Source organism: Thamnophis sirtalis, unplaced genomic scaffold (assembly GCF_051295495.1).
Source record: "Thamnophis sirtalis isolate CommonGarterSnake01/CBP01778 unplaced genomic scaffold, rThaSir2_p1.2 scaffold_12, whole genome shotgun sequence".
Classification (NCBI taxonomy): Eukaryota; Metazoa; Chordata; class Lepidosauria; order Squamata; family Natricidae; genus Thamnophis; species Thamnophis sirtalis.
In genome coordinates, this window is record NW_028261392.1 from 53214205 (window position 1) to 53358383 (window position 144179).

Here is a 144179-nt window from a genome sequence, read left to right on the forward strand (position 1 = left end):
GCTTGCAGGCAGAGTTTGAGGGGGAAAAAATATGAGTATTGCAGTTACTAAACAGATAAACTGGTAACAATATGGGGATATCACAGATGAGAAAAGGGAGCTAGACTCACATGCTTCAGGAAAGAGATGAACAGGTAAAATCATTTAAACACACAATAAATGCAAGGATGAAAACTTTTCTTGTAAATGAACTTAAAAGATTCCCTGGTTTGTTACTTTAAGGTACTGAGAGAGAGAAGGAAGAAAGCATATATATTTCTCTTTACTCTCTGTGTTGGCCAAACAAACAGACCAAAGGCACTTTTGGGGGGGTGAGTGGGGTGGAGGGTGAGAGACATTTTACAGTTTCAATTACCTTGAGGGCAAACAAAGACTTGGACAGACAAGACAGACAGACAGACAAAGAGGGGATAACAAAACTCTTGAGTTTCAGAAACACATAATCATTCCCACCATGAATCTGTGTTAAATTAGGGAAGGCACAAATCTTAACAAACAAACCACGTGGTTTCATAGAAGATAGAAAAAGAGACAGATAAGAAAAAAAACAAAAAAACCCACCATTTCCCCCTTTCTTTTTTTTAAATATTTTTTTATTTTTGTTACATAGACAACACATCCCCACAACAATAAAAAAACAGAAAAAAACACGCACAAAACCCCCCATCATCACATACAGCATGTCGTTTGGTTACAAGTGTTTTAACATTTATCATTCTTATACATTTATTATTTCATTTAATAGGTTATAATATACAGTTTGGGTTGCTTTGTTTACCATCCCTTCCTCCTGTTATAACACCACCTTATTTTCCCTTTCTTTTCTCCCTCCCTCCCTTCTCTACTTTCTTCCTTCCTCCTCTCCTTCCCCTTCCTTCTTCCCTTACCTCTCTTCTTTCCCTTCCTACCCTCTCTCCTTCCTTTTCTCTCCCTTCCATCTTCCTTTCCTTTCCCTTTCCTTTCCTTTCCCCCTTTCTTTTAAGTACCTTTATTTAGCCAAATTGATTTTCCTTGGTCATCCTTCAGCAAAGCCCATTTCCTACATATTTTTTTTCTTTCTTTTTATTCATGCTACAACTCTCCCAGGGGGGGCTCCATTCAGGACTTTTGAACTCAGCTTCCCATGTTTTTCCCTTTTCGATATGGGATTTTAACACTTTGGCTTAGTTAGGTCAGCAGGCTATCCATTTGCAGACAAAAAAAGTGTCTGGGGGAGACTTTGGTTCCCTATAAAGTATGTGCCCTCCCCTCACAGGGAACCCTCAGGTCACGGTTTTCAGACTGGGAAAAAAAAAAGAACAGTCCCGGAGACTTTTCTGCTCCCAGCTCATCTGTGCATCTGTGGTACCTTAAAAGTATATGGGGTAGCCAGTATGCAAAGGGTCAGGGCGAGCGAGTGGCAACCGGGTGGGCGGGGTGAGCAACCATCAACAAGGGGACTGGTTTAGGGGCATGGCCAGCCAGCCATCACTACCAGTTTGCCGAACCGGACAAAATTTCTGCCACTGATTCAGGCGAACCAGTGCGAACCGGCTGAATACCACCTCTGGTTCCAAGTGGGGAAAAGATACTGGATTCATGGAAGTTGCTTGGAAAGAAGGTTTATTGATGAATAGGTTCACATGGCTTGAGATGCTGGGAAAAAACGGAGGAGATGCTGGGAATGCCTGGGTTTTATACCCTCTCTGGGCTTTTGAATTTGAGCTTGTATTCTGATTGGTTGTCAGACTCCAATGGGGCCATGCAGGGGCACTCTGTAGACTGTCCTTAGTCCTAAGGTTGATTGAGCCTTGCGGAGGGATGATCAGAGATGGGTTGCTCCCAGGGTCGGATTTAGATGAAAAGAGGCCCTAGGCTATTCCACTTATGAGGCCCTTTCACCTCCATCATTACTGTGATATATATCAATATATATCAATATATATAGCTGGCCTCCCGACGGAGGGCGGCTCTGCTCTGCGGCAAAGGCAGCGAGGCCAGCCGCCTCCCCTGCTGCACTCAGCTGCCCGGCTCGGCCCCCTCGCCCTCACCTGCTTGGCCGCTGGTGGGCTCCGCGTCGATGGGGCGGCTACTGGGAGCGGCCGCGCCTCTCGCCCGACCGCCGGTGCCGGGAACGTGGGTGGGCTCCCCAACTGCCGCGGTGCTGAAACGATCTTAACCAATACATTTTTTATGTTTGTTTATTAGTCATATGCGTAGAATTTCTCCTTATTTTCGGTTCAGTGTTTTAGTGTTCACTGTTTTTAGAATAGTGTAATTTTAATTTTGCTAACAATTTGAATGTCGGCCCCTCTTGATCTTGAGGCCCTAGGCTGAAGCCTAGTTAGCCTATAGGAAAATCCGGCACGGGTTGCTCCTAGTTCGGAAGCCCGGTCCCGAATCAGGCGAACCAGTAGTGGCGGCAGTGGGCAGCTCTGCCCACTCACCCAGATTATTCCGCAGAAGCGTCACGCATGTGTGCGAGTATGCCCAAACCAATAGTAAAAAATTGGCAACCCACCACTGGTGATGATGTAACGAAAGGGCTTTGGGATTCCTATAATGGTTCTGCCTGAAGGAGGTAGATCTTCGTTATGTAGAATAGACTGGCCCAGGCCTTAATGGTCCATTGACAAAGATTGTGGGGGGATGAGTTTCTGCCTCCCTTTTAGGGGAAATATTCTGCCCTTTTAATATTTCCTAAAATATTTCATTTTTCTAGGAAACGAGTGGGTGTTAACTTCCTACAAGTTGTTTGGCTTAATTATAACAATTATATGTACCAGTACTTTTCATTCACAAAGGAAACTGTCAGGAAATCAAGTCTGTTAGGGGAACATTTGGGTGAATAATCTTGATATTGCATCAATTGATGTGCTATTCTAGTGTGGTTATTTCCAGCATTACCATTATTTACCTGGATGGCTGTAAATGACAGAGACCCAAAGTCCCGATTTTTCTGCTCACTGGAACAGACACCTCAAATGCATGTAGCTTAATCTAAATTTACCCACCAATTGATGCCTGGATTTACACAGCATATTTACAAGTACTTGTCTGAACTCAGTATCTGGTACAAACCTAGTCAATATGTTAGGAGAATCTTTAAAAGAACTTAGGCATTTTAACTAGATTTTAAAGTAAGCAGTCCATAACTGTTTTAAACTTCACTTTTAAGAAATCAGATATTATATTGCTCCTTGTAAAGTTCTGTACATGTGTGTGAGAGATAGAGAGCGCAAGCAAGTGAATATTGGCTGAGTAGATTCCTACTCAAAGTAATATTTGTGGTTATTGATGTCTGCATTTATATCCTGCTTCAGGCTAACGACTTTGGCAACGTTCATGATCGGTTTTGCATTTTCATATCACCAGTTGAAGCATTTATCTGCCTGAGAAATTCGTACAATTTGTACAATTTCAGAGGTACGAGCGAAGATCACACGTGTAGCGTGCAGAGGCGTGAGTGGTTTGAACCGATAGACTTCCAGGCAGCAAAAAGCATCGGCGGATTTTTTGCTGACGTGGTAGTTAGTGATTTTTGCTGGTGCAACGCAGATTTGTGCTGTTCCTTTCGGATGAATGCCAAGTCTCGTTTGTGTGGTTCAGTGTGCCTTAAACCCGAGAATGAGCGCCAAGTACTTCGTAACAGAGTCCGCCTTGTGCATTTTTCCAGCTGCATTATTTTCCACTCCAAGCACGCCTCGGGGCAACCGAAGTGTCTCCGCAATGCACTCAGGTCAGCTCAAGGCAAGGGAGAGGCAAACTAAAGAAGTGGCGAGAGAGAAGCGAGGCGAGAGAGAACCTTTGGGCCCGCTTTGCTTTTGTCAACAAGTAATTCAACAGTGGCAGACTGAAGCCAAGGTATTTGTGCTGGTGCAAGGGAAAATTCCAGGGGCGGAGGTTATGGTGACTGAGGAAAAGGGGGAGGGAGGTGGGACCTTGACACTCCGCTCCAATCGAGCGAAGGGCGAGCGAGTCTTTATCACGCGCTGCGAACCAGCCGTCTCCCTCTTTTCGCCTTCAAGAGCTTAGGAAACGAGTAGCTACAGCCCTACACGCGAAGCTAGAATGGCCCCGGCAGCAGCTGCAGGAACGCTCACCCTGGCTAAAGTGTTGATCAGTGATAGCCTGGACCCTTGCTGTAAGCAGATCCTGGAGGCGGCCGGAATCCAAGTCCTAGAGAAACCTAATCTCAGTAAAGAACAGTTGCAGGCCGAGATCAAGGTAAGACCAAAAGAACCTGAGGTTACTTCGCTTCACCCCTCTAAGGCGTCAAATAATCCCCCGGATAAGTTTCCATGCCGGAAAGGGGGGGGGGAACGGACAGGGGACAAAACGTTAAGCTAGGCAAGATAAGGTGATGAGCTGTGTCCCACTTTCTCCCTCCACTTCCAGCTGTGAATTCATGAATTCATATCTGTATTGTAAAGAATGCCGGGACTAAAGTTAGAATATTTGCCTCATTTCGTTTTAACGATTGGGGATAAGGAGAACTTCGCTATTTTAGTCTTCCCATCCCTCTATAGCAGTGTTTTTCAACCTTGGCAACTTGAAGATGTCTGGACTTCAACTCCCAGAATTCCCCAGCCAGCGAATGCTGGCTGGGGAATTCTGGGAGTTGAAGTCCAGACATCTTCAAGTTGCCAAGGTTGAAAAACACTGCTCTATAGACTCTCGTGATTCAATAGTGGAAACTTGTGTAACAAGCAATGCGAGGTAGATCGCATGTTCAAGCTCGAGAGTTCCTAATTGAATCCCTCAACCCCCCCCCCTCGTGCTTTTCTTTAATGGCTCTTTTTAGTTTTTACTTGTTTTAATGTGTTATATTTTGTAAGCCGCCAAGAGTCCGCTGGAGCGGGTGATTACAATAAATAGAATGAAAAAAATAATACAAGTATTGCAGGATAGAAAGCGGGTGCATAAAGTGCAACTGTTCCTCTGGCTTGGTAGTGGAGAAAAGAAGAGATTCCAGAATAATTTGCTCGAATAAAGGTTGCTGAATTTGTAAATCAAATGTGCTAATGGCCCAAGTTTAAACCTTCCAGTTTTTCTTTAAAAGCTATATTTGCGGATGATGGGAAAATCGAAGAATGAATCTGAAGAATTGGGCTGATTAGATTCAATCTCACTCCATTGATTTGTTCCTTGGAGAACAATTTTTCCTTTAAACTCAGTGGGAGACACAGCTCCAGTGGTAACCCGAGTCCGCAATGATTTGCATAACCCCGCCTCATTCCTTGGCTCCAATTATGTTGGAAGATTGTAGAACTAAAAGCTGGTTGTGAACTGGCCCAATTTATCCTTGGCTCTAGTCCTGAGAAATTGGGTTGTTTCCAATGGCTGTTGCCAATCCCAAGAACATTTTGCCAATTACAAAGAGGACGTTGGTGGGATTCTGTTGAAAAAAATTATGTCCTTGTTTCCACACACCCCTGTTTGGAGGAAAGGAGGGGGGAGAGATAAAATTTGCTTGGCTACATATTAAGTTTCTGGAACTGGAAAAGAACTTGCCTGCACCTGTCTGACAATCAAAGAAAGCTAAAAGTAGACAATTGACTTAATGTGCCTCATGCTGTGCCTATTAGACATAAGGGAGTAAAAAGATTTGCATCCTGATGAGTCCTATGTAGGGTGAAACTGATCATGGGCTGCTTTCCAGTGATCAATAATAATAGCCAGAAACCCCCCCCCCTTCTAACGGGGAAGTTATGTTAAACTTTGTACAGTACACAATATATTTCTAGCCTGAGAGCTTTAAAAAAGGAAGGTGGCCTGTATACAGTATACGTTTCTACAAATAGATTCTTTAAAAAGGGAACTCTTGGTTGCTGCATTTTGAACCTGGTCCAGAAAAATCAACTGGGGGACACTGTGTGGGTCCAGGGAGGATCCTGGGGATAAAGCGATGAGTGCAGGGCCTATATTTCATGTGAGTAATATCTTATTTTTTCCTCCTTTGTGATACATCACCATGTGGGAAGTTATTATCCAGCCCTCTCCCAGAAAAATGAAATCCTAGGAAATATTGAAAAGGCAGAATATTTCTCTGGATGTGAAAAGAAACATGTTTTAAAAGACAGAATAGTTGCCTATAGTTTTCTGCCCATCCCCAGCTAATGGGCCATTAACATGGCCAGGCTAGCCCACTTTACATAATAAAGACTTCTCCTCACTGCAGCTATAGGGGGAAGGGATATTACTCAACTGACCACAAGGCAACTGAGAACTCATCACAGCCTAGAGAGTAGCCCCCTGCATGGCACCATGGGAGTCTGACAACCAGTCAGAATACATTTCTTACACAGGAACAGGAAACAGAGAGGTGGGACTAAACAGGGTATAAAAGCCTAGCAAGCCCCTTCCTCAGCCCTTCTCTTCTTCTCCATCAACATTGAAACATGTGATCCCCTTTTCTGTACAGGGCTCAAGCTATGTGGCCCTGTCCAACAATAAACCATCTTTCCAAGCAGCTTCCATGTCTCCAGTGTCTTCTTCCCCACTTGGAGCTGAACCCAAAAGGACATTTCTTTCAACAACCATATACCATATGTTAGGTTTTTTTCATGCAAAGGCAATACACATATATGGAATTTCTTCCTTTCCCCCTTTTGCCTTCAATGAAATGGACAAGGGAATAGAGAATTGATTTTGGAAGAATGTGTCAGACCTGCCCCAGTCGGCCCCCTCAAGAAAGCAAGACTCCTGAATCCATTTTCAAAAGAACTTTTACTGAGAGAAAGGAAAACCCCAGCAGCTACCCTCTTTTCATCACCCACATTGTGCCAGCCCTCCTCCTCACACTCCCCTGCCTCAGTGCTGCCACAGTACCTCCCACCTCACCCTCTCCCCAAGTGGGGGGAATGCCGCTGGCCGCAGAGCAGGCTGGGGAGCACGAGAATCACAGGGCAACAGCCAGAGAGGCAGGCTGGCCACCCAGGTGGAGGGCTGGCACAGTGAGGGGTGATGAGGAGGGGGCGGCTGCCAGGCCTCCTCCAGGGGGGAGCAGGCTGTGAATGGCAGCTGTGGCAGTGTCCAGAAGAGGCAGCGGTGGTGACAGAGGGGCGAGCGATGGACAAGGTAATGCTGGCCCGCCACCTGTGCATATGCTGGAATGGGATGAGCTGGGCCTGTGCATGCATGCACCCACCACCTCCAAACAAGCACACATGCCAGGATAGTATGGACTGGGTTGAAGTGACGCGGGCCAGCCACTTACAATTTCCAGAACAGCAGTGCAGGCCGGAGCCAAGCACATCTAGGGCAGGATCCGGCCCATAGGCCTTGAGTTTGACACCCCTGTTCTCTTAAAAGAGGAATAGAGCTAGGGAAGGAGGAGGTGGGTTAGGCATTTTAGCCCTTCTCAGGTTCTTTGTTTAAAATTACTTCTTTTCTGTAGAGTGTCTGTGAGAAAGTAAGAAATATAGAGGTGATCTATGAATTGGTGTGTTATCTATAACTGACGCAGCTTTCAGCCCTCCTTATAGTTTCCTGATACCTGTCTGGTCTAGGAGCAGGAATAGAGGGCACATTTCTAAGCTTTGATTGTAGTTCTCTGGGCAGCTTTGTGTTCCCTTATCCAATTGCTGATTGGATTTTGATTTCTTCAGGATGTTGATGGGCTCATTGTACGCTCAGCAACCAAGGTGACTGCAGAGATCATCAATGCAGCGGAAAAGTTGCAGATCATTGGAAGAGCCGGAACCGGAGTTGACAATGTAGATGTGGAGGCTGCTACAAGGAAAGGAATCCTAGTCATGAAGTAAGTCAGCAAGAGATTGCCAGAGAGCAAAAGCATTCCCTGCTTTTACATGGAAGGGAATGCAGAGATCACCAGGCACCTAATTCCAAAGCAGGCCTGTCTTGTCTGATATTCAACTCCTGGATTTGTTAATAAAGCAGAGGAGCAAAAGTTTAGGAGCAATGAATCGGCAGGCTTCTTTCTGAAAGACATTTGCTGAAAGGATGAGCACATAGGATACTAGGATTCGGTAGCAACAATCCAGTGACGTGCGGTGAGGTTTATGACTGGTGAGGCACTGACACAGTGGTGGGTTTCATATTTTTTTAGACTTGTGGACTTCAACTCCCAGAATTCCACAGCCAGGCATGCTCAGTTCCGATTTAAAGCCACAGCATTTGTTTTTCTCCTTTGCGAAAAAGTTTCCTTCATTCTTTTTCTTCTCCCTCCCCCTCCTTCCTCCCTCTCTCCCTCCCTCCCCCCTCTCTCAAACAGACACAAACACAGAAGTTGGATTGGATATATTTTCCAATGGCTTGAAAGCAGCTCCTCTGCCATACCCCCCTCCTATTCCCCTGCTGCCTTCCTCCACCATTGCAAATGCAGCCTGCTATCTGGGTGGGAAATGCCTGAAATGCAATAAATCCCACCCACCCACTCACCTCCTGCTTTCAGGCTGGGGTGAGAGAAGAGGCAGAGAAGCCGGAGGGGAGCCGATCCAAGCCTTTGATTGCAAGCAGAGCAACGTTGCCTTTTCAAACTTGTAATCAGTGAAGCTGGGCTTATATGCTTTTATCCGTGTGTGTGTGTGTGTTTGAAAAGGCAACATGGCTCTGCCTGCAATCAAACTACACTTGGGGAGGGATCTACACTTGAGGATGAAGTTTGAGAACGATGTGCCTCACCTACGTCAGGAATTTTTAGGCTTTTAATCCTTGCTTAGCTCTGCTTGAGTGATCATAAAACGCCTAAAGTCAGACTAGATGAGGCACGATGTTCTCCTGCCTCCTCCTGTAGAGGGCGCTTTTTTGGAGGCTTTTTTAAACAGTTAAGCACTAAGCAGAGTCATCCACGGTGACTGGCAGCAACTAGCTCAGCCTGACCTCAGCTCTTGCCTTTTGCCTTTTACATTTTTTTTTCTTTTCATGATGACAGTGGTGAGGCTCTGCCTCTCCTGACTGCACGTCCCTGCAACAATCCCTATCTCCCTTTCTCAGCTCTGAGTTTCTGGGTGACCCTTGTTGGAGAAGTGAATGCTTAGCATAACTTTATATCTTCTGAAGTCTTTCCTTAACTGCGAAACTGAGCATACTATTTCCTTGCCTGTGGTAAACTTCTTAAGATCTTTAGCCTCTTTTTTCTCATAGGAAGAGAATCATTTCCCTTTTACAATCATCCCTGCATAGGCTCAGGAAAAGAGAAATTGAATAAACACTGTCTTCCTACTCATCCTAGGGACAACTACAGGTAGTCCTCGACGTAACAACAGTTCATTTAGTGACCGTTCAGTTACAATGGCACTGAGAAAGTGACTTATAACCATTTTTCAGTTATGACCTTTGAAGCGTCTCCATGCTCATGTGACCAAAATTCAGATGCTTGGCAACTGGTTCATACTTATATGATCGTTGCTGTGTCCCAAGGTCATGTGACTACTTTTTGAAACTTTCTGGCAAGCAAAGTCAATGTGGAAGCCAGATTCGCTTAATAACCAAGTTACTAACTTGTTAACTGCAATGATTCACTTAGCATCTGTGGCAAGAAAAGTTGTTAAATAGGGCAAGACTCGCTTTAGAAAAGTTTCACTTAACATAAATTTTGTTCTGAATTGTCATAACTACCTGTTGCCAATGACTACCTGTATTCAACTCAATCCATGCAGCTCAGTGTGAAGGGAAAAAAAACAAGCAAGTGGAATTTTTAAAAAAACATTCCCCATTATTGCCAAAATTACAACTCCTTAAGAATAGTAATTCCTATTAACTCTAGAGGAGAAAATCTACTTGCCTTTGAAAATATTTCAGGTTGCTTTTAAGTTTATATGGTGTCTTTTTGCCTTCATCTATAAGTCACTTATGTGTTGTGTTGATTCTTCATTTATTGCTTATTTTTTCATAGTTCATTTAAATGCACTCTGATCACTGGAAATACCTCTCAGATACACAGATGAATTTTTATTGTTTAATTCAGACAGGAACTAGCTATGGTAGTAGGATTTCATTTAGCCTTGTTTAGTTGAAGAGATCAGATTAATTGCTGGTGGATACTTTTTGAAGTTTTGAAACACGGCATGAAAGGTCTTTCTTTTCTTCACAGGATTCTTCTTTTCAGCTACAAAGAATTGAAAACACAATTTCAATTATGGGGCACTATCTTTTAGAACTTCCTAAACATCATTTGTGTCTTTTTCATTCAACAGTCTGTGTGTAGTGTCTATTTGGAATGCTACTTTAGTTCTGGGAAAACAATGTGTATGAAATGAGTGCATAGAAGCCTATGTTGATTGCTCTCCCAAGTGACTAGGAACTGTTAACACTATATTTCTTACTTATTGCTTTGTCCCATAGTACTCCCACTGGCAATAGTCTCAGTGCAGCAGAGCTAACATGTGGTATGATCATGAGTCTGGCCAGGTAAGTAATATCATTTCTGGGAAAGAATGGACTTTTGTATCTTGCAAGAAATTAAATATTAAACAAACAAAGAAAAGAGTTAAAATCTCATAAGGAGTTGAGAGGATATTGTACAGTGGTGGGTTTCAAAAATTTTTGGAACCTACTCTGTGGGTGTGGCCTCCTTTGTGGGAGTGGCTTGCTGGCCATGTGACTGGATGGGAGTGGCTTGCCGGCCATGTGTTTTCTTTCTTTCTCTCTCTCTTTCTTTCCTTCCTTTTGTCTCTCTGTCCCTTTTTTCTTTTTTTCTTTCATCTCCCTCTCCCTCTTTTTCTTTCTTTTTTCTTTATTTATTTCTTCCTTTCTTTCTCTTTCTCTCTCTGTGTCAGTCTGTCTGTCTCTCTCTCTGTGTGTAGCAGTGATGGGTTTCAAAAATTTTTGGAACCTCTTCTGTAGGTGTGGCCTGCTTTCCGGGTCCACTGGTGGAACTTTTTCTAACTGGTTTGGTAGATTTGACGAACCGGTTCTACCGAATAGGTGCAAACTGGTAGGAACCCACCTCTGGTATTGTACTAGTTCTAGTTATTTCGTTAGACTAACTGACTGACTTATGTTTGTATTTTGTATTCCTAAATATGGGATATCAATTTAAGTAAAGTAAGTCTTAATATGGAGGTGCATGGTAGGCATATAGTTGGTAGTAACCAAACAGCTTGAAATCAAAATTCAGCAATTCAGAACTCATCAAATAAAAACAGAATAATAAGGAATAATAGTGCCACCCTCATTAAAAAAGCCTGGGGATTTTTAAAAGTTATTATTAGAGACTGTTTGCAACAAATTGTTATTTCAGGCAAATTCCACAAGCTGCAGCCTCAATGAAAGAGGGAAAGTGGGACCGTAAAAAGGTAAGCCGATTCTGTGGGAATGTCAGATAGGACATTCATATATTTATAGAAAGATTAGAAATTGTTTCAAACCAATGTGTCTTTCTGCAGTTTATGGGGATGGAACTTCAAGGGAAGACCCTAGGCATTCTAGGCCTTGGCAGGATTGGCCGAGAGGTAGCCATTCGGATGCAGTCCTTTGGCATGAAGGTAAGAGTGATCTCCCCCTCAGCTGCCTTGGACCTCCTCTTCTCAAAAAGGCTGTGGAGAGCCGAGGTGGCGCAGTGGTTAAATGCAGCACTGCAAGCTACTTCAGCTGACTGCAATTCGGCTGTTCAAATCTCACCGGCTCAAGGTTGACTCAGCCTTCCATCCTTCCGAGGCGGGTAAAATGAGGACCCGGATTGTTGGGGGCAATATGCTGACTCTGTAAACCGCCTAGAGAGGGCTGAAAGCCCTATGAAGCGGTATATAAGTCTAACTGCTATTGCTATTGCTATAGCCAGTGCTCCTATTTCCTAGTGGTGGTGATATATGGAAATCTCAGCCATTTAGAAAACTTTTCTTTCTTCTCTCTATTTGTGTAGACCATAGGCTATGACCCCATAATCACACCTGAGGAGTCAGCTACCTTTGGTGTTGAACAGTTGTCATTGGAACAGATCTGGCCATTGTGTGACTTCATCACAGTGCACACCCCACTCCTGCCTTCCACCACAGGTAAAGTGCTAGTTTTGAGGCCCCTTGTTTTGGGGGGATCCATGTGTAGAACTGAGTTATGCATGCTCATGTTTGCTGCTTATTAGGAACAGATTATATAACCACAATTTGTGCAAATAAAACTGAGTGAGAAAGGAGGCAGCGTAAGGATTAAGGAGGAAATTTTGACAGAGATATGCAGGATTCATTGCCTAAGCAAAAGGAGCTGAAGCATTTTTAAATAAAATAAGAAAGTGGCTGAAGCAGACACCTCCATAATTCATTGAAATAGGAGGAGGAGGAGGAGGAGGAGGAGGAGGAGGAGGAGGAGGAGGAGGAGGAGGAGGAGGAATTGTACAATCAGACTTGCATGATTCTTTTAATATAACCAATCTCAATAAAAGTAGTTTTAGCCTATCTGGAGTTGATTTCCTGGTCTGTTCTAGCTAGTGAGCTGACAGTAAGGATGGAAAATTGGACTGATTGACCATGAGAAGTAAGAGCCGAGGTGGCGCAGTGGTTAAATGCAGCACTGCAGGCTACTTCAGCTGACTGCAGTTCTGCAGTTCGGCTGTTCAAATCTCACCGGCTCAAGGTTGACTCAGCCTTCCATCCTTCCGAGGTGGGTCAAATGAGGACCCGGATTGTTGTTGGGGGCGATATGCTGACTCTGTAAACTGCTTAGAGAGGGCTGAAAGCCCTATGAAGCGGTATATAAGTCGAACTGCTATTGCTAACTGCTATATGTGGTAAGCAGGCATCTTGAATGAGGAAAAGGAATTCTTTGGGGATAAGGAATGGAGAAGTCAGAATATGGATGTATGTTAGAAAACCCGAATGGTGCAGACAAGGATTATTACATTGTAAACGGTGAAGAATTCTGGATAATGCGGGAGGAGCTGTTACGCGTCTTTGTATTAAAATTCTGCAGCTGTAATTGTGGAACCCATGAGAGAAGCCCATGTTTTACTATGGTAACTTGCTTGAATAATTCTTTCTAAACTGGTTTATTGCTTTGTTCACAGCTTTGAATTTTCCTACAGGAAAAGATAGTATTCAAGCTAAATGGAAAGGCAGTCAGTTCACTCGGCATGTGATATAATTGTGTTGCAAATTTCTAACAAGGGGAAATACAAGAAGAATACATTGGGCTTTTACTCAAGTTCTCTGCTTTTGCTGCTGCTTTTTTCTAGGGCTTCTCAATGACGTTACATTTGGTCAATGCCGCCATGGGGTCCAGGTGATCAACTGTGCTCGAGGAGGTATTGTGGATGAAGGTGCCCTTCTGCGGGCTCTGCAGTCTGGCCGCTGTGGAGGCGCAGCTTTAGATGTTTTCACAGAGGTGAGGCTTTGTGACATCTTGCTTTGCTTTTAGCAGTTCAGTTCTGCTGGGCAAAGTTGTGATGCAGGTGGAACTACTTGTTCTACAGCCATTTCCTGTGACAGCCAAACTGGCTGAGGAACTCTGGAAGTAAAAGGCCATATTTTTGGTCATGTACTGTGATTGGGGAAAGTGTTCTTTCTTACTTGAGAGACCGCCTCCTGCCAATTACCTCCCTACGATCAATTAGATCCCACAGATTAGGCCTCCTCCGGATACCATCAGCTAGCCAATGTCGACTGGCGACCCCCCGGGGGATGGCCTTTTCTGTGGCTGCTCCGGCCCTCTGGAATGATCTCTCCGTGGAGATTCGGACCCTCACCACCCTTCAGGCTTTCTGCAAAGCCACCAAGACCTGGCTGTTCTGGCATGCCTGGGGCTGATGAGTTCCCGGTCCCACTTGAATTGCTGCGTCTGTTGAGTAGTTTTAAATTGTCTCTGTTTTCTGTTTTTGTCCTGTGTGTTTTGTATGGCCCCGTGTGTTTGTTCGCCGCCCTGAGTCCCTCCAGGAATAGGGCAGCATACAAGTTCAATAAATTGAATTGAATTGTGCACTTTAGGATGAAAAATACATAGTTATCTACTAATGTTCTAGAGCTAAATATGTGAAAATGCTGCTCCTTATTGTTTCACTGCAAAAAGTAGTTGGAGTCTTACAGTGTCTGCATTATTAAGGATAACGATTTGTTTCTAAATCAGCTAAGCCTGGGCTTAGCCTTTTATAACTAAACAAATCATTTTTCCTTTTTAGGAGCCACCCAAGAATAAAGCCTTGGTTAACCATCCCAATGTAATCAGCTGTCCCCACCTGGGTGCCAGTACCAGAGAAGCGCAGAGCCGCTGTGGAAGAGATATTGCCATGCAGCTTGTAGACCTGGCCCAGGGCAAGGCACTGGTTGGCACTGTGAGTCCCACATTCAATCCTCAGCTAGTCATGATTTGTATATCATTTTTAAAATTCATGTAACTAATTTTAATTTTAAACTTATCATCATCATCAAATATTTATTATGGTTAAAGACCAGCACATATTCCTAGCACATTTCATTTTTTTTCAGAAAGAGTTGAATTGTAAGCAAAATCACAGCATCACACAACCCATTTGAGATGTGATAAACATAACTGACTTGAATACAGGCTAAAACACACAGTATTAAATTAAACCTAAAGTTCAGCCAGTGCTTGTACTGACCTATCGAGCTTAAAAGTGCTAACTTTCATTGTGTGACTGCCAGTATTACTTTTTACAAATGATAATAAAAATAGAACTGGTTGACACAGTGGGAAGATATTCAGTTCTAAAATTGAAAGCAGACCTCAGGCTAAATACCCCAAGGGGATAGATTCTCAAAGAAGATAATACGATATGTTGGTATTCAGCTGCTATGAAACTCATCAAATTTGGTACTTAATGCATTTTGATGTGAAAATATTGTCCCTGTATAACTGGGGAAAGGGCTGTGGGTTGGAAGTCTAGTCCAATAGGCAGTTTTACATTTCTGTTCTTCCCTCTCTCAGGTAAATGGACAGGCTCTTAGCAGTGCATATGCATCCCATACCAAGCCATGGATTGCACTGGCTAGAGCTTTAGGAAGTGTGCTACATGCACTGAGCCACCAATTGAATGGAAGTGTGCAGCTTATTACCGAGGGTGAGATGAGAGAGCCAGGCATAGTACTTGGCCTTCAAATATTGGCTTTTTACCAAAATCTTTTCACTCCTTTGCTTTTGTTCTCTCATCTTCCTACTTAACTAAACCGAAAAGCTTTAGTTTTCAGCCTACATAATTTCTCTTGTGTGAGATTTCATCTTTTTAAAGAGAGTCAATAACTTTCACCCTCTCTGGGATGTCTTATGTTTCCTTCTTTGTTTTGACTTCTGCTTTCTTCTCAAAGTTTTTAGAAAACATGTTTCAGAAATTGTTAGATGTTAGATTAGATTAGATTAATCATGTCCTTCCCTAGGATTACTTATTCTCACTTAAACTAATTGTGGGAATTTCTTCTGCAACGAAAGGATGCATGAGATCCATATGTGTTTGTGTGTGGTGTGTGTGTGTATGTGTGTATGTGTGTATGTGTATGTATGTAGATATACACATCTATATAATAGCCAAAAGGCTACCTTTCCAAAATGGTTAGGGGAAGAGCCGAGGTGGCGCAGTAGTTAAATGCAGCACTGCAGGCTACTTCAGCTGACTGCAGTTCAGCAGTTCGGCTGTTCAAATCTCACCGGCTCAGGGTTGACTCAGCCTTCCATCCTTCCGAGGTGGGTAAAATGAGGACCCGGATTGTTGTTGGGGGCAATACGCTGACTCTGTAAACCACTTAGAGAGGGCTGAAAGCCCTATGAAGCGGTATATAAGTCTAACTATTGCTATTGCTACTCTCCATCTGAATTAATGATCATTTAATAAAATTAATTCTGTGCATGTCGACTTTGTATTCCAATTTGAGTAATGATTCTTATTTGCAAGTAAGTGCTGGGGTGGATCTATTTTTCCCAGTTTAATCCATGTAAGATGATTCTTAAGCTGTAGAGCTTGACCCCTTCCTACTTGAAATGTAAAAATATGCCATAGAAGCTTTTGTTCTGAGCTGCAAAGCTACAGAAAGCTAGGCAACTTATTCTTCCTTCAAAGTCCCAAAGTTTTGAAAGAGCCAAGAGTGCAGTGGCTCTTTCAATTCTATATATTCAATAAGTGAATCACATTCTGCTCTCATACTCTACCAGATGGAGAGTATCAGTATTTGCAACTGAGAACTGTTCTATCCATCAAGATTCTCCACTCATCTTGATTTTTCAAACTCTATCATCTCTCTCTCTCTTTTTACCTATCCTATCTATCACCACCATTATCTTTCCTAGCCTCTACTTTATTTACGCATGTTCACTTTCAAAAGCATCTTGCTCCATTAGCTTTTGCTCTGTTATTTTCTATAATATGGTATTCTCAGCAAATACGATGTTTATGGGGGAGGGGGGGAGTCTTTAGTTAGCTTCCTTATCAATATTTTGTTTATTTTCCATATCAGAACCGATCTGTCTATTAAATGTATGGATGCTGGGTTGCCCCTGGCTAGGGTGAGAGACAAAGGGCCTTTTCCTTCTCTGAAGGAGTGAAGCTGGTGAGAGGATCGGTTCCACCACAAAATCGCGGAGGACAAAATCGCGCTCGACGAAAGCGCGCATTTGACGTCATCACAGCGCGACGAAAACATCGCGCTGTGATCGAAAAATGTAAAAATAAAGCGAAAACCTTACCCTAACCCCCCCAAACCTAACCCTAAACCTAACCCTAAACCTAACTGTTAACGTAACGCTAAACCTAACGATAACCCTTAACCTAACGCTAAACGTAACCCTAACGCTCTAACCCTAAACCTAACCCTTACCTTTATGTGAATCGGCTTGCTTTAATTTTAATTTTATTTCAATTTTTAATTTTTTTCATCGCGCTGTGATGACGTCACATGCGCGCTTTCGTCAAGCGCGATTTTGTCCTCCGCGGTTTTGACGGGTCACAGAGAGGATCATCTATCAGGAAAAGACTTACCGTACCTGTTGTAGTCTCTAACAAGAGACAAATGGAAACTTGTAATTTTGCTTTCAGGGATGGTTTCTGTTTGAAACCCTGGACTTTGCTCCTCAGTTTATACATCTTCTGAGGAGAGATAATATTACGTGCCTTCTGATGATTCAATCATGCCTGTAATTTTCACTAGGTTCAGCCTTGCAGAAGTCCAGCAACTACTTGATTCCTGCAGTGGCAATGGGGCTTCTTCAAGAAACTACACAGAAGAATGTGAACCTTGTGAATGGGCTGCTTCTGGCTCAAGAGGCTGGGTTGAAGGTACATAACTCCCTTTATCCTCTGATCCAAGGGCTAGTTTATTACAGGCCTTTGAGACAACTGCAGGATCATTAAGGAGATGTGCAAAGTTATTATCCCTTAAGAAATGCTGCTATTTCTTTCTGAATATTTCCATAATTATAAAACAGGTTGAAATTCAAGGTATGCATCTTTCCCAGGACAGTTATGGCTGTATATAATAATCCTACACTTCTGTTTTCGTGATAGACAAGAACTCACCTTTCTGCAGCTATGCATATCTGGAACAAAATTCTTCTTTCAGGGAAAGCAGTGTACTAATTTCCCTCTTTCTGATTCCTAGATCACCACTACTCATACTGACGGAGCACTGGGCAATAATGGACAATTGAAACTAACTGCAACCAATAGCCCTCATGTGCTTGTTGGCTCTGTGCAAGGCACCATTCCATGCTTGCTAGAACTCAACGGAGCAAGGTTCAAGCAGCTGGTTCCCCTCAATGGTCCTCTACTGTTCTACAAATCCAAGACTTCCAGTGTCAGTGTGTTGCCAACAATTATTGGTAAGACAAAGCATTTCTCATCCCCTTCACTGATTTTTAGTAAGAATTTTGTTTAGAATCAAGTTCCCTCCAATTTGTGCTCCAAAGACTAAAACCATAGACAAGGATGAATCATGAATATAACTACCTTTGGTGTATCTATGAATAGCATTGGATTTTAGAAGAACATTTATGGTAAGTGCTCCAAGGCATGATAAAGAACAGGTGAAAAATTTAATAGTTCTATAAAGATGCTTTAAACCATGATCTAATGAATAATATGATCTGTATTGGTATATAATTGCTATAACCATCTGCTTATGGGATTTGGGGTGGAGGGAAATATGGGTTGTCCTCGCTTAATGGCTATTCATTCATTGACTATTTGAAGTTAGAGCAGCACTGAACAAACTGTATTTATAACTGGTCCTCAAAATTATGGTTACTGCAGTCCTGTAGTCATGTGATCAAATTTCAGGCACCAAGAAGCCCAGCCACATTTACTTTCGCAGTGTGTGCTTCAACTCCCCCCCCCCATATCTGCCCTTTTAGTCATCCTGCACTTCACTGCCATCACCTATTTTTGCCATCCTTCACCACCTCCAGCTGTTTTTTGCCATCCTCCTGCATCTTCCCCCTCATGCTGTTGATGATGTGTGGTAAGCTGTGGAAGCTATTGGCTCTAACAACTGCAGCTGGGTCTCTACCAGAAGTGCTGTTGTTAAGTGGTATGATCACGTTTCATGTAATGACTGCTTTGTAACAGAAATTCTTGCCCTGATTAGAATTGCTAAGCAAGGATTACCTGTATGGAAAGCACTTCTGTGATATATGGAAATAAATGACATGGTTAATGAAGAGAAAATTGAAAAATTATTCTGGAAGTTCCAGACATGAGTTTATTACAAATTACAATTTGTAATGAACTCACAGTATGTGCTATATGACAGGGAGTCATTATGAAGTAGTTTTTTTTTAAAAAAACCAATCCTTTTATAAGGATGTGTATAAGGGAGAGAGACAAACAGTGTGACAACAGTGGGGAGAGTGGCATAACTTTTGATCTTTTTCCTTTATTAAGGGGGTGTAGGAAGTGTTTCAAAATTAAAATATAGATCTAATTTGTGCATTTTATTTTTTAACAAATTTCACCACAATTTGGCACCAAAAATTAGCAGTGTAGTCTTATAAGATTACTGGTCTGCAAATGCATAGTCAGATTTCTGGAATGAGCATTGTTCTGATTTCAGATCTGCTAAGGAAGACCAAAATAGAGATGCTGTGCTACCATCATTCCAGTACTGATGATAGTGGACAGGAGTGGAATGTCCTGAGTCTATCTTCTGCTCTACAAAACCTGCAGGAACTGAAGCCACATCTGACAGAAGTGTTCCAGGTGGTACTTTAAATTCTGGTGAAGAACCTGACAGGGCCCACCAGTTTCTGTAATGTGAATCTTATATATCTAATTAAAAATAATGCAAAAATGATTTTATGCATCATTGCTTTGTGTATAATACAGTTGTTGTCCTTGAGAGCTCTAAGATAAAAACGTATTTCAGTGTGAGAAATGAAATGGTCTTTTTGACTACTTACTGATATAAATCATTCAAGATGGCTCTTAGTTCTGAAGAAAACAGAATATGTAGCTTTATTATTCAGAAAACATATATTTCTTACTTTTGTTTGCAAATAACATTTATTTTAGTATTATTTCTACAGTGCTTTTTCAGATGTTAGTTTGAAGGACAGAACTTTACAAAGGACACAGCACATTTCACACTTGGGAAAATTGTACCTCAATTCTTCAGAGGATCCAAGTCTTAGGTGACCCAGTTACCACCTTCAATATCTGAAACAATTTTTTCAGGAAACCAACATCCTCTGCAGACTTGGAGCTCTTATATGGAACTTCCATTTTCTTTTCTTTGTTTTTAACTCACTCCCTCTCTTTTTCACTAATTTATTTATTAGTACATAAAAATGCTCACTCCTCTGAATCTTTTTACAGCCAAGGACCTAAATATTTTTAGAAAGGTAAAATGCATTGGTATATTGAGTGCTGTCAAACAATGTTTTCTATAATTTAACCATTGTCTATCTAATTCCGATGTAGGAGATGACCAGGCTGAGCCTGATGGTAGGGTCAGATGCATCAATCAGTTTGCAGTCTCTATGTCCTTATGACCTAAGTCCAGTCCCTCTTGAAGTCCATTGACTCTTATCTGGTGCCAATTTGCCTTGACTGTTAGTAGATCAGATTCTTGTGCATAGGTAATCATCTAATACTTTTGAATTCTATCCCGGTTCCTGAATTCTTGCACCTAATATTGGCTCCCTTAAACAGCAATTCTAAGATTAATTGGAGATTCAGAATTTCCCATCCCAGTCCTATTACATACATGCCGCTTCCCTAATCCCTTAAGTTCCCCCACAGTCCTGCCTCAAGTATCTGGTTATAATGTCAATAAATCCCCAACATCCACCTCTTTAAATCAGGGACTAGTTGCTTAAAATACATTATTCTTCAATAGTTTTTTTTAAATTGCATTTTTTTTAAATAATTAAATGCTTGAATTTCTTATAGTAATGCCTTTTAGAGCTGGGTGATCCTTTTGAAAAGCTAATAAACATGTAATTCTGAAAGTTTTAATATAGACAATTTTTAAGGTAACAATGGCATTTAGCACATTGATTTGATTTATGTCCATCAAGTCATTTTTGACTCCTAGCCACATAGATACATGTGTTCCATGACGATCTATTCCTAACCTATTCTTTCAGGTCTCCCAATGATGCATTCATTGCCACTGTAACTGAATCCACCCACCTCACTTCTGCTCTTCCTATTCTTCTCTTTCCTTCAGTCTTTCCCAGCCTTCTCCAAAGCTGCCTTCTTCACATAATGTGTCCAGAGTAGGATAATTTGAGCCTGGTCATTTGTACCTCAAGCAAGAGCAACTCTCGGCTGATCAACACAGTGTAAAAATATTTTTTGTGAGAGCTACCCAGTAATAAGTATGATAGTTTGAGACTGATGCTTTCCTTTGAAGCATGCTAATTTTCCAATATTTCAAAAAAAAAAAAAAAAAAAAGAATAAAACTATAAAGCTGAGGCATGGACCTTGGTATCAAATTGATACATTGGAAAATCTGAGTGCTGAATTAAACACAGATTGCAGATAATCATTTCACCATACAAAAGTATATTGTGTTTCCTCTACTTTCATTCCTAACAAAATAAAAATACTCCCTTTAAATCAGTCATAAATGCAGACGTATCCACAACAAATTGTGGGGATGCCAAACCAATGCATCTGCTATAGTACCACCGAGCCAAGGCATTATTACCTACTTGTGACCCACAATCTGATGGAAATATATGACATGACAGATGCTTCATGATATTGTTATATATGTACTGTTGTTCTTCCCCATCTCAAAACTCAGCAAAGTATACAATTGAGGCAGATACGGGATTAAGATGTGTCAGGCAACGATGGCAACTCAACAGTCACAAAATATAAGAGTTGAAATCTGCCCCACATATAGCCTAAGGATACAAATACAGGGGTAAATTGGAATATTGACAGTAAGCATGAATAAGCAATGATACTCTACAGTATCAGTACATACAGTACAATAGAAATCCAGCAGTCCTCAAAAGCTTGGATTACCCTTCTTTCCTGTTAAGCAATTACTTTGACTGTCCATGGGGATGAAAGATTCTAAATAGAAATAAAAGCAAGGATTTTTTGTTGTTGTTACCATGCTTTCATCTATCCTAAATGCATATTAGTATTGTAAGTGGGAATACTGAATTTGGCACAGGTAGGATTAAGGCTTAATAGAAATATATGAAAGCCTGTATTGACCAAGCAATGGATACCAGAGGTTCTTCGTTAAAGACTGGAATATACAAAATATTCAAATGTAAATAGAGTAAATAATATAAGCTAATGAATAAAATAAATCATAAATGTTATATGAAAGTGGGAAATATGTAATAAACCTAAATGAAGAACATTTAATTTTTGAAGTAAAATTGATAAAATATATGCAGGGAAATGAAAGTAAAAATTACTAATGAATTAAAATGTGTACCACAAAATATAAATTGGTACCATCTAGGTTGTTGAAGGTGTATTTGAAAATTGGAAACTTTAGGGTGATGATAGGTTTGTTCCAGTCATTGGTAAAAATGAAAGAATCAAAAATGAATTTGAGAAAAATGTAATTTCCTGAATGAATGTGATCTATTCTGCTGGATAATGGATATGACCAACATGAAAGTATAGGGAAAAAAAAGTGGACCATTCAGAGATTAGCGAATCAGAATTGGGAATGATGAATATCTGCATATAGAAAGGGCAGTTTGTTCTTAATATGTGACACAAACAAGATATCTGTCATATTTTCCTTTGCAATTACCTACTTTGATTCCATATTCACACCATTTCTATTTCAAGCCTATTTATTATACATTTTCTTTAAACCAACGTGTACAATATATTTTCTATTGGTATGAATGAGCTGGAGAGTAGGCTTAGAATCAAAGATGCCTGCAAATATGTTAAGGCAGAAGTGTCAGACTCAAGGCCTGCAGCCTGGATTCGGCCGATGGGTGCTTAAATCTAGCTTGTGAGACCACCCTGGAAACAATGAAAGTGCAGCACCCCTCTGCCAGCAAAAATGGAGCTCGGGAAGCCACGCGAAGAGAGCAAGGAAGGAAAAAGAAGGAAATGGGAAGGAAGAAGAAAGGACAATGAAAAGGGAAGGAAAAAAGGGAAGGGAGGAACATTATAATGGGAGGGAGGGTGGGTCTGAGGGAAATCCTGCCTTAGCAGTTGACTACCCGCAACTTTGCTGCCTTTCGCCATTTGTATTTGTATTTTATTATTTGTATGCTGCCCTTCTCCGGGAGGACTCAGGGCGGCGAACAGTTCAAGGGGAAAAAAAAGGGGGAACATAAAAAGACAAAATACAAATAATAAAAGTAGACAACAGTCGCACAACCATACATGTCGAGAGGGGAGGGAACTCATCACCCCCAGGCCTGCCAGCAAAGCCAGGTTTTGACGGCTTTTCGGAAGGCCTGGAGAGATGTGAGGGTCCGAATCCCTGCGGGGAGTTCATTCCAGAGGGCCGGAGCTGCCACAGAGAAGGCCCTCCCCCGGGTAATAGCCAGATGGCATTGGCTGGTAGACGGCACCCGGAGGAGGCCAACCCTGTGAGATCTAATGGGTCTGTGGGAGGTAATTGGCAGCAGGCGGTCTCTCAAGTACCCAGATCCAATACCATGAAGGGCTTTATAAGTTACGACTAGCACCTTGAAGCGTATCCGGAGACTGATCGGTAACCAGTGCAGCTCGCGGAGGATAGGTGTAACGTGGGTGTACCGAGGTGCACCCACAATCGCTTGCGCGGCTGCGTTCTGGACGAGTTGAAGTCTCCGAATACTCTTCAAGGGCTGCCCCATGTAGAGCGCATTGCAGTAGTAATGCGCATTGCCATCCCCTTGTCTCCTGACGGTCTCCCATTCTATCACTGAGGATGCTTTGATTACAAAGCCAGGTCACCTTGCATGGAGAGTGAGTGGGCTTCTCTCTGACTCACACACTTTGCCCTCTTGCACACCATGAGCAACCTAGCCAAAGATAGCGAGAGCAGCAGCAGCAGCCGTGAGGTAAGTGCAGTTGGGCATACCATACCCTCAGGGAAGGGGGGGGGGTTGGGCTGGGCTGGGCTGGGCTGTGGGGCCCCGGTGCCCTGTGAGCTCGAGGACCAGGCTGGATGCTTGCCCTCCATTGCCTAGGGCTCTGGACAGCCTGTGCCACTGTCTAGGGGGGTCCTCCATGTGGCCTATGTGGGATGGTGAGGCTCCTCTAGAGTTCAAGGTTTGGCCCGCCTTCTGCTGGAGACAATGGATTCCCCCCCCAACCTCAGGTGCCCCCGACATGAGTGACATCAAGCTAGCCATTCCCCTTGCCACACCCCCTCCCTGCAAGGACAAACACAACACTGATGCGGCCCTCAATTAAAAAGAGTTTGAATTAAATCGAGTTAGGGAGTCATTCTTAAGTTCTTGCGATAGCTGATGCAATCTATTTTTTTCAATATTTAATTCCCCCCTCCCCTATAATGGCAATTTTTGTCTATAATGAAGCTATTTGTAGAAACACTTTCAAAGATACTCAACTACAGCTAGTCCTTAACTTACAACCATTCATTTAGTGACTTCAAAGTTATAACAACCCTGAAAACAGTAACTTATGACCATTTTTCACATCATCATTGCAGCATCCCCATGGTCATGTGATCAAATGCTTGGCAATTGGCATGCATTTATGACAATTACAGAGTCCCAAGATCATGTGATCACCTTTTGCAACCTGATCACTGAGGAAGGCAGATTCACTTAACTACTAACTTAACAACTGCAGTGATTCACTTAACTGTGCCAAGAAATGTTGTAAAATGGGGGGAAACTCACTTAATAAATGTCCTGCTTAGCCACAGAAATTTGGGCTCAATTGTGGACATAAGTTGAGGACTACCTGTATTTACAATATTTTTCTTCATCTTTTGTTTTGATATCAGGCAGGATAGAAGGGAATTTTATACAGGCCATGTGGGAATTTTCTGGTTTGATATTATTCTTTATTGCACATGTCTATGAATAATGAACCATTCAACCTTTGTTTATCAGCCTACTGTATTTTGCTGCCCAACTGAACAACACACACACACACACACACACCGGCTTGAAAGAACAATATTGGCATATTCCTCTTCCAGCTACAAAAGTCTAATAATTATGTGCTTTATTTTAAATGTTTCTGCAGAGCAGGATAGGTAGACAGGCAGTTACCAAACTATAACAAAATTCTCATTTCCGTAAGTATTATCATTTTTCCTTTTTGCCTAATAAATGGCAACTGAGCCTTCAATCTGCATATCTCCTTTCTTTTAAAAGTTCTTAGACCTAGGGTTCTGATTTACCTCATTAATGACAACTCTATAGTCCTAAACTAGTTTCCGTGCATATTTCCTGCGGTTTTTCTCATCCACTCGCTCCAAGTACCAGGTTCCTGGGAACAGGTCATCCTCGGATCCATGGGGAATGTGGTCAACTATGGGAAGATAGAGCAACATGAGCCAATATGAATCCGTAAGAATCAATATAAAGAGTTAGCATTGATACCTACACTTTTTCTCAAAGCAATGCTCACTTGTCTTCCTATGTGCATTTACAATGCATTGAGGAGACAGAAGAACATTATCAAAATTATTATTTCACTTCAAACGTCCAGAAGAGATTCCTATGTATTCAGCTCAGGAATGTGTAGTCTTTATTCTGGGCCCACTTAGCAATAGTAGGGTCAGTGGCTAAGAAACAAGGAAGAGTAGAAGTGTTTGCACCTCATGGCATGGCATGGGCATAGGATGTTATGACATGGGAAATCAACAAGATCAGGGCAATCCCCAAATGATCATGCAGTGTAGGGTTCTTGTACAGGCAGAGCAGGGGTGAAATGCTACCGTTCACCCAAACTAGTAGTAAAAAATGCTTTAAAAAGTTTTTTAAAGTTCTGACAATCAACTGTGTGACAATCAGCTGTGCTGGGTGATCATGGAAACTTTTAAAAAAGTTTTTAAGCATTTTTTGACTACCTCAGCTGTGCAACAATCAGCTGTGTCTGATTGTCTGTGAGGTTCCTGCTTGTTGCAGTGGCCATTTTGTGTGAAGTCCATCTGCTTTTGCATTGTGTGTGAGCCCGTTGTGCAGCTTTTGTGTTGTTTTTGTGTAAAGTGTGATAGTTTGTTTTCGAGCTCTCTGTGACTCTGAGAGGTTCCTGCTAGTTGCAGGGGCCATTTTGTATGAAATCCAGCTGTTTTTGCATTGTGTATGAGTCAGTTGTGCAGCCCATGCCCACCTGGTCACATGACCACCAAGCCACACCTACCCAGTCATATGAACCACCACCACCCCCCCCCAAGCCATGCCCACAGAACCGGTAGGGAAAATTTTTGAATTTCATCACTGAGGCACCGATGTCCCCAAAAAAGAATTTCAGTAACTATTATATCAGCATCCACTTTAATAGACATGAGGATATAAGAAAAAAAAATCTCCAAGATTCCTCCACCCTGACCTGGATTTCCTTTAGTATATGAAGGGCAGAAAGAATCTCCCTCAGGCTTTCAAGATTCAACTGAGTTTTAGTTTCTTTCAGGACTGGTCTACCTCAAATGGTCAATAGTTAATGAAAGTAGGGAGGTCAAGAATCATTTTTGTGATGCTATTATAAGAATAATAATGATTGAATGAATTCCTTAAGCATCTTTAAGTATTAAGGTACCATTTTGCCCCTTCACTCTCCTCACTTTCAAAAATGGCCCCAAATTTTGAAAGCCAACCATTAGGGGAGGGAGGTAGTCTCCACAGATTGCCACTTTTTTCATAAATATTTTGAGAGTGGACCAGGGGTGGGTTTCTCGCCCTGTTCCAACCGGTTCGGTTGGAACGGGGCCGGCGGCGTCCTCGCAGTACACGCATGCGTACTAGCGCCTGTGCAATGCTCCAGCTGCTCCTGGAGGATCGCGCAGGCGCTGTATGCGTTCTGCGCATGCGTGGAAGCGCAGAACTCGTCAAAACCGGGTAAGAAACGCGGGCGGGCGGGTGAATCCTTCGGCGTTCCCGGAAGTTACTTACTTCCGGGTTCGCCGACCAACCGGTTTGCGGGGACTGCCGCAAACCGCCTGAAACCCACCCCTGGAGTGGACAGATGACATTGGTATACACAAGGTAAAACTAAAGACTATATTTTCCTGAGCTCACCTGAATTATGGGTATCCTCCCTGACTTTCAGGATCTCATTGAACTTTTCAGGAGAAACACATTTCCGGGAGCCTAAGCGAGTCTCTAAATCTGAAAGACTGGATACCAGTTTCTCCAGAGGAGAGCCTGAAATAAAAAGTCAGATACCTTTAAGTGAGAAAGCTGGTGCTATCTTGAGACACAATAGCTTCATGCTCTGGTAGGACAGTGTTACACCCTCTAACTCAGTGTTTTTCAACTTCGTCAACTTTAAGATGGTTGAATTTCGGGACCCAGAATTCCTCAGCTGGAGTTGAAGTTCACTCATCTTAAAATTGCTGATGTTGAGAAATGCTGATGCACAGAGTGTGAATTGACAAGTTTGTGTTAATATGAGCCAAACTTTCTCTAGGGTCATTATCTCATTATCTCTGTCTGGCAGGCATGTGGAATGAGCCTCAGGCAGGTTTCTTTGTTAGCAGAAAGAAAGAAAAACAGCACAGCAATTTAGGACTAGAAGGCTACTAGGGGTTACTTGTGTGTGCTTTCTGAATGTGATTGCTCCTGCAAACTCTAACCCGTCCTTGCAGCAAATAGTGAACAGCCAGGTCAGCTTCAGCATATTATTGCAGCTTGATTCAGCATGAGCAGCTGATTGGCAGGTGGATCGGCCTCCTGGAATACCCCCAAATCAAATGTTCCAGCTGTAGGGATTGCCACAGACCATCGCTGCTTCTATGCCTCACGTTTTTTGGCCTCGGTGCCTCGTGTTTTCATCCTGCAAATGCTCCATTTTAGACCAGTGCGGCGAGAATCACCAGAGCACATCGCTGCTGCCTGGAACCACATAAAATGCAACTTGCAGAGACCACAAATGCGAGGCACGGAGGCAGCGATGGTCTGTGGCAATCCCTACAGCTGGAACAATTGATTTGGGGGTGTTCCAGGAGGCCGATTCACCCTCCAATCAGCTGCTCATGCTGAATCAAGCTGCAATAATATGCTGAAGCTGACCTAGCTATTCACTATTTGCTGCAAGGACAGGTCAGAGTTTGCAGCAGAGATCACATCCAGAAAGAACACATAAGTAACTGATTCAGCAGGATTCAATAACGTGACTTTATATATAATATAACACATAAAGTACAATACCAAAAGGAGGTTTTCCAATGTGGTAGTAAATACAAGCAAAACACAAGCAGAGGAGAGGAATTTTAGTTTCAGTTTCAGAGCTGCAGACTAGTTTGCAGCTTTTGTACAGAAGTTAACCTAAGTCACACCAAGGCTCCTTGTTGGCTCCTTGTTACTCACACAGTAAATACTGTTTCAGTTTCCAAACAACCCTAATTGGCTGACTTAATTGCTCTGCCTATTCATTGGCTGACCTTCTTACCACATCTCTGCCACTCAGGAACTCTCTCACACACTGACAAGACACTAGCCAGATGAATATGGATGGATGGATGCTGGTAGGCAGAGGCAGTGTGTCTTATACTCCGGAGCATCTTATACTCTGAAATTTTTTCACGAAAACGAGCCTGTTTTTTGTCAAAGGAAAGGGCATGCATAGCCTTTAGGAGGCTTATAGAGTGCTCCTGGGGGCTTGGGGGGGAGCAAAAATGAGCAGAGGCGGGGTTTTGGGAGGCCAAAAATGCTGTATTTAGTGTATAAGATGCACCCAGATTTTCATCCTCTTTTATGTGGGAAAAAGTTGTGTCTTATACTCCAGAAAATACGGTAACTCTCTCACTTTAGTTAGTAACCCTAAATCCAAATATGAACTTTATATATCATATTTTTCAGAGTATAAGATGCTCTGGAGTATAAGACCCACCTTAATTTTGGGGGAGGAAAAAAAATCTGCCTCTGCCTACCAGCATCCATACATCTTCATCTGGCTAGTGTCCTGTCAGTGTGTGTGTGAGAGTTCCTGACTGGCAGAGACATGATAAAAGGGTCAGCCAATGAATAGGCATAGCAACTAAGTTGCATTTTCAGATGGTTCCAGACAGCGGCGATGTGCTCTGGTGATTCCCGCAGCCTTCAACGGGTCTAAAATGGAGCATTTGGAGGCTGAAAACATGAGGCACAGAGGCTAAAAACGTGAGGCATGGATGCAGTGATAACCTGTAGCAATCCCTGCAAACTGGGCCAGGTCTAAAACACAATGCGCAGAGGTTGAAAATGACTGAAGGGTGGGGGGCGGCAGATGGGTGGGGCTACATTCGGTGTATAAGATGACTCAAATTTTCACCTTCTTTTAAGGGAGGGGGAAAGTGCTTAGTCCAAAAAATACAGTAGTTTTTATTCCATTGTCATAAGAACAAAGAAAATAAGATAATATGTACATAAAATATTATCTTGAAACACAATCTTTAAATAGCTTAGTTCAGAAGCCCATTCCAGTAGACCAAATGTTTGGGAAGACATGAAAAAGATTTCCTAATACACCCTGAAAGATTTACCTGGAGCAGAGTTCTGAGATACTTTCAGGGAAAACATGCTTGCAGACAATCCTGAGCCATAGGAGAAAACTCCAATTCTGGATCCAGCCAGCTGCTTGGCAGAATACCTGCAAAAATGTAGAGTAAATAAAATCCCAGGGGAAAGACCATATTTTTTCTCCAGTAACTTGTTTAATCTGCATATTGTGTCCCTATAAAACTATTCTTTTCTGAAGATGAAAAATATAAATTGTGCTAATTCATGCTGATATGGATGGGATGCAAAAATGTCTGGAAATCTTGAGACCATGATCCGGTTATTGACCTAATTACACTTAAATGTATTTGTTTCTCTAGAAAGAACAAAATAATGCATAAAATACATATAGAATGTCAATATGGAAAGGATAAATGGCTACTATAACTCAATTTCAAGCAAAACATTAAGCTACCCATTTCTAAACAGAGAGCAATGAACAGCTAAATCTAAATATCTGACATTGCTGTGATTTTTGTTAAAAAGGAAAAAAATAAAAGTTGGATATAAATCTATAAAAATATAAATGTGTTGTTCAGATAAAAATTACTTCATATTGTAAGAATATTAGGGACCACCAATATATCTGGATGCATTAGCCCTAATACTTATTTAGAAGAATTCATTTCTAGATATTTTAATAAGCAAGAAAGCCATTGAATTGTTACCTAACTTTTATAAAAATTTAATATACTACTCTTAATACAGCATTTTGAGGAATAGAAGGGAATCATATGTTTTCATTGACTCTTGGAGTGTGAGATCAGGCCTATAACTTACTGTGCCAAAAGAGATGCCAGGCAACCATAGACTGATGGAGTATACATGTTGCCATTGTGGGCAGAAAGGAAAAGCGAGGGCTGCGTTTTCTGCTTGAACAGCTCCTGGCTGGCCTTCTGAAAAGCTTTATCCACCTCCCTACTGGAATAGGTTTCTTCCAATTTCACATTACTGAAAGAGAGAAAGGACATCAAGTTCCTTACAGGTAAGTTGGACTATATAGATAGATATACAGTTCTAACATAAGTTACAACAATGAACAAAATTTCCCATTATATCAGATACTGATATTTTTTGTTAAAAAGGAAAAATATTTTATCCCAATGAAGAATTATGTGCCATGATTATTGTTTTTTTACAATTTTTTATTTGTTCTATTATATAAAATACATTAAAAAAAGGAAATTAAAGGAAGAAAAAAGAGTGGAAAAAATGGGGAGGGAGATACAAGGGGGGAAAAGAAAAAAGGCATTGACTTCTGACTCTACTTAGCAGAGTACAAGATAAAAACATTCCAACCTCAATTTTCTGTTTTTACACATTAATATTCTATAAGGAAAAATATTTCTGATAAACAAAACCAAAGTCAAAGTTTCATCACAAGCACAAAATCCAAATGAGAATATTTTTCCTCTTTGAATAAAATAATCAGTTTAACCATTCCTGCTTTATCTTTTTTATTAATTTTATTACTTTTCTATTGTTTACGTTTATTAGTGCTTAATAAACATAGTGTTTTCTTAATATATAATTTGCTTAACAATACAGATAACACCTTTAATCTCCACCACTTTTTTCCAAACACTGTTAAAATAAGTTCTATGTTTGATAATATTCTGTGTCTTCTTTCTGTTTAATTTTCAATGTAAGTCTATCCATTTTTGCACAATCTAGTTACTAGTATCTTCCTAATTATCTCTTCATCTCATGGTGTTTCTTCATTTTTCCAATATTGTGCAAATATAATCTTTGCTGCTGTTAAAATATGCAATATTAAATATATACTTTGCTTATCATTTTTTTCTCGTATTATGCCTAATAAAAACAGTTAAGGTTTAAAATCTGTATGTTTCCCTATATTTTCTATCCACCTATGTATTTGTGCCCAACAGCTTTTTGCTTTTACATACCGTATTTTTTTGAATATAAGACGCACCTTTTTTCCTCAAAAAAGAGGCTGAAAATCTGGGTGCTCTTATACACCGAATGCAGCATTTTTTGCCTCCCGAAGCCCCGCCCCTTCAGCAAAATGGCTGTGCATACTCTTATGGAGGCTTTCAGAGAGTTCCTGGAGGCTAGGGAGGGCAGAAATGAGCAAAAAATGGACTGTTTTTTGCCCCCCAGCCACCAGCAGCACTCTATAAACTCCATAAGGCTATGCATGCAATTTTTTTTTTTACAAAAAACGGGGCCATTTTCGTGAAAAACAGACCGTTTTTGGGAGGTTTGCAGAGTGCAAAAACTTTTTCCCCTCTTTGGAAAGCTCTTTAAATGATTGATGAGAATTACATTGATCAAGTGCTGTGCCAGCAGAAACACCTACCTATCTACTGTATTTCTCTCTCTCTCTCTCTCTCTCTCTCTCTCTCTCCTACCTACCTACCTACACACACACACACACACACACACACACTCTCCCTCCCTACCTACTGTATTTCTTTCTCTTTCTCTTTCTCTCTACTCCTTTATCTACCTAACTACTCTCTCTATCTATCTATCTACTGTGTTTCTCTCTCTCTTTCTATTTCTCTCTCTCTCTCCCTACCTACCTACTGTATTTCTCTCTCTTTCTCTCCCTGTCTATCCCTCTACCTACCTACCTACGTACCTACGTACCTACGTACCTACATACCTACCTACCTACCTACCTACCTACTTTTTTTATTAAAAAAATTGCCTCTTCAAAACCTTGGTGCATCTTATATTCCGGTGCGTCTTATGCTCCGAAAAATACGGTAAGTCCACCATGATAAAATGTCCTCCTTTTTTGGTTACAATTCCAACATTTGCTGGACATATTTTTAAACATTTTAGCTAACCTAGCAGGTGGCAAATGCTATCTATAAAACATTTTATATAAATTTTCTTTATCAGAAATTGCCATTGTTAATTTATAGTTCCTTTCCCATAAGTTTTGCCATTTCTCTGATTCTATGTTAAAGCCAAAGTTTTTTTCCCATTACACCATTGTGTCTTTTACTTGTTCGTCCTCTATTTTCCAGTTTAGTAAGAACTTATAGATTTCCTTAATTAGTTTTTCATCAGAGTTCAAGAGTATCTGATCAAAGGGTGTTTGTCCTTTATAGAAGCTATACTTTTTCATATCTTTATCATAACTATATTGTATTTACAATTGAGACCACCATGATAGTATAAAAAAGTGGTGGGTTCCTATTGGTGTTACTACTGGTTCTGTGAGTGCATGCTTCGCTCGCGCGCATGCCAGACACACACTGTGCACGGATGTGCAATTGAATGAAAAATACTAAGGAAAAAAAGGAAAACAGCTGAGGAGTGGCAATTCAAGCTGCCGCCCCAGATCAGCTGGGCTTCAGAAGCTGAAATAAAGGTAAGTATAACACAGGGTGGGTGGGCAAGCCCACTTTCAAGGGAACAGAGAACCAGTTTGCTCTCTGTTTGAAGGCACCATTACCATTTCAGGAGAACCGGTCTGAACCGATAGGAACCCACCACTGGTATAATAGCCTGATCTTCAAGCTCTTGCTTATATTTTAATTCCCCTTCAATGTCCGAGATGTCTTTAAATGTCACAACGTTTTCTAACTTCACCAGATTTGGGTATGTAAAGTCTTCCATCATTGAGAGCCATTCTGGTATTTTCAAATATATCTTAGGTTTTATTTTTTCCCATACAGATAATAGTGAGTTTCTTATGTAGTGATTTTGAAAGTATCTGTGAATTTTATTCTTCTCATACCATAAGAGAGTGCGCCATCCCAGTTTTAAATCATATCCTTCTAAATATAGCAGTCTCTTGTGCCTGAGGGTTATCCATTCTTTTATCCATGTTATCACACATGCTTGGTAGTATAAGCACCAGTCTGGTAACTCAAACCCTCCATTTTCTTTAGATTCTTGTAATGTTTTCTATTTAATTCTCACTTTTTCCCCTTGCCAGATAAATTTCAAAATCAGTTTATTCAAACCATCAAAGAATTTCTTTTCAATTTTTATAGGAACTTTGGAACATGAAAAGCAATTTTGGTAGGATATTCATTTTTACAGTAGTAATCCTTCCCAACATTGATAGGTGGAGATTTTTCCATTTTTCCAAATCTACTTTTATTTGCTTAAATAGTTATATATAAGGTTTTTTTTACTATAACTTTAGTTTTTTCTCTGTTTATTTTCAGCCCTGCTACTTCTCCAAATTCTTCTGTCTTTTTTTAATAGTTTAGGAATTGTCTCTAATGGTTCTTCTATAATGAAAAATAATCTGAAAACACTTGTAATTTATATCTTTCCTCTCCAATCTGCATTCCTTTAATTTCTGGATTTTGTCTAATATTCCTGTTCAAGACTTCCAAAGTCAATATAAATAGTAAAAGCGATACCGAGCATCTTTGTCTTGTTCCTTAATATAGTTTCCCAATTTTGGGGCATTCTATGAGTTTATAGTGTTGTTTGTTTATGCATCTTTTTTGCAGGCAAATTATTTCTGTGTCCAATTTTCATAATTGTGTAAAAAAAACTTATTTTAGAAGAATAGTTTAGTCCATTGAGAGGATCCCGTTTCCTTTCCCCATCTTGCTTATATTTAGGGTTTGGTTTCCCAGTGGTTCTTTTCTGTCTTTGTTCTTTTACTGGTCCCTCTTCTTCTTGGTTTGTATTTTATTTCTCTTTGTCTTCTTCTTCACTTTGTATCACTATCTCTTCTGTCATTATTTCTCCATATTCTTTTTTAAATTCCTTATGTTCTTGTGGGCCTTGTGTTTTCCCTCTAAAAATGCTTGCACGTCTCATAAAAATCTGCTGCCTTAAAGGTAGAGTCCAATCTGTATCTTCTGGAGTTCCAATTAATTAGGATCTCCCTGGAACCAAGCATCTTAAATGTATTCCTTTTTCATTTAGTTTCGTAGTCAAGAATTGATATCGTGTTCTTAGATATCTTATCTTCCAAGGAATCTGTTTCAGCACCATGATCTCCTTGTTTCTGTATTGCAGTGGTTGTTCTCTCACTTTTTTCAATATTTCATTACTTATTGTTCTCTTCACAAATCTAATCCCCCTGAGCCCTTTGTGTCTTCTTGTATAGTTTGAGTTGAGTCTGTAAATTTGACTAATCTCTTCTTCTATTATGTCTTTCTCAGTTTGCAGTGCTTCCGCCAGCAGGTTTGAAACCAGTTCCATTAAATCTTCCTCATTGTCTTTGGGTATATTCTGAAGTCTTAATATATATGAGGCTTTCTCCATGTCCAATGTTGCCACTGCATCTTCCAGATTTTTATTTGCTTGTGCCAATATTTGGTTTTCTTCTTTTATTTCTTCCATCTTTTTTCCATCCAGCACCTTACGGGTAATGGGCCAAATACTTTGAAGCTGTTCATTCCAGTCCACTTAGGATGGGATTTGGGGTTTCCCCTGGGGCAGTTCTGGAATGGGTACAAACTCCTGACCAGAAACTATTTTAAACAAGTTGGTGCTACTGTGGATTGCATTATTGTAAGCGACCTCTGCAAAAGGCAGCAAGTCGGCCCAATTGTCCTGCTGGTAGTTTACACAGCACCTGAGGTACTGTTCCAGAACTGAGTTTGTACATTCACAGGCCCCATTAGTTTGAGGGTGCTGGGTGGAGCTTAGACTCTGGGTGGAGCCCAACAACTTCAGGAACTCCCTCCAGAAGTGGGAGGTAAATTGTACCCCCTATGCGAAATGATGCAGTCAGGAACACTGTTCAACCTATACACATATTGAATAAATAGTTTGGTGAGTGTTTTTGTGGAATAGTACAAAGTGCACCTGCTCGGAAAATAGGTCTGGGATCACCCAAATTACTTTATATAAAAATATATAAAAATAACACAAAAGCTATACAACTGATTCGCACACAATGCAAAAGCAGCTGGACTTCACACAAAATGGCCCCTGCAACAGAGAGCTCAAAAACAAACTATCTCACTTTACACAAAAATAACACAAAAGCTACACAATTGACTCACACACAATTTCACACATGATCAGCTGTGACAATCAGCTGTGCCACATGATTGCGGAAACCTTTTTATTTTTTAAAGCATTTTTTACTACTGGTTTGGGCAAAAAGGTAGCAAAAAAATGCTTTAAAAGGTTTTTAAAATGTTCTGATGATCAACTGTGCCTCGCGATCGTCGGAACCTGTTTTTTTTTTTCATTTTTTAAAGCATTTTTTTTTTACTACCAGTTCAGGCAAACCCATAGCAGTTTTACTAGTGGTTTGGGCAAACTGGCCCAAACCAGTAGCATTTCATCCCTGGTCCATGGATATTTCCTTCCATTGGGTACTAGGACTGGAAACACTCTGGAGGAAACCAGCAGACTTCCCAGGGGGCCTCATAGCGGAAGCACACACAGGACAACTGGCCACATACATTTCTATGTCCTTTTTCAACGAGGGCTACCAGAACTGCCATTTGACTAGGTGTGAAGTTTTTACAAAGCCAAAGTGAAGCTTTCGAATCATGGGCCCGTTGCAGCACAGTTCCCCTATGACTGGCGGGGATATACAGTTTAGCACCATCCATGCTAGGCCACCTCACATAGTGCACTCGTTTGAGTGGGACAGGAACCAGTCATCGCTTTTCAGTGCTCCTTTTAGTTCCTTGCTTAAGTCACTGGGAAGGCTGAGGTCTGCTTTCTACTGGGCTCTGGTGACCACCACGGCAGCCAGTTGTGAGGAGGGGATAATTGGGTGGATTACTTGTGGCCGAGCACTATTGTACTCGGGCAATCTAGATAAAGCAGCTGCCATAAAGTTCTTCACCCCAGGAAGGTAGGGCAAGGACAAATTAAAACAGTTAAAGTGTTGCACACAACGAATTTGCTTGGGTAACAGTTTTCAGGGCATTTTTAATGGTCAGTCCACACTCAAAAGGGTGTTTTGCCTGTTCAATGAAATGCCTTCAAGTTAATAGGGCCCATCGGACAGCAAATGCTTCCTTCTCCCATATTGCCCATCTCCTTTCAGTTTCAGTTAATTTCCTGGAGGTTCGCCTGATGCACCAATTGCGACCCTACCTGGACCGGGAGGCCTTTCAGACAGTCACTCATGCCCTTGTGACCTCAAGACTGGATTATTGTAACATGCTCTACATGGGGCTGCCCTTAATGAGTGTTCGAAGACTTCAGTTAGTCCAGAATGCAGCCGCGCGAGCGATTGTGGGTGCACCTAGGTATACCCACGTCACACCTATCCTTCGCGAGCTGCACTGGCTAACCATTAGTCTCCGGACCCGCTTCAAGGTGCTGGTCGTTACCTATAAAGCCCTACATGGCATCGGACCTGGGTACCTGAGAGACCGCCTCCTGCCGATTACCTCCCTTAGACCGATTAGATCTCACAGGTTAGGTCTCCTCCGGATTCCATCTGCCAGCCAATGTCGGCTGGCGACTCCCCGGGGGAGAGCCTTCTCTGTTGCAGCTCCAGCCCTCTGGAATGACCTCCCCGTGGAGATCCGGACCCTTACTACCCTCCCGGCCTTCTGCAAAGCCACCAAGTCCTGGCTGCTTCAGCAGGCTGGGGGGGCTTGTGAAACATCCAGCCCCATAGAAATTGTGAATGTTGCGTTTTTAAAGTGTTGTCTTTGTCTATTTATCCCCCTTCCCTTGTCTATTGTGAGCCGTCTGGAGTCCTTCGGGAGTGGGCGGCATACAAGACAAATAAACTAAACTAAACTAAACTAAACTAAACTATAAGCGCAGGGTTGTAAGGCCCCAGTGGCATTTGCCTGCAATAACATGGCCCCCACAGCCACATCAGTGGCATCAGCCTGGACTACAAAGGGGACATCCATGTCAGGATGTTTAAGGACGGGTTCAGCTGCAAATAGCTGCTTGGCATTCCATTGTCTATTTGAGGGGACAGCTAGGCTTTGGCTTAACTTCTCCCTTTGTCTTTAGGAGGTTGATAATGGGTAACACAGTTTTAGCAAAGGTGGGGATGAATAGTCGATAAAATTTTGCAAAACCCAGAAAGCTTTGCAAATGCTTTCTGGTACAATGGGCACCCACTCCATGACCGCCTGCACCTCCTCAGGGCCATTTCTATGCTCAAATGGGATATGCGGTAACCCAAATAGTCAATTTTATCCTGGTGAAATTCGCAGTTTGACAATTTGGCGTACATTTCAGTAGCCCTGAGTTTTTTTCAGGACTTGAGCACACTAACTTTACATGTTCCTCCATAGTTTCAGTGTAATTAAGAATGTCATCTAGGTATTTTGTTCAATTAAAACAATAAAGAAACTTTTTTAAAAAAAGAATGTCATCTAGGTAAACCAGGATTCCCCTGCACAAATGGTCATGCACCACCTCATTGATCAATTACATGGACACAGCAGGTGCCCCTTGTAATCCAAACAGGAGCATCTTGAACTGGAAGCAAGGGCAATTGAAAGAGGTTTTCCACTCATCTCCCTCCTTAATGCAGACTCTGTAATAAGCATCACTCAAGTCCACCTTAGTAAAGATTTTTCCTTTGGCTAGATGAGGTAACATTAGGGATAGCGGGTAAACATTCTCCACACACACTGCATTGAGACCTTTATAATGAATGCATAAGTGAAGAGAGCCATCCCTTTCCTCATGAAACAACACTGGGGCAGCCATCCACAGCCTAGCTGATTGGATGAATCCCTAGCTGATTGGATGAAGCCTTTTTTGTCAATAAAGGCCCACAGTTCCTCCAGCTTGTGGGGTCATCAAGTAGATCTTTTGCTTAGGGAGTTTCACCCCAGGGAGGATTTCTATGCTGCAGTCCATGGGGCGATGGGGTGGGAGCACATCCAAGCCCCTCTCGTTGAATGCATCCTTGAGGTCCCAGTATTCTTTTGGGATTTTTTCCTCACCGTTTAGGCGCTTGCTTGCTACAGCTCCTAGCTCCCTCGTGGCATTGGCTCTGGGTTTCCCCTCCCCATCTCCCTGTCTGGATGGAACAGATTTGTAAAAGCCCCTTCCTGCAATTCACATGGGGTTTCCATTTTGGGAGCCAAGGTAATCCAAGCAAGAGGGATTGTTCCATTCCAGGCGCTATGATGAAACTCAATGTCTCTCGGTGATCCCCATCTACATCTCCTGTCAGGCCTGGAAGCCATATTTTGCATTGGGCCTTCAGGCCTCCCACATTTAGTGCTGTGGGAAAATGGGAGGGGGAGTTGTATGGACTATGGTAGATAAATAGTCATAATAACATTCCTTTCTTAGAGAGCCAAGGACATCTTGCCCTGCACCTAGAGGGGTATGACTAGGAGGACTCTCCAGTTGGGCTAGTGCCTGATTGGGCCATGGGACAGACATGTGGGTGCTGGACAGGGACTTGGACTTTCATTTGGGTGGGGAAAACCTGGAAGCTTTCAGATTCAGGTTTTTCCAGGTGTGCCAATATGACACCTCTAATAAAATGGAAATTTGAGGAACTTCAAGCCTCGGATTCTTATTTCATTGGGGATGTTACTTGGAACCCTGACATTAACCCGAATCTCCTTTAAAACTCCAACTAGCACCCCGAAGCATTGGGATACTGTATGGGGTCCTGGCCCCCGAACATTGACCTAGCACTGGGCGGCGTGAAGATTCAGGGAAGATGGAGGAAGACAAAGTTTAGTTTAGTTTAATTTATTAGTTTTGTATGCCGCCCACTCCCGAAGGACTCCGGGCGGCTTACAATAAAAAGGGAAGGGGGATAAATAAGACAATACAACAATTTAAAATACAACAACATTCACAATTAAAGTGGGGCTGGATACTTCAACAGCCCCAGGCCTGCCAGAACAGCCAGGACTTAGTAGCTTTACGGAAGGCCGGGAGGGTAGTAAGGGTCCGGATCTCAACGGGGAGGTCATTCCAGAGGGCCGGAGCTGCAACAGAGAAGGCCCTCCCCCGGGGGGTCGCCAGCCGGCATTGGCTGGCAGATGGAATCCAGAGAAGGCCTAGTCTGTGTGATCAAGTCGGTCTTTGGGAGGTAATTGGCAGGAGGCAGTCTCTCAGGTAACCAGATCCGATGCCATGCAGGGCTTTAAAAGTAACGACTAGCACCTTGAAGCATGTCCGGAGATCAATGGTCAGCCAGTGCAGCTTGTGGAAAATAGGTGTAATGTGGGTGTACCTAGGTGCACCCACAATCGCTCGTGCGGCTGCGTTCTGGACTAACTGAAGTCTTCGAACACTCTTCAGGGGCAGCCCCATGGAGGAGCCACAGGAGCTGGCTCAGTGATTTATGTCAATACCATCTACTCCCCTTCCCAAGCCATGGTGGAAGCAGAGATAGCCACTGAAGCAGAATGCCACCTGGATGCCCAGCTTAAAGCTGGGTGCCCAGTGCCCAAGCAAGCTGCACAGCCACATCTCGATTTAAGGGGCGAAGCCATGAGAGCCATGCTACCCCAGGAGGTGATGGACAGGGTGATGCTGCCGAACCAGTGGATGAGATTGAACAGAGCAGAGTAGAGCAGACCCAAGCCCTGGAATGGGGGGCATTGGGACCAGTAGTCCACAGGCACTTCCAAGAATGGGGTTTCCTGTCATCGTCATGCAGCCAGTCATTGGCGGGCTTCCTGGAACAGTTCAGCCAACTCAACATGGGCTCAGGCCCTGGGGACTGGGCAACCCAGATGGACTCTGACTCAGCCCACATTCACCTTCCTGGGCATGGCAGCACCACCACCACTGGGTGGAGAGTCTACCTACTCAGCACAAAACCAATTGTGCCACAGCCTCACGCCAGGCCTGATCCAACAAGGGGGCAGTCTTTACTGCCATCAGGTTGGCACAATAACCCAGCTTGATGCTACAGGGACCACAAATAGGGTTGCTAGGTCCTAGAACATTTCCCCAGAAGCCAGTCCTCATGCTGCCTCCAGCCAACCAGATCCCACCTGGATGGGCATTCTTCACTAGTCAGAGGTGGGTGCAATACCAATGGATGCCAGCTCCAATTCTACAATCCTTGCTACTCTTGTAACCAATGCAGTTCCAGCCACCAGTCATGGCCCCACAGCTGGTACCAGTCCAGCCACCGGTGCAAGTCTAGCTACCAGCCATGGCTCCACCACCAGTGCCAGTCCAGCAACCAATGAAAGTGAAACCCCCAGCTGTGGCTTCGCCACCAGTGCCGGCCCAGCAGCCCGCGCCAGGCCAACAGCTGGGTGTGTAACAAGCCTCATCCTCCGCAATTCAGAGCAATGTTTAATGGGAGCCCAGGGAAACTGGCTTACTTCCTCAACTGAGTCTGGACCCACATCAATCACTATGGGCATCAATACCCAACTAATCAGGGCTTAATTTCAGCGATTGAGGATAGCATGAATGAGGGAGAGACGATAGAGTGGATAGCTGAACTACATGATGAGGAAGCCCCTGAGCTAGACAATGCAGATGAATTTGTCCAACATGCTCCAAGGTTGGTTTGAATATCGAGTTGAAGCTGAGGGCCAGATCAAGGCGTTGAAGCAAGCAGGTCAACCTCCCAAGGAGTTAGTATGGGAGTTCCAAAGACTGGCCAGGACACTGAGGGACTGGCCGGAGCGGCTCCTTGTCCATCATTTCAAGGAGGACCTTGATCCAGACCTATGACAAGCATGCGACATCAGAACACATTACAAGCTTGGTATAGCATAGCAGTGGCCATAGATCTGGAGATCCACCCCTATAGGAAACCGAATGTGGAAATACCAACAAGAAAGGCCCTGGGTAGCTGAACCTCTGCCAAACTGCCCAAGATGCCGCAGCCCACACTCTCTGGGACTATCAAATATTACCAGTGTGGTCAACACAGGCACAGAGCATCTGAATGTCTGGCTCCAGCCCCGATCCCCCAAACCTGGACTCCAGCGACACCCCAGGTAAGAAGGACCCCACAGAAGCCACCAGACAAAGGGAAGATTGCCAGACAGGCTGTTGAATTTCTGCTCCTTCCAATTGAAGTGGAGAGTATTAAAGATTAAGGCGTGAGGTAAAACAGAGCGCTTTATTAGAACAGTTAATGATAACAGCACTTTCAGAACACGGACAGCAGCTCCATCAACACATCGAAAGGCAAGGAGTGTACCAGTGCCAGTGCAGCGAGAGCCCAGGTGGTGGCGAACATTTTGGGCCCGCAGTAGTGCAGAAATGTGCCCCGTCTTCTCCCCTCAGGGAGCTCTGAGAGGTGGTGCGCCATGAGGAAAACCTCAAACCTCTCCATAAAAGCGTCCCATGATTTGGCCTCTGGTCGAAAAGCAGCAAAAAAGGAAGACGGAGCCAGGGCAGGGACAACGACAGGATCCGTGTCCGACATCCTCATCGCCAGTATTAAAGATTAAGGCATGAGGTAAAACAGAGCGCTTTATTTGAACAGTTCACGATAACAGCACTTTCAGAATGCGGACAGCGGCAGCCCAACTGACAGCTCTTTATATATCCGAGCTGTCAGTTGGCTGGCCAATGGGAGGGTGGTGATTTTCCTGCCAGCCGGCAGGCGCGCCTCAGCCAATCAGGGATCGGCTGCTCTGGCCCCGCCTGTCGGCTGCATCGGAAGGACACAACAGAGAGAACCCCAGCCAGAGAATCCCTCTAGGCTCTGCTGAAGGGAGTAGTAGCGATGGGAACCCAATGGTAAGTGAAGCCATCCACTCTTTCATTATCAAGACCTAGATAGTAGTGCCAGAAACGGGGGTCCTTGTTGCAGCTACAGAGCTAGCAGCAGAGTTGGACAGTGAGAAGGTTGGTCCTGAAGTCTGGGGAAGGCTCGGACAAGGGCTCTGCATCAGAGACAGAGAAGTGGCCAAGGCCATCTGGTAGTTATGTGCTGCCTCTGGAGTCTGACATCAATGAAGCAGAAAAACAGTGGGAGCCTGTTCCCAGTGTGCGCATGCACATGCTCAGAGCTGCCAGAAGGCAAGAACAATTAAGAAAACAGGATCGACTTGGCAGTAAGGCTTGGAGATGACTGGCCCCTCCCATAAGGCATAAAAGGGGAGCAAATAGGACATGAGTCTTTGCAGGAAGCAATTAGTTCATCTGGTCAGTTCAAGCTTTGAGAAGTTCTGTTTGACTCTGCACTAAGTTTGACAATTAAGTCTCTGGCAGCATTTCAAGGGAGATAATGTGGGTGCTTATCAACATTCTCCTGAAAGACTGTGGCAACTCGAGCAGACATCTGGCAGAATCTTCACAGACTGTTTGTAAAGCCTTGTGGGCTGTGAATGCTATAACTCCCAGCCGTATAAATAAAATAGGTTTTTTGGGACTAAGATTGTGATTTATACTTTCTCAGGAAGCCTTGGTCGGAACAGCCCCTGCTGAGCTGCAGGAATCACAACTGGTGTTGTAGAGAACTCCCCCTGCTGCCTCTCCAGCTTCTTCACACTCAGGCAGGGCATGTTTCTCTGCAAGGGGCCCCTGAACTCACCGACTCTTGAGAGCTTCGTGCAGAAGTTGCAGGGCATGTGTCAGCAGGAGGTCCTCTTTGTCGGCTTGTTGCAAGGCATGATCTCCCTGCTTGCATCTGGTGACAGTTACCCCTGGGGGGGGGGGTGCTCCTCCAGGACCTCCATACGTCCTACGTTCAGTGACCCAGATTGGACCAGTTTCTGCTTGAGCTGCAGCTCCTCCAGCCACTCTGTCTCCTCCCTGCAGCCGTGTGGCTGGGGGGACGTCAACCCCACAGCTCCACAGTCTTCCTGGTTACTCCTGTGGGTTGACATTGTGTGCTCAGCCCCTGCGGTAGACTAAGTCTCCGGGCTGGCTGATAAAGCAGATCTTGCTTACACCCCCAACTCCATTGAAGTAGAGAAGAGATATTTTTACTGAGTTTGAAATGATAGCAGCGAAAGAAAAGCAAGATCTGAGCCAAAACGTATGAAAGTTACATATTGAAGGTTTCCTCAAATCCCTCTCCAAGGACCCAGGCTAAATGTCCAACCCTTGTCCCACATAGTGCCATCTGGGGCACATCTTCAGGTGTTTTCGTCCATCTGGAGTTCCAGGATGGTTGGCTGTTCTGACCCGCCCCCCTCCGTACGCCGAGGCACTCCAAGACAAGATTACTGCTAGACAATTTATTCACAATAAATTAACACACTGACAAGACCTGGGCAGCAATCCAGACTTCCAAGATAAGAAATACACCTGAGAGCTTCTCCAGTGTTGGTATATCAGTTGAATCCTGCAAACAGCCTCCTTATGTACTCTCTTGGGAGGAGCCTAATTACAACCACCTGGGTCCAATTATCTTCTGTATCTGCGTAGTTGCTCTCGGCGTTTATCTGCTCACCTTTGTTTGGCATCCAGGACCAATTCCCTCTGCATCTCCTCACCGCTCAAAGGCCTGACGTCTTCACCACTGCTCCAGGGCCTGACCTCAGGGACCAGCTCCCTTTGGCTTTCACTGTTGCTCCATGCCTCAGGTGCTTCCTGGTGGCCAACCAGCCTCTCTGATCCCTGCTTGGAATCAGAACCCTGTCCAGGGTCCTCCACATATTCCAGAGCCGACTCATAAGGCCCCTCGCTGTTGGAGTCTGTTTGCAGCTCCAACGGCTTCTGCTGGGCCACAACACATGGTCTCGACTGGATGTACACAACTCCATTCAGCAGCACAGTAATTTGTGAGAGCAAACCTCCTTTTTTATTCACATAGGCCATCTTCACACCAGCTCTCTCCCCAAACCCCAATGCCATGTCCCCCCTCCTCGTTACTATGGCAGCAGATAGCAAGCAAACATCAAAGGGAAAAATCCATGCTAGAGATCCGGCTGACACATTTCTTCTCTTTTATCTTCTGTTTTGTGAATTCTTTGTTCATTCTTTGTAATCCTTTGTTTTCTAAATTTTCTAGCTGGGAATTTATATTAAGAACCTGCTCATTTAACTTGTCCATTTTTTCTTCCATTTTGTGTTGGTTACTGTTATGTCTGCGCAGGTATGAGCAGAGGTTTTTTCTTCTGCCGCACAAGTGCGGGACGTATTTAATTGGTTAACGGCTGACAGCTTCCCATAAAAGGTGCCGTCAGCTGGAAGCTGCATGTTGATTTATAGTGTGTCCTTATCTTGAATAAACAGTATTGCTGGAATCTGGCTTCTCATCTGTTCCCCATGCTCAACATTGCATTGGCAACAAAGGTGGAATTCCTGGACTCGGAGCCAATGCTGAGAACTTCTAATTTAGAGGTTGCAGAGATTAAGAGGCAGGTTTGAGTGGCAACTGTGTTGTTTTGGAAATACAATGGCTAACTCACCACAGTTTGCACCATTTGATCCTGAAACACAGACATGGGATTCATACTTAATCCTTTCTGACTGTATATTGGGAGCTAATGACTATACAAATATCACAGACAATGTAAGAACGCTTTTCTGGATAATTTGTGGAAAAGAAGTGTTTGAGATGGTGAGGGCCCTCATTGCGCCCCCAACCCCTTCAGATGGTTCCTTGGGAGATATCGTTGGGTAAATTGTGGGAACACTATGCTCCCTGACCATCTTGCATTGCTAGAAGACATGCTTTTTACCATAGAGACCAGGCGGAGAGTGACTCTATCAGCTGTTATACAGTGGCCCCCAGAAGGCAGCTATCTACTGCGAATTTAGCAACCTAGATGATCTCCTTCAAGACAGATTGATCTGTGGGGTTTGGGGTGTTCAGTTACAGAGACGATTACTGGCAAAACCAACATTAATGCTATAGACAGCAGTAAAAGAGACACAAGCCGCTGAATCATCAAATAGATCAATGAAAGAAATGCAGAAGTCAGGCAGCCCCCAGGAGGCTAGAAGGGAAACAACTGTCCATCAGGGAGAGGCAGAATTGCAGGGGGACACTGAAGATGAGGAAGATAATCATGATGACATCCAACGGTTGATGGCAGACAACAAGGATCGCAGATTGACTGAGGAGCAGAAGCTGTTCTCCTTGTGCATAAGTTGCGGCAGAAACCACCCGAAAGCTATGTGCCACCATAAAAATACCATTTGCAGATAGTGTGGGAAGAAGGGTCATCTAGCACAAGTTTGCCGTGCTGCATTTTCTGGCACCCCAACAGGACAGACTCCAATTCGTAACGTTGGGGGGAAGTGGGGCCTGCCAAAACTGAGAACCTCAGAGGATGTGTCTTTTACTATTAATACAGACACTGGTTGTTTAGAGAGGATGAACAATCAAACCGGGAATCCCGGGATTCTGGGAAGTAGTAAAATTTACATTACCATCTGTACTGCAGGATCACCCTGTCAGATGGAAGTGGATATGGGATCGGCAAAAAATGTATCCTGGCAGACCCTACAGAGTTTGGTGCCACAAGGAGCCAAGTGGAAGTTTACGCGAATGTATCCCTTTGAGAGATTATCAGGGAAATTACATCCCCTTCAAGGGAAGTGGAATGTTCCATGTAGAATATAAAGACTTCTTCAGGCCTCTTAAATTGGTTGTCATTGGTTGCCTAACCTCCTGGGACTGGATTGGTTTGTGGCTTTGGGGTTAGGGATTACTGAGGTTCACAAAATCCTGGGGGAGACCATCAGAGAGTTGAGTAAAGAGTTTGCCGCTGAGTTTGACCGGAAGTTGGGAGAATATAGGGGTACCTTGGTATCCTTCAGTTTGGACCTTTAAGTGGCACCAATGAAATCATCTACATTAAAGCCCAAGGTTGACGAACAACTAGATAAATTGATTCCACAAAGTGTACTGGAACCAGTGGACAGGTGGACCACGCCAAGTGGGAAACCCCTGTCATGATGCCAATGAAACCAGCGGGGCCGGGCCGGATTTTTGCAGATTATAAATGTACTCTGAATAGAGCTCTTCAACAGAATGCAAACCTGTTACCAATGGCAGCACCTTTTTCTTGAGGGAAAGGGAGGGGGAGGTTGTTGCCCTTGCAAAATTAGATCTTGCCCAAGCTTACCAACAGCTTCCTGTGAATGATGCCACTGCCAAAGCCCAAACCATTATAAAGCATCGGGAGGCATTCCGTTGTTGTCACCTACAGTTTGAGGTACGTGTGGCCTCAGGTTTGTTCCAGAGCCTGATGGAATGTATGTTACACGACACCCCTGTTTTGATGATGTGTTCATATCTGCTGCCAGTAAACTTAAACTATTTGAACGACTATGACTAGCGTTACACAGATTCCAAGAGGCCAGGCTAAAGGTGAAGGAAGAAAAGTGTAAAGTAGCAGTAAATCAAGTTGAGTTTCTGGGGTACCTAGATGATGCATCTGGATTGCCCCTCACCAAAGAGAAAGTACAAGCAATACATGCTGTGCCAACACCAAAGAATAAGATGGAACCCCAGGCTTTCTTGGGACTCCTCAATTTCTATAGTATGTTTTTGTGACAGAAGGCATATGTCACCAAACCACTACATTGGCTGTTAGAAAAAGGCACTGTGGGTTTGGGCACACAGAGAAGTGGTTGCATTTGTGGGGGGTGAAGAAGTTAATTTCCTCTGACAGTGTCCTAACCCTTTCAGACTGGGAAAATATAGTCAGAACATTTGAGCAAGGTCTCCAAGTATATGCTCGAAATTATACTGGTCAACCCCTATGGGTGCCAACACATGTCACAGAAGTCATGGGTCACCGTTTGTATCGGGTGGAGCTTGAGGATGGACGATTACTAGGGAGCTGGAAAAAGTGAAATGGTACTGAAAGGGCTGCGTCTAAGTGCAGAATGAAACACCTGTTATTGATGGTCCACTGCCGCAGAATCCATCTCGCTCTTCTTTGTCTCCGGCTGAGGGATATGGCCATTTGGAGGCCCCGAAGAGCATTAGCAATCCATCTGGTGTAGTTGAAGAAACATCGAGGATGCAGTCGATGGGTGGGAGCCCAATGGAAATACAGGAGAGCCGCAAATTGACACAAAGCCATCGTAGACCAATGTATCTGGACGATTATGTTTGTGTAGTACAAAGTTAATGGAACATCCCATGAGTGTTATCTCGCAGGCACGAGCAGAGGCTTTTCCTACTGCTGCACAAGTGTGGGGCATATTTTAACGTTATTGGTTAATGGCTGACAGCTTCCCATAAAAGGGGCTGTCAGCCGGAAGCTGCATTTTGGTTTATAGTGTGTTCTTATCTTGAATAAACAGTATTGCTGGAATCTGGCTCCTCATCTGTTCCCCACGATCAACTTGCAATTACCTTTTATCTCCTCATGATTCTTACTTGTATCTTTTTTCCGTGACAAAATTGCTTCTTGAATAATCTGTAACGTTGCCTGCATTTCTTTGTGGAAGTTGTTAGATTTTTTTTTATTGGAGCATTAAGTCTATAGATCTTTGGTGTACAAGACTAGGAGCTACAGAAGAGGGTGCTGAAGAGGAAGGCTTTTTACCAATTTTGGTAAGGTTTGGAGCACTAATTTTTATTCCCACCTATCAAATATTCAATTCTCAAACGAGTAATTATTAGTGTTGTCTATTAGCCAAACTTATTCAACTTATCAATAGACAATTTAAATTACACCTTAAGATTTACAGCTTTTATAATCTTTCATGTATCTATAAACTTTATAATCCAGCAAGTTCCAATGATTAAATCCACTAGAGCAAAATAAAATTTATAATCCAACTGTCTCTGTCAGAGCTGCAGTTCAACCAATGTTTGTAATCCAAAATCCAAGTCCACAATTGCCAGCTTGTCTTGTCCAATTAATAAATCCAAGTCCATTGGTATTTATAATCCACAATAACCTGTCAGTTTTAACTAGTCTCAACAATAAATCTCACCAAGTAATAAACAGCAAAGTATCTTGCTTTCTCTTTTGCCAGTTATACTTTGCCCAGCTTCAAGGACACCAGAAGTTCCAGTCAGATATTTATGTCTAGGCTTCAAGCCACATATTCTCTTTACATATAGCACACCTCAAAAACTTTCTCCTCTTTGCCACTGGGTGTCACTTTCCCTCAATCAAATCTTTAAAGATCAGTAACACAAATAAAGTTCTTTCATTAGTTATTCTGACCCATCTGTGCCTCAAAAGCTGTAGCAGTCATCAATACTTGCCGTATAATTTTTTTTTTGTTAGTTCTGGTTAGTTAGTTCCCCCTTCCTCCAGTCATGTCGGGGGATTTTTCTTTTCTTTTTTTAAGGGGTTTATCTGTTCCAGGAAATATAGGTCAAGGAGATAGAGAAGAAAGTAGTCTCACCTAGCTTCAGAGCATGATGTTAATGATCTGTTAATTGGTGCTTCTGCAGCACCGACAGCTTTTCTTCTTCAGAAATATGTATTTCTATTTGCACCTAAAATCTTTGTGAACTGTCACCATTTTTGTTAACAAAATTCATTGTATTCTTTCAAATTCTTCGACCTTTCAGAAGAAAGAAAAACCCCTTTTTTCACCCTTTTAAAAAAAGTGCTAAACTTTTTAAAACTTTCTAATGCATCTTTTTCTTTGACTTCTTACCATACAAGCTACCATGGAAGCTTGAGTGCATATAAGCATTTAGGCTTATTTTCAGGGGAGGTGTAATTTTTTTAAAGTGCGGGAGGTGGTGAGCGCAGAGTCCTACAGGAGTGGGAGCGCAGCTACCATTGGCCCCACCCTCTGTCCCACTGTCTACTTGCTTGCAGCAGCAATGGATATGCCTTGGCCTCCACTTGCCCTGCTTGCTGGTCCAGCTAATTGCTCCATTTCAAACCATCCCCTTTGCAAGCACATGAAGCTTTGAGTCTCTGTCATTTTTCCGTCCGGGTGAAAAGTGGTTTGGTTGCTTATGGGGTACTTTGGAATGGAGCGATTTGCTAGGGCTTGTTTTTGGGGTGGGTCTTATTTGGGGGGAAATGGGGTGTGTGTGTGTGCGTGCACGCGTGCAGGTGTGTATTATGTTTTCAAGTTTTGGATTAAACCTTTCTTTAAGTTACACATATCAAACAAAGGAAAATCCGTCCTAATTTTAGTTAATTCATTAAGTTTAAGTGACTCCTTTCAGTTTATCTTCATGGAGTAAATTCTTTTTCTTCTCTGGAAGTTTTATCAAGGAGTTATAGGCCTTTCTTTTTATCATGAAATCCTCAACCTTGTTAATATCCTTCAAGAAAAAGTCCCAATTTTGTCTTTTTTCCTCAACGTTCTTCTTTCAGTTGTGTTGAGAGGTTTATATTTAAACCATAATAGTGAATGTTAATATCAGGTTCTTCCAAAACTGCAATGAACTCCTCAGCTACTTGTGAAGTTGCTTGATAGTATAATTTTTGTTACTAACTTATTTCATTGTTATTTCTACAAATGTAAGCATTAGAATTTAATTGGAACTCCTAGTCTATGATTTTCTTAATAATGTTTTTAAATCTGTAGATGATAAATGTCAACAGGGCAGTACAACTGTGATCCCTCATATGTTCAATGTGTCATGAGAGAATATTAAGGACTGGTACACTGATATCCTACTTTCTGATTTTTGGATTGTCATGAGTATTAGATAATATGTCCAATGTTTTGAAAAAATAACCTCTCACCAAATAAATAAGAGCCAAGGTGGTGCAGTGGTTAAATGCAGCACTGCAGGCTACTGCTAGATCAGCAGTTCAGCGGTTCAAATCTCACCGGCTCAGGGTTGACTCAGCCTTCCATCCTTCCGAGGTGGGTAAAATGAGGACCCAGATTGTTGGGGGCAATATGCTGACTCTCTGTAAACCGCTTAGAGAGGGCTGAAAGCCCTATGAAGCGGTATATAAGTCTACTGCTATTGCTATATTTAAAAAATATTATTTATTCTATTTATTCTTTTCCCTATCCTCTCAAATGAAGTAATCTGTCCTTTAGAGCACAAATGGAGCTTTGTGTGCTCAACCACCACTTGCGTGGCCTAGTTTCCAACAGGCCGCAGACTGATAGTGGTCTCCATACTAGAAGTTGGGGATCTCTGCTTTAGACAGTGGACAGTCTAAACCTGTGATGGCGAACCTGTGGCTGCAGGTGGCACACAGTATTCTCTCTGCGAGCCATTGCCTTAGTTCCACCGTGCATTTGCGCGTGCCTCCTGCTGGCCAGCTGGTCATCAGGGCTGTGCCGTGCATGCACAGGCAGGGGTGTACAGGGGACACATGCACAGGGGCTGGGGCACATGCATAGGGTGTGTGTACATGCATTGCATTGGGGGTTCAGTGTGAGCATTTGTGCACGCACATGCTTTGGGCACTCAGTCCAGAAAAAGTTAGCCATCACTGGTCTAAACACTGTAATAGGACAGGCTTCTGAATGGCCCAGCTTATAGACAGACTGGATTTGTTCATACTAAATAGCTCTGCTACAGGAAACTTAAATGGGCAACCAACTCTATGAATTTAAGGGGAATTACAAAGGAATAAGTACAGCTGATTATTTTAAGATTCCCAAATTTACGCTTATCTAATAATCTAATTTCTCTGTAGTAATCACCCAGGTAGTGATCCTTTCCCATAAATCTGCTGTCTGAATCCTAAAGTAGCTATTAAATTCTCAGTTGTAATTCACTGTCTCTCCCTACCACCACCACCAAAATAACAAAAAAAACCTCCCATTAAAAAGCACCTTTCATTAAAAGGCTTGGGGATTTCTTTTTTTAATATATAGAATTGGAGAAGTAATTCTTATAGCTTTCACTGACCTGAAATCCTTGAGCCCTTTGTAGATTCCACTGTCTGTGTCTGGTTTGCGGGATGCAAGGAAGTCATTCAACAAGATCCGTGCAAAAGACTTCTGCACCAGCTTACAGAATGGTGTGTGGAAGATCATGAACTGGAAATCTTCCAGAGTACAGAGTTTGCTTATCCCAGCTGCTCAAGTAAAATAATAATAATAATAACAATAACAATAATAATAATAGAAATAGAAATAGAAATAATTTGGCAAATTCGCCCAAAGAGAAGGGTGTTTTATAAAACAGATAATCTCTGTTTTCTGGATCCTCCCCATCAGGTCTTCAAATTTCAGTAACCCATGTTCCACTCTGTAAGAAGCCTGTACTTCTATAGCTCATTCTCTGCTGCACAACCACAGTTTCCTGCCATTATGTATAATATAAAAATTGATTTATTCAGCATAAATAAATCCTTCATCCTTCCTCTGGAGCCACTAATTAAGAAGGGGTGTTAGGGCCTGCAGCTTTGAGACAATTCTCCAAATTGACTCCTTCTCACTTCTAGAATATTTAAATTTTCTAGACATAAGACAGTAGCAAATTCATTATTACATAAATCCAAACCACTTCACTAGCATTTTGGGTTTTATTTCTGAGAGCTGAAACTTATGTGCAAAGTATTTAGAGTTTGAGGAAGAGGGGAAAAAATGAGAGTCATAAGAGAAGATAAAAGAAATGGAGAGATAGAATTGCTTTTAAAAGAAAACATGAGTAAAGTATAAGTAAGGCCAAACAATCTTAATTCTGGAAAGGTCAAACAAGAAACAAGCCCCCCAGAGAGGAAACTCCACACGGAACACTTTCTCCCCCCCTCTCTCTTTCTCCCTTCCCTTCCTCTGATTGGCTGGCGGTGAAATGTCACCTGAGCCCAAAAACCCAGGGTGAACAGTGTTTCTCCCAAAAGCCCAGGAGGAAGGGCCTGGGAGTAAAGATGCTGGGTCCCATGGTAGAGGTTAATAGCTGGGGGCGGAAACCTGGGGGCAAAAATGGGGCGGCGAAGGGTACGAGGAGAACAGTCCTAGACCCGCCCTGACAAATGGCTCCGAGTGCCACCTGTGGCATGTGTGCCAAAGGTTCACCATCACAGGTATAGGGTCTCCTGCTTGAGCAGGGAGTTGTACTACAACATCCCTTCCAACTCCGTTATTCTAAATCTATGCCCTTGTTAAGATAAGTAAAATCTCTGGCTGTATCACTTGTATTATCTTATAATGGAAATCAGCTTGAAACAGAGACAACTGAGGTTCAGAAAAGAATTGACAACTGGGACAGTGAATGTTCACGTAAATATTGCTTTCTCCCAAGTCAAGGCAATATTCAGTAATTCAGTCAGAGAAAAGGCTCTGAAATAAGGAGAAGGAGTATATTCCTTACTTCAGACAAAGTTAAGATAAGGGGTTTATTCCTAAATATGACAATAAAATGGAGTTGCTAACAGATTGATTATGATAATGGAAAGATAATTAAATAAAGGTCAAAAGGCATGGAATATGGATAAATATGAAACTGATATGGGGAGATTGTAAAGCAGAGGTTTATGATTCACTTTTTTACATGATAACTAAACTGAGTTGCTAATTGATTGACTATGACAATAGAAGGACAATTAAGCGTGGGTTAAAATATATGAAACATGGATATATATATAGAACCTTTAAGATGATGAATAAAGTGAGATGTGTACCATTTGTTATTCTATACAGTAGACTAAGGGAATTGTAATGAACATTGAACAGCAAAGGTTGCTATTTATAGACAATTAAGGGTAATCTAATCCAAGATATGGAAAAATGGAGAGGGAACATGAAATATACTTGCAATGGGAAACTGTTGAGATTTAAAGACAGAATCACAAATTGGGGACGTGTAAGGATGTATAATTATATAAATATAATGATGAGAATAGTTCGGAATTGTAACCAGGTCTACATCTCGGCCAAAAATAGCTGGGGAGGAGGAGTTTAAAAGCACAATGACTATATATATATATACACACACACACACTTTTTGTTCTCTTTTTTTTAAAAAAAGGAGGAAGCTATATGTCAAATTAAATATGTATACTGAAAAGGAATTATAAATGCCATCAACATAAAATGGAGCTCGCTCAGAAGCTGAAAAACACCAAGTAAATGAGATGAAGAGTGTGAAGTAGAGGAGAGAGGTAAGGGAAGAAGAGAGTGATAGGAGAGAGGGTGGGGGGACGAAGAGGAGAGAAAGGAGGAGTGGAAAGGGGAGAGAGGAAAAGGAGAGAGGAAGGGGAAATAGAGAAGAGAAGGATGACAGAGGGAAGAAAGGAGGTAAGGAGGGGGAGGAGAGAGGGAGAAGAAAGTGATGGATAAAGTACAAACATGGTGTATGGAGAGCAGAAGAGCCAATAATTGTTTTTGGGAGTTGATGGTAAGGTGAATTGATGTAAACATTTAATAATACAATATGATGTTGATGATGTAATAGTATACATGTGATTATATGTTATGAAAAAGGAAAAATAAAAAACTTAATATGCAAAAAGAACAGATTCCATTGCTGAGCAGAGCTATGTGTTCAAGATTCTTCCTTCTCCTTTTCCACTGCCCAAAACATTAATCTAAAACACAGATTAGTTAGTTTTAAGATCATGGCCCTTTTCAATAGGGCTCCACAAGATGAGGACTATTTCTCTTTTATTTCCTATTACTTTATTTCCTATTTCCTTTTCACATCTTAAGTACAACTTTCCATGGGTGGAGCTCTATACCAAGCCATACTTGCATAAAGAAATCAGCATATAAGAGGATGAGAAAAAAAAAACAGAGGAAAACTTAGCTTTCCAAACATACAGACCTTTCTGCCACTGGCTTTCAATTTTCTTTCGATATGTGGCATAGCACTGATCAAGAGCATGGAAATAGCACTCAATGGAAAGTGGTCCATCTACCATAGGATACTCTGAAGCCAGGTCCGGCTTGTAGAAGTCATAGACATGTTCCATGTGGGTTCCTCGGAGACCTGAATAGGAAGATAATGCCATAGACTTAACAATCTGTCATAAGAAACATGATTTTCTTTACACTATGACAGGGCTGCCAAACTCAATTTCATTGACAGTCACATCAGGGTTGTGTTTGACCTTGGAGGGCTGGTGTGTGTGTGTGGTGGTGTGTGGCCAGGGGTGGGCATGGCCATAGTGGCCATTTTCCACAGATCTTTACTATAACCATTTTCCTATCTCCTCTATCAGATATTACTGGCAAACTTTTATTCTTTATTCTTCATACTCCACTAAACTTTTTATTTCTAAATTTATACTCCATTGTTTAACAGTAAATTGCTTTTCCAGGTAGAAAAGCTATTTATGCTATTGTGTTTTTATTATTCAACTGTTGGAACAAATGTCCTTCTGGGGCATTTCAGTTCCAAGTGGGGAAAAAGATTCAATTGATGGAAGTTGCTTGGAAAGAAGGTTTTAATGGGCAGGACCACATGGTTTGAGGTCCTCGGGGAAAGCGGGATCACATGCCTTGAAGATGTTGAAGAAGAAAAAAGGGCCGAGATGCTGAGGGTCCCTGGGTTTTATGCCCTCTCCTGGGCCACACTTCCTGTTCCTATCCCTGTGTAAGAAATGTATTCTGATTGGTTATCAGACTCCCAGGGGCGGGTTTTTTTAGTTAACTTTGTAGGCTGTCCTGAGACCCAAGCTTGTTTGCCTTGCTGCTGATGTAACCTTCCCAAGTGCCATGCGGTGAAATGGATAGATGGCTAATCCTATCTTTGTTATGTAGAATAGACTGGCTCAGGCCTTAATTGCCCATTGACAGAGTGGGAGGGGGACAGGAAGCTGCAGGGAGCTACTTTCTCTTTAAAAACATGTTTCTCCCTTTTCTTATCCAGGGAAATATAATATTCTGTCTTTTTAATATTTCCTAGGATACTTCATTCTTCTAGGAGAGCGGTGGGTGCTAATTTCCTTCACAATTAATACTAAAAATACAATAGCATAAATAACATGGTAATACAAGATATAATAGCAGAGGTAAACTTCCAGGATAGCAAATTGAAATGGCTGTCAATTATTGATTGTTGATTGTAGATTAAATGGATTTATAGTACATAAATCTGGCATTAAACTGTAGTATTAACATAGCATGTTGCTTGTTTTCTATCCACATCAGGCACTTACTTGAGGCCACATAATTGTAATCCAGTTCAATCCAGTCCTCCTGCAGCACTCTGCTGCCTGAAAATGGGCCACGTGGAGGCCTGGTTTTGGCCGTCAGAGGCTCTGCAGGCTGGTCCTTTGATATTTCCAGGCTGCCTCTGTGGGCCAGATTTAAGCACTCTGCAGGCCCTGAGTTTGACACCCCTGCACTATGACAATTCAAGTTGTGACAGACATTCAGTAATTTATTGAGTGATTTATATGGCCAGTCATCTCACCAAGCAATTTCCACTAAGCATATGATTCTGCCAAGGAGATTCTGATTTCTCTTGCTTATAAAATTGGAGAGTCCCTCCAATATGAATGATGTATTCAATGTGAATATTTATAACAATTAATGCAATAAATAGACCACACTGTTTTATATCTCAATCTTACTTAATTTCAGATGCCTCCTTCCCTAAGGTCCTCATGAGGAATGTGTTGTATCCAGTGGTGAGTTTCAATTTTTTTTTACTACCGGTTCTGTGAGCGTGGCTTATTTTGTGGGCGTGGGTTGGAAGTCATGTGACCACGTGGGAGTGGCTTGGTGGTCATGTGACTGGGTGGGCATGGCCAATTTAGCTGTCGATTTTGCCACTTTAGCAGTCCATTAAACCAGTGTTTTTCAACCTTTTTTTGTGCAAAGGCACACTTTTTTCATGAAAAAAATCACGAGGCACACCACCATTAGAAAATGTTAAAAAAATTTAACTCTGTGCCTATATTGACTATATATAAAGTGTTTTTCCCAAGGCACACCTTACACTATGTCACGGCACACTAGTGTGCCACGGCACAGTGGTTGAAAAACACTGCATTAAACAATACACAGCAGCCCCCTTTTTTATTCTTTTTAATACTGCATGAAGTTTTTTGCTGTAGGTTTTTATTTACTGGGGGGAGAGATTGGTAATGCCTGGGGATTGCTGGGGATTTCTCCTCTGTATTAGAGGCACTAAAATAACCAAGATGATATAAGGTCTCCTGCTAGAGCAGGGGGTTGGACTAGATGACCTCTGTGGTCCCTTCCAGCCCAGGATTGCTGTGCTGTTTCAAAGCATCCTCTGAAGTGCCAGGTTTGTGGTCCTTCCTTCCTCTCCTTTTTCCCTCCCTCCCTCCCTCCCTCCCTCCCTCCCTCCCTCCCACCCTTTCCTTCCTTCCTTCCTTCCTTCCTTCCTTCCTTCCTTCCTTCCTTCCTTCCTTCCTTCCTTCCTTCCTTCCTTCCTTCCTTCCTTCCTTTGAAGAACACCAGGTGGTCTTCGGTAGGAGGAAGAAAAGCCAGACTGTCAGATTCCTAAAAGTGATACTGCCATTCAGTTGGGAGGAGGGGGGCCTTGGAGTCAATTTATTAGCAGTGCCTGTGACAACTGATATTTTACAACTAGTTTCCTGGTGCCAAAGTGCCTTGAGATCCCCTCACCTTTTGGAGGAATGTTTATGATGGCCATGTGGGACGTTTCACTTTAAAGTCTAACGGAAGATAGCCATGGGAATGTATGCTTATTCAGCTCTCAAGGCAGTTGATAAAGGAAACATCTTCACACTTGTGTATTGGCTAAAATCTGCATTCTAACTAATGAGTGGGGTCTCTACTGCTTTAATTCTACTTGCATTGCCTAAGGGGATTCAGATGTTGCTTTGAATTCAATGGCTGCCATTCTACTTAATAAAAGGTTCCTTTTGAAATACTCCATTTCAAATACTCCACTTTCTTAAGTTAGGAGAGGAGCCCTTACATAAAGCAACACCTGCAAAACGGTCAACCCGGAGAAGCAATATTTGCTCTACCAAGGGGACCCTGCAAACCATGTCTGAGCACAACAATGAACAAGGGGAAGCTGAATGCTGGAGGGAGATGTCAACCTTCCCCCCCCCCCAACCAGAGTCCTGCTCCATGCACCCTGTCGGAGAGGATGAAGTGAACCTGGAGGACCCCAAAAACCTCCGCTGGTCAATCAGCATCGGGATGAAAGAGGCTGGGATGGAAGGACCAGAGGAGTCACCCTCACCCATGGTAACTGAAAACCGGGTGGAAATTAGAGTTAGTAGCCCCCTCTGACCAGGAGGAGCTAAATGAAGCATCACTGAGAGAGGATCGTCTGAAGAGACATGTAACCCAGTTGGTGATGGAGATTTTGGAAAATCTCAACATCCGGGGGGAGCCAGAATGGCAACCAAGAAGCATTGGAAGGGCAGCAGCCACAGATGATTCCAGGGGTGCTAACCCCTCTCTGGGCTTTGCTGATCAAGCAGATGGCACAACAGCAACAGCAGGGGACCAGCAAACCCTCCTCCCAGTTGGTACGTGGATTGGGGCCCACTCCCAACCAACCCCGAAACCTGCAATTAGAAAGAAAAACTCCTTCCCTTGGGGTGAAGTTTGATGGGAACCCCCCAAAAAATGGGATTCTTTGTGGCACATGTGCTCACCTACATGCAAGAATACAGAATTTTCAAACCCAAGGATCCAGAGTGGGAGTGGTTACACTAGCCCTGGAAGGAGTCACTGCCAGATGGATGGTGGCCCTACATAATGCTGATGTGCCAGAAGCTAAAAGACATCATGGGAAAATCCCAGGAATATTACAGAAGGTAGCTGAACCTTCAGCACTCTGGAAAGAAATTGCTATGGACTTGTTTGTAGAACTACCAGAAAGTGCAGGGAATACTGTCATTTGGGCCGTAACAGACCTGTTTTCAAAACAGGCACATTTTATACCTTGCCAAACAACCCCAACTGCCACAAGTCTAGCCAAGTTATTCCTGATACACATTTGTTGTCTTCATGGAGCTCTACAGAGAATCCTCTGTAGAGGGGTCCAATTCACCTCAAAATTTTGGAGGGCATTTTTAACTTTACTTGACACCACCCAAGGATTGAGCTCATCACATCACGCCCAAACTAATGGGCAAACTGAAAAACTCAGTCCTAGAACAATATCTAAGATGTTTTATTCATTTTCAACAGGATAACTGGACTGAACTTCTACCTTTTGTGGAAGTAGCATTCAATAATGCTGTACACTCAAGCACTGGTTCCACCCTTTTAGAGTAGCAACAGGCCAGGATTTCAGCCCCATGCCTGAACTACCCACAGAAGAACCCACTATCCTTTCACTTAAGGAGAGGATAGACACGTTATAAAAACATGGCCAGTAGTTAGATTAGCTTTAGAGGAAGCTAAAGCAGCTTTTAAAATTCAAGCTGACAAGAAAAGAGTGGAACCCAAACCTTTCCATGTTGGAGACAGCGTATACTTATCTACAAAATTTCTGAAATCATTGCAGCCATCAAAGAAATTAGGGCCAAATTTCATTGGACCTTTCCCTATCACTAGAGTTGTCAACCCAGTAACAGTAGAACTACTCCTTCCAAACACACTCAGGCAAGTCCACCCACATTTCACATTAGTTTACTCAAAAGAGAAGTAATCTCACCACTCCACCTACACCACCTGTTCCTATCATGATAGAAGGTGAACAATACTTTGAAACTAAGGAAATCCTTGACTGTAGGATCCACAGGGGGGAAACCCGATAATTAGTTGGTTGGAAGCATTTATCTTTGTCCCAAAATGAATGGATAGCTAAACACCATTTTAGGGCCCCTAACTGAGAACATGCCCGTTGATCATCTGGCATTCTTAGAGCTTCACTATTGATTAGCTTAGCCTGAGCCTAAGGATAGCAGCTAGCAGAGGTCTTCAAACTTAGCAACGTTAAGACCTCTGCTCCATGCACTTGGGATCCCCAAACGGTGAGGATTTCTTTCTATCTCCTGTTTTTGCTCCCAAGAGGCTGGCTGGACGCTTTCTAGGCACCCCCATGTCCTATTTTGGGCCTAGCAGGCCTGCCTAAAGCCTGCTGGGAGCTAAAATGGGTGCAGAGGGCTGCCCCCACCCTATTTTGGGCCTAGCAGGCCTGCCTGAAGCTTGCTAGGAGCCAAAATGGGGCTCATGGGGATCATGGAAAGTTGCAAGCCAGGTGGGGATGGCACAGAAAACTCCAGGGGGGGGGGCTAGTGAGACTTACCTGTAGGCAGGAGGAAGAGGCCTCTCAGTTGGGGTGCAGGGTAGGCACCACGTGGCAGCTTAGGCAGGGAAGCCACCAGGGAGGTGAGGAGTGACTGGGTGGGGTGGGTGGATGGGGTATTTGCACTTAAAACGGTCTGCACATGCACACAGCATTAAAAAGGGGAGAAATACATTTTTTCAATGAAGATTGTTTCTGTTCATGTGCAAAACCGAAAACCAAGATGGTGCCATGGAGGATAGAACGGGTATGGTCACCTGTCCGCTGGAGTTACTACCTATTCGGCCAAACCGGACTGAATAGGTAGAAACCCACCTCTGGCTGTATCATTTCCCAGATGCTTCCCTTTCCAAGGTCCAGGTTCCCAGGAAACTTTATCCATTTTTACAAACTGACAAATACAGAATATCTGCTGCTATTTCTTCCATATAAACCTGTCTTGTATTGAATCAGATAATTCCACCATCTGGAATAAATAATGGTCTCAGTGAGATTGTGATAGAATGTACTAAGGCAGTGTTTCTCAACCTTGGCAACTTGAAGATGTCTGGACTTCAAGTTCCAGAATTCTCCAGCCAGCGAATGCTGGCTGGGGAATTCTGGGAGTTGAAGTCCAGACATCTTCAAGTTGCCAAGGTTGAGAAACACTGTACTAAGGAAGTGAATTCTCAGAGGATGAGGGTGCATTACAGAGAAATCAGAAACAGCTCACTGCAGACATTTTGTGTGTGAGAAATGTTTTTACTGACCTCTCTCTAAAGTCAGAGGAGCATTTGGTCCAACCAGCATAGCTACAGCTCCAGCTCCACCTGTTGGTCTTGCATTTCCAGTAGCATACACAGCAATATCACCACAAACCACCAAGGCATAGCGTCCTAGCATGACAAGAGCATCACCAAAGTGTCAACACTGATGAAGAGAAAAACAATCTCTGATTTTCTTCATAAAATGGACCAAAGTTCTTTTGTAGCTTCAACTCCTGATCCAGTAGCTGTTATCTATTCAAGACCATAACACTTTACCCAAGCCAATGTTTTTGAATAGTACTGACTTTAAGATGTGTTCAGCTCCGGGATTCTGGGAATTGAACCCCACCCATCTTAAATTTGCTGAAACACTGGCCTAAGCCAAAAAGAGAGAGGCCCCTATCCCAAGGACCTCTCTTTTGACATCAAAGAGCCAATAGAAGCACAGAAAAGGTAAGCAAAATGTTTCAAGACAGATGAAACATAGCTTTATTTAGTTTACATATGGTGAGAATGAAGCTTTAATGAATGGATGCACAGGAGAGAGGTTTGAAAGAAAGGACCTAGATCAAAAATGCATGTGATAACATGTTAGGGTTTTCTCCCCCTCAAAATTGTCTGATTTGAGAAACCTTGGTGGGGAAGGAAGACTTTTCAACCACACTCTGTTGGTGAAAAGAGCTATGAGGGAAATCATAGCAGCAACATCAGTCATAAAACTCATAACAAGGGTGGAAAGAAGAAAAATCATATAGTTCTTTTAAGGTAGATATAGCTTGTATGGCTACAGTTTGTGCTTAAGACCTCAAGGAACATCGAACGACTCAATATTAGGATGGCACAAAATGACACATTCTGAAATTGTGGCTCCTTTAACAAAAAGTAGCCATTCCCTAGTAATATTCCTGGAAGCCCTGTGGAAGGAGGTAGCCATATCCTTTACTTCCCTCTCTCTATCTACAGTCCAATGGTTCCACCACAGAACTCTGGGTGGAGGCCAAGTGTCTAAGCAAGGACAAAATGACTCCTTTAAAGTCACTGGAGAGTCCCAAACCTCCCAAGCTTACTCTCTGAACTCTATCGCAGCAGTGTTAGAACTATTCTTCCCAGCTTGGTTGAAATGGAGAGATCCTGGTTTTCCAAAAGCCACAAAATTAGTGTCTCACAGAGACTAAAGTCCAGGCTTTTTAAAAAGAATGTTCTGTCCCCTGAGGCAGCCCTTTAGCTGAGTGCAAGCCCAGAGCGGATCTTCCTTTCCCGCCATCAGCATTACCTTGGGGCTTGCACCATTCTCACAGTGGTGGCCCACGCTTAACCAAAGCGCACAGGCTGGTGGGCGAGAGAGGGAGTGGCGGCAGGCAGAGGGGCAATGCGGGCAGCGTAGCATCATGCTCCCTGGTCACCCCCGCCCTCCCGGCAGGCAAAGCCCAGCAATAGCAATAGCAATAGCAATAGCAATAGCAATAGCAATAGCAATAGCAATAGCAATAGCAATAGCAATAGCAATAGCAATAGCAGTTAGACTTATATACCGCTTCATAGGGCTTTCAGCCCTCTCTAAGCGGTTTACAGAGTCAGCATATTGCCCCCAACAACAATCCGGGTCCTCATTTCACCCACCTCGGAAGGATGGAAGGCTGAGTCAACCTTGAGCCGGTGAGATTAGAACCGCTGAACTACAGATAACAGTCAGCTGAAGTGGCCTGCAGTACTGCACCCTAACCACTGCGCCACCTTGGCTCTTAGCAGCTGTGGAGAATCCAGGTCAGGGGTGACATGCAGGCTGGTGGGGACCCAAGCAGTGACAGCTCAGCCCCGGTTCACCTTCCTCTCTGCCACCAGCTGCAGGAGGAAGGTAAGGTCACAGGGCAAAGAAAGAGGCGGTCAAGGGGAAGAAGCAGGGAGAATGAGTAGGGGGCCTCTGAAGGAGGGGAAACGGAGCAGAGGTAAGCAAGCCAATTTGGCAAAGGGTGATAGGAGCAAGCGGAGGGCTGGGAGGGGATGGTGTAGGATGAATGGGTGGCATGCGGGTAGTGGCCCCAGGAAAGGCCAGAGCCAAGGGCTGGCACATCCACTGATCTGAGGCAAAGGGCAAGCGGGCAGCATGCAGACGGAGGCCCCAGGAAAGGCCAGAGTCAGGGTCTGGCATGTCCCCTGACCTGAGGTGAAGGGCGAGCGGGCGGCATGAGGGTGAAAGGATGGTGAGAGCCAGGCACAAAAGGCAGCCAAGCCTCGCCATGTCCACCCCAAAGTGGCCCTTTGGCCAAGTATCTTATCTTTGTGGGCAGCCATTGTGAGCAGAGCGGGTAAGGCACAGAGATCAGCGGGACTGCATGGCCAGCATGGTAGGCCACGATGAAGGCAGGCAAGCAGGTGAGGCGCAGAGGCAGGCAAGCTGGCTGGGCCACATGGGAGGCAGCTAGGCTGGGATTTGGGCCTTGCTACTTGCAGGCTCCCGCAGGCTGCCAGGCAAATCAGGGCAGATCAACTCAGCCATGCAGAGTGCCACATGGGATGCAGCTGAAAGCAGGCAAGCTGCCTGACCCTCAGAGACTGTGTGGTTGAGGCAAGTGAGGGAGCCAGATGGGGAGCAGCAGCAGCAGCTATGCCAGGGGAGCAGACAAGATGAGGAGTGACTGGGCGGGGTGGGGCAGAATTTTAACAAGCAGTTTGCCCAAACCAGCCCAAATCGGCTGAATCCCACCACTGGTTCTACCACTAAAAGAACTGAACTAAAGTCTGTGAACACTTACCATCCCAGGAGCTGGATTCCATCCAATTAGCAGAGTTGAATAGAGAAGCTGTACCTCCATAGCAGGCATTGGTTGTGTCAATGCCCTCAATGTCTGTGTTTCCTGAATCCTGAAAGAGCTGCATCAGAACAGTCTTAACAGCTTTGGATTTGTCAATAATAGTTTCTGTTCCAACTTCCAGGCGGCCAATAGAATCCCAGCCGAGATTGTTTCGCTCTACCAAATGTTGTACAACGGTCAAGCACAAGGAATTGATGTCTTCATGTGCAGCACAGAAACCCATCTGCTTCTGGCCTAGGCCTGTGGTGTATTTCCCTGAATCTACGCCATCATATTTCTCTAGCTCACTTTGGTCTACATATTGGAATGGGAAATAAACCTCCAGAGCAAGGATACCCACATCCTTAGGCCATGGAGAGATTGTATGGGGTGATTGTACAGAATCTGTGGAGAAACTGCAAGACAAGTAAAGAGGGAAGGCTTTTCACAATACACACTTAGATATAATTCTGACTTCTACATTATTACGAAGAATACCTTACAATACAAACATGTCTCGGACTGATGCAGCCAAGGATCTTGCCTCATGAATATCCCACAAGCAAATAACAAGAGCAGGTGTATTTATGCTCCGGGATTAAAGAAAAGAAATATTCACAATCTTGTTTACTAGGTAAATTTACTATAATTAAACCGCACTGTGTAAATAACTGTTGCTCCACATTTAGGCATTGCCGTACAATCTGAGGCGCAAATTAATGCAGTGCTCATTTTCTCACTCGATCTCCAATATTCATGTGAAGATTATGGAAAAGAGAAGTACCTTACAATCAACAATGACACAAAGGTGCTTGGAGTTGCAATTGCAGCCTTCAGATAAGACTACTGCTGCATTCAAGGCTTACTGCTTATTGTAACGCGCTCTACATGGGGCTGCCCTTGAAGAGTGTTCGAAGACTCCAGCTGGTCCAGAACGCAGCCGCGCGAGCGATCGTGGGTGCACCCAGGTACACCCACGTCACACCTATCCTCCGCGAGCTGCACTGGTTACCCATTAGTCTCCGGATCCGCTTCAAGGCGCTGGTCGTTACCTTTAAAGCTCTTCATGGCATCGGACCTGGGTACCTGAGAGACCGCCTCCTGCCGATTACCTCCCATAGACCGATTAGATCACACAGGTTAGGCCTTCTCCGGATCCCATCTGCCAGCCAGTGCCGGCTGGCGACTCCCCGGGGGAGAGCCTTCTCTGTTGCAGCTCCAGCCCTCTGGAACGATCTCCCCGTGGAGATCCGTACCCTCACTACCCTCCCGGCCTTCCGCAAAGCCGTTAAGTCCTGGCTGTTCCACCAGGTCGGGGGGCTTTCGAAATATCCAGCCCCTCGGAAATTGTGACTGTTGTACATTTTAATATGTTGTCTTGTGTATTATCCCCCTCCCTTGTTTTATTGTAAGCCGCCTGGAGTCCTTCGGGAGTGGGTGGCATACAAGCTCAATAAATGAAATGAAATGAAATGAATGAATGCTTTTTAAATGAATGTGGACATTCCTAGTGCTAGAGGGGGCTCATTCAATGATAGATGTATTACAGACATCCCCAGTTCTTTGAGATCTGTATAAACAAATGTGATTTGTATAAACAAATAAATAAAAAAAGTCCTATTTATGGTAGTGAGGATTTGCTTCTAAATTTTGAGTTCCAATTTTTCAATTTTTATTGAAAAATTATTTCAATTTTTCTGTCACTGAAAGAAATTAGGTAAGTCTCTGCCAAAAACCAAATATTTTGTATTCACTATGGTACTCTTCTTGAAATAGCCTCTTTTTATTTTCTAGCGTTATATTTTCATCCTTTTAAAAAAGGCTTTGGGAACTGGTGAGAATGATTTCTATAATTTCTGTTTTGTTATATTGTCACTGATTGTATTGTTGTAGCAATACTTTTATAAATTTGGCTTTATAGATTTTAGTTTTTTGCAAGTTCGTATGAAGAGCAAAATAGAAACATTTATTTTAAATATGGATAAAGACTTGAGATATATTATTTGAATAGTATCTAAGTTTTCTTTGCACTTTTAGCATTTGGGTGAACTGTGGAATCAAGACTTTTACTGTGTTTAGATCTACAGCATCTTAAAAAAAGATGCATTCCAATAGCCTAAATGATACTTGCTCATCCTAACCATAACATATTGTTATCTAAGAGGTTAATGTTTAATACAAAGACCTTTGGTTACATTTGCACAAGATCAACACTGCTGGACAGCATTAGAGGTCAGGTCCAAAGGGTATGTGCATATATTACTTAAGTTATTGCTCCTTAAAGACCCTACAAAAAGCGTATTCTAAAAATTCAGTCTCCTTGCTTTTATTTGAGTTTTTCTTCCTATTGTCATAGAGATACAGGTAGTCCTCAACTTACAACCACAATTGAAACCAAAATTTCTCTTGCTAAGTGAGATATTTGTTAAGTGAGTTTTGTCCTATTTTACGACCTTTCTTGCCACAGTTGTTATGTGAATCACTGCAGTTGTGAAGTTAGTGACCTGATTGTTAAATGAATCTGGCTTCCTCATAGTATGAACCAGTATCCAAGTATCTCAATTTTGATCAGATGATCATGGAGATGTTTCAAATGTTGTAGTTGTGAAAAATGGTCATGTCACTTTTTTCAGTGCTGTTGTAACTTTAAATGATCACTAAATGAACTGTTGTAAGTGAAGGACTCCCTGTATTGCTAATTTTAATTTGGATTAGATTATTATAAATATAAAATTAGCTCTTTTATTAAAATAAAGGTGGAATATCAAAGTAAATAAAGAGTATTTTCTTATTTAAAGGAATAGTTTATCAGGCTACAAGCAACTAAGTCTACATCAGTATACTAATAAGTGTCCCAGCTTTGAATTTTGCATTGACAGTTGACTTTTGGGCTTATTATTTCATTGTGTATTCATGGAAAATATGTGAGACCGTTGGAACTATCTAACTGAGATCTGAAAAATGGAAAGTACAACACAGTGAAAATATTTGTTAAGTAGGAAGAAAGTAAAAATATACGTTTAATGAACTGGAATAGAAACTATGCTTGCTGTGAAAACTGGGAAATAGATAACCACAGACTTTCTCATATTTGTTTTATAAATTATAAGATGCCTGAGCTAATTGTGGCCCTTTTTGCCATCAATGTTCATATTGGCCCGAACTCCTTCTGCATTACCAATTAATTAAAGGGCTTACTATTCAAAATCTGCATAATTTGGAAAAAGGTTTTTCTCACGTGCATTCTCATGGATCAGATTCTCTGGGTTCCTTTAGAAAATTTAACATTTAACATAAACATTCACAAATGATCTTTCACAAAGAGAAGAGATTGTAAGAAATATCCAGTTATATTGAAATTAAAGACAAGATAGAAGTTGAAAGTTGAAAACACTTGTGCATGCTTTTCATAGAGAAAAGAGTTTCAAAAGTATTTTTTTTTTCATTTGCAGATTTGTAGCTGGTGATCCTAATATTTTAAAACACCCTGACTTTTATTAATCTATTTTTCTAATGCTCATTACGATTAAAGCAGAATTTTCTTATCAAATTTTCTAATAGATTACCACTGGAAAAGTTTGTGTAAAAGTAAAACTCTGATTACAGAGCCTGAAGATGTCAACATTTTTAGTGCTATTTTTTCTTCACTTACCTGTTCTGCTTCACCAGTGATGAAGAAGTGAGAGGCCAAAGTGGTTTCTGCAATGCTCGTTTCATCTGAAAGCAGCACAGCTGCTTAGTGTGTTTGAAAAGCCGAAACATTTTCCAGTTTGGTCGAACAGTCCAACTAAGTTTCAAACTAACTGCCTCCCCAGCTTTTTAAAAGATACACCAAGGGTACACAGAGCTCAGGTAAGTCCCTCCCTGTTCTTATCATGACAGCCAATTGTATATTCATAGTACACAAGCTGATCTAACTAGGGTTTTGTAATTTTTTGTGCCATCAACTTTCAGTTCTGGGGGGTTCCTAAATTCCTGGCTACCTTTAATCAAAATCATATTCTGTCCTGACTAGAATCACTCTAAACATTTCCCTCCATGAATGGTAGGGGTTTTTTCGGTCCGTCTCCTCTTCCACATCCAAGTTCTAATATTAAGTCTGTATTTTCCTGTATTGCCCTGTAAAACAAAGAGCACCAAGAGGTAGTATTTAATCTGGAAAAAAACCTTCCTCTTTCACAAAAGTGGCTTGAACTGAAAAATAAACAAATTTCCCATGTTTAGTATTTGGGATTTAGTATAGTTTTGGCATTCATATAAGCATATATATATATATACAAAATTATAATGTTCTTCCTTTTATTTAATGTGCTTAATATTTTATTTTTGAAACAACATGCCATCCTTTAAAGTCAAATCTTCCTAAATCAGTTTATAAAACATCCAAATTAAATTAAACTCTAGTATTTCCTCTTCTAATGCTGATCATCTTAATATTGTATTTTCTGTATGTTCCACCACAAGATTTGTGGATAACCACCTACTGCAGTAACACTAAATTATTATTTATGTCTACCTTGAAGGAGGAAAAAATAATAACCATAACAGTAATACTGCCATCAGCCTCTCAACTATGTATTTAGAAACTACAGATAGTCCTCAATTTATGGCCACAATTGACGCCAACAATTCTGTTTCTAAGCAAGACAGTTGTTAAGTGAGTTATGCACCATTTTATTTTTGCCACAGTTAAGCAAATCATTGCAATTGTTTAGTGAATCTGGCTTCCTACATTGACTTTGTTTGCTGGAAGCCAATTGGGAATATTACACGACTCCAAGACTCTGCAACTGTCATGAATATATGCCAGTTGTTGCCAAGTGTCTAAATTTTGATGATGTGACCATGGGGATGCTCCAATGGACGGACCTATGAAAACTGGTCATAAGTCATCTTCAGTGCTGTTGTAACATTGAAAGCACTAAACAAATGGTTGTAAGTTGAGGACTATCTATACCAGTGGTTCCCAAACTTTTTCAGTCCACCACCCCTTTGGTGCTACAAACTGATCCTCCGTGCCCCCCACCCAGTGGTGGAATTCAATTTTTTTTACTACTGGTTCTGTGGGCGTGGCTGGGGGGGTCATGTGACTGGGCAGTTTGCACGATGGAAGGAAGATAGTAACAGTAAAATTCAAAACTGTAACAATTAATTGCACATTTATTCAAAATCCAATTTAAAAACCTTTTTAGTTAATGTTAATTCAATAAAATTGTTGAACATGATCCAGTGATACCAGGTTTTCAAATTCTGATAGTCATTGATCAAGAACCTTAGTAACTAGTAACTTAGTAAACTCAGTAAAATTTAGTAACTACTTCACTGCTCAGTAAATTCTTAATGTGATGGATGGGCTTTATGAAGTGATACCAGTTTCCCAATGTCTGGTTTTAAGTCACTTAGCAGGAGTCTTAAATCACCACGTTCAGTAATCTGGATTATATTGTCTACATTTCTTCTTTGATTTTTCTGCTTCTGCCATTTCTGCTCTGAAAATCAGAATACTTACAATATGTGTGTGTTCACATCTGGCTTAAGGCTTTGCTAAGTGAATAAATAAACCCTACCAACTCCCTGCCTGCCTTCTCTGTGCAAATAAACCAGGATGTTGCTCTTTATTCTGCAGCAAAGCAAGGATTCTAGAGTTTGATGTCTATAGGGAGATTCTCAGTCATCTAGGTCATGGTTGTCCCAAAGGTGCCTTTTCAAGAGGCAACTGGACTTTCTAGTTTTTCTTTGAAGATGTTTCGCTTCTCATCCAAGAAGTGTCTTCAAAGAAAAATCAGAAAGTCCACTTGCCTCTTGAAAAAGCACCTTTGGGATTCTGAAGCATGATGAGATGACCAATTAAATAAAGTTTCATTTTACAAAGTCATTGTGGGCACATTGTTTGCATTGGTGTAATTAAGAAAGCACCAACATTTGCTTGAATTTGATGAGATTATTGCATGGTACCTAGGGATTCCCAATATGGAAAGTGAGAATGGGAACATTTTAACAGATCTATATGCTCTTGGGTTAGAGTTTAGAGTTTAGAGTTTTATTTCATTTGTATGCCGCCCTTTTCCCTAAGGGGACTCAGGGCGGCTCACAACTCAAACAAGGGAAGGGGGATACAGACAGTTTAACAACAACACAAAACAATACTTAGTTAAAAAGCGCAACAATCATACCATTCGAGATAGGGGCAACGATTCTTTAGCCCCAGGGATAATTTTCACTAAAGAACCATGGGGATGGAAAGGGAAATATAGACAATGAAGTCCAATCCCCTTCCTCAACAGATTGGAAGCAAAGAATAACTCTAGCAAAATGTAGCCTTTTACCTCTTTGGGGAATCATTTTCTTATTTTTCCCTCAATACAACTCATGCAAAGAGTCATCCACACATACATTACATTTTCCACACTTTTAAGCTAAACATTTTTAGTACAAATCAACGCATTGACATATTCAGGTGAAACTCTTAAATTAGAATATCGTGCAAAAATTCATTTATTTCAGTAATGCAACTTAAAAGGTGAAACTAATATATGAGATAGACTCATTACATGCAAAGCAAGATAGTTCAAGCCATGATTTGTCATAATTGTGATGATTATGGCGTACAGCTCATGAAAACCCCAAATGCACCATCTCAGAAAATTAGAATATTACATGCAATCAATAGAACAAGGATTGTACATAGAGCAATATCGGACCTCTGAAAAGTATAAGCATGCATATGTACTCAGTACTTGGTTTGGGCCCCTTTTGCAGCAATTACTGTCTCAATGCGGCGTGGCATGGAAACTATCAGCTGTGGCACTACTGAGGTGTTATGGAAGACCAGGATGCTTCAATAGCGGCCTTTAGCTCTTCTGCATTGTTCGCTCTCATGTCTCTCATCTTTCTCTTGGCAATGCCCCATAGATTCTCTATGGGGTTCAAGTCAGGCAAGTTTGCTGGCGAATCAAGAACAGTAATCCAACAGTCATTGAACCAGGTTTTGGTGCTTTTGGCAGTGTGGGCAGCTGGAAAATGAAGTCAGCATCCCCATAAATCTCGTCTGCAGAAGGAAGCATGAAGTGCTCCTGGTAGATGGCTGTGTTGACCCTAGTCTTAATAAAGCACAGTGGTCCAAAGTCCTCTTTTCTGATGAGAGCAACTTTTGCATCTCATTTGGAAACCAAGGACCCAGAGTATGGAGGAAGAATGGAGAGGCCACAAGCACAGTAATCTCACGGTCCATGAACCACTTTTTGGTGCTTTTGGCAAAAGTTGCTCTCATCAGAAAAGAGGAAAATATGGTGGATTTGGGGTTTTCATGAGCTGTACGCCATAATCATCACAATTATGACAAATCACAGCTTGAACTATCTTGTTTTGCATGTAATGAGTCTTACCTCATATATTAGTTTCACCTTTTAAGTTGCATTACTGAAATAAATGAACTTTTGCACAATATTCTAATTTTACAAGTTTCACCTGTATATATCTAATGCAGTTTCCTATCTCTTCCATTGACATAATTAACACCTTTTCATAAGTAAAGTTCAGTTGTCTCTCTCTCACCTCTTCCTTCTCTCCCTCTTTCTCCTTTCTTCTCTTTCTCTCTTCCTCTTCCTCCCTCCTTCCCCCTTTCTCTTCCTATCTCCTTCTCACTCTCCTTACTCTCCTCTCTCTCCATCTTTCTCCTTCTCACTTTCTTTCTCCCTCCTCCCTTCTCTCATTTCTTTCCTCTTTTCCTCTTACTTCCTTCCTCCTTTTCTTCCTCTCTCTCTCTCTGAGTTCCTCCCTCTCTCTTTCTCTTTCTCTCCCTCCCCCTCTGCCTTCCTTCCTCCCTCCTCCCCTCCTTCCCTCCTTCTGAAAAAAGAAATAGCTTGGCAAAAAAGAAAAAAAACATTTTCTCTCCTCCTGGCTACTCTGTTGCCCCCCTCCCCTCCCCTGTATTTTAAACTGAATGCTAGGCTCAGCTCTGCAAGGGAGAGCCTAGACAGAAGGAAATAGCTTGGGAAAAGAAGATACCTTGGCTGGGGCGTGGGGGAGGTAGCTAGAATAGAAGCAAAGGAAGACTCACCAGCAGAGATCTGGTGGGTTGTGTGGTTGAGATAAGCTAGGGAACCAGGGAGCAGCAGCAGCAGCAGCACCTGTGCCTCTAGGCAGGTGAGATACGAAGAGTAGGAGGGTCGGGAGGTGAGGGCGGACCCAGTCAGTGGTGCATTTTATCGGTTCTCCGAACTGCCCATAATTTGTCCTACCTACATGATCAACAGAGCCCCAGGCAGAATTGCGCCCTGCGGGGGGCCACCTCCAGCACTTCTCTACCACCTCCCTTGCCTCTTAGCGCCCCCCTGCTGCCCCCGTTGCCTCTTAGCACCCCCCCCTGCCTCTTAGCGCCCCCCTACATCATCCCCCCCAGGGGGTTGTACCACCCACTTTGGGAACCACTGATCTATTCTGTCATAATTAAATAAGCAAGTTGTACATTTCTCAATCAATTACCTTCAACTTTAGTTGATAATCATTTATGTTGATAAAATGACAAACAAAATTCTGGGCACCAAAATAATATCTAAGGCTGCCACAAAGTGAACTGAAATTCTGCCCTGTATGCATGTAAAAGTCTAACATCAAATTATTTATGTTATTTCTATGAGCAAAGAGTTATTTTTATTTAAAATGCTTATATCTCCAGACAAAGAACACTGATTTAGTACCGCTGTCAGCTAGTGCAAAGAGGCATTCAAAGTAAAAAAAATAGTTCATTTTATTACTTTAAGTGTATAACATAAACTTACAAAATAGTAGTCCAAGAGGGAACAATTGCGGTAAGGAACTGCCTCCCAGATTTAATGTGCCAACAGATACTACTTTAAATTCAGGTGAAAGGTTACAGAGGAAATGCAGGGGAGAGGTCAGAGCAGCAGATAAAATACAGCTGAAGCTGCTGGGGAAACAAGATGGTTCAAGATACAGGTAATCCTTGAGGTATGACAGGCCATTCAACAAATGCTTGAAGTTACAATGCATACCCCAAAAGCTAAATACAAATGTTTCAAAGTTACAAATTCTGCAGCACCCCCATGATCATTTATCATTTGCCCTTATGACTGACTGCAGAGACACTGCAGCACACCCACCCACCCAATTTCCCTCCCATTTTGCCTGGCCAGGTCCTCAGACGCCCCTAGAATTCAGTATGTTGGTCTGCTTTGCCAAGATACTGAGTTCTATGCATTTGTCCCCACCCCCCACTTCCCCGTCACTTACCTACCTACTTACCTAATTACTTATGTAGAGAGTAAGTAAGTACTTACCAACTATCTTACGTAGAGAAGGCTGCTCCTTTGCTGGGCCACGTGGCATAATCAAGAAGAAATCTGATCTCTCTCGTTTCCTTGGCAATCCTTTCCCGCCAGCCAGTACAAATCGGTAGTGATTTACCCTGGCTGGGAGAAAAGAATTACCATGGAAGCAAGAGATAAGATTTCTTCTTTGCTCTACCACCATAAGACTAGCGTAAAGGTAGCACTGGCAGTGCTATGAATAAATCATGCCTATTCTGGTTCCTCTCCAATCAGCCTAAATCACTATGATTTCTTAGCGCCACCAGTGTAAGACTAGTGTAAAGCTAGAGCTGGCGGCATGGAAGCAAAAGTGACCTAATTTCATATTTTTGATTGTGCCACGTGGCCCAGTGAGAGAGCGGCCTTCTCTACTCTGACTTTCTGAGCTCATCAAAATGTAAGTAAACAAATGGTGGGGTATGGAGGAGGTCCATAGGGCTTTGGGGAAACCAAGGGGCAGGAGGCAGAGCATGGAATACCATAGAGGGTGGGAGAGGCCTCCTGGAAGTGCCTACACCTGCACTAGGCCTCCCTTGCTTTCTCTCATCCCTGAGTCACCCATGCTCTACCTAATCACCTGTGCATTCGTTTAACAAATGCATTGGGGAAAACAGGGACAGGGATGTTGTTAGATGCTTCATTTAATGTGGTCCTCTACTTCTGACATGAATGGGCAGGCTCCATTAATAACATAAGTCAAGGACTACCTGTATTAGAAATAGGGTTACACATTACTGAAAAATACAGGGAAGCAGTTCTTCCCACAGATGATGGTGAGGAATGTAGGCAATAGTTCAAAATATGCCACAAATTGATTTGTTTTGTTACACTATCTCTTATACTTTTTTCTGCAATCCTTTTTTTTTAACTCCTTGCTCTGTTTTTATCTAACCTTCATAATCATCTTAGTTCTCCAAATGCCTATCATAATGTAGCCAAACTTAAACTTTCCCTGGTCACATTAAACATCAGAGGCAAGGACTGAAGGGAAAGATTTTTCGTGGAATAGAAAAATTACGTAAGAACTGCACACTTAGATCAAGAATGGAAAACTAATAGTTGGTGAGCTATGTGAGGGACAGACATAATACTAGAGAAATCACACGTTATACAATTATGATAAACATGTACAGTATAGGACACTCCTGCTGTTGTTCCTCAGCAAATGCAGTTCGAATTCATGCAGGTCTATATTAAGGATAGCATAAACTCATTGCCAGTCATATTTTGTTCTGAACCTGCAATCACTACATTTCTTGAAGAATACTTAAACTACAAAATTATTCTCTCTCTAATTAGTGCTTCAAAAATGATCCTTAAGCATATTTAAGAGGCTAAATCAGCTTGGAATATCATTTGCATCTTTGTTCTTTGTTAATAAATTTGTTTCAGAAATGCAGTAGCTGGCTGAAATAACCCTAATTCTTACTGAATTTATTCCCAAAAACATTTGCATAGAATTCAGGATTTAGGGTTGGCTGCCATGCATGTTTTAAAACAAAGTTGAGTAGGAGTATCCACCCAGCTTTGGCTGGTCTTGGAAAAACAAGATCATGCAAGATCAGATCTGATTAGCATTTTCAGGAAAGACCATCGGAGAATCACAGAGCCATAGGCTTGACTGCAGAAAGAAAGATTTTCATTTGTTCATTTATGAAGAAGGCAAACTTCACTTAACAAATGTTTTGCTTAGCAACAGAAATTATGGGCTTAATTGTGGTTGCAAGTCAAGGATTACCTGCACTGTCAAAATTTATGTGAATAAGCACATGGATTCCATAGGAGACAAGTTAAAAGATTTGTATAACTTAATTTCAAAAAAGAAAAGTTCCCCAATAGAAATCAACAGGTAACAAAGCTACATGTAATCATAAACAGTAATACAAGAAATACAGAAACAACATATTCTGTACTGCCTGATATTTAAACTGAACAACAAATTAATTTGAACAAGTTCATTATGTTATTTAATAGTTAGAAATTTACATAGCATTCTAGTCATTGGCTTTCCTGGAACATGAGAATAATGTTTAGCCATTTTCTAAGTATCTAAGGATTTTTCACAGGACACCCAGTCTTCGGCAGCCTGCTGGCACTTGGCTGCCGTGGTACTCGTTGACCAGATCCTTCTCGGTTGCTATGATCCGACACAGGTTGATTGCCAGCTGCTGTAGAAATGGTTCTTGCCCTCCCTGGAAGAAAAGAAAGATGTTTATTATGACCAACCTATCAATTGTTAGGATTGCTGGAGTATTTTAAACAATTTTGAAATGTATCTGGGATATAAATCTAACAAGCTATAAGATCACAATATATAACACTAAAAACATGCTAAACCAGAAAACAGTAACTGAATTATCCAAATCACTGATTGTCTGATCTGTCTTCCTCAGACTCACTGCTGAAAATAAGAAATGGCTAATAGCATAATCAAATATATTCTTCTGTACTCTTAGATCATCAATATTCCCTGCAACTGTTGAGCAATATGAAAATGAACAGAAGTTCTTTCAGCCTTTTCCAAATTCTATTCTTCTCTTATAAATCTGCAGAATGACGGAATTGGAAGAGAGCACAGAAATCATTACTGCAGTCCAATAACCTACTCAGGGCAGGCTCCACTAAAGCATCTCACTCTCTCTTTGAAGACCTCTAATGAATTTTTCACCACTCATAAAATTTGCTTTTCATTCTTGATATAAAAATGAATTATGTATTTCAGCAGAGTAACATCACATGACTGCTCCATAACCAAACTATTTTGCTAAGAGCAGCATGTAGTACAATTATACAACAGAGGTTCTTTTTTTAACTTTGTAAAATAATTCTGCTACCCAAATTCCAAAATCTTCTAGTTGATGTAAAGAAGACTCTAACTTTAATCCATTTAAATAAGTTTATAATCAGAACATCTTTAGTCAAAGACTTTAAGGTACAGTTTAATTATTAATGAGTACAAATACGCTTTTGATAAATGTGCCAATTTCTCCTTGTAGATCCAACTTTCATTGATGTTTTTCCATACAAGTCACAAAACTAATATTTTGTTAAGCTTAAATGGTGTTCTAGTAATGGTTTGGATTGTTCACACTTGCAATAGTTCATGGTTTAGACTCCTGATTTCCAAAGTAAGAATTAAGAGTAAAAGAAAAAAGATGGTGTTTCTTTCTGTCAGTGACATAGAGATGTTCAAAGCTCTTAGCTTTTATAATATTTAATGAATCTGTACTCAAAGTACTCTTAACAAAAATGATATTCTTAAATAGTATAACAGACCTTGCTGGCATCCAAATATATTTGAATTATTCCATTAATTAATTTTAAGCCAGAATAATATTGTTTAATGCATCTTTGTAGGTATCTGTCTTTGATATATATATATTATGTAGCTATGGAACTAGGAGGTTAGATGGTTAGCAGCACAAACACCAAGAAATGGAACAATGTAACAGAAAATAGCAGAGTTTTACAAGCCAATTCTGGCTTCCAGCTTTGAAAGTCAGGTTATGGACAGAAATAATACCTTTTTTCACACACTCTCTCTAATGTAAGTTAGAGCTTTTGAGATCATTTCTGTCATGTATGAGAGAAAAATGTTCAATTTCACCAAGAATTTTAATAATCATGGACATGTTATTTGAATCTCTTCTGTTAAATTTGTTAAAATCTAGTCCGACAAATCTAAGTCTCACAACAAGGACTGATCCTTTCCAAGCAAGAATCAACATTTTGAAGAAATAATTTCTTTTCAGACTTCTTCCAGATATGTCATACCTTTTATATGATCCACTAAATCAGAGAAATTACAATAATCATTCACTGGATTCAGGCCTCTTTATCACCATTCTCTTCCATACACATACAAAATTGCCACATACCTTACCAAAAACAAATGAAGTAAAAGCTGAAAGAAACTTTGCACTGTCCTCAGATGCAAACAAAACTTTCCTCAAATATAATTATCATAGCATAATGATCATAATCATATGGAGTTTTGGAAAGAATAGTCCATACTGGTCTGATTCCTCAAAAAGCATTTTCTGTCCCAGATATTTATCATTTGTAGAAGTTGCTACATTGTCTTCTGCATGCAATTTGCTAACTGTAGTAGTTGGTGGAACAATGACAGAATGAGATAGCGTAGAGAATGTTTCTCAGAAAAGTATAAACTAATATTTTGGGAATAAAAAGCCAACACCATATATTTATACTTAAAATATGGTATTTCACAAAATGTGTGTTGCAAAATGTGTCTCAATTGATCAATTGAGACAATCAATTGATTGTGTTTCTTTTAATTTGCTGTGTCTTATTTGTTTTAATTTTTTCTTAATATTTCTTATTTCTGTAAGTCACCCGGAGTCCTCCAGGATTGGGCGGCCTATAAATTCAATAAATGGAAATGGAAATGGAAATGGATTAAGAACATCCCATTCAGGGATCACAAAGTTAACAAGTCAGAATTCTGAATGCCAAGGATCAACATAATCTTAATGCAAAAAACTTTATGAAGGTTCAAAACTTTGATAGAAGAGACAAAGTACAAATATCTCAGAAAAATCAATCAGCCACAAAAACATCATATCTTGCAACTTAATTTACTAGGTGAAATACATTCTTCAACAAAAAGTGTAATACAACATGTATTTAAACATTTTCAAATGACTGGAGGGATTTACAGTGCCAGATTGATAAAAATATTCTGTACTTGACCTAAATGATGCAATGGCAACAGCATGATTCGAATTAGCAATGCTCAATCTGTATGCCATTTCCTACTTGGTGCTACAGATATGAGTGGTTGTAAAACTCCTTTCAGAAAACACAAGGAAATTCGGTCATAATTCTCAAGGTTGCAGTGCTGCAAATATGCTACATTTAGAGGCATGTACTAATGATGTACAAACATTTTAAATTTAAAATGTTTTGAGCTAAAAGAATCCCCATCTTGGAGCTGAAATTCTCAACAGCTATTTCCAACTTATCAAAAGCATTCCAAGACTGTTCCAACCTTACCAGAACTTTGGTACTATCCTGAATTCATAAATTCAAAATAACCTGCTTTAAACTCTAAAAAGCTGTTTTCAATTTGAAACTGTATGCATATTCACTATACGCTTCATAAAAATATAATGGGTTCCCAAACCTTTTCATTCAATCATAATATCCAGCATTAAAAAAAAATCACTAGCATGAAATGAGTATTATTTGCAGAGTGTTCAGAATGTGTAACTTAAAACAATGAGAACATTTATTTGGAAGCAAATTCTACTGTAATCAAGAGTTCGTAGTCCAAGTAAGAATTTTTTTCAAATCTGAAGGCAAGAGGATCACTTTCCTTTCTCAACACTGCCCTAAAACCCAGTAGATAACAACCTGCAAAAGGAGAGAACAGGCAGCAAGAAAACTGGAAAGAGCCAGGGGGACCTTGAGAGAGAGGCGAGCGACCTGCGGCAGGACTGTAGCCCACAGCCTTAGGGACCCTTATTCGTGGAGGTCGAAGGACAGAGGAAAATGAGAGTGGTGCAGGGATTTTACAGGCCTTGGCAGACACAATTGGGGGCTCTAATTCAAAGAGAGACACAGAAACAAATTAGAAACACCGCATAGCTATAGACACAAAAACAAACTAACCAATATATTTACATATTTTAAATGCTGTTACATCAGTAGTACTACTGTTTTTTGGGGTTTGTTGTTTTACATACATACAGTTCCTACAGTCAAAAGCTAAACATCCATATACAAGAATATGATGTTCTAAACAATTTGAAGTATTTAGGAAAAAAATAGGAGCTAGCTAGGTGCTCTATCAGGTTTATTTGTTTCATTTTCAAAATAATTTTGGAATGCCACAAATAAGACACTGCGTGATATTAATTTTTGTAAAACATATCTGCAATTTATGTATTTCAGTTATCTTTAATGATATATTATACAATAAGAGCATTATCTGTAAAGCTCTACTCTATAATATATGCAAGGAAGCTAGAATTTAGGCTACAGCTCAGGGAAAGGAAAGGCCCTGATTCCATTGCTGCAATTTTAGTACAGTCTAATCCATTCCAAATCTAACAGAGCTTCAGAACACTTAGTGCTAACTTTTAAAAAAAGAACACCACACATTACAACCCTAAGTAGTACAGCAATTTAAATATCTCTATACTTTGTACTCTAATTGTACTGCTTTGTTTTTGATTAAATGCAGTAGTGTAAAATAACATTCCCCCTGCAAAAAGATATTTTAATAATTATAACATGAAAGTAACGACAGCTTAATTAAAACTTATCCCTTCAAACTAGCTCATTTACTTCTTAGATAAATTCACAGTACATGCTGTACAATAAAATTAATAAATGAATTAATGAAATTCCAAAAAGCTTTGGAACACATAATGTGTTCTGAATGGAACTATTAGTCTTTTGTAGCAGCAACAGTTGCAACCAATTATTTTATTTTACTGGTTCTGATCAGTGGGAAAGATTCTTATACTAACACTTGCATGCATAACTTGAAAATTTCTCTCTTATATATTTGGATATAACCAGTTGCAAAAAAGAAAGCAACAGAAAGTGTCCTTGCAAAATTATATATGAATGCCTCTATGAAGGGTGCAACCTAAAAGATGGAAGTATACTTCAATGTCAAAAATAATCTTACATTTGAGAATCAAGTCTGATGTGGAATTTAATTCAGTTTAGAAACCATTCACAGATTACAGTTCTACATACAGATATGAGGTTTCTCTTAGCAGGAGGCTTTATAATAATAGCTTTTATTTGATTTGTTCAATAAGGATAGAATTTAGAATGCAAATAAACATTTGCTATTTTTTATTCTTACGTGATTCATATTATACTGCCTATTATTTTTAATTAATATTGTTGCTTATAAAGCCCTTCATGGTATTGGACCTGGGTACTTGAGAGACCGCCTGCTGCCAATTACCTCCACTAGACCGATCAGATCCCACAGATTAGGCCTCCTCCGAATCCCATCTGCCGGCCAGTGTCGACTGGCGACTACCCGGAGGAGAGCCTTCTCTGTGGCTGCTCCGACCCTCTGGAACGAACCCCCCGTGGAGATTCGAACCCTCACCACCCTCCAGGCCTTCCGCAAAGCCCTTAAAACCTGGTTGTTCCGACAGGCCTGGGGCTAAAGAGCCGTTGCCCCCATCTCGAATGGTATGACTGTTGTGAGTTTTAAATTATATATTGTTATGTTGTTGTTTTTTAAATCTTTTGTCTGTATCCCCCTCCCCGGTTCGGGTTGTGAGCCGCCCTGAGTCCCCTTCGGGGGAAAAGGGCAGCATAGAAATTTAATAAACTGAACTGAATTATTCAATATTTGCTTGAATTTATTTTCTATATTTCAATGCTGCCACAATCCCAAACTCTTGGTTTATATGAAGCATTTCAATATTTTTCTGAAGTCTGCAGCACTAAATAAATGTTCTTCTTTTTTTTTAAAAAAAACTCTATTTTAGATTGCTTTGAATTTTTCCTCTTATTTATCTTTTATACTTTTCTTCTTGATTCTGTTCTTCTGAAATACCTATCAGAAGAGGTGGCGCAGTGGTTAAATGCAGCACTGCAGGCTACTTCAGCTGACTGCAGTTCTGCAGTTCGGCTGTTCAAATCTCACCGGCTCAGGGTTGACTCAGCCTTCCATCCTTCCGAGGTGGGTGAAATGAGGACCCGGATTGTTGTTGGGGGCAATATGCTGATTCTGTAAACCGCTTAGAGAGGGCTGAAAGCCCTATGAAGCGGTATATAAGTCTAACTGCTATTGCTATTGCTACCTCTACTGAAATAAGCAAGCAAACAAACAAACAAGATTTGCACTTGTTCAGTGTGGCTCAAGGTCACCCAGCTGGCTTTATGGCTAAAATGGATTAGAACTCCATGGTTCCCTGAATTGCAGACTGATGCCTGAACCACTACACCAAACTGGGTTTAATTAGTATCCTACATGATTAAAAACTCAATTGATGTTATAGGTTGCAGAACTAAACTTCCATCTGTAATACAATAAACTCTCTAAGAAAGTGTTTTGTTCAATTGCAACCAGCTTATTCCATCACTGGAGGTGTTCAAGAGATTGGACAATCATTTGTCCAGTATGGTATAGGCCAGCGATGGCAAACCATTTTTGGCTTGCATGCTATAAGTAAGGGGAGTGCAGGGGGTCATGCGTGGGCGTGTCACACCCATAATGCAACGTGTGACACCCCCCCAGTGCGCATGTGCACATGAGAGGTGCTCCCCCCAAAAAAATTTTGCATGTTTTTTTTTACCTTCCCCAGGCACCAGAAGCTTTATAGGAGCCTGGAGAGGGCGAAAACAGCCTCCCCCACTCCTCTGGAGGCCCTCGGAGGCTTCAGGGACCTTCAGGAGGTTTCCCTGAAGTCTCCGGAGAGCTTAAACTGACCCTACGAGCAAACCGGAAGTGACTTCCGGTTTGCTCATAGGGCCATTTTTAGTCCTTCGGAGGCTTCAGGGAAGCCTCCTGAAGGTCCCTGAAGCCTCCAGAGGGCTTAAACCGACCCTACGAGCAAACCGGTACTCCATTTCCAAATTTCTGGTTTGCCCATAGTTTTTTGTGCTCCAGAGGCTTCAGGGAAGCTCTAGGGGGGGAGGCCCTCCGGAGGCTCCTTTAAAGCCTATAAAAAATTGCTTTAAAAAAGGCTGAACTCAGCTGGCCAGTGTTTGCATGCACGCTGGCCAGCTGACAGGGCAACGCCTAGCGTGCCCTGAGAAATGGTTCCGCATGCCACCTGTGGCACGCATGCCATAGGTTCGCCATCCTGGGTATACGCTCTCTTGCTCGAGCAAAGAGTTGGACTAGAAGACCTCCAGATCCCGGCCAACCCTAATATTTTATATTCTAACACACATAACTAATTTATGAAATTTATTATCGTAAGATGTGACAATGTCCACTAGCTTAACTATCATTCAAGTGTAATTTCAAAAATCCATATATTTATTAGTTGTTTCCACTTTCTGATAGCAATCCAGTTTTTCCAGAATTTTCTAAGACTGAATGAAATCTAATGCATTGTCTTACAATACCTCCATGTAGCACTCAGCAGATAGTCCTCAATGGAACTACAGCTACATGAAGGGAAGTATGACTGGGGGGTGTGGTGTACTATAAGGTACTGTCTTAGGGCTGTACTCTTCAACATCTTCATAAATGATGAGAAGATAAAAGGGGAACTCATCAAATTTACAGACAATACCAAGCTGTGGGGAATAGCTAATACTTTAGATGATGGACTCAGGATTCAGAAGGATCTTGGCAGACTTGAACATTGGGTTCTATCCAACAAAATGCAATTCAGTGGTGAGAAAAATAAGTTCCTACACATAGGTAAGGAAAACCGAATGCACAAATATAGTAGGTGGTACCTGGCTCAATAGTAGCAATTGTAAGAGAGATCTAGGTGTCCTAGTCGACACACATAAGCATGAGCCAGCAGTCTGCTGCTACTGCCAAAACAGCTAATACACTAATGCAGCCCTAGTTACATCAACAGGGGGATAGAAGATCACTTGAAGTTTTAGTACCACTTTATAGTGCACTGGTGAGACCTTACTTGGAATGCTGCATCTAGTTACCATGATACAAAAAAGATGTTGAGATTCTAGAAAGAGGACAGAGAAGAGCAACAAAGATGATAAGAGGTCTGGAGGTTAAATCATATGATTATTGGTTGAGGAAACTAGGTATGTCTAGTCTTATGAAGAGAAGGACTAGGGATGATATGATAGCAGTCTTGACCTATTCTCCAAAGCATCTGGGGGAAGGACAAGAAGTAATGAGTTGAAGATCATTAAAGAGAGATCTAACTTAGACCTAAACAGAAATTTCCTGACAGAGAACAATTAATCACTGGTACAGCTTGCCTCCAGAAGTTCTGGATGCTCCATCACTGGAGGTTTTCATGAAGAGACTAGCAGCCATTTATCCAGAATGGTACAGGATCTCCTGCTTGAGCAGGGAGTTGGACTAGAAGACCTTCAAGGTCTTCCATCCTTCCGAGGTGGGTGAAATGTGAGCCCAGACTGTGGGGGCGATATGCTGACTCTGTAAACCGCTTAGAGAGGGCTTAAAGCACTATGAAGCGGTATATAAGTCTAACTGCTATTGCTAACTTGAAAAAACAGGACTGGAGTGGGAAGTGAGGAGGGTTATATAGGAATGAGGTGATCAGTATGACATACGGTTAAAATTCAATTTTAATATTGAATTAATATTAATATTTAATATTATATAGTTAGTCTCATATTTGTGACATCAGATATTTCATGGTATTAGAGGAAAATAAATTCCCCTAAGTAAATAAATTCAACAGTCTTATGTAAAACTTTACTGAGAATTATGATACTCAGGGAGATAATTTCATGTTGCAGTTTATAGCGATGAATGCCAGAAAAGTTAAGATACAAAGACTAATAGAAGATAATAGATAAGAGCCACGATGGTGCAGTGGTTAGAGTACAATACTGCAGGCTACTTCTGCAGATCACTGGCTGCCAGCAGTTTGGCTGATTGAATCTTACCAGACTCAAGGTTGACTCAGCCTTCCATCCTTCTGAGGCGGGTAAAACAAGGAGCCAAATTGTTGGGGGCAATATGCTGACTCTGTAAACTGCTTAGAGAGGGCTGTAAACCTGTGCTATTGCTATAATATTTGTAACTCAGGGGAATTCTCAGTGCTCTCTGAGCTTGGTTCTTTGCTTGCAAATATTTCATTAGTCAACTAATGCTTGTTGAATAATGAAACTACCGCAAGCAACAAAAAAAGGTCCTAGACCATCTAGAATTCTACATAAGGACTAACACAAATGTTCATAATGTAACTGAGAAGAGCCATTGAAAGAGAACACAACACACAATATAGCCTATTTTTTCATCGACTTTCATTCTTGCAAGCTAATTCCCCATTGATCAAATTGATGTTCATACTTTCTCCAGTTTACTTTTAATGTATGAAAAATTCACCCTAGAGCCATACAGTTTCTAGCATTAAGTTAGGATTCTGCTGTTTAAAACCTCACATTTGATCACGTTGCATTACTGCTCTTCTAGTGAATGACACTAAGTCAGAAACTACAAAAGTATTGGTGATATATGCAGTGTCAAGAGCAATTAAAAATAAATAAATAAATAAATAAATAAATAAATATGCTCTGAAGGAGCTTAGGTTAACAATCAAGATAACCTTGATATTAATTAAATATTCAAATGTGCCTTTTTATTTGCACTCATGATAGTTAGCAACTACCATTCTAAAATGAAACAGGCATTTTCATTGCTGAACAGAACAGAGTGAACTGCAAAGAAACAGTAGCAGGGTTATGTTGTTACTTTTCATGCTTTGTAACAATGAGGATTATACAATAAAGATTTGATTTAAGTTTCAAGAAGAATAAATATGTGCTTGTTACAATCATTTAAGATGTTGCCCTGAGTTATACTCACAAAGAACAGTCTATAATGCAACAGAAGTTTGTGGCTGCATATTAATGAAATAACTATTACATTGGAAAGGCTTACTCCAGAAAGCCCGATCAATTTTTAGAGTGAAAGTAACCTAAAACTATAACATTGCACTACTTCTATTGTTATATTTAATTGAAAACATGCAGTCAATGATAGCTTAGTAAAAAAATACCATATTTATCAGAGTATAAGACGCACCGGAGTATAAGACGCACCAAGGTTTTGAAGAGGCAAATTTTAAAAAAAGTAGATAGGTAGATAGAGGGATAGACAGGGAGAGAAATAGAGAGAAATATAGTAGGTAGGTAGATAGGTAGGTAGGTAGAGAGACAGAGTAGTTAGGTAGGTAGGTAGATAAAGGGGGGGAGAGAGAGAGGGAGAGCGAGGGAGAGAAATAAAGATAGAGAGAAATACAGTAGATAGGTAGGTGTTTCTGTTGGCACAGTACTTGAGCAATCTAATTCTTATCAGTTAAAGAGCTTTCCAAAAGGAAAGCTTCGGGAGGCAAAAAATGCTGTATTCGGTGTATAAGACGCACCCAGATTTTCAGCCTCTTTTTTGAGGAAAAAAAGGTGCTTCTTATACTCTGAAAAATATGGTACTTTGTACATAGTTAGAAGGAACAATCCCAGATTTGGCCCATAAAATATTAGGTCCAAATTCTGGCAGAATTGAAGCAATCAGATGGATAGTTTTATGATCTGATACAACATATGGCTGTTCTACATGTTTCTAATGATAAGCTACCTGGAAAAAGAATACTATCTGGAACTTAGAAATGCAGTAAACTGAGACTGGGGTTTAACCTGTTTTAAAAAACATAAATTTTGATGTATGATTTTTCAAGAAATGAATGCAACTTATATTGTGGGTAGATAACAGAAGAGATTGAAAAAGAAAAGAAAAGCAACATTTTTTTGGAAATTTTAAATACAAATAAAGTGGATTGTTTGAAAAACACAGACATTAACAGTACAACACTTATTAATGCTAGAATGTTGTCTCGGATCAAGAATATGAGGACATTAAAAATTAGCATAACTCTGTTGTGTCTTCAGAATGTTTCGTCAAATAGAAAATTACCAAACTATTATATAGATAATCTTCCAATGATCCAAAGTACTCATGTCACTGCTGCTGTTCCTTGCCTTAGACCAAACCCTGACTGAGGCATCCTAATACATGCCTCTCAACAAATGGGGGGCACCACTGACCTCGTGCTGCATCAGAAGGAGCCTCAGTACTAATTAATCTCTGCCCAGCACACATGGAACGCAACATCTGAAAGACAGCCAAAGGTGACACATTCATGCGTAGAAGGTCCAGCAGAATCCTAAGGAGAGAAAATAAAAATATAATACTTTCTTGATTACAGTATTTGAAACCAATTGTTTCTCGCTTGTCAAGTAAATTTTTTTTTTAATTTTTAAAAAAGATTTTATTGGTAAAAAGAAAATACAATATCCATAACTTGTAAAAAACAATACAACTACATTTCGAGATATTCCCATACTATCAAATCATTATAAACATCCAAGGTTAGGTATCTTATTCCTTCCCTCCCTCTTCTCTTCCCTCATTTCTTCTTTTCCATACCCTTTTCTTCCCTCCCCCCCTTACTTCCTTCTCCCCTGCCTTCCCTCCTTTCTTTTCTCCTTTCCTCCTTTCCTTCCCCCTCCTTTCCCTCCCTCGGTCCCCCCCTCCTTCTCACATACCTTCCCTCCTTCCCTTCCTCTTTCCCTCCTCCTTCCTTTTCTCTTAATCTCCCTCCTTTCCTCCCTCCTTCCTTCCTTCTTTTCAACTCTCCTTCTCTTTCTTTCCCTCCCTCTTTCCCTCTTTACTACCCTCTCCTCTTCCCTCCCTCCTTCCTCCCCCAGTTTCTTCTCTTTCTTCTCTCCTTTCTTCCCACCTTCTTTCCCTTCTCTTCTTTCTCTTCCTCCTCTTTATCCTTCCCCCCTTCTTCTGCCTTTCCTGTTCCTCTCCTTTCTCCTCTCCATCCTGACTTCCCTACTGTCCTCCTTCCCTCCCCTCTAACCTTTGTTACATTTACATATTTTCCTCTGCTGAGGACAACCTGGTTCTCTTTTCCTTTCCTTGCTTAAAGAGGCAAGGATTATAAATCCTCTCGCCTCATCTAAAATGAAGTTTAATTGCTAATTCCAAGCAAGTAATTATAGCGGATTTCCTATCAGCTTTTTAAAGTTTTCCCAACATTGTAGTCTAACAAAATTGCTCAACAGTGGGTTCTCACCCCTAATACATTTCTCCTTTCGCTTATCTCTCAGTTGTTGTATATTGTTCATTTGAGTTATTGGTTTAATCGTATTAGGTTAGTCAGCTATCTCTTTTTGTGTCTAAGTCTTCACTGACTCATCAAGCCATTTGTACAGCTTCTCCCAGACTGTATAAAAGTCTGTATCTTCTTTGTCGCTAATTCGCATCGTCAATCTGTTCATTTCTGCTAGTTCTAAAATTTTATTCATCACCATAGTGTTGGTGGGGGCATTTTCACTCTTCCAGCACTGTGTGTAAACAATCCTTGACGCTGTCAGAATATGGACTAGGAGGTATTGGTTAGATTTGCATATTTTTTGATCTATTATCCCTAATAAGAAAGTTTCCAGCTTAAGACATAGTTTAATTGACAAGATTCCATTCAGCCATCCTAGTATTTGCTTCCAATATGCTTTGGCAACCGGACACGTCCACCACATATGGTAGTACGTGCCCAGCACTGTTTTACATTTCCAGCATATGGCCGAAACTTTTGAAGAAATTTTCGCCAGTCTTGTCGGTGAAAGATGCCAGCGGTAGAACATTTTATATATATTTTCTTTATAGGCCGTCGATTTTGTCAATTTTAGGTTCCATTCCCAGACTCTTTCCCAGTCGTCTAGGTCTATTGTGTGGCCAATGTTTTGGGCCCAGGTTACCATGACTTCTTTTACTCTTTCTGCTTCCGTTTTTCGAATCAGTAAGCAGTTGTATATTTTTGAAATTAGTTTCTCATCTGGTCCAATTAAAATTTTATCTAATTCCTGGTTCTTGTTCTGGAAGCCGGGTTGTGCTAGATCGAATTTGTGTTTGTTTTGAATTTGAAGATATGGCCACCAATCGATGTTTATTCCCTTAACAGCCAAATTTTCCCTGGGGTTTAGTTTGTTTTGGTCGTCTAGCAACTGTTGGTAGGTAACAATTTTATCCAGATTTATCAAATTCGGGTATATCAGGGCTTCCGTCGGAGATATCCATTTAGGTAGTTGCGTGTAGTATTTCCTTCTAATTTCCAGCCAGTCCTTAATTAATACCCCCCTTAAATGGTGTCTACTAAAATAATTGTGGATTTTATTTCCCTCGCACCATAAGTAGTTGTGCCACCCATATTGCAGGTCGTGGCCCTCTATTGTTAAGATTCTTTTATTAGCTAACATTACCCATTCTTTTATCCACATAGTTGTTGCTGCTTGATGATATGTTTTCCATTCCGGTAATCCCATTCCCCCTTGAGTTCTTTTATCCTGCAGGTGCATATATTTTATTCTAGGCTTTTTACCATTCCATATAAAGTTTCGAATCATTTTGTCCAAATCATTATAAAATTTTTCCCCTAACTTGACCCGTGCCGTTTGAAATAGGTAGAGGATTTTTGGCAAAACATTCATTTTAATTACTGCGACTCTTCCCATCATTACTGCGACTCTTCCTAATTGTAGTTTTGACCAGGTTTTTAAGTCCTTTTGAGTATTCTGTAACAACTTATCATAGTTGTCTTCTTTTATGGAAGAGCATTTCGCAGACAGCCAGATCCCTAAATACTTAATTTTTTTAGTTACCTTTAATTCCATTGTTTTCTCTAGTTCTCCAATCTGGTTTTTGGGAAAAAAATTTATAATCATTTTTGTTTTTTCCTTGTTTATTTTTAAACCGGCCACACACCCAAAGTTCTCAATGTCCTTCATCAAATTCGGTCCTGAAAGTAAGGGGTCTTCCACGATAAAGACCATGTCATCCGCGAAGGCCTGTACTTTATATTGTTCTTTTTTTATGGTCAAGCCCCTAATTTCCTGATTTGATCTTATCCGATTTAAAAGAACCTCTAGTGACATAATAAATAGTAGTGGGGAGAGCGGTAAAATTAACAAGTGTCTAAAAGAACTGATGGACACAATTCAAATATATACACGTTTGGTAATCCTACCCCAAGAATATAGAAACAAAAGTGTCAGATCCATGAATCTGCCATTCTTCAGGGAAAGGGGGGGGAGAGGGTATACTCCTTTAGACCTTTTTACCCTTCTGTCCTATATACAGATGAAACTCGAAAAATTAGAATATCATGCAAAAGTTCATTTATTTCAGTAATGCAACTTAAAAGGTGAAACTAATATATGAGATAAGACTCATTACATGCAAAGCAAGATAGTTCAAGCCATGATTTGTCATAATTGTGATGATTATGGCGTACAGCTCATGAAAACCCCAAATCCACCATCTCAGAAAATTAGAATATTACAATATTCACAATTAGAATATTACAATAAAACAAGGATTGTACATAGAACAATATCGGACCTCTGAAAAATATAAGCATGCATATGTACTCAGTACTTAGTTTAGGCCTCTTTTGCAGCAATTACTGCCTCAATGCGGTGTGGCATGGAAGCTATCAGCCTGTGGCACTGCTGAGGTGTTATGGAAGACCAGGATGCTTCAATAGCGGCCTTCAGCTCTTCTGCATTGTTCGGTCTCATGTCTCTCATCTTTCTCTTGGCAATGCCCCATAGATTCTCTATGGGGTTCAGGTCAGGCGAGTTTGCTGGCTAATCAAGCATAGTAATCCAACTGTCATTGAACCAGGTTTTGATGCTTTTGGCAGTGTGGGCAGCTGTAAAATGAAGTCAGCACCCCCATAAATTTTGTCTGCAGAAGGAAGCATGAAGTGCTCCAAAATCTGCTGGTAGACAGCTGCATTGACCCTGGTCTTAATGAAGCACAGTGGTCCAAAGTCTTGTTACTCAGTGGTCCAAAGTCCTCTTTTCTGATAAGAGCAACTTTTGCATCTCATTTGGAAACCAAGAACCCAGAGTATGGAGGAAGAATGGAGAGGCCAATCAAGCACAGTAATCCCACGGCCATTGAACCAGTTTTTGGTGCTTTTGGCAAAAGTTTCAGTAATGCAACTTAAAAGGTGAAACTAATATATGAGATAAGACTCATTACATGCAAAGCAAGATAGTTCAAGCCGTGATTTGTCATAATTGTGATGATTATCACACATTTGTTTATACATTAACATATTTGTTTATATATATATCAATATATATATATCATCCCACCAACTTGCTCAAAGTGTATGGGGAACCCAGGGGTTTCGTGTCTTTCCCTAGTTTCTGGACGGCTGGAAAGCTAATTAGGCACCAGGTGCCTATGATGGCATCTATGTCCCCTTAGGCCCAAGTCCTGGGCACCACTATTCGGGACTTAATGGAGAAGGAGCAGATGGTTTCACTTAGCATCGGATCCCCTTCAATGGCATCACTGTTCTCATTGCTGATGCCTGGAAAGGGTTCCGGAGCTGGAGTTTCTCCCCTGCTTAGTGGTGGGGAAGGAACCTCAACAGCTTGCCAGGAGAGCTTCCCTTTGTCTAGCAGTCTCCGTGGGGTTTTCTTCACCCTGAGAGGTTGCTGCCATATGGAGTTGAGGGATGGGAGCTGGTACAAGGCACTCAGAAGTTGGCCGCACCTGAAGCACTTGATTGTGACTGTGGGTGTTGGTTTTGGTGCTTCAACCGGTTTTGCAAGGGCTCGGTGGCCTAGGACTCTCTTAGTAGGTTTTTCCAGGGTGGGCTTCCAGTTAGGATAGATCTCCAGGTCCATGGCCACTGCCATTCGGTACCAGTCTGGTATGTGGTCAGGGACCACTCGGAAGGCACAAGCTTGCCTGAGGTCCTGATCTAGAGACTCTTTGAAGTGGTGAACGAAGAGGCATTCTGGCCAGTCTCTCAACTTTCCGGCCAATCTTCGGAATTCCCAGATGAATTCCTTTGGGGGTCTGCCCCTTTGCTTCAGGTTTCTACCTCTGCTTCTTCTCTGTGGGCTGTATCTTTGAATCGGACCTGAAGTAGTTGCACGAATTCATCTGCGTCCTCTAGTTCTGGGGCTCCCTTCTCGTGTAATTGGACTATCCATTCTGCTGCTTCTCCTTCCATCATACTGGCAGCAATTGCTGAGACAATGTCCTGATCTGTTTGGTATTGATCCCCATAGTGGTCAAGATGGGACCACATCCGGTTCAGGAAATAAGCCAGCTTTCCTGGAGTCCCATTGAAAGTCACCCTGAACCGCGGGGGAGGGGGCACATGATGGTGCTGGCTGCAGAGCCGGGCTAGCGGGACCAAGGCTGGCATCCACAGGCATTGCACCCATCCCTGGCTGGGGTAGAAGGCCCAGATTTGGTCTACCAGGGGGCAGTCAGATAGGTGGCTGGTGAGGAGGGGTAGCCAATCTCGGCAGCAGCAACGTCTCCCTCTGTAATCCCAGGCTGGATTAACACTCTGCTAAATTCCCACAATAATGTCAAACTATTTACTAACACTGTATTACTATTATTCTTCATATCCTTCTCATTACCTATCTCCTCCTACTTGCTGCTTGTATCTTTACTATTTATATTATTAAGTTTCCTAATATAATTTGGTTGTTTATTTAGTATCCTAAGTGTTGTATCTTATGATTCTTGATGAATGTTTTTTTACACTGAGAGCTTATGCACCAATGACGAATTTCTTGTGTGTCCAATCACACTTGGCCAATAAAGAAGTCAATTCTAGTCCAGTCCAGTCCATTGAAAAAAAGGACTAAGGGGTGACATGATAGCAGTGTTCCAATATTTGAGGGACTGCCACAAAGAAGAGAGACTCAACCTATTTTCCAAAGCAGCTGAAGGCAGGATAAGAAGTAGTGGATAGAAGCTGTTATGTACTTCTGGCTACATTCCTTTGTAATCAGAGGCAAGCTCGCCTGACCAATAACTAGAGCCAAGACACAGTGAAGGCCTTTTGTTTCATTTATTGCAATAAACGGGGAGAGCAGCTTATCAAAGGTTGGTTCTTTCCAAAGTTCCAACACAAAATATTTTCTTCTCTATACAACCCTGTCCCGGCCGCCATATCCCTCCTAACTCCCCATTGGCTGAGGTACAATGAGGTTACACTCTTCACAATCACTTCCTATATATTTCCTGCTACATACTAAATCAGAGGTCACTAACTATGTTAGATACAATTAAAGTTTTGATTATTAGGGGGGAAATGTTGATACAGGATATAATCAAATAAAGGAGGATAAGAATAACAACATATATATAGATATGGGTATACATAAGGAAACTGGATGTAAATTTTAAACAGTGATTTGGAAAGGAGGATTAGAAAACTTTGTTATTAATTATGGATGTTTAGCTAGAATAAGATATAAGGATTTAGTGTTAGTGGAGGATTTTAGAAATAGTAATTGAAAGGCCAGTATGTGGTTATGTATTAAATTTTGGTATATTTTATGATGAAGGATGCTTAAACAATTATAGTCAAATTAAAATGGAGATATGATGATGGTGACATGTATAAATATTTGAGTTAAAATACTTAAGTCAATATGAATTATGTTTGTTGACTGTGGAAGAGATGCACAAAAGTCTTTTTGTAACCAACTGATACTTTCTATAGCATGTAAAGAAGGATAATGTATTTGTTTTAAATAAAAAAAATATTTAAAAAAATAAAGAGACTGGAGAACCATTTGTCTGCAATGGTACAGACCCTATACTATAGGGTCTCCTACTTGAGCAGGTTGGACTAAAGGACTTCCAAAGTCCCTTCAAACTCTGTTATTCTGTTAACCTAATTGATCTTCACCTTCAGTTCACTGATAACACCATCATATTACTGGCTGGGCCCTATACAACTCTTCATCAGTTTTTATTATCCCCAAACTATATATTAAATTGTAGTCTAAGAAATAGGAATTCCAAGGCATTTTATTATACAGGCTAGGGTTATAATTGCAGGCAAAACTTAAAATGGTCAGAGTGACCGGTTGACACACCTCTTCAGGAGGATTCGATAGAATGTTATCTATCGAGAACACCACAAATTAAATGCTTTAGGAACTACAAATTAATTGGACGAAAAGGTCTCCCGTTGCTATCTTCCCTCTAACCTCCTTCTGGAGGGGAAGAAAAGTGGGTGAAATAATACCCCTATAGTTCCTAATAATGCAACGGCCACAAACTTCCAAGTCCTCAGCCTCCGATCACTCACTTAAACACTTCCGGGTCAATGCCGCTCCCCGCAGCCTGCACAAGTTCAAACAGTTCCGCTTCTTCCGCCGTAAGAAGTTTCCGCCGAGCTCGCGATCCCACGGCGGTGGCCCCCTTCAGTAACCCTGCCGTGTCCATCACCGACCCGATATCCCAGAAACACCTTCTGACCTCACGTTCACTTCCGCACGCAATGCATCTCGGGATGGCTTTTATTTAATGAGGAATGCGAGGGACTCGTAGTTTCTCTGAAAGCCGGTAGATCTAAACTGTAGAGTTCTCGTTTGGTACTTTCTTCTTCGGCGTCTGTTTTTCACTAACAGGACATGATCAATAGTAGCAGATGGGGAGTAAAAATAGCAACATAGAGTGCTCCATTTTCAGACCATGTCCTCGCCACCTACCACGGGGTCTGAACAGCTTCGTTCACTTAAGCTCTTAATGAAAGCCTTGAAATTGTTTTGCGGTTTGTAGCCGATTTCCCGGGGAAGCCGAAAAACACATCTATACATTGATAAAGCACGATGTGGTTGTAGCCAAATAGTGAGAAAAATCGAGATTGACGCCAGGGCATACGTATTTAAAATAAATAAGTTAAAGAACAAAGTTAAAGGTGATGAGTTCTCTGACTCAATTACTAATTCAGTTTCTGAGCTGACTAGAATTTACAGTAGTTTCCATTGAAAACCAAATTATGTGGTTTTAATTTAGTTGTGAAGTGGGAGACATGCTGCTGAATCAAGGGCATATTTGGTTAGAAGCTCAGAGTTCAGTAGTATTTTACTCCTAATTACAACTAATCAATTACTTGTGGGGTTTTTTTTTCATTTTTTAAAATATATTTTTATTATTTAACAAATAAGTATATCGAACACAGTGTGACCGTCCTGGCGTTTCATCTGCCATAGTTTCTTACGAGGAGAGTCTATAAAATGTATGTTTGAATGCTATTCTTTGCTCTCCTTGTACTCGATCCACTTGGGAGGAGACTTGGAGGCCGCCTTTGCAAACGCTTTTTATTTTTCTGTAAATAAAACTTTTTGAATTGTGAACCAGACTTGTCTGTGTTGTGAGGATTTAATAATTGGGTTTTTATCTCAATAGCATAGCAGAGTTGAAAGGGACCTTGGAGATCTTCCAATCCAAACCTCTACTTAGGCAGGAAACCTTATACCATTTCAGACAAATAGTTGTCTAATACCTTCTTAAAAACTTCCAGTGTTAGAGCATTCACAACTTCTGAAGGCAAATTGATTCACTGATTAATTGTTCTAACTCAGAAAATTTCTTCTTAGTTCTAGGTTGCTTCTCTCCTTGATTAGTTTCCACCCATTGCATCTTGTCCTGCCCTCAGGTGCTTTGGAGAATAGCTTGACTCACTCTTGTTTGTGGCAACCCCTGAGATATTGGAACACTACTATCATATCCTTCTTTTCATTAAACTAGACATACCCAGTTCCTGCAACCGTTCTTTATATGTTTTAGCTTCCAGTCCCCTAATCATCTTTGTTGCTGTAGTACTTTGCAATATCTTCATAAACAATTTAGATGAGAGGGGTAGAAGAACAACTCATCAAATTTTCAGACAATAACAAGCTGGCGGGAATAGCCAACACCCCAGAAAATAGGGTGAAGATCTGGAAGGATTTCAATAGATTAGAATGCTTGGTCCTATCTACCAAAAAGGACAAGTACAAAAAATGGAAAGAAGGACACATAACTAAGGCAGAATATCACCATAGCCAGAATTTGCAAAGATGAAGTCAAGAAAGAAAAGGCTCAGAATGAACAAAGACTTGCAACAAAAGTCAAAGATCATTTTTAAAAAACTTCTTCCAACATATAAATAACAAGAAAAAAATCAAGGAAAAAGTGGGTCCACTAAAGAGAGAAGACAGCAGGGAAGGCAGAGTTGCTTAACTCATTCTTTGCATCGGTCTTCATCCAAAAGGAACTATAGTCCAACCTATTAAAAACATAACTGTAAAAGACAGAGTAAAAATACAAGTTGAAATAATTTTAAAAAATGGTAAGAGAACACCTGTCTGATCTTGATGAATGCAAATCACCAGGACTTGATGGATTACATTCCAGAGTTCTAAAGGACCTGGCAGATGTCATTTCAGAACCACTGTACGACGTCTTTCAAAAATCCTGGAGCACCAGTGAACTACCCGAGGACTGGAAAAATGCTGTTGTGATTCCCATCTTCAAAAAAGGAAGAAAGAAAATAGATCCAGGGAATTACAGATGAATCAGCCTACCATCAATACCTGGGAGGATATAGGAAAAGATAATTAAAAAAAAAACCAGATCTACCAACATCTAGAAATGAGTAAAGTAATAAGTCAGCATAGGTTTCAAGAAAAGATTTAACCTAGAAATAAGAAATTTTTTGACAGTGAGAACAATCAACCAGTGGAATAGCTTGCTTCTGAAGTTGTGGGAGCAGTGGTGGGTTTCAAAAATTTTTAGAACCTCTTCTGTAGGTGTGGCCTGCTTTGTGGGAGTGGCTTGCCAGCCATGTGACCGGGTGGGCGTAGCCAACTTGTAAAATGTGGTGAAGCTCACTTAACAATGCTCTTGCTTAGCAACCAAAATGTTGGCTCAGAAATTCTGGCATTTGAAGCACGGAAGTCTTAAAGCTGTCAAGTTACAAGACCCTTGCACCCCTAACCCTTTAGAAAAAAAAAACAGGGGTGTTCAAACTTGACAGCTTTAAGACTTGTGGACTTCAGCTCCCAGAATTCCTCCTCTCGCTCTTCATCTTAATGATGTGTGGAAGGGGGGGGAGGGAGCTGGAACCGGTTCTAAACCGGCACTGTAGATTTGTGGAACCTCTATAGAAGAGGTTAGAACTGGCAGGAACCCACCCCTGTGTGGGAGCTTTATCACTGGAAGCTTTCAAGAAGAGGCTGGATTGCATCTGTCAGAAATGGTGTAGGGTCTGTTACTTGGGTGGAAGGTTGGACTAGATGACCTACAAAGTTCCTTCCAACTCTGTTAATCTGAAAGTAATCTGAAAATGAAATTCAGTGTTGAAAAGAATAAGATTTTCCACTTAGGAAAGACAAACCAAATGCACAGATACAGAATAGCTCAACAGCAGTAACTGCAAGATGGATCTAGGAATACTAGTGGATACCAGAGGTGGGTTCCTTTACTGGCCTGGCTCTCACAACATCCCTTCTTGACTTCCTGATCCTCGCTGAGTTCCTGATCCTCGCTGACTTCCCTGCCTGCCTTCCTGCCCTGCTGCATTACTGCTGCCTCCTCCTGTAGCTGCCTAAATGTAAGTAAGCTTAAGGCTGCGACTTCACGGGTCGCAGACGGTAGGGGGCGGCAAAAAGCTACCAAGAGTGCTGACCGGCTACACGAGCCCAGGGACTGGCTGAGGCCTTCCTTTCTGCCACTCCCCAGGCTTGGGTAGACAGCAAAGCCCGCCAATGCTCAGAGGGCGACTTTGCGGGACACACCGGGGACGTCGAGAAGCTACTGAGAGCACTGGTGGGATTTGCGGTCTACGCGAGCCCAGAGAGTGGCTAAGGCCTTCCTTGCCAGCACTCTCCGGGCTCGTGTAGACCGTGAAGCCCGCCAGCTTGTAAGGCGACTTCGCGGGTGCACCTGTAGGCAGCAAAAAACTACCAAGAGCACAGGTAGGCATCGTGATCTACATGATTTAGATTTTAGATTTTAGATTTTATTTAGCATTTATAGGCCGCCCTTTTCCCCGAGGGGACTCAGGGCGGCTTACAATAGTAAGGGAAGGGGAGTGAAAGACAAAATACAGAGAAAAAAAAATGTGAAATAACTAAAAAATACTAAAACACAACATTCACTCAGCATTCGGGAGGGGCAAGAGAATTTATCCCCAGGCCTGACGGGGGGAGGCAGCAAGGAAGGCCTCAGCCAGTCCCCAGGCTCACGTAGGCCAAGGCCCACCAGTGCTCAGCTGAGGCCTTTCTTGCCACTGTACCCAGCCTTCCCTGACTGGCTAAAGCACCTTGGCTCCATGCCAGGCGGGCCTGGCTGACTGGGTTGTCCCTGTGTGCCTCCAGTCTAGCTTACCTTCAGCCGGAGCATCTGGCTGGTTGCCTGGTGCCTACATCCATTCCAGCATCCGTCACATCGGAGAGCAGCTGATTCTGCTGGTAAGTGGCTGGGGTTTTTTTTCTTTATGCTTTTAATGGTTTTTTAAAAGAATATTTTATTGTTAATTTTTTTCAGGAAATTTGGTTGTTTTGAGGAAATGGTTTTTTTAATATTGTTTTTAGGATATTTTTTTTGCAGAAATTTTATTGTTTTGAGGAAAAAATTTAAAAGAAATTTATTGTTTTGAGGATGTTTTTAAATTATTGTTTTTAGGAATTTTTTTACAGAAATTTTATTGTTTTCAGGAAATGTTTTTTTTTCAATTTATTGTTTTCGGAAAATGTTTATTAAAAGAAATTTTACTGCTTTTAGGAAATGTTTTATTTGTGATGCAATATGTTGCTTTTAAGTGTGCAGGTTGGTGCATGGTTTGTGAGATCTTGTGTGTTTCTGTAGTGAGTGTGAATCACTACAGAAATAAACGCACAAAATCTTGCAAAGCTGCCTTGCACTAACTTGCACATATAAAAGCAGCCATTTTGAGGCACATGAAATTTCATGTGCCTCAAAATGGCTGCCTTTTATATGTGCAGGTTGGTGCAAGGCAGCTTTGCGAGATTTTGTGTGTTTCTGTGTGATAACTGGTTTTTGAGGTAATTTTGAGTTGGTTGCTTCTTGCAGCAATCACCTTTTATGTCCTCCATGGCTGTTTTTATATGTTGAACTGTGTGCTGCTTTGTGAGCTCCTGCAGCTTCATGGGTTTTGATGGTTTCTGATTGCCCTGCTTTTGTTTTTCTCTTTTCCTGGGTTAATCTTAGTCCCAGGTCTTTTGTCTTTCCTATCCTGGGGGTTAGTTCTGCCAGGAAACAGGAAAAGGGCAGTTTCAGGCGTGCTATTTTGAGCCTGCTGATTCCCTTTGTCTTAATGGGTGTACTTAAGAATTTAAATCTTCCTTTCACCTGATGTTTTTGCCTGGGATTTTCTTAAAGGGGGAAGAGCTGGCTTGAGTTCCTTGGCACTGTTTTCTGTGGTTTCTGGTTCTGTAAGGTTTCTGGCACTGTCCTTTATGCTAATACTTCCCACAATGCCTTAATGGTTTTTATTCCAGTGGCTTTGTCTTTCCTGTCCTTAGGGTTAGGGGAAAAACTGGTTTCATCTGCAGTCTTTTTGGGGGAAACAGTTATTCTTTTGGTGTTTTCCTGGTGCTGTCATAGTTTGGGGCGGGGTGTAATGTCCCACAGTTAATAATGATCAAATACTAATAATATTTGGTTATACATTTTAGTGAACTTTACTTACATAATTGGTGTTTTCTTTCATACTTTTAGATTTCTAACTTCTGTTTCTGTTAGTTAGTTGATAAAACAAATCCCACGTGAAAAAGTATTCGAAGCCTTCTTGATTTTAATTGTCAATTTATTCATTCCTGCACATTCTAATATTTATTCATTTTCATATCTTTGTTTTTCCACTGTTGTGCAAACACAATTCCAGCAGCTGTTAACATGTGTAAAATTAAATATGTATTGTATTCTCTTTGAAATACCCAACAAAATATTGTTGAAAATATGGGTGAAAACAGAGATCCCTTCTGTTACCTGTAGTCCTCAGCTTATAACCACAATAGAGTCCAAAGCACATTGTTTTATTTCTTTTGCAGTTAGTATTAACAGGATGAAGAAGAGACAACAGAGTATGAGCGCTTTCTTCACCAAAAAACCAAGACAGGAGCAATCAGCTGATCCACCAGCACCAGCAGGTGGACCAGCACCAGCAGCACCAGTACCAGCACCACCAGCACCAGCAAGTGGACCAGCACCACCACAAGAACCACCACTTCCACCATTTGAAGTCAGAGAAAGCAGCAAGTCCATCTCTTCTACTGAAAGTCTTCCAAAACTTCCTGACTGCTGGAATTTGCAGCAATACAGAAACTTCAAGGAGAAGTATGATGGACTGGCAGTGTCCAACAAAATGTTAGGTCGTGAGTACTGTGAGAAACACGGGTTCTCATTAGAGAAAGATGTTCATGTTTCCAGATAATGGAAAAAAATTCCAGGCTGAGGCAACAGGGACAAATAAAGAGAATCAGCAAGCATCCCTCAGAAAAAAATGAAGGAACATTTTAAATCAAAATCACACATTTGCAGAGAGAACATTAAACAATTGGAGCAGGATGCTTTAAAAATCGTAGATAAGTCAACTGGAAAACATTTATCCACTAATATTTTTTACAGTTTACAATCTGGCACAAAGATGTAAACCATTCTCAGACATCGAAGAGCAGGTAAATTTGCTAACTTCATTTGGAGTGATCTGGGAGTAGGCTTGCATTCATGGAGATCCGCAGTTAAAAATAGTTGAATTCATTGCAAATGAAATTAAAATCATCATGTTTGCCAGCATTATTGCAAAGAATCTGAAAGAGTGTTTGATCATTGATGAAGCCTCAATGCTATCAATGAAAGCAGTTGTGATAGTTTTTGTTAAAGATGAGGATTCAGAAGGCCCAACAACCATTTTCGTTGAGCTGGTGGAATTGGAGAAACAAGATGCGGAGACCATATGTTCTGCAGTGATGGGAAGCTTACATAAAGTTGGGTTTACCACCAAATATCTGTGGAAGCATTTAATAGCATTCTACTTTGATGGTGCCAGTGTTATGCTTGGGAGAAAATCTGAAGTCAGCACCAAAATAGCTAAAGAGTTCCCAAACATTGTAATCTGGCACTGCTTGAACCATCATTTCCAACTTGTGCTGGATGACTCCATAAAAGACAACAAACAACTTAACCACTTCAAAATATTCCTTGACAAGATGCATACCATTTTCCATATATCCTGCAAGAGCCAGACAAAACTTTTTCAAATCTCTGAACAACTGGGTATTGAAATCGTGAAGATTGGCAGAGTTTTGGGACCAAGATAGGCTGCCTGTAGTTTAAGGTCAACCATAGTGTGTGGCATGCTTATCCAGCGCTGCATCAGTTTTTTCTGGGCAATGAAAAATTCCCAGGCATGGCTGTCCATTTTGAAAATCTATTTTTCGACTCATGATTGATATAATAAATGAGAATTCTCTTCTGTCAAATGCCCTACAGGGGAGAAACACAGACATCATCAAGTCCGAAAAATTGGTATTGTGATTAATTAAAGCATTTGAAATACTTAGACGGGGAAAGGGTCCATATGAAAAAACTGTTGACAGAATGATAGCTTCAGAAGCCTTCCAAAATATAAAATTAGTTCAAAATCAATGATTTGTTGCACTTCCTCATGAAAATCTTTTGGAAAGTATCATCACCAATTTGAAGAAAAGGCTGATGGATTGTGAACATCTAAAAACAGGTAGCAATTGCCAGATACAAACAAATTACAATTTCTCACATATTTGGAGCTGGATTACGGAACATTGAAGATGTAGTCATTCCATGGGCAGAAGCAGAGGAAGGATTGATTGAATTTGGTGAAATGTTTAATTATGAAATTAATTTGAATGACTACAGAGATTTTTTGGAAAATGTACTCAAAGATCCAAAGAACTACACAATTCCTAACAGTATCAAAAAAGCTAGAGATATTGTCAGGACAACTGCTGTTAGTTCAACAGAGGCAGAAAGGGGGTTCTCAAAAATGAACCTCATATGTTCAGAACAAAGAACCCACCTAACTGTTCCAAACATTAGTAATTTGATGACGACAAGTGTTTGTCAGGGTTCCAAATAACATGCAGAATTAAATCAGAGTCCAAGGCAGAGCTATCCTTAAAGTTCCAATTTAATAAGACAGACATGTTAGCACATCTGTGGAAATCCCAATTCTGAAAACTTCCTGGGATTCCACCCTGTTCAATCTTCTTCGGCCATGCTGGCATCTCCACCCAGCTGGTTCCGGTCAGGTGCAGAGGTGCGGAGACAAAAGATGACCTTGGGCTTCTAGAAAGAAATGACAACAACACATTCCATGATTCTACTCCTTTCTATTCCCCCTCCTAATTACTATACTAATGAAACAGCATAGGAAAATAATAGAGAGTGTGGCAGGCCAAAAATCCCAAAATGAATATAACTGCAGGCCTGACAGTGTTATTGGCATGCCTGTAAAAAGATGGGACCCAATTACTTCAGTCAAAAAGTGGCTCAGAGCACACCATCACATGGCTGATGATCCACGAGTGAAGCGCAAGGGAAGTGCAACTGAGAAGGCCCGAAACGAAAGAACAATGTGGAAACATCTTCCACTACAAAACCAATAACACAAATAAGTACTTGAGTGTATCTCTTTCATTGTGTTATTCTTATGTAAAGTGTAAGTGCATGCAATTAAAGTCTTCCTTTCTATGCCTCTTCTTTGTTCAGGTCATTGGAGCAAGGTGGTCAGTTGGTGGTGTTGAAGTCCAACAGGACAATCATCTTTTCTCTGTAAGTAGCTGTTTTATTGTTTTGTATGCTGGTTTCATCCTAATGTAATGCATGCAATTGAAGAGTTCCTTTTTGTGTCTCTTCTTTGTGCAGGCCATTCATTGGAGCAAGGGGGTCAGTTGGTGGTGTTGAAGACTGGCAAGACAATCATATTTCCTCTGTAAGTAGCTGTTTGTGTATTTATTTTATTCTTATTTAAGTAGTAAGTGCACAAAATAATTTACTTTTTTATATCTTCTTTTGTAGGTCATTCATTGGGGCATTGAATTCGGTGACATTGACAGCCACTCCTACCCAGTCACATGACCGCCAAGCAACTCCCATCCAGTCACATGACTGCCTTGAACCATCCAGTGCAATCCCACAGAGTTGGCCTCCTCAGGATGCCGTCGGCCAGATAGTGTTGGCTAGCGACCCCCAGGGGGAGAGCCTTCTCTGTGGGAGCACCTTCTCTCTGGAATGAGCTGTCCCTGGAGCTTTGCATAATCCCCAACCTCCGGTCCTACCAATGCGCCCTAAAAAGTTGGCTTTTCCAGCAAGCCGGCCTGGCCTGACTAGAATAAAATATAGGATTAATTTGGTTGTTAATTTTAATTTAATTTTTAAATTTTTATTGTAAATATCAATTGGGGTTTTTTGGATACTTTATTTAATGTCCCTTTTAATTTTTGTAATATGTGTTTTCTTTTATGTTGTACGCTGCCCTGAGTCCTTGGGAGAAGGGCGGCATATAAATCCAATAAACCTAAACCTAATCTAAACCTAAGATGTTTGTGCGGGTAAGATTATCACTCCTGCTGTCAAGCAAAACCAAGCATTTAATAGTGAGTGCCATACCACATGCAAGTAGCAAGAAAATAGGGGCAGTCAGGCATAACACAGGTTATGTAGACAGTAAATACAGGGTCATTCAAAATGGACCCAAATGTCTATACACCAATGCACAGAGTATGAGGAATAAACAGGGTGAATTAGAAATTCAAGTAAATGAGGGCAGATATGATATTGTTGCCATTACAGAAACTTGGTGGGATGAAACCCACAAATGGAACATACAGCTAGAAGGATAGAAGGAATAGACCAAATAAAAGAGGAGGTGGAGTTGTACTATATATAAGAAATAACTACATCTCTACAGAAATAGAGCACAACAATGATGAGAACTATCTTGAATGCATTTGGGTCAATATTAAAGGTTGGGGGGGGAAACAACATTGCCATAGGTCTATACTATAGGCCACCCAACCAAGCAGAGGAAGTAGATGAACTTTTTGCTAGTCAGCTAACTAAGGTATGTAGGAAGCACACCATAATAGTAATGGGGGATTTTAAATACCCTGACATCAACTGGGAAACAAACTCTGCACCAAGTGGAAGATCCAACAGGTTCCTAACGAACCTAGCAGACAACTTTGTTTCCCAAAAAGTAGAGAAGGGAACAAGGGGATCAGCCATATTAGACTTAATTCTCACTAACAAAGAGGAAATGATAGAGGGTGTTGAAGCCATAGGAACCCTGGGGGCAAGTGACCATGCAATATTGGAATTCAACATTATGCAAACACAAGTAGTAGAACAAAGTCAAACTAGAGTCTAGGATTTTAAGAGGGCTAATTTCAATAAACTTAGAGAGAGCTTGGGAAGAATTCCATGGATGAGAATCCTCAAGGGGAAAACAAGAAGCTTGGAAAATTTTGAAAAATGAGATTACAAAAGCCCAGTCTAGCACAAGACTAATGAAGAAAAAAAATAACAGCTCCCCAAAGAAATCAGCATGGCTGCCTAAAGAACTCTCTGACAAATTGAAAGACAAAAAAGATAAGTATAAAAAGTGGAAAGAGGGGAACATAACTAAGGCAGAATATCAGCAAATAGCCCGAGCATGTAAAGATGAAGTGAGGAAAGCTAAGGCTCACAATGAAGAAAGGCTGGCCACAAAAGTAAAAAATCACAAAAAAGCTTCTTCCAACATGTTAAAAACAAGAAAAAAGTTAAGGAAACAATTGGTCCATTGCTGGGAGAAAGTGGCAAGAAGGTGACAAGCAACAGGGAGAAAGCAGAACTATTTAACTCATTTTTTGCATCTGTCTTTACTCAAAGGGACAAAACAGTCAAATCTATCAAAAACAACACCACAAAAATCAGATTAGGGAAGAAAATGGTAAGTGAGCACCTGTCTTCCCTAGACAAGTTCAAATCACCAGGACTGGATGGATTACACCCCAGGGTTCTGAAGGAAGTGGCAGCTGAGATCTCAGAACCACTGGACTGGAGGAGGAGCCAACGTCACAACGATACATCGTGCGGGCTCGATTGTCCGAGTCCGCCGATGACACTTTTGCCCCTGGACGGTCCAGCAGGACCTAAACCATCCTGGAGAGATGGTGACCAGGAAGTCAAAGCCTTGCTGGTCTCAGGGACACTGCAAAGTTCCTGATTGACCCAAGGGAAGCACTTCGAACCGACGGCAAACAGGCATCCCCCAGGCTGCTGAAGTTGGAAATGGCTCAGAAAGGAAAGAAGTGATGTATAAAACCTGTTTGGTCGGTATGTATCAGTTGTTGAATAACCACCATTAACCTATTTGCTAGTATTTTAGTAAAAATTTTATAATCTACATTAAGTAATGAAATAGGTCTATAATTTTTTGGTTGGGTAGTATCTTGATCTTCTTTGGGTATCAAAGATATAAACGCTGTCTTCCAAGATGGGGGCACTTTACCTTCCGTTTGAATTTTATTAAATAGTTCTCTAAGAGGTTCTACCATTTCTAACTGTAAATTTTTATAGTAAACCACTGTCAAGCCATCTGTGCCTGGCGCTTTCCCTAACTTTAGTTGCTTAATTACCTGCAATATTTCCCCCGAGGTTATTGGTTGGTTCAACTTTTGCCTGTACTCTTCTCTAACTAGGGGTATTTTCTCTTTATCTAAGTATTTGTCTATATCTAAACCCTTAATTTTATCTCCTTTATACAATTCTGTAAAAAATTCCTGAAATGCCTTTTGAATCTCCTCCTGTTGAAACACCTCCTTCCCTCTATAAATCAATTTGGTTACATTTCGAATTTTCCTTTTTTTCCTAATCTGATAAGCTAACCATCTGCCCTGTTTATTTGCGTTACAAAAAGTGTTGTGTTTTGCATATAATAAACTAGTGGCTACCTGGTCAGAGATCAACATATCAAATTGGGATTTTAATATGGTAATTGCTTCCTTAACCTTTATCGCCTGGATTCAATGTTAACTCCAACTCTTTCCCTTTAATTTCCTCTTCCAATTCTTTTCATTTTAGCCCTTGTTTATGTCTATGTATTTTGTTTATATTCATCAGTACTCCTCTCATATACGCTTTGCTTGCATCCCATACAAATTCCATAGGTGTACCCTTATTCATATTCAAAACAAAGTATTCAGATAACAATTTTTTACAATCATTAATGTACTTTTCATATCTGAATAAGTTTTCATTCAGCCTCCAAGACCTTCTTGCCTGCACTGTCCTTCCCAATTCCATCCAAACTGGGTTATGATCCGAAAGGACCCTCGCCGCAATCTTTGTCTTCTTCACCCTAGAAAGTAAATCATTAGTGATTAATATAAAGTCAATCTTCGAAAAGGATTGATATCTATCGGAAAAGAAGGTGAAATCATATTCCTCTGCGTTTCTTTCTCGCCAAATATCTCTCAATTCAAAGTCGTCCATCATGTCAAAAAAAGGTTTGGGTAACTTAGCTCGCATTTTAGTATTTGGGCGAGAGGTCTTCTTATCTCTTTTAGTGTCAATCACGCCGTTACAGTCACCCAATAGTATACAAGACTTATAGTCCCACTGTAGTAATTTAGCATGAAGATTTCTATAGAATCCGTCTTGCTGTTGATTAGGAGCATACATTCCCAAAAGTAATGTCTTTTTCCCTTCTAAGATTAGATCTAGCGCGATATATCTTCCAAAGGGATCTGCTTCAATTAGTTCAGCCTTAATGTCTTTTCTTAAGTATACAACTATACCATTTTTCTTTTCCGTAGCAGAGGTCATAAAATGTTGACCAAGTTTGAGGTTAAACAAATATTTTTGATCAGTTGATTTGATATGAGTTTCTTGCAGACAAATTATATCATTCTTGAACTGTTTAAGATAGTGGAATATTTTCTTTCTCTTCTGTGGAGAATTCAGTCCATTGACATTCCATGTCAAAATCTTAGTTGTCATCTCTGGTTGCCTGAAGCTTTTTTAGAGCCTCCTGCATGGCTTGTTTAACCTTTGGCCTAGCTCCTCCCATGGCTTCTGAGCTTGTTGCTGTGACTCCTTGATCAATGGCCGGTGATTGTTGAGGTTGTTGCATTGTGGCTTGTTTTTCCATTCGTCTGGTAATCATACGGCTAGGTCTTTGTTCCATGACACCTTGCCCTTCCAGGAAGGGAAGGTGGTGCATCTTGTCTGGTAGTTGTGTAGTTTGCTGTCTATCTTGTCCTTCATGTGGTCTTTCTCCGGATCCAGATGGTGCAGGGTGTCCCGCCTTCAGAATATTGTGATAGAAATCTTGAGCTTTCCATACAGAGTTGAGACGATATCTTTGCTTGTCAAATGTAATTATAATACCAAATGGCACATCCCATCTATACTGTATCTGACGGTTTCTGAGTTCTTCCACTAGAAAAGCATAATCTCTCCTGGCTCTTAGCATTTGAGGTGGTATTTCTTTCAAGACAATCAAATCCTGTCCGCCAATTTGAAGCCTGGTGTTATAGGACTCTTGTAGTATTATGTTTCTGAACTCTCTTGTGGCGAAGTATATAACTACATCTCGGGGGAGTTGCTTCTGTTTTGCCGCCCAAGAATTAACGTGATAAATTTTTTCGATCTGCCAGTCAAAGTTGGAGCCCAGTCTTCCCACCAGACGGTCAAAAGCCTCTGAAAAAATCTGTTTCAAGTTCTCCTGTTTGTCTTCGCGCAGCCCCCTGACTCTTAATGCAAGCTCCATCTGTCTGTACTGTATCATAATAATTTGTTTTTCAGCGTTTTCAACTTTTTGTTGCACCACTTCAGTTTTGGATGTCAAATTGGTGTTAGCTTCATTAAGAACCTCTAGATTATCTTCCATTCCAGAAACATGTTCTGTCAATACAGTTACAAGTCCCAGCATATCATCATTTATTTTGGCAATCCTAGTATCAAGCTTATGATATAAGTCCGCCTTAAACTCTTTTATCTCGTTCTTTATCTCCTCTCTGAATTCTCTGAAAGTTTCTAAATTCTGCTCTCTAAATTCTCTAAAAGTTTCCAAAAAAAGTTCTTTCGTTAGCAAATCTCCAGTGGGGGGCATAGAGGGTGGAAGCTGCAACTTTGTGCCAGGTATGGGGGATATGCTTCTAGGAGGAAGTTTCGGCCCAGGATTTAATTTTGATGCCATTATGTCTTATCTTCAAGCAATTAATCAAACTCTACTGGCCCGCTGTGCAGCTTACGAGAAAAAAAGTATTAAGTCACCCCTTTGTTTGTTCTTGAGGATCTTCCAAAATGTTTCAGAAAAGGGCATTGTAACAAAGCAGCTCGGCATATTCAGTGCCATTTTGGACTTCTCTATATCAGAAATATATATTAGCAAAGTTGATAAGAGGAAAGTCTTGTAAACTCTTCAGAGAAGTGAAACTAATTAATAAAATACTGCTAGCCGACTGTTCCTCCCTTTTTGCAGAAAGTTTGCAGAAAGTTTCAAAAAGTTAGCATTGTAACGAAACAGTTCAGCATATTCACCTCTGTTTGGAATGTCTCTATATTAGCAAAGAGTCTTTTAAAACTTTGAAAGTGAAACTAATTAGTAAAGATCTGTTGGCCGACTGTGAAGCGAAATTCCCTCCCTTTCTTTGAAGTTTTGAGACTCGTTTAATTAGATAAACAATATTAGTCAGCAATTCAACTGGCTCGTCGCCATTTTAGACACTTCTTTAAGTAGGTAAAGTAACGGAAGAGGATTTTGTAGCAAAGAAGCTAGATTTAAATAGAAAATTAATGATCTCGCATACGAATTCTGCTCATTTTGGAATCAGATAAATCAATCTTTGAACTGAGTGGGAGGGAATCTTACTTGGGGCTGCCAGGCAGCCGGAGATTTCCAGGGCGGAGCAGTTCTGCCTTCAGCTGGCCCCCCCTTCTCTTCACAGACACAAAAGCTGCAAAGATCAGAAAGGCATTTGCTTGACAAAACTTCTCTCCTTTCCCTTCTTTTCCCGAAGAGGAAGGTGTCTGTCAGATGTCTGATGGATGATCATCTTAACAGATAACGCCACTGATAATACTGGAGCAGCTGTGTTTAGCTGCTACCATCAGTAAGTCCCACCCAGGAAGTCAGCAAGAAATGATAAGTTTCATTGTAGCCCCGGGAATGGACCGGCCCCTTATATTGGGACTCCCCTGGCTCCGTAAATGGAACCCATGCATAAATTGGAGAAATGGTTGGTTGCGCATTCGGTCTGCCATGCCCCCTGGAGGAGAAGAGGGGATCCCAGAATCAGATAAAGCATGATGAGTAATAATTGGATATGAATATTGAATGGTACCCATGAAAAGAAGATTAGAAATCCCTTTGGATTATATATAAAGTTTAATGAAAAAAGAACAAAGTTAGTTACAGTTAAAGTTTTGATTATTAGGGAGAAAATGTTATGATACAGGATATAGTTAAATAAAGGAGGGATAGGGATATCAACATACATATAGATATGGGTATAACTAAAGAAACTGGATGTAAATTGTAAACAGTGATTTGGAAAGGAGGATTAGAAAATTTTGTTATTAAATATTATGGATGTTTAGCTAGAATAGGACATAAGGATTCAGTGTCAATGGAGGATTTTAGAAATAGTAAATGAAAGGCCAGTATATGGTTATGTATTAAATCTTGGTATATTTTATGATGAAGGACATTTAAATAATTATAGTCAAATGAAAATGGAGATATGATGATGGTAATATGTATAAATATCTGAGTTAAAATACTTGAGTTAATATGAATTATGTTTGTTGACTGTGGAAGAGATGCACAAAAGTCTTTTTGTAACCAACTGATACACTTTCTACAGCATGTAAAGAAGGATGTTTGTTTCGAAAATTAAAATTACCCTCCTGCCTACCAGACATCTGGAAACTAGCCCTAGTCAACAAACGAGCCTCACCCACCATCCAGGTGATTACAACACGAAACAACAACGGACACACACCAGCACCAATCAGCACCAATCTACCAATCATGATACAACCACACGACCAATCATTTCACTTACTGAAATAAAGCAAGCACTCCACACACACCCCACCAAGATTTATAGAAAGACAGCAGCTCCGACCACTCTTTAAGCCCAAAACCCAGCATACAAAAAGACCAGCAACAAGACCCGCATACCTGCACCCGTGAAAATCTACAAACACACACACACACGTATATGTATATGTATACATGTATATGTGTGTGTGTATGTGTGTGTGTATGTATGTGTATGTATGTGTGTGTGTGTGTGTGTGTATGTATATATATATATATATATATATATATATATATATATATATATATATATATATATATATATATACACACATACATACATACATACATACATACATACATACACACACACACACACACATACATACACACACATACATACATACACACACACACACACATATATGAACAGCCTTGGCAACGTTTCAGCGAGGTCTCACTCGCCATCTTCAGGCTGGGGTTTGGGCTACCAATCATGACACAACCAATCGTTCCACTTACTGAAACAAGGCCAGCACTCCATACACCCCCATCAAGATTTATAGAAAGACGGCAGCTCCGATCACACTTTAAACCCAAAACCCAGCCTGAAGATGGCGAGTGAGACCTCGCTGAAATGTTGCCAAGACAATCTCAATCTTACATGGGAAAAGATCTGAATGCAACAAGACCAGCATACCTACACCCGTGAAAATCTACGAAAACAAATATCTTACCTCTACGGGGAGGAAACCTTCCTGCTCACCAGATCCTATGAAAAACTTGAAATCTGAAGAGCCACCATCTTATGCGACCTCACAGTCCTACGCAACTGCCGAGACAAAAGCCTGATCCCCACCTGCTTCCAACTAAAATTCCATTCAAAAACCTCAGCCACTGAAAAGATCCTGAAAAAGAACTGAATTAGCTCTAATCAGAAACGAACTCTACAGGAAAAGATTCCTACTAGACCAAACCAACTGAGACCTACTCACTCTTCACCTCAAACTCAGCAACAAAATCCACCCAGCACTCTGGGACAAATCTAAACAACTAGCCCTCTGGAGAGCCAAACAGAAACCTCCTACAAGACAGACAAACATACCAACAAACTCCACAGACTAGGAAAATAACAGAAGCCCAACCCCCCTCCACAGCAACTCATGAACTAAACAGTACACAACATATCAGACAGGACCCTCACCACAGCTCAAACCAATGTCCTTTCCAGAGGATTCAACTTTGCAGTTGCCCCTAAACGCATCCACTGAAGACATCATATGCAGAGTTGAAGCTACACTCACCAAAATCAACTCAGATGAAGCCAATAAAATCAGACTTGCTGTCACCAACATCCTTTGCTCCAGTAATCCACCCAGAAGCAACTTACAACAACAAGAAGAAAAAGCACTCACCAACCTGAGGAAAGACAACAAATTAATCATTCTCCCAGCAGACAAAGGTAACACCACAGTGGTGATGAACACGTCTGACTACCAAGCTAAACTATCCAACCTACTCCAAGACCCCACTTACAAACCTCTACCTACCTGGAAAAAATCACCAAATCCAAAATAAAAGCCTCTCCCATCAGTGAAGAGATCCAGCAAATCATTCCCAGAGAGAAATCTTCCTGATGCCCCAAACTCTATGGCCTCCCCAAGATACACAAAGAAGGAACACCACTCAGACCCATAGTTAACTCCATAGGCTCACCTCTACAGAATCTTGCCAAATTCCTCGCCAAAAAACTCCAACCCTACGCAGAATCCATCATCTCACACGTACAAAACTCACTCCACTTCATAGAAACAATAAAGTAACAAAACCTACAACCCAGCGACCTACTCGTGAGTTTCGATGTTATATCCCTCTTCACCCAAGTGTCTATAAAAGAAGCCTCGACAGCTATCCAGAACAAACACAACCCCCCTAAACACATCCTGGACCTGACCAACCACTGCCTAACCAACACATACTTCATCCATAATGGACAAAGATACAAACAGATAGAAGGAGCACCCATGGGATCACCCCTCTCACCTGTCATCATTATGCATGGAACATTTTGAAACCAGCGCCTTAGATAAATCTGAATACAAACCCAAACTCTGGCTTAGATACGTTGATGACACTTTCGTGATTTGGCCACATGGGAAAGAAAAACTGGACAACTTCCTCACACATCTCAATAGCCTACACCCCAAAATACAATTCACACACCCCACCTATATTTATAGAAAAATGGCAGCTCCAATCACACTTTGCTCGCACAAGCACGAAGCCAAAGGCACCAGCCTAAAGATGACGAATGTGACCTTGTTGAAACGTCACCAAGATACTGTCAATCTTACATGGGAAAAGACCCAAATATGCCAAGACCTGCATACCTATACCCGTGAAAATGTATGTATGTATGTATGTATGTATGTATGTATGTATGTATGTATGTATGTATGTATGTATCAAAAGTGGGTTCCAAAAATTGTTCGAACCTACTCTGTGGGTGTGGCCGCCTTTATGGTAGTGGCTTGCTGCCCATGTGACCAGATGGGAGTGGCTTGCCACCCATGTGACCGGATGGGAGTGGCTTGCTGCCCATGTGACCGGATGGGAGTGGCTTGCCGCCCATGTGACCGGATGGGAGTGGCTTGCCGCCCATGTGACTGGATGAGAGTGGCTTGCTGCCCATGTGACCAGATAGGACTGGCTTGCTGCCCATGTGACTGGATCGGAGTGGCTTGCCACCCATGTGACCAGATGGGAGTGGCCAAGACGATGTCACTGAATTCTTTCCCCCAATGGATGAACTACAATAAGATTAAAATAAGTACAAAAACAATAAAAGAGCTACTTACAGATGGAAGATGCCTGTTCTTGCCAGTCTTCAGAATCACGGACTCCAATGAATGGGCTGCACAAAGAAGAGACACAGTAAGCAAGACTTTAATTGCATGTACTGCATTGGGATGAAACCAGCACACAAAATAATGGAAAAGGAAAATTACTCTCCTTTTTTGCGTCTTCTGCACCACCGCTTCACCATCTTGCTCCGAAAACCTGCACAAAGGAGAGACACAGAAAGCAAGACTTTAATTGCATGCACTGCATTGGGATGAAACCAGCACACAAAATAATAGAAAAGGAAAATTACTCTCCTTTTTTGCGTCTTCTGCACCACCACTTCACCATCTTGCTCCAAAACCTGCACAAAGGAGAGACACAGAAAGAAACGCCTTAATTGCTGCCACTTCACTATCTCAATGAGGAACACAACACACAACACACCACACCCAGCAATAAAGACAGGTACTTACAGGGAAGCATCGCTGGCTTGTCGGTCTTCTGCACACCACCGTATTACATTTAGGTTGAGGTCGATTGGCTTTGCTTGGCTCAGAAAACCTGCACAAAGGAGAGACACAGAAACAAACGCCTTAATTGCTGGCACTTACACCTTACATAAGAATAACACAATAAAAGAGATACACTCAAGCACTTACTTGTATTATTGTTTTTCTGGTTGTTGATATCTCCATACTGTTCTTAGGCTTCCCGATTACTCTGTTGCAGCTTTCTTCGTCTTTATGCGTGGATCATCAGCCGTGTGGTGGTGCGCTCTGAGCCAAACTTTCATGTAGGAATTGGGTCCCATGTCTTAACAGGGATGAAACAAAACAAAACCAACTCCCAACCATACCCCAGGAGCCAAACTCACCTTTTCCTTGTGATTTGTACAAATCATTATAATGCCTACTGCAGGAAGAAAACAAATATATATTGATTATTTGGCCAAACCAACTCCCAACCATACCCCAGGAGCAAAATTCACCTTTTTCTTGTGTTTTGAACATAGTCATTATGACATCTTTTCTGAGTATTGTAGAATAGAACATACCTGCTCCTGTTGATTTCCCTATTCACGAATCCTCCAATCATGCTTAACGTAGACATTGAAATCATCATGCCTAGATGCAGGAAGACAACAAAAATTTATTGGTTATTGAGCAAAAGAACTCAACCAAGTCACTTTCGTACCCAAGGAGCCAAACTCACCTTTTCCTTGTGATTTCTACAAAGTCATCATCATGCCTACTGCAGTAAGAGAACAAAAATTTATTGGTTATTGGGCCAAAGGAACTCAACCAACTAACATCTATAACCCAGAAACAAAACTCACCTTTTCCTTGTGATTTGAACATAGTCATTATGACACCTTTTCTGAGTATTGTAGAATCGAACTTACCTGCTCCTGTTGATTTCCCTATTCACGAATCCTCCAATCATACTTAATGTAGAAATTGAAATCATCATGCCTAGATGCAGGAAGACAACAAAAATCAATTGGTTATAGAGCCAACGGAACTCAACCAACTCACTTTCGAACCCCAGGAGCCAAACTCACCTTTTCTTTGTGATTTGTACAAAGTCATCATCATGCCTACTGCAGGAAATAAACAAATATATATTGATTAATTGGCCAAGCCAACTCCCAACCGTACCCCAGGAGCCAAACTCACCTTTTCCTTGTGATTTGTACAAAGTCATCATCATGCCTACTGGAGGAAATAAACAAATATATATTGATTAATTAGCCAAGCCAACTCCCAACCATACCCCAGGAGCAAAACTCACCTTTTGTTATGACATATTTTCTGAGTATTGTAGAATAGAACTTACCTGCTCCTGTTGATTTCCCTATTCACGAATCCTGCAGTCATGCTTACCGTAGTTATTGAAATCATCATACCTCCTGCAGGAAGATGACAAAAATCAATTGTTTATAGAGCCAACGGAACTCAAACAAGTCACTTTCGTACCCCAGGAGCCAAACTCACCTTTTCCTTGTGATTTGTACAAAGTCGTCATCATGCCTACTGCAGGAAATAAACAAATATATATTGATTAATTGGCCAAGCCAACTCCCAACCGTACCCCAGGAGCCAAGCTCACCTTTTCCTTGTGATTTGTACAAAGTCATCATCATGCCTACTGCAGGAAATAAACAAATATATATTGATTAATTAGCCAAGCTAACTCCCAACCATACCCCAGGAGCAAAACTCACCTTTTGTTATAACATCTTTTCTGATTATTGTAGAATAGAACTTACCTGCTCCTGTTGATTTCCCTATTCACGAATCCTCTAGTCATGCTTACCGTAGTTATTGAAATCATCATACCTCCTGCAGGAAGATGACAAAAATCAATTGGTTATAGAGCCAACGGAACTCAAACAAGTCACTTTCGTACCCCAGGAGCCAAACGCACCTTTTTTTGTGATCTGTACAAAGTCATCATCATGCCTACTGCAGGAAATAAAGAAATATATATTGCTTAATTAGCCAAGCCAACTCCCAACCATACCCCAGGAGCAAAACTCACCTTTTGTTATGACATCTTTTCTGATTATTGTAGAATAGAACTTACCTGCTCCTGTTGATTTCCCTATTCACGAATCCTCCAGTCATGCTTACCGTAGTTATTGAAATCATCATACCCCCTGCAGGAAGATGAGAAAAATCAATTGGTTATAGAGCCAACGGAACTCAAACAGGTCACTTTCGTACCCCAGGAGCCAAACTCACCTTTTCCTTGTGATTTGTACAAAGTCGTGATCATGCCTACTGCAGGAAATAAACAAATATATATTGATTAATTAGCCAAGCCAACTCCCAACCATACCCCAGGAGCAAAACTCACCTTTTGTTATGACATCTTTTCTAAGTATTGTAGAATGGAACTTACCTGCTCCTGTTGATTTCCCTATTCACGAATCCTCCAGTCATGCTTACCGTAGTTATTGAAATCATCATGCCTAGATGCAGGAAGACAACAAAAATCAATTGGTTATAGAGCCAACAGAACTCAACCAACTCACTTTCGAACCCCAGGAGCCAAACTCACCTTTTCCTTGTGATTTGTACAAAGTCGTGATCATGCCTACTGCAGGAAATAAAAAAATATATATTGCTTAATTAGCCAAGCCAACTCCCAACCATACCCCAGGAGCAAAACTCACCTTCTGTTATGACATCTTTTCTGAGAATTGTAGAATAGAACTTACCTGCTCCTGTTGATTTCCCTATTCACGAATCCTCCAGTCATGCTTACCGTAGTTATTGAAATCATCATACCTCCTGCAAGAAGATGACAAAAATCAATTGGTTATAGAGCCAACGGAACTCAACCAAGTCACTTTCGTACCCCAGGAGCCAAACTCACCTTTTCCTTGTGATTTGTACAAAGTCGTGATCATGCCTACTGCAGGAAATAAACAAATATATATTGATTAATTAGCCAAGCCAACTCCCAACCATACCCCAGGAGCAAAACTCACCTTTCTTTGTGATTTGAACATAGTCATTATGACATCTTTTCTAAATATTGTAGAATAGAACTTACCTGCTCCTGTTGATTTCCCTATTCACGAATCCTCCAGTCATGCTTACCGTAGAGCTTGAAATCATCATGCCTAGATGCAGGAACAAAACAAAATTTTTTTGGTTATTGAGCAAATGAACTCAACCAAGTCACTTTCGTACCCCAGGAGTCAAACTCACCTTTTCCTTGTGATTTGTACAAAGTCGTGATCATGCCTACTGCAGGAAATGAAAAAAAAATTATTGATTAATTAGCCAAGCCAACTCCCAACCATACCCCAGGAGCAAAACTCACCTTTTGTTATGACATCTTTTCTGATTATTGTAGAATAGAACTTACCTGCTCCTGTTGATTTCCCTATTCACGAATCCTCCAGTCATGCTTACCGTAGTTATTGAAATCATCATACCTCCTGCAGGAAGATGACAAAAATCAATTGGTTATAGAGCCAACGGAACTCAAACAAGTCACTTTCGTACCCCAGGAGCCAAACGCACCTTTTTCTTGTGATCTGTACAAAGTCATCATCATGCCTACTGCAGGAAATAAAGAAATATATATTGCTTAATTAGCCAAGCCAACTCCCAACCATACCCCAGGAGCAAAACTCACCTTTTGTTATAACATCTTTTCTGAGTATTGTAGAATAGAACTTACCTGCTCCTGTTGATTTCCCTATTCACGAATCCTCTAGTCATGCTTACCGTAGTTATTGAAATCATCATACCTCCTGCAGGAAGATGACAAAAATCAATTGGTTATAGAGCCAACGGAACTCAAACAAGTCACTTTCGTACCCCAGGAGCCAAACGCACCTCTTTCTTGTGATCTGTACAAAGTCATCATCATGCCTACTGCAGGAAATAAACAAATATATATTGATTAATTGGCCAAGCCAACTCCCAACCGTACCCCAGGAGCCAAACGCACCTTTTTTTGTGATCTGTACAAAGTCATCATCATGCCTACTGCAGGAAATAAACAAATATATATTGATTAATTAGCCAAGCCAACTCCCAACCATACCCCAGGACCAAAACTCACCTTCTGTTATGACATCTTTTCTGAGAATTGTAGAATAGAACTTACCTGCTCCTGTTGATTTCCCTATTCACGAATCCTCTAGTCATGCTTACCGTAGTTATTGAAATCATCATACCTCCTGTACCAAGCCATCATCATGCCTACTCCAGGAAGAGAACAAAAATTTATTGGTTATTGGGCCAAAGGAACTCAACCAACTAATGTCCATAACCCAGGAGTAAAACTGTTGAATAGAACTTACCTGCTCCTTTTGATTTCCATATTCACGAAGCCTCCTGTCATGCTTATCGTAGATATTGAAATCATCATACCTCCTGCAGGACGATGACAAAAATCAATTGGTTATAGAACCAACGGAACTCAACCAAGTATCGTCCATACCCCAGGTGCTAAACTCACTTTTTCCTTGTGATTTCTACAAAGTCATTATGAAATGTTGTCTGAATATTTTAGAATAGAACTCACCTTTTCCTCTTGATTTCATTTTATCCTTCACTCATGCTTAACTTAGGTATAGTAATCATCATGCCTACTGCAGGAAGAGAACAAAAACCCACTGGTTATTGAGCAAAAGGAACTCAACCAACTCCCGTCCATAACCCAGGAGCAAAAGTCACCTTTTCCTTGTGATTTGGACAAAATCATTCAGGCTTTCCTGAGTATTGTAGAAAATAACTCAAGTTCTCCTGGTAATACACTCTTGTTCACGAATCCTCCAGTCATGGTTAACCGGTAAGTATACAATAATAATGCCTACCTGAGAATTAGAAATAAAATTCTCTTGGTTATAGGTCCAAAGTCAATAAACCAACTACTGTCCGTACCCCAGGAGTGAAATTTACCTTTTCCTTGAGATGTGTACAAAGTCATTCAGGCAGCTGTCCTGTGCATTCTAGAATACCTGCTCCTGGTGATTTACCTCTTCATGAATTCTCCATTCATGCTTACCTTATGGATAGAACTCATCATACCTACTGGAGGAAGAGAACAAATATCTATTGGTTATTGAGCAAAAGAACCAAGTCACTTTCGTACCCCAGGAGCCAAACTCACCTTTACTTGTGATTTGTACAAAGTCATCATCATGCCTACAGCAAGAAGAGAACCTACATATATTATTTGGCCAAACCAACTCCCAACCATACCCCAGGAGCTAAACTCACCTTTTCTTTGTGATTTGAACATAGTCATTATGACATCTTTTCTGAGTATTGTAGAATCAAACTTACCTGCTCCTATTGATTTCCCTATTCACGAAGCCTCCAGTCATGCTTATCGTAGATATTGAAATTATCATACCTCCTGCAGGACGATGACAAAAATCAATTGGTTATAGATCCAACGGAACTCAAACAAGTCACTTTCGTACCCCAGGAGCAAAACTCACCTTTTCCATGTGATTTCTACAAAGTCATTCCGACATATTTTCTGAGTATTGTAGAATAGAACTTACCTGTTCCTGTTGATTTCCCTGCTCATGAATCCTCCATTCATGCATGACCTAGCAATTTAAATCATCATGCCTCCTGCAGGAAGACAACAAATATCAATTGGTTATAGAGACAAAGGAACTCAACCAACTCCCAACCGTACCAAAGGAGCGAAACTCACCTTTTCCTTGTAATTTGTACCAAGCCATCATCGTGCCTACTCCAGGAAGAGAACAAAAATTTATTGGTTATTGGGCCAAAGGAACTCAACCAACTAACATCTATAACCCAGGAGTAAAACTATTGAATAAAACTTACCTGCTCCTTTTGATTTCCCTATTCACGAAGCCTCCTGTCATGCTTACCGTAGTTATTGAAATCATCATACCTCCTGCAGGAAGATGACAAAAATCAATTGGTTATAGAGCCAACGGAACTCAAACAAGTCACTTTCGTACCCCAGGAGCCAAACGCACCTTTTTCTTGTGATCTGTACAAAGTCATCATCATGCCTACTGCAGGAAATAAAGAAATATATATTGCTTAATTAGCCAAGCCAACTCCCAACCATACCCCAGGAGCAAAACTCACCTTTTGTTATAACATCTTTTCTGAGTATTGTAGAATAGAACTTACCTGCTCCTGTTGATTTCCCTATTCACGAATCCTCTAGTCATGCTTACCGTAGTTATTGAAATCATCATACCTCCTGCAGGAAGATGACAAAAATCAATTGGTTATAGAGCCAACGGAACTCAAACAAGTCACTTTCGTACCCCAGGAGCCAAACGCACCTCTTTCTTGTGATCTGTACAAAGTCATCATCATGCCTACTGCAGGAAATAAACAAATATATATTGATTAATTGGCCAAGCCAACTCCCAACCGTACCCCAGGAGCCAAACGCACCTTTTTTTGTGATCTGTACAAAGTCATCATCATGCCTACTGCAGGAAATAAACAAATATATATTGATTAATTAGCCAAGCCAACTCCCAACCATACCCCAGGACCAAAACTCACCTTCTGTTATGACATCTTTTCTGAGAATTGTAGAATAGAACTTACCTGCTCCTGTTGATTTCCCTATTCACGAATCCTCTAGTCATGCTTACCGTAGTTATTGAAATCATCATACCTCCTGTACCAAGCCATCATCATGCCTACTCCAGGAAGAGAACAAAAATTTATTGGTTATTGGGCCAAAGGAACTCAACCAACTAATGTCCATAACCCAGGAGTAAAACTGTTGAATAGAACTTACCTGCTCCTTTTGATTTCCATATTCACGAAGCCTCCTGTCATGCTTATCGTAGATATTGAAATCATCATACCTCCTGCAGGACGATGACAAAAATCAATTGGTTATAGAACCAACGGAACTCAACCAAGTATCGTCCATACCCCAGGTGCTAAACTCACTTTTTCCTTGTGATTTCTACAAAGTCATTATGAAATGTTGTCTGAATATTTTAGAATAGAACTCACCTTTTCCTCTTGATTTCATTTTATCCTTCACTCATGCTTAACTTAGGTATAGTAATCATCATGCCTACTGCAGGAAGAGAACAAAAACCCACTGGTTATTGAGCAAAAGGAACTCAACCAACTCCCGTCCATAACCCAGGAGCAAAAGTCACCTTTTCCTTGTGATTTGGACAAAATCATTCAGGCTTTCCTGAGTATTGTAGAAAATAACTCAAGTTCTCCTGGTAATACACTCTTGTTCACGAATCCTCCAGTCATGGTTAACCGGTAAGTATACAATAATAATGCCTACCTGAGAATTAGAAATAAAATTCTCTTGGTTATAGGTCCAAAGTCAATAAACCAACTACTGTCCGTACCCCAGGAGTGAAATTTACCTTTTCCTTGAGATGTGTACAAAGTCATTCAGGCAGCTGTCCTGTGCATTCTAGAATACCTGCTCCTGGTGATTTACCTCTTCATGAATTCTCCATTCATGCTTACCTTATGGATAGAACTCATCATACCTACTGGAGGAAGAGAACAAATATCTATTGGTTATTGAGCAAAAGAACCAAGTCACTTTCGTACCCCAGGAGCCAAACTCACCTTTACTTGTGATTTGTACAAAGTCATCATCATGCCTACAGCAAGAAGAGAACCTACATATATTATTTGGCCAAACCAACTCCCAACCATACCCCAGGAGCTAAACTCACCTTTTCTTTGTGATTTGAACATAGTCATTATGACATCTTTTCTGAGTATTGTAGAATCAAACTTACCTGCTCCTATTGATTTCCCTATTCACGAAGCCTCCAGTCATGCTTATCGTAGATATTGAAATTATCATACCTCCTGCAGGACGATGACAAAAATCAATTGGTTATAGATCCAACGGAACTCAAACAAGTCACTTTCGTACCCCAGGAGCAAAACTCACCTTTTCCATGTGATTTCTACAAAGTCATTCCGACATATTTTCTGAGTATTGTAGAATAGAACTTACCTGTTCCTGTTGATTTCCCTGCTCATGAATCCTCCATTCATGCATGACCTAGCAATTTAAATCATCATGCCTCCTGCAGGAAGACAACAAATATCAATTGGTTATAGAGACAAAGGAACTCAACCAACTCCCAACCGTACCAAAGGAGCGAAACTCACCTTTTCCTTGTAATTTGTACCAAGCCATCATCGTGCCTACTCCAGGAAGAGAACAAAAATTTATTGGTTATTGGGCCAAAGGAACTCAACCAACTAACATCTATAACCCAGGAGTAAAACTATTGAATAAAACTTACCTGCTCCTTTTGATTTCCCTATTCACGAAGCCTCCTGTCATGCTTATCGTAGCTATTGAAATCATCATACCTCCTGCAGGGCGATGACAAAAATCAATTGGTTATAGAGCCAACGGAACTCAAACAAGTCACTTTCGTACCCCAGGAGCCAAACGCACCTCTTTCTTGTGATCTGTACAAAGTCATCATCATGCCTACTGCAGGAAATAAACAAATATATATTGATTAATTGGCCAAGCCAACTCCCAACCGTACCCCAGGAGCCAAACGCACCTTTTTTTGTGATCTGTACAAAGTCATCATCATGCCTACTGCAGGAAATAAAGAAATATATATTGCTTTATTAGCCAAGCCAACTCCCAACCGTACCCCAGGAGCAAAACTCACCTTCTGTTATGACATCTTTTCTGAGAATTGTAGAATAGAACTTACCTGCTCCTGTTGATTTCCCTATTCACGAATCCTCCAGTCATGCTTACTGTAGATATTGAAATCATCATGCCTAGATGCAGGAAGACAACAAAACTTTATTGGTTATTGAGCAAAAGAACTCAACCAAGTCACTTTCGAACCCCAGGAGCCAAACTCACCTTTTCCTTGTGATTTGTACAAAGTCATCATCATGCCTACTGCAAGAAATAAACAAATATATATTGATTAATTGGCCAAGCCAACTCCCAACCGTACCCCAGGAGCAAAACTCACCTTCTGTTATGACATCTTTTCTGAGAATTGTAGAATAGAACTTACCTGCTCCTGTTGATTTCCCTATTCACGAATCCTCTAGTCATGCTTACCGTAGTTATTGAAATCATCATACCTCCTGCAAGAAGATGACAAAAATCAATTGGTTATAGAGCCAACGGAACTCAACCAAGTCACTTTCGAACCCCAGGAGCCAAACTCACCTTTTCCTTGTGATTTGTACAAAGTCGTGATCATGCCTACTGCAGGAAATAAAAAAAAATTTATTGATTAATTAGCCAAGCCAACTCCCAACCATACCCCAGGAGCAAAACTCACCTTTTGTTATGACATCTTTTCTGATTATTGTAGAATAGAACTTACCTGCTCCTGTTGATTTCCCTATTCACGAATCCTCCAGTCATGCTTACCGTAGTTATTGAAATCATCATACCTCCTGCAGGAAGATGACAAAAATCAATTGGTTATAGAGCCAACGGAACTCAAACAAGTCACTTTCGTACCCCAGGAGCCAAACGCACCTTTTTCTTGTGATCTGTACAAAGTCATCATCATGCCTACTGCAGGAAATAAAGAAATATATATTGCTTAATTAGCCAAGCCAACTCCCAACCATATCCCAGGAGCAAAACTCACCTTTTGTTATAACATCTTTTCTGAGTATTGTAGAATAGAACTTACCTGCTCCTGTTGATTTCCCTATTCACGAATCCTCTAGTCATGCTTACCGTAGTTATTGAAATCATCATACCTCCTGCAGGAAGATGACAAAAATCAATTGGTTATAGAGCCAACGGAACTCAAACAAGTCACTTTCGTACCCCAGGAGCCAAACGCACCTCTTTCTTGTGATCTGTACAAAGTCATCATCATGCCTACTGCAGGAAATAAACAAATATATATTGATTAATTGGCCAAGCCAACTCCCAACCGTACCCCAGGAGCCAAACGCACCTTTTTTTGTGATCTGTACAAAGTCATCATCATGCCTACTGCAGGAAATAAAGAAATATATATTGCTTTATTAGCCAAGCCAACTCCCAACCATACCCCAGGAGCAAAACTCACCTTTTGTTATGACATCTTTTCTAAGTATTGTAGAATAGAACTTACCTGCTCCTGTTGAATTCCCTATTCACGAATCCTCCAGTCATGCTTACCGTAGTTATTGAAATCATCATACCTCCTGCAAGAAGATGACAAAAATCAATTGGTTATAGAGCCAACGGAACTCAACCAAGTCACTTTCGTACCCCAGGAGCCAAACTCACCTTTTCCTTGTGATTTGTACAAAGTCATGATCATGCCTACTGCAGGAAATAAAAAAAAATTTATTGATTAATTGGCCAAGCCAACTCCCAACCATACCCCAGGAGCAAAACTCACCTTTTGTTATGACATCTTTTCTGATTATTGTAGAATAGAACTTACCTGCTCCTGTTGATTTCCCTGTTCACGAATCCTCCAGTCATGCTTACCGTAGTTATTGAAATCATCATACCTCCTGCAGGAAGATGACAAAAATCAATTGGTTATAGAGCCAACGGAACTCAAACAAGTCACTTTCGTACCCCAGGAGCCAAACGCACCTCTTTCTTGTGATCTGTACAAAGTCATCATCATGCCTACTGCAGGAAATAAACAAATATATATTGATTAATTGGCCAAGCCAACTCCCAACCGTACCCCAGGAGCCAAACGCACCTTTTTTTGTGATCTGTACAAAGTCATCATCATGCCTACTGCAGGAAATAAAGAAATATATATTGCTTAATTAGCCAAGCCAACTCCCAACCATACCCCAGGAGCAAAACTCACCTTTTGTTATGACATCTTTTCTAAGTATTGTAGAATAGAACTTACCTGCTCCTGTTGATTTCCCTATTCACGAATCCTCCAGTCATGCTTACCGTAGTTATTGAAATCATCATACCTCCTGCAGGAAGATGACAAAAATCAATTGGTTATAGAGCCAACGGAACTCAAACAAGTCACTTTCGTACCCCAGGAGCCAAACGCACCTTTTTCTTGTGATCTGTACAAAGTCATCATCATGCCTACTGCAGGAAATAAAGAAATATATATTGCTTAATTAGCCAAGCCAACTCCCAACCATATCCCAGGAGCAAAACTCACCTTTTGTTATGACATCTTTTCTGAGTATTGTAGAATAGAACTTACCTGCTCCTGTTGATTTCCCTATTCACGAATCCTCTAGTCATGCTTACCGTAGTTATTGAAATCATCATACCTCCTGCAGGAAGATGACAAAAATCAATTGGTTATAGAGCCAACGGAACTCAAACAAGTCACTTTCGTACCCCAGGAGCCAAACGCACCTCTTTCTTGTGATCTGTACAAAGTCATCATCATGCCTACTGCAGGAAATAAACAAATATATATTGATTAATTGGCCAAGCCAACTCCCAACCGTACCCCAGGAGCCAAACGCACCTTTTTTTGTGATCTGTACAAAGTCATCATCATGCCTACTGCAGGAAATAAAGAAATATATATTGCTTTATTAGCCAAGCCAACTCCCAACCATACCCCAGGAGCAAAACTCACCTTTTGTTATGACATCTTTTCTAAGTATTGTAGAATAGAACTTACCTGCTCCTGTTGAATTCCCTATTCACGAATCCTCCAGTCATGCTTACCGTAGTTATTGAAATCATCATACCTCCTGCAAGAAGATGACAAAAATCAATTGGTTATAGAGCCAACGGAACTCAACCAAGTCACTTTCGTACCCCAGGAGCCAAACTCACCTTTTCCTTGTGATTTGTACAAAGTCGTGATCATGCCTACTGCAGGAAATAAAAAAAAATTTATTGATTAATTGGCCAAGCCAACTCCCAACCATACCCCAGGAGCAAAACTCACCTTTTGTTATGACATCTTTTCTGATTATTGTAGAATAGAACTTACCTGCTCCTGTTGATTTCCCTGTTCACGAATCCTCCAGTCATGCTTACCGTAGTTATTGAAATCATCATACCTCCTGCAGGAAGATGACAAAAATCAATTGGTTATAGAGCCAACGGAACTCAAACAAGTCACTTTCGTACCCCAGGAGCCAAACGCACCTCTTTCTTGTGATCTGTACAAAGTCATCATCATGCCTACTGCAGGAAATAAACAAATATATATTGATAAATTGGCCAAGCCAACTCCCAACCGTACCCCAGGAGCCAAACGCACCTTTTTTTGTGATCTGTACAAAGTCGTGATCATGCCTACTGCAGGAAATAAAGAAATATATATTGCTTAATTAGCCAAGCCAACTCCCAACCATACCCCAGGAGCAAAACTCACCTTTTGTTATGACATCTTTTCTAAGTATTGTAGAATAGAACTTACCTGCTCCTGTTGATTTCCCTATTCACGAATCCTCCAGTCATGCTTACCGTAGTTATTGAAATCATCATACCTCCTGCAGGAAGATGACAAAAATCAATTGGTTATAGAGCCAACGGAACTCAAACAAGTCACTTTCGTACCCCAGGAGCCAAACGCACCTTTTTCTTGTGATCTGTACAAAGTCATCATCATGCCTACTGCAGGAAATAAAGAAATATATATTGCTTAATTAGCCAAGCCAACTCCCAACCATATCCCAGGAGCAAAACTCACCTTTTGTTATGACATCTTTTCTGAGTATTGTAGAATAGAACTTACCTGCTCCTGTTGATTTCCCTATTCACGAATCCTCTAGTCATGCTTACCGTAGTTATTGAAATCATCATACCTCCTGCAGGAAGATGACAAAAATCAATTGGTTATAGAGCCAACGGAACTCAAACAAGTCACTTTCGTACCCCAGGAGCCAAACGCACCTCTTTCTTGTGATCTGTACAAAGTCATCATCATGCCTACTGCAGGAAATAAACAAATATATATTGATTAATTGGCCAAGCCAACTCCCAACCGTACCCCAGGAGCCAAACGCACCTTTTTTTGTGATCTGTACAAAGTCATCATCATGCCTACTGCAGGAAATAAAGAAATATATATTGCTTTATTAGCCAAGCCAACTCCCAACCATACCCCAGGAGCAAAACTCACCTTTTGTTATGACATCTTTTCTAAGTATTGTAGAATAGAACTTACCTGCTCCTGTTGAATTCCCTATTCACGAATCCTCCAGTCATGCTTACCGTAGTTATTGAAATCATCATACCTCCTGCAGGAAGATGACAAAAATCAATTGGTTATAGAGCCAACGGAACTCAAACAAGTCACTTTCGTACCCCAGGAGCCAAACGCACCTTTTTTTGTGATCTGTACAAAGTCATCATCATGCCTACTGCAGGAAATAAAGAAATATATATTGCTTTATTAGCCAAGCCAACTCCCAACCATACCCCAGGAGCAAAACTCACCTTTTGTTATGACATCTTTTCTAAGTATTGTAGAATAGAACTTACCTGCTCCTGTTGAATTCCCTATTCACGAATCCTCCAGTCATGCTTACCGTAGTTATTGAAATCATCATACCTCCTGCAAGAAGATGACAAAAATCAATTGGTTATAGAGCCAACGGAACTCAACCAAGTCACTTTCGTACCCCAGGAGCCAAACTCACCTTTTCCTTGTGATTTGTACAAAGTCGTGATCATGCCTACTGCAGGAAATAAAAAAAAAATTTATTGATTAATTGGCCAAGCCAACTCCCAACCATACCCCAGGAGCAAAACTCACCTTTTGTTATGACATCTTTTCTGATTATTGTAGAATAGAACTTACCTGCTCCTGTTGATTTCCCTGTTCACGAATCCTCCAGTCATGCTTACCGTAGTTATTGAAATCATCATACCTCCTGCAGGAAGATGACAAAAATCAATTGGTTATAGAGCCAACGGAACTCAAACAAGTCACTTTCGTACCCCAGGAGCCAAACGCACCTCTTTCTTGTGATCTGTACAAAGTCATCATCATGCCTACTGCAGGAAATAAACAAATATATATTGATTAATTGGCCAAGCCAACTCCCAACCGTACCCCAGGAGCCAAACGCACCTTTTTTTGTGATCTGTACAAAGTCATCATCATGCCGACTGCAGGAAATAAAGAAATATATATTGCTTAATTAGCCAAGCCAACTCCCAACCATACCCCAGGAGCAAAACTCACCTTTTGTTATGACATCTTTTCTAAGTATTGTAGAATAGAACTTACCTGCTCCTGTTGATTTCCCTATTCACGAATCCTCCAGTCATGCTTACCGTAGTTATTGAAATCATCATACCTCCTGCAAGAAGATGACAAAAATCAATTGGTTATAGAGCCAACGGAACTCAACCAAGTCACTTTCGTACCCCAGGAGCCAAACTCACCTTTTCCTTGTGATTTGTACAAAGTCGTGATCATGCCTACTGCAGGAAATAAAAAAAAAAATTATTGATTAATTGGCCAAGCCAACTCCCAACCATACCCCAGGAGCAAAACTCACCTTTTGTTATGACATCTTTTCTGATTATTGTAGAATAGAACTTACCTGCTCCTGTTGATTTCCCTGTTCACGAATCCTCCAGTCATGCTTACCGTAGTTATTGAAATCATCATACCTCCTGCAGGAAGATGACAAAAATCAATTGGTTATAGAGCCAACGGAACTCAAACAAGTCACTTTCGTACCCCAGGAGCCAAACGCACCTCTTTCTTGTGATCTGTACAAAGTCATCATCATGCCTACTGCAGGAAATAAACAAATATATATTGATTAATTGGCCAAGCCAACTCCCAACCGTACCCCAGGAGCCAAACGCACCTTTTTTTGTGATCTGTACAAAGTCATCATCATGCCTACTGCAGGAAATAAAGAAATATATATTGCTTAATTAGCCAAGCCAACTCCCAACCATACCCCAGGAGCAAAACTCACCTTTTGTTATGACATCTTTTCTAAGTATTGTAGAATAGAACTTACCTGCTCCTGTTGATTTCCCTATTCACGAATCCTCTAGTCATGCTTACCGTAGTTATTGAAATCATCATACCTCCTGCAGGAAGATGACAAAAATCAATTGGTTATAGAGCCAACGGAACTCAAACAAGTCACTTTCGTACCCCAGGAGCCAAACTCACCTTTTTCTTGTGATCTGTACAAAGTCATCATCATGCCCACTGCAGGAAATAAACAAATATATATTGATTAATTAGCCAAGCCAACTCCCAACCATACCCCAGGAGCAAAACTCACCTTCTGTTATGACATCTTTTCTGAGAATTGTAGAATAGAACTTACCTGCTCCTGTTGATTTCCCTGTTCACGAATCCTCTAGTCATGCTTACCGTAGTTATTGAAATCATCATACCTCCTGCAGGAAGATGACAAAAATCAATTGGTTATAGAGCCAACGGAACTCAAACAAGTCACTTTCGTACCCCAGGAGCCAAACTCACCTTTTCCTTGTGATTTGTACAAAGTCGTGATCATGCCTACTGCAGGAAATAAACAAATATATATTTATTAATTAGCCAAGCCAACTCCCAACCATACCCCAGGAGCAAAACTCACCTTTTCTTTGTGATTTGAACATAGTCATTATGACATCTTTTCTAAATATTGTAGAATAGAACTTACCTGCTCCTGTTGATTTCCCTATTCACGAATCCTCCAGTCATGCTTACCGTAGAGCTTGAAATCATCATGCCTAGATGCAGGAACAAAACAAAAATTTATTGGTTATTGAGCAAATGAACTCAACCAAGTCACTTTCGTACCCCAGGAGTCAAACTCACCTTTTCCTTGTGATTTGTACAAAGTCGTGATCATGCCTACTGCAGGAAATAAACATATATTGATTAATTGGCCAAGCCAACTCCCAACCATACCCCAGGAGCTAAACTCACCTTTTCTTTGTGATTTGAACATAGTCATTATGACATCTTTTCTGAGTATTGTAGAATCAAACTTACCTGCTCCTATTGATTTCCCTATTCACGAAGCCTCCAGTCATGCTTATCATAGTTATTGAAATTATCATACCTCCTGCAGGAAGATGACAAAGATCAATTGGTTATAGAGCCAACGGAACTTAAACAAGTATCGTCCGTACCCCAGGAGCAAAACTCACCTTTTCCATGTGATTTCTACAAAGTCATTCCGACATATTTTCTGAGTATTGTAGAATAGAACTTACCTGTTCCTGTTGATTTCCCTGCTCATGAATCCTCCATTCATGCATGACCTAGCAATTTAAATCATCATGCCTCCTGCAGGAAGACAACAAATATCAATTGGTTATAGAGACAAATGAACTCAACCAACTCCCAACCGTACCAAAGGAGCAAAACTCACATTTTCCTTGTAATTTGTACCAAGCCATCATCATGCCTACTCCAGGAAGAGAACAAAAATTTATTGGTTATTGGGCCAAAGGAACTCAACCAACTAATGTCCATAACCCAGGAGTAAAACTGTTGAATAGAACTTACCTGCTCCTTTTGATTTCCCTATTCACGAATCCTCCAGTCATGCTTACCGTAGAGCTTGAAATCATCATGCCTAGATGCAGGAACAAAACAAAAATTTATTGGTTATTGAGCAAATGAACTCAACCAAGTCACTTTCGTACCCCAGGAGTCAAACTCACCTTTTCCTTGTGATTTGTACAAAGTCGTGATCATGCCTACTGCAGGAAATAAACAAATATATATTGATTAATTAGCCAAGCCAACTCCCAACCATACCCCAGGAGCAAAACTCATCTTTTCTTTGTGATTTGAACATAGTCATTATGACATCTTTTCTAAATATTGTAGAATAGAACTTACCTGCTCCTATTGATTTCCCTATTCACGAATCCTCCAGTCATGCTTACCGTAGAGCTTGAAATCATCATGCCTAGATGCAGGAACAAAACAAAAATTTATTGGTTATTGAGCAAATGAACTCAACCAAGTCACTTTCGTACCCCAGGAGTCAAACTCACCTTTTCCTTGTGATTTGTACAAAGTCGTGATCATGCCTACTGCAGGAAATAAACATATATTGATTAATTGGCCAAGCCAACTCCCAACCATACCCCAGGAGCTAAACTCACCTTTTCTTTGTGATTTGAACATAGTCATTATGACATCTTTTCTGAGTATTGTAGAATCAAACTTACCTGCTCCTATTGATTTCCCTATTCACGAAGCCTCCAGTCATGCTTATCATAGTTATTGAAATTATCATACCTCCTGCAGGAAGATGACAAAGATCAATTGGTTATAGAGCCAACGGAACTTAAACAAGTATCATCCGTACCCCAGGAGCAAAACTCACCTTTTCCATGTGATTTCTACAAAGTCATTCCGACATATTTTCTGAGTATTGTAGAATAGAACTTACCTGTTCCTGTTGATTTCCCTGCTCATGAATCCTCCATTCATGCATGACCTAGCAATTTAAATCATCATGCCTCCTGCAGGAAGACAACAAATATCAATTGGTTATAGAGACAAAGGAACTCAACCAACTCCCAACCGTACCAAAGGAGCAAAACTCACATTTTCCTTGTAATTTGTACCAAGCCATCATCATGCCTACTCCAGGAAGAGAACAAAAATTTATTGGTTATTGGGCCAAAGGAACTCAACCAACTAATGTCCATAACCCAGGAGTAAAACTGTTGAATAGAACTTACCTGCTCCTTTTGATTTCCCTATTCACGAAGCCTCCTGTCATGCTTATCGTAGATATTGAAATCATCATACCTCCTGCAGGACGATGACAAAAATCAATTGGTTATAGAGCCAACAGAACTCAACCAAGTATCGTCCATACCCCAGGTGCTAAACTCACTTTTTCCTTGTGATTTCTACAAAGTCATTATGAAATGTTGTCTGAATATTTTAGAATAGAACTCACCTTTTCCTCTTGATTTCATTTTATCCTTCAGTCATGCTTAACTTGGGTATAGTAATCATCATGCCTACTGCAGGAAGAGAACAAAAACCCACTGGTTATTGAGCAAAAGGAACTCAACCAACTCCCGTCCATACCCCAGGAGCAAAAGTCACCTTTTCCTTGTGATTTGGACAAAATCATTCAGGCTTTCCTGAGTATTGTAGAAAATAAATCAAGTTCTCCTGTTAATACACTCTTGTTCACGAATCCTCCAGTCATGGTTAACCGGTCAGTATACAATAATAATGCCTGCCTGAGAATTAGAAATAAAATTCTCTTGGTTATAGGTCCAAAGTCAATAAACCAACTACTGTCCGTACCCCAGGAGTGAAATTTACCTTTTCCTTGAGATGTGTACAAAGTCATTCAGGCAGCTGTCCTGTGCATTCTAGAATACCTGCTCCTGGTGATTTACCTCTTCATGAATTCTCCATTCATGCTTACCTTATGGATAGAACTCATCATACCTACTGGAGGAAGAGAACAAATATCTATTGGTTATTGAGCAAAAGAACCAAGTCACTTTCGTACCCCAGGAGCCAAACTCACCTTTACTTGTGATTTGTACAAAGTCATCATCATGCATACAGCAAGAAGAGAACCTACATATATTATTTGGCCAAACCAACTCCCAACCATACCCCAGGAGCTAAACTCACCTTTTCTTTGTGATTTGAACATAGTCATTATGACATCTTTTCTGAGTATTGTAGAATCAAACTTACCTGCTCCTATTGATTTCCCTATTCACGAAGCCTCCAGTCATGCTTATCGTAGATATTGAAATTATCATACCTCCTGCAGGAAGATGACAAAGATCAATTGGTTATAGAGCCAACGGAACTTAAACAAGTATCGTCCGTACCCCAGGAGCAAAACTCACCTTTTCCATGTGATTTCTACAAAGTCATTCCGACATATTTTCTGAGTATTGTAGAATAGAACGTACCTGTTCCTGTTGATTTCCCTGCTCATGAATCCTCCATTCATGCATGACCTAGCAATTTAAATCATCATGCCTCCTGCAGGAAGACAACAAATATCAATTGGTTATAGAGACAAAGGAACTCAACCAACTCCCAACCGTAGCAAAGGAGCGAAACTCACCTTTTCCTTGTGATTTGGACAAAATCATTCAGGCTTTCCTGAGTATTGTAGAAAATAACTCAAGTTCTCCTGTTAATACACTCTTGTTCACGAATCCTCCAGTCATGGTTAACTGGTAAGTATACACTAATAATGCCTACCTGAGAATTAGAAATAAAATTCTCTTGGTTATAGGTCCAAAGTCAATAAACCAACTACTGTCCGTACCCCAGGAGTGAAAATTACCTTTTCCTTGTGATGTGTACAAAGTCATTCAGGCAGCTGTCCTGTGCATTCTAGAATACCTGCTCCTGGTGATTTACCTCTTCATGAATTCTCCATTCATGCTTACCTTATGGATAGAACTCATCATACCTACTGGAGGAAGAGAAGAAATATCTATTGGTTATTGGGCGAAAGGAACTCAACCAATTACCCTCCATATCCCAAGAGCAAAACTCACTTTTCCTTGTGATTTGTACAAAGTCATCATCATGCCTAGTCCAGGAAGAGATAAAAAATATATTGGTTATTGGGCCAAGGGAAATAAACCAACTCCCAACTATACCCCAGGAGCAAAACTCACCTTTTAATTGTGATTTGTACAAAGTCATTACGACATCTTTTCTGAGTATTGTAGAGTAGAACTTACTTGTTCCTGTTGATTTTCCTATTCACAAATCCAACATTCATGCTTAATTTAGGTATTGAAATCATCATGCCTCTTGCAGGAAGATGACAAATATCTATTGGTTATAGAGCCAAAGGAAGACAACCCAGTATCGTCCATACCCCAGAAGCTAAATTGACCTATTTCTTGTGATTTGTACAAAGTCATCATCATGCCTATTGAAAGAAGAGAACAGTAATCTAAACCAACTAACGTCTGTAACCCAGGAGCAAAACACACCTTTTCCTTGTGATTTGTATAAAGTCTTTATGACATTTTTTCTGAGTATATTAGAATAGGACTTACCTGCTCCTGTTCATTTCCATATTCATGAATCCTCCAGTCATGGTTACTTTAGGTATACAACTCATAATGCCTACTGGAGGAAGAGAAGAATCTATTGTTTATTGGGCCAAAAGAACTCAACCAACTCCCATCCATGCCCCAAGAGCTAAATTCACCTTTTGCTTGTGATTTGTAGAAAGTCATCATCATGCCTACTCCAGGAAGAAAACAAAAATATATTGCTTATTTGGCGAAAAGAACTCAAAAAACTACCGTCCCGTACCCCAAGAGCAAAACTCATCTTTTCCTTGTGATTTGTATAAAGTCATTACGAGATCTTTTCTGAGTATTGTAGAACTTACCTGTTGATTTCCCTAGTCACAATTCCTCCAATCATGCTTACCTTAGGTATAGAAATCATCATGCCTATTTCACAGAAACAAATCCCAAGATGGCACTGCTTATGGTGCCGCCAGGAGAACTGGTTTGGGGGCATGGCAGGCCTGGGTTGCTGCCGGTTCCAGCAACCCATGCGCCAAACCACTACCAATTCAGCCAAACCGGTCTGAACTGGTAGAAACCCACCTCTGACCTCTCAGTCTCAGATAGCTTGTGGGATGTGTAGGCATAATGGTTAAACTTTTTCATTGTTCTGGAGGAGCAGCACTCCATGGTCACATCACTGGCATCTGTCTGTATTACAATGGGTTTGTCTGGGTCAAGGTGCTTCAAGACCAGTTCAGCAATGAAAAGATGCTTTAGCTTCTTGAATAGAGTTTGGCATTTGAGTGACCAGTTCAGGGGTTGTCTGGGCTCGGGTTTGGTCTCTCCCCTTGTCTTCAACAAATTTGGGATCTGTACAGCTTTCTGAAGGGGGAGCAGTGGCTCAGTGGTTAAAATGCTGAGCTTGTTAATCAGAAAGGTCAGCAGTTTTGTGGTTCGAATCCCAAATGATGCATAACAGATTGAGCTCCCATTAGTTATCCCCGCTTCTGCCAACCAGACATTTCAAAAGCATGTAAAAATGCAAGTAGAAAAATAGGGACCACCTTGGTGGGAAGGTAACAGCGTTCTGTGCGTCTTCAGCATTTAGTCATGCCAGCCACATGACCATGGAGACATCTTGAGAGCATTAGCTTTTTGGATTTGAAATGGAGGTGAGCACTACCCTCTAGAATCAGGAACGACTAGCACATATGTACGAGGGGAACCTTCACATTTACCTTTAGGGCTTTCTGAGTGAATGTGGAGATGAAGTGGTGATAGAAGTTTGCAAAGCCTAGAAAAAATTACAACTATTTCCTCGTTCAAGGGGTCTGTCACTCTAATATTATTCAGACATTCCTGGATTCTTCTCTATGCTAACTTTCAAGACCTTGTACTCTAGATAATCTATGCTGGTCTTATGGAAATCACACTTGGGTAACTTTGCATAAAGTTGAGCCTTCTGCAGTTTCTCAAGCACCAGTCTGACCAATTTCATATGCTCCTCCTTGGTTTTGGTATAGATTAATATAACATCCAGATAGATCAGAACTCCTTTGTACAGGTATTTATGCAGGGTTTCATTTATTAGCTACATGAACACGGCTGGGGCCCCCAGTAGTCTAAATGGCATCAACCCGAACTGGTTGCAACCCAACACAATACAATACAATACAATACAATACAATACAATACAATACAATACAATACAATACAATAACAGAGTTGGAAGGGACCTTAAGAGGTCTTCTAGTCCAACCCCCTGTCTAGGCAGGAAACCCTATACCATTTCAGACAAATGGCTATCTAACATCTTCTTGAAGACTTCCAGTCTTGGGGCATTCACTGGAGGCAAGCCGTTCCAATGATTAATTGTTCTAACTGTCAGGATATGTCTCCTCAGTTCTGAGTTGCTTCTCTCCTTGATTAATTTCCACCCATTGCTTCTTGTCCTGCCCTCAGGTGCTTTGGAGAATAGTTTGACTCCCTCTTCTTTGTGGCAACCCCTGAGATATTGGTACACTAATACCCAGGGCAGTTGAACGCTGCTTTCCATTCATCCCCTTCTTTAATTCTCCCCTCTGTGAGGTGCCCCAACATGTCTTTCATCAATGGGAATGGATACATATTTTCCACACATATACAGTATAGTTTAGCCCTCTGTAGCTGACACACAGACTAAGGAACCCATCCTTATTTTCTTTAAAAAACACAGGGACTGCCATAGTTGATTTGACTAGTTGAATTTAGCCCTTGGCCAAATGTTTGCCTATGAAGTGCGGAGTACCTCCATCTCTGTGGGCGCCACTGAATATAGCTTTGGTAACTTGACCCCAGACATGATCTCAATTGCACAGTCTGTGGACAGTGGGGTGGAAGTGTGTTGGACTCCTTTTTGCTAAAAATCATGCCAGGTCATGATACTCTTTAAGAATCAATAGCTCTGAGCCATCACTTCTCTCTAGTTTATTGGCGGAATCCACTTTCGCTTTCTTAACCACAGGCGCAAGATGACTTCTTAGCACTTTCCCTAACTCTTGCCAGTTTGATACTTTCCATTGCATCCACCACCTATCTCTATCCCAATTGACAGATGGCCCCCAATTTTTCCATCACGCCAGGCCTAGGACCATGGCCTCTGTCATTCCAAAGGCCACAATAAATCAAATAGACTCTGCGTGGGTCCCAGCTTTCAGGTTCACAGGCTTGGTTAGGCAGATTGCTGGCACTCTGCCTGTTATCAAACCTTCTAGCTGGGAAAATGCTGTATGTGCTTCGTTGCCTCATCCCTACCTTTGCTATCACTTGGGGGCTAAGGAAGGTATCTGGTGTATCCCTACATGGCCATAAGAGTCCCCTTTACACTTGAGAAAGACCCCAAAATCTCCACCCTAGCAGTCATAGGAATGATGATGATGTCACTTACCATCAGGTCATCTTCTCCTTCACAGTTACCCTCATAGAAGAGGTCAGAGGTCAGAGTTGGCAAAGGTCAGAGTTCCCTCCCTCTCATGGATGGAGGGGAGAACTCTACAACATGCTGCCCTGCATGAGTTGTCTCTCTTGATTTCAGTGGAAATATTTTCTTCTTTGGTTGATTCAGAGGCTGGAGAGCCATCATCGATTGCCATGCAAGACCCTTGGCAGCTCAGTGCCCCTCCTTTTCACAGGAAAAGTAGCACCCTTTGGCTAGAAGTGCACCCACTTTTCCCCCTCTGGGAGCTGTTTGCTTCTCCCACCGCCCTGGTATGGAACATCCCTTGTTCACTCCTTTGGGGTTGCAGGTGGTTGCTGGGATTTCTCAATTTTTGGCTCTTCTTCCTATTTCAGGACTAGAACTCCTCATCTCTAGCTTACTACCTTGACCTTTAAATGAAACTGCCTTCCATTTAGAGAGATTGTGTGTGCCCATTTCTCGCAACTGGCTAAGCAGCTCAGCATGACCTATCAACAAGCTCCCTGAAAAGGGAGTCTGCCCCCCCCCACTCATGCTTATGCAAGTGAGCTGTATTAGGTCATCTCTTCTTTGATGTCATAATGGAGGGAGGGGAGGAGGCAGACAGGTCTGTGATTGGCAGGGAAGACCAAGCTACCCCCAGATCACTGACTACCCAGAGGGGTTCACACCAGTGGTGGGTTTCAAAATTTTTAGAACCGCTTCTGTAGGTGTGGCCTGCTTTGTGGGAGTGGCTTGTCGGCCATGTGACTGGGTGGGAGTGACTTGCTGGCCATATGACCAGGTGGGAGTGTCTTACCAGCCACGTGACTGTGTGGGCGTGGCCAACTTGTAAAATGTGGTGAAACTCACTTAACAATGCTCTTGCTTAGCAACCAAAATGTTGGCTCAGAAACACTGGCATTTGAAGCACACAAGTCTTAAAACTGTCAAGTTACAAGACTCTTGCACCCCTAACCCTTTAGAACCCCCCCCCTGGAATGTTCAAACTTGACAGCTTTAAGACTTGTGGACTTCAAATCCCAGAATTCCTCCTCTCGCTCTTCATCCTGATGATGTGCAGACGGGCGGGGGAAGGGAGCTGGAACCAGTACTAAACGGCACTGTAGATTTGTGGAACCTCTTCTATAGAAGAGATTAGAACTGGCAGGAACCCACCCTTGGTTCACATATACACTGAACCTGATTCCCAGCTGAAGAATCCATCTTGTCTGCATTTACAGCTTATGGCACACCCACAGACTTAAACCATATTAGTTTATCTGAACATTTTAAATGGCTATCTATTGCAAAAAGGGAGCCAAGGTGGCTCATAAAAAGATGGAGATGATGATGATGATGATGATGATGATGATGATGATGATGATAATAATAATAATAATAATAATAATAATAATAATAATAATAATAATAATAATGGCACAAACCAGCAGTGGTAACTCCAGTGGTAATTGGCACACTGGGTGCTATTCCAAAAGAACTGGAATTACATTTAAAACAGTTAAAAATTGACAAAATCACCATCAGTCAAATGCAAAAAGCCGCACTGCTTGGATCTGCACGCATATTACGGAAATATGTTACAATGTCCTAGGCCCCTGGGTGGGGCCTGACTAGTAACCAATGCCAAATCCAGTGAAACAACTGGCCGCTGTGATACAATTGTATAATAATAATAATAATAATAATAATAATAATAATAATAATAATAATAATAATAATAAATGTATGAATTATGGAAACAACAATATCCAGATTCAAATGTTAGTGAACAACGACTAGCAGATCAAAGGCGATTTATTATACGGAATAAAGTGTTTAGTGAAGTTGAACATGAGGAAATTCAGGCAAATTGCAAAACCCCAAAAACAATATCACAAGCGGAAATAACTGATATTCAAGACACAACTAAAGACACTATAGTAGAACTCCCAGAAGAAGCTCTCGGGGAGGAAATAACATCACCACCACTAGAACCAGTTATCATTGAACCAACTGATGAACTAACTCAAAAACAAAAAGAATTGAAGGATAAGATCATGGAACATTTTCTGCTTAATGAGGAAAGGCAACGTTTACCATCACTAAAAACTGTGCCTAAGAAAATTTTGGCCCCTATCATGAAAATGGTTAATGCAGTGTTTTCAACAATTGAACCGGGATCCATCTTGGAAACAAACCAGTTAATGTACAGCGCAGCTGTAATAGTCACTAATGAACTAGGCATTAAAATTAAAGTACCTAGTCACACAACAGAAAAAGCATCAAAGCCAAAGTGGAAAATCCGTTTAGAACAAAAAATCAAAAAATTAAGGGCAGATGCTAGTAACTTAAAGAACATGCATGAGCAACGACTTAAAAACAACAAAATCATAGATCGGCTAATCAGAAGATATAGATTGGATACAAGAAACATCAATGAAGCTGTAGAGATTGTAAAACAGCAGATAACAGCAACAGCTAGAAAAATTGAAAGATATGAGGCACGAATCATCCAATATAAACAAAATCAGCAATTTCGATCAGACCAACGGCGTTTTTATCAAAGTCTTAATGTGAATGGTGACACCAAAAGTGAAAAACCAGAAAAGCAGGCCACAGTTGAATTCTGGAAAGAATTGTGGGAAAATGCAAAGGACTACAACAAGGAAGCAAAGTGGATACATGACTTTGAGAAAAGCATTGGCAACAAACAAATGCAAGTATTAGAAATAACAACTGAGATGATCAAAAATCGAGTTAAAAAGGTAAAGAATCGGACATCACCTGGAAAGGACCAATTACATGGTTTCTGGCTCAAATATCTGACCAGTTTACATGCAATATTGGCCAGGCAACTGAATGAAATTTTACAAAAGGGCCAAATTGATGAATGGTTGACAACTGGAAAAACATACTTGATTCAGAAAGATCCAACTAAAGGAACAACACCTGAAAACTATAGACCAATAACATGCTTGCCAACAACCTTCAAATTACTCACAGGCATTATTGCAGATAACATGATGGATTATTTGGAAACAAACAACATCTTGCCAGTAGAGCAAAAAGGCAACAAAAGAAGGAGCAGGGGCACAAAAGATCAGCTTCTAATTGATAAAATGATATTAGAAAATTGTAAGAACAGAAAAACGAACTTGAATATGGTCTGGATTGATTACAAAAAGGCATTTGACTCACTGCCACATAGTTGGATCATAAAATGCTTAGAAACAACTGGCATTAGCAAAAATATTACATCCTTTACTGAAAAGGCAATGAAACAATGGAGAACTGAGTTGGCAGTAGGGAATGAGAGCTACGGAATGGTTAATATCAAGCGAGGAATTTTCCAGGGTGATTCACTTTCACCTCTTCTCTTCATCATCGCAATGATCCCACTATCAGTAATCTTAAAAAAAATGAAATTAGGCTACCAAACAGCCAAAAAAGCTGAAAAAATTTCGCATTTACTATATATGGATGATTTGAAACTCTATGGAAAGTCAGAAATAGAAATCCAATCATTGACAAATACAGTCCGAGTATTCAGCACCGATATTTCAATGCAGTTTGGCATGGAAAAATGCGCCACTGTATCCAGCCTGAAAAAGTCACAGAAAATCAGATGGTCAAGATCTTGTGGGATTTCCGTATACAAACCGACAAAATACTGGCGCATAATACACCAGACATCACACTGGTTGAGAAAAATAAGGTCACAATCATAGACATTGCAATACCAGGTGATAGCAGGATCGCCGAGAAGGAACATGAAAAAATCGCAAGATACCAGGACTTAAAAATCGAAATTCAATGACTATGGCACAAACCAGCAGTGGTAATTGAAAAAAATTCGCATTTACTATATATGGATGATTTGAAACTCTATGGAAAGTCAGAAATAGAAATCCAATCATTGACAAACACAGTCCGAGTATTCAGCACCGATATTTCAATGCAGTTTGGCATGGAAAAATGCGCCACTGTATCCATAAAAAGGGACAAAATCACTGCATGTGAGGGAATTGAAATGCCCAATGGCCAATTAATTAAATGCAAAGAAAATGAAACCTACAAATACTTAGGCATTCTTCAGTTGGATAACATCAAGCATGGAGAAGTAAAAACTATTGTCAGGCGAGAGTACACAACAGAGTTAGGAAAATTTTGAAATCTAAATTGAATGGTGGAAATACAATCAAGGCCATAAATACCTGGGCAATACCAGTTATAAGATACACAGCTGGTATAGTTAACTGGACACAAGCTGATTTGGACCTTTTGGACCGAAAAACCAGGAAACTAATGACAATGCACTACAGTTTACATCCACGTGGTGATACTGATAGACTATACCTGCCCCAAAAATCAGGTGGCAGAGTGAAGCAAACAGTTGAAGAAGAAAAACATGCACTGGCTGATTATTTAAAAGAAAGTCAAGAACATCTATTAATTGAAGTAAAGAACAAAAATCTACTGAAGGCCCAACAGACGAAACAAGAATACAGAAAAGATGTGATAAAATCAAGAATGGAGAGTTGGCAGAACAAAGCACTGCATGGCCAATTTCTGGAAAAAATAAAAGATAAAGTGGACAGTGAACAAACTTGGTTATGGTTAACAACAGGTACATTAAAGAAAGAAACAGAGTCACTAATCCTGGCTGCGCAAGAACAAGCTATCCGCACAAATGCCATTAAGGCCAAAATCGAAAAATCCTCTGATGATGCCAAATGCAGACTTTGCAAAGAAGCTGATGAAACTGTTGATCACATACTCCGCTGCTGTAAAAAATTGTGCAGACTGATTATAAATTGTGGCACAATTCAGTAGCACAAATGATCCATTGGAATTTGTGCAAAAATTATAATATTAAAACAGCAACAAACTGGTGGGAACATCAGCCTGAAAAAGTCACTGAAAATCAGATAGTCAAGATCTTGTGGGATTTCCGTATACAAACCGACAAAATACTGGCGCATAATACACCAGACATCACACTGGTTGAGAAAAATAAGGTCACAATCATAGACATCGCAATACCAGGTGATAGCAGGGTCGCCGAGAAGGAACATGAAAAAATCGCAAGATACCAGGACTTAAAAATCGAAATTCAACGACTATGGCACAAACCAGCAGTGCTAATTCCAGTGGTAATTGGCACACTGGGTGCTATTCCAAAAGAACTGGAATTACATTTAAAACAGTTAAAAATTGACAAAATCTCCATCAGTCAAATGCAAAAAGCCGCACTGCTTGGATCTGCACGCATATTTCGAAAGTACGTTACCACGTCCTAGGCCCCTGGGTGGGGCCCGACTAGTAACCAATGCCAAATCAGGCGAAACAACTGGCCGCTGTGATACAATTGTAGTATAATGATGATGATGATGATGATGTGATACCCATTGTCATTGGGGCACTTGGTACCATGTCCAAGAATTTTATAAGATACATCAACAAATTGCAGCTTCGTGAAATAACACCAGTGGAACTGCAAAAAACTGCGCTCCTGGGAACATTGAATATTTTAAGAAGGTACTTTGTTGACACCTAGGATGCTGGCAGCAACCCGTATCAACCATTAGCACCAGGCAATGGTATTTCTGATGCATTTTTGAATGTTCAGTTGGCTGAGTTTCATGTTTAATGAATAAAGTATGATAATTCATTTACTTTAAAATGTTTATTTATAAATTTTATAATGTAAATAAATAAAAATCACAATAAAGTTAACATGTCACAAGTGCCATAAGATCACTCACTTAAGAAATGCACACACATCCAGTAATGCAAGCATGCACACATGCATACCAGGGGTGGGTTTCTCGCCCCGTTCCAACCAGTTCGGTTGGAACGGGGCCAGCGGCGTCCTCGTGCACGCGCGCGGTGCACGCATGCGTACTAGCGTCTGTGCGATGCTCCAGCTGCTCCTGGACAATCGCGCAGGTGCTGTATGCGTCCTGCGCATGCGTGGAAGCGCAGAACTCGTCAAAACCGGGTAAGGACTGCGGGCGGGCGGGTTACTTACTTCCGTGTTCGGCGACCAACCGGTTCACAGGGACCGCCGCGAACCGGTTGAAACCCACCCCTGATGCATACAAAAGTGAATCTGATAGAAAAGCTGATATTCTTTTGACAGAGAATAACAGAATAACAGAGCTGGAAGTGTCCTTGGAGATTTTCTAGTCCAACCTCCTGCACAAGCAGGAGACCCTATACCACTCCAAACAAATGGCTTTTCAATCTCTCCTTAAAAAACTCCAACGATGGAGTATCCAGAATTTCTGGAGGGAAGCCATTCCACTGATTATTCTCAGTGTTAGGAAATTTCTCCTTAGCTCTAGTTTGCTTCTTTCCTTGATTAGTTTCCATCCATCGCTTCTTGTCCTATCTTCCGGTGCTTTGGAAAATAGATTGACCCCCTCTTTTTTTTCTGGCAGCCCGTTAGATATTGGAACACTCCTATCATATCACCCCTATTCTTTCTTTTTATTAAACTAGACATACCCTATTCCTGCAACTATTCTTCATATGTTTATGGGAAGGAAATATTTATAAGATTAGGAAGTAAATTTAGCTGCTTTAATGTAATACTACCTTTTCTCCCTAGAACCAATTCACCCCAGGATATAAAACGTTTTGATTACATTAGTGCATTTTCTTATCTGCAGCAACTTTAAGATGACTGGACTGCAATTCCCAGAATTTCCCAACTAGCAATAAGAACATCATGATCAGCCCCATTTTCTAACCACTTTTAAGCTCTTAAATTTTGGCTATGGCTAAAAAAAGGCCTGTTTTAAACCCAATGCTAGAAATCAAACTATAAGGCCATCAGGGCAGCAATCCTATCTTCTGTTGCTGCTGCGGTTAGCTTATATTAACCAAGTTTATCAAAGACTGAGCTCTTTCTAGATATGAATCCCACACTTGGAAAAATGCATCTAGTGCTGGTCACCATGATACAAAACAGATGCCGAGACCCCAGAAAGAGTCCAGTGAACAAAGATGATAAAGGGTCTAGTAGCTACCATATTTTTTGCAGTATAAGACACCCTGGAGTGTAAGATGCACCAAGATTTTGAAGGGGCAAATTAAAAAAAAAAGGTTTTGCACTCTGCAGACCTCCCAAAAATAGCCTGTTTTTTTGCAAAAACAGCCCACCCCTTTTTTAAAGGACAGGAATAGCCTTTAGGAGGCTTGTAGAGTGCTCCGTGGGGGGGGGGGCTCGAAATGAGCAAAAACGGGTCTGTTTTTCATGAAAGCAGGCCCATTTTTAAAAAAATCAAAAATGGGCATTCGTAGCCTTTAGGAGGCTTATAGAGTGCTCCTGAGGGTTGGGAGGAAGGAACTTGAGGAAAAATGGCCCGTTTTTTGCTCTTCTGCCCTCCCCAGCCCCCAGGAGCATTCTGAAAGCCCCCTAAAGGCTATGCACAGACATTTTGGTGAAGGGGCAGGGTTTCAGGAGACCAAAAATGCTGTATTTTGAGGGGAAAAGGTCCATCTTATACTCCGAAAAATACGGTAAATTGCACAATGGAGAGATAAGGGTGATAGATATGTTTAGATTAACAGAAAAGGCTTAGGGAAGTTCTGAGACAGGTCTTCCAATACCTGATGGAAATGGGTCAACCTATTCTCCAAAGCACCTGAAGGCAGGACAAGAAGCAATGGGTAGATGTTGATTAAAAAGAGATCAAATTTCCTGAGACTGAGTAATTAATCTGTGGAACAGCTTATCTCTGGAAGTTATGGGTGCTCCATCACTGGAGGTTTTCAAGAAGAGACCTCAACAGCCATATAGGGTCTCCTGCTTGAGTAGGGGTAAAAGACCTTCCAACCCTACTATTCCATGTTCTTTGTTCTATCAAAATCTATCTAACAAAATCACCATCAGTCAAATGCAAAAAGCCGCACTGCTTGGATCTGCACGCATATTACGAAAATACGTTACAAAGTCCTAGGCCCCTGGATGGGGCCCGACTAGTAACCAATGCCAAATCCGGCGAAACAACTGGCCGCTGTGATATAATTGTATAATAATAATAATAATAATAATAACAATAATAACAACAACAACAACTGGTCGCTGTGATACAATTGTACAATAATAATAATAATAATAATAACAACTCCGCTGTTGCCGGTCCCAAGCCCGGATGAGAAAGGAGGAGGGTTGGCATCTGGTCCCGTAAAAAAAACCCCACCAACCCATACAATATGGTGAAAAAAACAAATAAGAATTCCATACCGCATCGGTCGTCGCGCGGGTTAACAAGGGCCGCGGTGGATGTTGGGGTCCCTGGACATCCGTCGACAAGTGGGATACAAGTGGACCAGCCAACAAACCGACAAAAATATAGTGCAGATGAAAACCGTGCCATAATGGCCTGTTACTACAACTCAGAGCCAGAAAAAAGAGGCTATTTAAAGCGAATGTATGAATTATGGAAACAACAATATCCAGATTCAAATGTTAGTGAACAACGACTAGCAGATCAAAGGGGATTTATTATATGGAATAAAGTGTTTAGTGAAGTTGAACATGAGGAAATTCAGGCAAATTGCAAAACCCAAAAAACAATATCACAAGCGGAAATAACTGATATTCAAGACACAACTAAAGACATTATAGTAGAACTCCCAGAAGAAGCTCTCGGGGAGGAAATAACATCACCACCACTAGAACCAGTTATCACTGAACCAACTGATGAACTAACTCAAAAACAAAAAGAATTGAAGGATAAGATCATGGAGCATTTTCTGCTTAATGAGGAAAGGCAACGTTTACCATCACTAAAAACTGTGCCTAAGAAAATTTTGGCCCCTATCATGAAAATGGTTAATGCAGTGTTTTCAACAATTGAACCGGGATCCATCTTGGAAACAAACCAGTTAATGTACAGCGCAGCTGTAATAGTCACTAATGAACTAGGCATTAAAATTAAAGTACCTAGTCACACAACAGAAAAAGCATCAAAGCCAAAGTGGAAAATCCGTTTAGAACAAAAAATCAAAAAAATTAAGGGCAGATGCTAGTAACTTAAAGAACATGCATGAGCAACGGCTTAAAAACAACAAAATCATAGATCGGCTAATCAGAAGATATAGATTGGATACAAGAAACATCAATGAAGCTGTAGATATTGTAAAACAGCAGATAACAGCAACAGCTAGAAAAATTGAAAGATATGAGGCACGAATCATCCAATATAAACAAAATCAGCAATTTCGATCAGACCAACGGCGTTTTTATCAAAGTCTTAATGTGAATGGTGACACCAAAAGTGAAAAACCAGAAAAACAGGCCACAGTTGAATTCTGGAAAGAATTGTGGGAAAATGCAAAGGACTACAACAAGGAAGCAAAGTGGATACATGACTTTGAGAAAAGCATTGGCAACAAACAAATGCAAGTATTAGAAATAACAACTGAGATGGTCAAAAATCGAGTTAAAAAGGTAAAGAATTGGACATCACCTGGAAAGGACCAATTACATGGTTTCTGGCTCAAATATCTGACCGGTTTACATGCAATATTGGCCAGGCAACTGAATGAAATTTTACAAAAGGGCCAAATTGATGAATGGTTGACAACTGGAAAAACATACTTGATTCAGAAAGATGCAACTAAAGGAACAATACCTGAAAACTACAGACCAATAACATGCTTGCCAACAACCTTCAAATTACTCACAGGCATTATTGCAGATAACATGATAGATTATTTGGAAACAAACAACATCTTGCCAGTAGAGCAAAAAGGCAACAAAAGAAGGAGCAGGGGCACAAAAGATCAGCTTCTAATTGATAAAATGATATTAGAAAATTGTAAGAACAGAAAAACGAACTTGAATATGGTCTGGATTGATTACAAAAAGGCATTTGACTCACTGCCACATAGTTGGATCATAAAATGCTTAGAAACAACTGGCATTAGCAAAAATATTACATCCTTTACTGAAAAGGCGATGAAACAATGGAGAACTGAGTTGGCGGTAGGGAATGAGATCTACGGAATGGTTAATATCAAGCGAGGAATTTTCCAGGGTGATTCACTTTCACCTCTTCTCTTCATCATCGCAATGATCCCACTATCAGTAATCTTAAAAAAAATGAAATTAGGCTACCAAACAGCCAAAGAAGCTGAAAAAATTTCACATTTCACATGAAACTCTATGGAAAGTCAGAAACAGAAATCCAATCATTGACAAACACAGTCCAAGTATTCAGCACCGATATTTCAATGCAGTTTGGCATGGAAAAATGCGCCACTGTATCCATAAAAAGGGGCAAAATCACTGCATGTGAGGGAATTGAAATGCCCAATGGCCAATTAATTAAATGCAAAGAAAATGAAGCCTACAAATACTTAGGCATTCTGCAGTTGGATAACATCAAGCATGGAGAAGTAAAAACTGTTGTCAGGCGAGAGTACACCAACAGAGTTAGGAAAATTTTGAAATCTAAATTGAATGGTGGAAATACAATCAAGGCCATAAATACCTGGGCAATACCAGTTATAAGATACACAGCTGGTATAGTTAACTGGACACAAGCTGATTTGGACATTTTGGACCGAAAAACCAGGAAACTAATGACAATGCACTACAGTTTACATCCACGTGGTGACACTGATAGACTATATGTGCCCCGAAAATCAGGTGGCAGAGGATTATTACAAGTGAAGCAAACAGTTGAAGAAGAAAAACATGCACTGGCTGATTAT

The 144179-nt window shown here is 41.1% G+C and overlaps 3 protein-coding genes and 1 pseudogene across 4 annotated transcripts; 2 read left to right on the forward strand and 2 right to left on the reverse strand.

Moving 5' to 3' along the window:
- The first annotated feature begins 3991 nt into the window (after window positions 1-3991).
- Window positions 3992-19163, forward strand: PHGDH (phosphoglycerate dehydrogenase). The gene is made up of 12 exons (XM_087726569.1): window positions 3992-4206; window positions 7590-7741; window positions 10288-10353; window positions 11186-11240; window positions 11331-11429; window positions 11807-11939; window positions 13112-13260; window positions 14051-14203; window positions 14818-14950; window positions 17025-17152; window positions 17475-17694; window positions 18924-19163. The coding sequence occupies exons 1-12, from the start codon at window positions 4051-4053 to the stop codon at window positions 19079-19081; spliced, it is 1602 nt and encodes a 533-aa protein (XP_087582695.1). The 5' UTR covers window positions 3992-4050; the 3' UTR covers window positions 19082-19163.
- A 5516-nt stretch (window positions 19164-24679) lies between these two features.
- HMGCS2 (3-hydroxy-3-methylglutaryl-CoA synthase 2) lies at window positions 24680-66564 on the reverse strand. The gene is made up of 9 exons (XM_087726570.1): window positions 65972-66564; window positions 62281-62735; window positions 59531-59656; window positions 53394-53558; window positions 50535-50703; window positions 29756-29926; window positions 28960-29066; window positions 26516-26641; window positions 24680-24806 (listed from the first exon to the last, which is right to left on the reverse strand). Exons 1-9 carry the CDS (start codon window positions 66079-66081, stop codon window positions 24700-24702), a joined length of 1536 nt encoding a protein of 511 aa, XP_087582696.1. The 5' UTR covers window positions 66082-66564; the 3' UTR covers window positions 24680-24699.
- A 4486-nt stretch (window positions 66565-71050) lies between these two features.
- LOC106538845 (mitotic-spindle organizing protein 2A) lies at window positions 71051-91672 on the reverse strand. 2 transcript variants are annotated; one of them, XM_014053469.2, is made up of 4 exons: window positions 91478-91672; window positions 84375-84493; window positions 77025-77213; window positions 71051-73840 (listed from the first exon to the last, which is right to left on the reverse strand). In XM_014053469.2, exons 1-4 carry the CDS (start codon window positions 91612-91614, stop codon window positions 73698-73700), a joined length of 588 nt encoding a protein of 195 aa, XP_013908944.2. In that variant the 5' UTR covers window positions 91615-91672; the 3' UTR covers window positions 71051-73697. The 2 variants fall into 2 exon arrangements, with proteins under 2 accessions (XP_013908944.2, XP_087582698.1); XM_087726572.1 differs by lacking the exon at window positions 77025-77213 and having other exon boundaries at window positions 91478-91661.
- Window positions 91673-98147: 6475 nt separating this feature from the next.
- LOC148043342 (E3 SUMO-protein ligase KIAA1586 pseudogene) lies at window positions 98148-99295 on the forward strand (annotated as a pseudogene).
- Window positions 99296-144179: the final 44884 nt, after the last annotated feature.

What these genes read in the sequence shown, in the direction of transcription:
- PHGDH (XM_087726569.1), top strand. Translation starts at nt 4,051, where the DNA reads ATGGCCCCGGCAGCAGCTGCAGGAACGCTCACCCTGGCTAAAGTGTTG. An exon ending in ACTCCTGCCTTCCACCACAG is followed by an intron (nt 11,940 to 13,111) that starts GTAAAGTGCTAG and finishes GCTTTTTTCTAG; the next exon opens with GGCTTCTCAATGACGTTACA. An exon ending in CTTTAGATGTTTTCACAGAG is followed by an intron (nt 13,261 to 14,050) that starts GTGAGGCTTTGT and finishes TTTCCTTTTTAG; the next exon opens with GAGCCACCCAAGAATAAAGC.
- HMGCS2 (XM_087726570.1), bottom strand. Translation starts at nt 66,081, where the DNA reads ATGTTTCGGCTTTTCAAACACACTAAGCAGCTGTGCTGCTTTCAGATG. An exon ending in TCACTGGTGAAGCAGAACAG is followed by an intron (nt 62,736 to 65,971) that starts GTAAGTGAAGAA and finishes CTTGTCTTGCAG; the next exon opens with TTTCTCCACAGATTCTGTAC. An exon ending in ATCTCAGAACTCTGCTCCAG is followed by an intron (nt 26,642 to 28,959) that starts GTAAATCTTTCA and finishes TTTTTATTTCAG; the next exon opens with GCTCTCCTCTGGAGAAACTG.
- LOC106538845 (XM_014053469.2), bottom strand. Translation starts at nt 91,614, where the DNA reads ATGGACACGGCAGGGTTACTGAAGGGGGCCACCGCCGTGGGATCGCGA. An exon ending in ATTGACCCGGAAGTGTTTAA is followed by an intron (nt 84,494 to 91,477) that starts GTGAGTGATCGG and finishes TTCTCTCCTTAG; the next exon opens with GATTCTGCTGGACCTTCTAC. An exon ending in TCCTTCTGATGCAGCACGAG is followed by an intron (nt 77,214 to 84,374) that starts GTCAGTGGTGCC and finishes TCTTTGAATTAG; the next exon opens with AGCCCCCAATTGTGTCTGCC.